This window comes from Convolutriloba macropyga, chromosome 5 (genome assembly GCF_964194025.1).
Source record: "Convolutriloba macropyga chromosome 5, txConMacr16.3, whole genome shotgun sequence".
In the NCBI taxonomy this organism is placed as follows: domain Eukaryota; kingdom Metazoa; phylum Xenacoelomorpha; order Acoela; family Convolutidae; genus Convolutriloba; species Convolutriloba macropyga.
In genome coordinates, this window is record NC_134472.1 from 25,668,495 (window position 1) to 25,812,673 (window position 144,179).

At 35.5% G+C, this 144,179-nt stretch overlaps 5 protein-coding genes and 1 non-coding gene across 10 annotated transcripts; 5 read left to right on the forward strand and 1 right to left on the reverse strand.

Annotated features, from left to right (window-relative positions):
* Nucleotides 1–3,366: 3,366 nt before the first annotated feature.
* Nucleotides 3,367–59,388, forward strand: LOC142339260 (acetyl-CoA carboxylase-like). 4 transcript variants are annotated; one of them, XM_075389144.1, is made up of 14 exons: nt 3,367–4,250; nt 8,166–8,347; nt 11,193–11,219; nt 28,810–28,970; nt 29,371–29,518; nt 29,912–30,125; nt 30,600–30,737; nt 34,732–34,875; nt 35,626–35,849; nt 36,348–41,204; nt 52,071–52,257; nt 52,701–53,040; nt 57,902–58,109; nt 58,382–59,388. In XM_075389144.1, the coding sequence occupies exons 1-14, from the start codon at nt 3,830–3,832 to the stop codon at nt 58,733–58,735; spliced, it is 7,605 nt and encodes a 2,534-aa protein (XP_075245259.1). In that variant the 5' UTR covers nt 3,367–3,829; the 3' UTR covers nt 58,736–59,388. The 4 variants fall into 4 exon arrangements, with proteins under 4 accessions (XP_075245259.1, XP_075245258.1, XP_075245260.1 ...); XM_075389143.1 differs by lacking the exon at nt 11,193–11,219 and adding an exon at nt 11,598–11,645; XM_075389145.1 differs by lacking the exon at nt 11,193–11,219.
* On the forward strand, nt 28,709–28,781 carry Trnat-cgu (transfer RNA threonine (anticodon CGU)). The gene has a single exon. It is a non-coding gene; the product is annotated as a tRNA-Thr (tRNA).
* A 1,411-nt stretch (nt 59,389–60,799) lies between the features above and the next one.
* On the reverse strand, nt 60,800–85,015 carry LOC142339903 (uncharacterized). 2 transcript variants are annotated; one of them, XM_075390259.1, is made up of 6 exons: nt 84,463–85,015; nt 79,183–79,381; nt 78,517–78,783; nt 71,881–72,044; nt 64,381–64,422; nt 60,984–61,029 (listed from the first exon to the last, which is right to left on the reverse strand). In XM_075390259.1, the coding sequence occupies exons 1-5, from the start codon at nt 84,742–84,744 to the stop codon at nt 64,393–64,395; spliced, it is 942 nt and encodes a 313-aa protein (XP_075246374.1). In that variant the 5' UTR covers nt 84,745–85,015; the 3' UTR covers nt 60,984–61,029; nt 64,381–64,392. The 2 variants fall into 2 exon arrangements, with proteins under 2 accessions (XP_075246373.1, XP_075246374.1); XM_075390258.1 differs by lacking the exon at nt 64,381–64,422 and having other exon boundaries at nt 60,800–61,029.
* A 15,898-nt stretch (nt 85,016–100,913) lies between these two features.
* LOC142339904 (E3 ubiquitin-protein ligase FANCL-like) lies at nt 100,914–102,374 on the forward strand. Its single transcript, XM_075390260.1, has one exon. It carries the CDS (start codon nt 101,105–101,107, stop codon nt 102,251–102,253), a length of 1,149 nt encoding a protein of 382 aa, XP_075246375.1. The 5' UTR covers nt 100,914–101,104; the 3' UTR covers nt 102,254–102,374.
* A 365-nt stretch (nt 102,375–102,739) lies between these two features.
* LOC142339262 (phosphatidylinositol-3-phosphatase SAC1-A-like) lies at nt 102,740–111,152 on the forward strand. The gene is made up of 4 exons (XM_075389147.1): nt 102,740–103,275; nt 103,662–104,036; nt 104,306–104,908; nt 110,554–111,152. Exons 1-4 carry the CDS (start codon nt 102,767–102,769, stop codon nt 110,879–110,881), a joined length of 1,815 nt encoding a protein of 604 aa, XP_075245262.1. The 5' UTR covers nt 102,740–102,766; the 3' UTR covers nt 110,882–111,152.
* A 16,822-nt stretch (nt 111,153–127,974) lies between these two features.
* On the forward strand, nt 127,975–129,678 carry LOC142339905 (hydroxymethylglutaryl-CoA lyase, mitochondrial-like). The gene is made up of 3 exons (XM_075390261.1): nt 127,975–128,248; nt 128,622–129,024; nt 129,288–129,678. Exons 1-3 carry the CDS (start codon nt 128,054–128,056, stop codon nt 129,644–129,646), a joined length of 957 nt encoding a protein of 318 aa, XP_075246376.1. The 5' UTR covers nt 127,975–128,053; the 3' UTR covers nt 129,647–129,678.
* The last annotated feature ends 14,501 nt before the right edge of the window (nt 129,679–144,179 follow it).

The window sequence follows — 144,179 nt, forward strand, 5'->3', positions numbered from 1 at the left end:
CTACGCTGGACAGGCTTTTTAATGATACCACTCACAACACTGTACGATGATTATATTTCTGAACAAAAAAACCCATTAGAGTATATACTTCCTCCCCCACTAAAGTGGGTCGGAACAATTATACTGTTTTCATGTGATAAACGTTTTCAATAGTTGTTTTTCTATACTGTTGATAGCCATAGTTATTGACGGCACTAAATCTTTTCAGTTGTATTGAGCTCTGCCTTAAATAGTTCTGCCATTAATTAGCCTTATTAAGCAAGTGTCTGAGGCAAATGATCAGTGGTCTGAAATCTGAGTCCAATTTGATTTCGAGTCGATTCGGAAATTTTCCTGCTATGTCTTTTTACTAATTTGATGCTTTTTTTTATTCATCCTAGTTTGTTTTTCAGTTTTACTTAAATCTTAATGACTATTCAAGCGATTTTAGTTCAAGACTGCTTGTGATAAGGTCAACTTAAAACTACTCCGATCTGGTCGGTGATATGAATATAAACCTCTACATAGTCAACCCTAGGATTCTGAGTCTGCGTATCTGCAAAATGTCTGAATATTATCTGTTTGCCGAGCATCTGGCGGCTAAGTTTTTTAGACGGCTATCTTGTTTGTCTGAACATGACTATTATTGCGTGAAATCTTTATCTGTTCATCAAATGTACTGCATTAATTTCTCATTTTCAGGCGTAAATGACCAATTGCACTTATTGATTGACTTCTTCAAAGTGATGGTTCGGATTCGACCTTGACAAACTGACATTGCTAATTGACCTTCGGTCCAAGAAAGCGCGAAAAACAAATTTGATATCAACAAAAGTTATTGAGTTTTCTAATTATTGAGATAGAGTCTCATGGTTACGAAAATAGAAGCAAGAGGGATATAGTTGAAAAAAAAAACTCTTTCAATTTTAATGTCATTAAAACAAACAGCTACAAACTGAAATCTTTAGCTAGGTTGAGTTATCCGTCCTGGGGAGGCAATTTAGACCCATCGTTATTAAATATATGGCGTGTAACAACAAAAATGGCAAACATAGGCTAAAACAATTATAAAATCTATAAAATTTTGCGAGATGACTGTGTCTGAGACCAAAAAGCATAAACTATATAACAAAAACAGTTAACATATTCAGATACGCCTTTTTCTAACGCTGTGCATTTTCCCTACTATGCTTTCCTTCAATTGGACTTGTCGATAATGTGATAATTCGACAAGGAAAAGTGAACTCAAAAAATATGCAAATATGCTCAAAAATATTAAAAAATGGAAAGGCGTAGTATCAAAACAAAGGAAACATTAATTGAACATAAAACCGTTACGGAAATTAATTTATAACCAACAGGAAATCAGCTTCTGCTTGTTTTTACTGAGACAGTGTCAGAAGTTGAGAGAAATAATATAAAAAAGTGGCAAAGTTCAAATATTAACCGATATTTTCTTAAAACAAACATATTCAAAGTCATAACAGACATTAGATAACACCTGAAAGAAGTGTGTAGGTTCAATTATACCTACTCAGAAATAACTGCGTCTTTGATTGAAGACAATAAGTCACTTGGCTACGAAAAAGATATCAAATGAAAGCAAAATTCAAGAACTAAATAAAAATTTTTTTACGAAAACAATTGGTCAGAGCCATAAATACCATGAGCCTCATTGAGCCTCGTTTTTGTAGATAGTAACTGTCATTAATTGAGCCTCGATTTGAAATTTTTGTAGATAGAACAGGCTTACATAGAGAACATTTACATTGCGGAAATATTTTGAAAAATTGCGACCCATTAAAATCTAAAAAATCTTCTATCATAAGGATCCAAGGCGAGATCAAGATCAGCCCAGATGCAGGTTCATTTATACCTAAGTGCGTAGGTTCATTTATACCTACTAAGAAATAACTGCATCTTTGATTGAAGACAATAAGTCATTTGGCTACGAAAAAGATATCAAATGAAAGCAAAATTGAAGAAGTATATAAAAAATTTTTTTACGAAAACAATTGGTCAGAGCCATAAATACCATGAGCTTAATTCCAAAACCGTGATTTAATCTCATTGAGCTTCGTTTTTGTAGATAGTAACTGTCATTAATTGAGCCTCGATTTGAAATTTTTGTAGATAAAACAGGCTTACATAAAGAACATTTACATTGCGGAAATATTTTGAAAAATTGCGACCCTTTAAAATCTAAAAAATCTTTTATCATAAGGATCCAATGCGAGATCAAGATCAGCCCAGATGCAGATTTTGCTGCGCGTCTAACAAAATACTCATTTGTTCAAATGGTTGCGAAACAGATCAATTTTTCAACAAAATTTTTTAGTTTATCAAAAAATGCATTTTGTATAATTAACAAGTTGAAATTTGCAAAAAACTGGCGAAATTATAAATCCAGAAGACTCTAAAAATCAGTGGGTGTACAGCTAACTTATTTGTTAGCTTGAACAGAATATGGCCGCAGTTTTAAGGTATCTACTTCCAGCAAATTTAAAGCAAGTCGGCTAAAAAAGCAAATTTGGTCCCGAAAAAAGTCGAAAAAAGCCGAAAAAAGTCAAATTTGGTCCCGAAAAAAGTCGAATTTGGTCCCGAAAAAAGTCGAAAAAATTAGGTCAAAAATACCAAAAATGTGAATAAAGACAGTTGAAATACGTCTAATTTTCATAACATTTTAAACCTCGATAACTCCCTATAAAAAGCTAAAATTGAAAAAATCTTTTTAATTCCCTATTCTACGCTGGACAGGCTTTTTAATGATACCACTCACAACACTGTACGATGATTATATTTCTGAACAAAAAAACCCATTAGAGTATATACTTCCTCCCCCACTAAAGTGGGTCGGAACAATTATACTGTTTTCATGTGATAATCGTTTTCAATAGCTGTTTTTCTATACTGTTGATAGCCATAGTTATTGACGGCACTAAATCTTTTCAGTTGTATTGAGCTCTGCCTTAAATAGTTCTGCCATTAATTAGCCTTATTAAGCAAGTGTCTGAGGCAAATGATCAGTGGTCTGAAATCTGAGTCCAATTTGATTTCGAGTCGATTCGGAAATCTTCCTGCTATGTCTTTTTACTAATTTGATGCTTTTTTTATTCATCCTAGTTTGTTTTTCAGTTTTACTTAAATCTTAATGACTATTCAAGCGAGTTTAGTTCAAGACTGCTTGTGATAAGGTCAACTTAAAACGACTCCGATCTGGTCGGTGATATGAATATAAACCTCTACATAATCAACCCTAGGATTCTGAGTCTGCGTATCTGCAAAATGTCTGAATCTTATCTGTTTGCCGAGCATCTGGCGGCTAAATTTTTTAGACGGCTATCTTGTTTGTCTGAACATGACTATTATTGCGTGAAATCTTTATCTGTTCATCAAATGTACTGCATTAATTTCTCATTTTCAGGCGTAAATGACCAATTTCACTTATTGATTGACTTCTTCAAAGTGATGGTTCGGATTCGACCTTGACAAACTGACATTGCTAATTGATCTTCGGTCCCGTACTAAGGATAATCCTTTATGTATTGTATATAAATTATTCAAAGCTGTACTTGAACTTGGAGTTTAGATAAAGCGCATGAGCTGTTTAAATAGCTTTCTAACTTTCAACTTGTACTTTGATTACATAACATCTGTTATAATAACAGAGCTCAGTGAACTTTAACTCTTCTCTTAAGGCTGCTTCATAATCTTGAAGTGATTAGACTTAACTGAACTGTTTAATTATTGACCGCCACGTTTTAAGATACATTATCACAAGGTGCCGTTCCTGTTTGTTTAATGTGCTTTGAATTCGAATCTGACCTTATCATTAATTTGGCCTCCCCTAATGCCATCAAGGTCAAAGAGGAGCTCCAATAGTAAATCGAGTAGCCATAATCGACAAAGTCAATCTGGTAGAAACAGTTCTATCAATCAATCGCCGCCTGTTCAAGAAAACGAATCGACGTCTTTTTGTACTGCTTATACCATAAGCGAGACGTCCACATCTCAAGAAACTGAAAAAAGCGAGTCCTCATCGTTTTATACAGCTTCATCAGACCAATCGCAATCACAGTCGCCGTCTGTCCTGTCTGGGGCGAATTACGAAACGAGCAGTAATAATAGCAAAGAGGTTCAACTTGACTTGTTGGGTAATTGTTTAAATTCATCTTCACAAATGGGTGACAAACTTGAAAATTCTGCGGTCAGATCGTGCCAAAGCTCAAGTTCGGGACCTGTGGAATCGGGACGTGTGCAATTTATGTTAGGTATGTTAGGTTTTAATAGCTAGAGCAAATTTTTGGTATTTGCTTCAAATTATTTTCAATTTCCTTTTTTTTACATTTTATTTTTTAAATCATGTCCGGTAAAGTATTCCAAAAATATTTTTATCTGATTTGTTAGCTTGAAAGTTTTTTGGAAAAGTTTTAGCAACTTTTTTGTTCCTTAAAATGTTCTTTATGCTCTCCAGAGCACACTCATTTTGATTCATTTTCCGGCGCAAAGATTAAATGATCCGATTTCGAAAATATTTTTTTAAGAAAAATTGACTTCGCTGAAAACTCGGCAAATGAGAGGAGCCTCAGAAGGTTGAAAAAAAGATTTACAGCCCTGGCCCTGAATTGTTTGTATCATTCTTGAGAAACCATGTTCGATTTTAAAAAAAAAACAGTGCTTCAAGGACGTCTAAAAATGCAACGTTATCGCAGTGCCCGAAGGGCTCTATCTATTTTTCCCTTTATATCGCAACAAACTAATTAGTAGTGTCGCTTGCGAGAATGCTCTTTTGGCGCAAAAAACTTGACTGTTTGAGGCTCCTAATGACTCTATATTTGTGGCTTTACTACAAAAACTAAAATTGAAATTTGCTGATTTTAGTTGTTTTAACTATATTTAAACAAGAGATAAGAGGATTGCTATCTATATTCTACAATTGATCAAGTTTTTGTTCGATTAAGTGGCTGAACAGGTCTCTTACGTCTTATGTTTTACTTGCCTCTTAAGTATGCGGTTCACTGAAACTCTTTTGAGAAGGCATAAATTTGTTGTGAAGGGAGGTTTATGGTCTTCCATGAGATTGACCCCCTCCCCTCTCAGTCATCCCTCCACTCAGCCCCTGTCCATCGTCCTTTACCTGGCAATTTTAACACCCTCCCTAACGTTTGAACTGTGTCCCCTCCCAGTCACTCCACCGATCTCAGTCACTTCCCCACCACTCTCCGCCTCCTTACGATTTGGATCCTTTCCCCTCGTCCAGCCCCCACCCCAAGACCCGCACTCAATGCAATCTCCCCTAATAGCTCACTCAAGCATACCTAAGCCTACTTGGCTGTTATCGAAGAGAACTGCTTGCGCGACGTTGGCTTATGTTCTAAAATTGGTTTCTATGGCTCTGAGCAATTAATTTCATAAAAAACTTTTTGTGCTTCTTGAATTTTGCGTTCATTTGTTATCTTTTTGCCCAATCTTTAGGCCCAATAACTTATTGTCCCCAGTCAAAGATCCAGTTATTTTTCAGGAGGCATAATTGAACCTTGAAACTTCTTTCAGTTGTTATCTAATGTCTGATATGACTTTGAATATATTTGTTTTAAGAAAATTTTTGTTCAGTTAATTTTTGAACTTTGCCACTATTTTAGCTTATTTCTCTCAATTTCAGGCGCGGTATCCATAAAAACTGGCAGAAACCAGTTTTATGTGGGTTGTAAATTAATATCCGTAACGGTTTTATGTGCAACTAATGGTCTCTTTGTTTTGATACTACGCCTTTTGAATTTTTGAGCATAACTGCTTATTTTATGAGTTCAGCTTGTTTCCTTGTGGTATTATCGCATTATTGACAAGTGCATTTCAAGGAAAGCTTAGTAGGAAAAATGCACAGTGATGGAAAAGCGCGTATCTGCAAATTAAATTGTTTTTCTAATATAGTTTATGCTTTTTGCGCTGAGACAGTTAGCTTGCAAAATTTTACGGATATTTTTTCTTTTTGCCCGTGTTTGTCTTTCTTTTTGTTGAAAGGATAGGTTAACGATAGGCTTCAAATGCTTCCCCAGGACGTATAACTGAACCTAGTTAAAGAATTCAGTTCACAACTGTTTGTTTTAATGACTTTCAAATTGAAAAAAAAAATTTCAACTGTATCATTTTTGCTTCAATTTCCATAACCATGTGAATCAATCCCACTAATTATAAGTCTCAATTAGTTTGGTCTGCTCCAGCTTTTTTATTCGTTTCGCACTTGGTTTTACGTTGTGACTGATTGCTTCGACCATTATTTTCATAAAAATTTCTGAGATTTCTATACTGTTTAATTTCTGGGTTTCTTTTTGTTGTCATGTCTACGTAATCATTTCAGATTAAAGACTCTTTGATGTTAAAATGAAGAGAAATTGACAATATACAGTTCTTGCTGGTAACATCTTATAATTTGATTGCCTTGAACAGTGTGATCTCGTAAGATTGTTTGAAGTGTTGGTTTCTTTATAAATTTGTTGTTATTTTGAGGTGTCGTGACTTAGCCTCATTATTAGCTGGCCGTATTGGCTTCCTGAGGTTTTGCAATTAAAAATTCATTGTTGTTTTTTTAAATCTTTTTGAAGTCTGTTATGACTTCTGAAAACATTCATTTTCAAAAACTTAATTGGGTTTTTGAGCTTCGTTTTTAATTAATTTTTCGGTCAATTTGTAGCTCAGTCTCTGTAAACACAGGTCACAACCCATTTCTAGTGAACTATAATTTAATCTCTTTAATGAATTTAGCTTCAAACAATGGTTTCTTGGCTTTTTTACTGCTCTTACTACGAGATTTCATAAAGTATTGAGGTTTTTTGTATTTGTACATTTTTTAGGATTTTTTCTTTTTAATTGATAACAATAATCGTAGGTCCCATTGGCTTTGAAATTTTGCGCAATTAAACATTGGATAATAACATATCTCAATTGCTTCCTATGGAGATATAATTGAACATTTTAGGGATTTCAGTGAAATTAATTCTTTTCGAAAATAGAAACGTATTTTTGAACTTCGCACCTCTGTGCTCTTTTTGGTCGACCTATTAACCATTTTGCCGCATCGAGGACAGGTTTCATGTTTTTAATGATGTATAGGTTAAAATGTTTGGTTTAGATTTTATTCGATGCGAGTTTGATTTCGTTATGATTTTATTTATGTATAGATGATTATTCTCTTAGAAATCGAGTTTTGGTCGTAAATAATGTTTGTTTTTTGATATTTATTATTCTCCTTTCTAGTAGTCATATTATCAACAACGTTCATGGACCCTCTAGGGTGACATTATTGTATTCCATTGGCTGTTTATGGAACGATATGTACGTTTTTGAAAGTTTTCTATCTCTTCATCATTTGGTAGCCAATTAAGTCAAGAAAGTGGATGAGCGGGGTCGGAACCTTATGTGCGTACGCACATTACCGAGCCTCCTTTTTGGTGTATAGTCGGCAAAGCAAATAAAAGGAGGTATTTCAGATCCATGAATTGTTTTTATTCTAATGATCTGAGAAAAATTTGCAGAATCGCCCATTGTTGAATCGAATTCATCCCTAAAAGTGTAAAGTAACCTCTATTTTGAGCTGAGAAATCTGTGTTCCATTGTATTTATCGAGAGCAATTTTGCTTAATAAACTGCGTATCGAGTCTCTACTGTTTAGGCATTATACTTTATTCCAATTTAAGTCACAACTTTTGTAGTTTTGTTGATTTTTCAAGTTTTCTTGATTTTCCCAAGATAGCTTAAGTTAAAATTTTTATTCTTTCTACACTAAGCAATATGAAAAAAAATCGGAGGCGCCAAAAACTTGAATCATCATTTTCCACTGTTGAACACCAAACATTGCAAAATTTAACAAAAAAAAAGAACAAACCTCGGCTTCAAAAATTTTCAACTGTGAGATAATCCGAATTTATTTTTTGAAAGATAAGCTGTATTCAAATTGATAAAGTCATGTATGATGAGTTCAATGTTTCTACGTTTAATGTATGTACAGTTTGAGAATGGAAACGGTTCAATTATGATGTAAACTGTTATCAGTGATATGACTATTTGAACGAATCCATCAATTATATCGAAAGTATATGTGAGAGTATGCGTCTCCATTTGCCTTAATCGGCACGACTGCAATTTTTGCTGATAATCTAGATGCTAACAAATAGATGAATGTAAAATAGGTGACACTGAGTCAGCTGGAGAGAATGCGGGTTCTGCAACTGAAGACACGCCTCAGCAGCCGCGACAACATGAGCTCCCACTGGCTACCTCATCGGGCATACACGGACCTGTTAAGAGGACCAGCTCAAGTGCTCTGCAAAACAGTCCTCTTAAACACAGCTGGAGCAATCTGTCATCTAAGGTACAAGTCTAATCAAAAATAATAATTTGATAACGGTGTATTAAAAAACAATGTTGATATGAAAAGCATTTATCACATCCAAGGGACACAGAAAAGCTTCAAGAATATTTTAAGCGCCGAGAGAGAGAGAGAGCTTATGTCCAGCGCTAATAGCATGCGGTCTTTTTGTAAAGAGTATTTTTAATAGCCGCCCTCATCTTCTCAGCCGGCTATTATAGCGCTCCTATTTTTTTTTACAATTCAAAGAATTTGAATTGTATTGGGGCGCTGTGTTTTTTTTTTTAAGATGTGTTCACACATTTTTCAATGACTTTGATCTTTCAAAACGGGATAAACAGGTAAAGCCCAGCAGGCATTAAGTTGCATTAGAGGCCCAAAGTGAGCTTCAGTAGCCCTTCAAGTGCTTAGAGTGGTGCAGCTGCTGGAATGACCTTAAATCAAGGTTAAAAGGTCATTTTTAGGTGTTTTTGGGCTCCAAAAAGTTGCAATTTTTCATGTTTTTTTGTAATTTTTTTGATTTTTTTTGTTTTAGTCTTTTGTTGAAGTTTTTGAAAAAGGATGAAGGCTTTTTGTGAGCCAAAATAACTTGTTATGACCATTTAATGAGCTATATGTTTTGGTACTACAAATACAAACATGCAAAATGATAATAACTTTGCATTTTTTTTCAAGTTTTTTGAAAATTTTTGTCATTTTTTGAGTTTTTTCAGCTTTAAGGGCCAAGTAATTTCCTTTGTGGTTTGAGAATAGAGCACTGCATGGTTTCTAGTAATAATGAATTGGTTTTCAACATTTTAATGTCTCGAAATTTGGCATTTTTCATATAAAATTTGCAAGTTTATCAAGGTTTCCTAAAGTTTTTGTTAATTTTTGATATTTGTCCATTTTCAAATGCCAGAAAACCTATTCCACTGTCTGATTAGAAGTTACTGAATGGTTGTTGGCTTCAATAGTTTTGTTATCAACAATTTAGCTTTTCGAATTTTAGAAGTTTTTTGATAAAATTTGCTATTTTTTTCAAGTCAAAAGGTTTGTTTTATATTCAGTTTGTCTTGCTTCAGTACCCAGCTACCTCATCCAGGGTTTGATAATAGGTTATTAGATAGCTGCTAGGGGGCAATTGAATGATTTTCAACATTTTAAGAACGAATTTCTATTTCTTGAAATTTGAAATTTTTTCTAAAAATTATTGCCTATCGATGTTTGAGCCAATGAAATTTTTAATGCTTGGAATTGGGTCAATGGATAGCCTCTAGAGACACAGCAATGGTTCTGAAAATATTAATAGCGCATTTTTCAGTAAAATATTGCAATCGATTTCATTTTTTATATTTTTCGGTCGTTTTTGAGTTAATCGATCTTCAAGGGCCAATGAAATTTTTCAGGTCATGCAGATATAATACTGGACCGAAACATATTTTTGAAACATGTATTTTTTAAGTGATGAAATTTGGACCTATACATATAATACTGGACCTTAAACATATTTTTGAAACATGTATTTTTTAAGTGATGAAATTTTGCCTAAGGGAAAAAAGCTTCAAGAGTTTTAGTAATGAGTATGTTTTTGTTTAGTTTGTTTGATTGTTTTAGTTTCTCAATTTTTTAATATGATTTTTGTTTGTGTTTTGGCTAGCTTTTTTCCAATAGATCTGCTGGTCAGTCAGAGTACTTTTAAGTATTTCATTCAATTCTTTGAATTGTATTTCAGGACTTGTCCTGCTATGTTTTTTTACTTCGTCGAATACAAAAATGTTTCGCTTTACCTCATTTTGCCGCCTTTTCAACATTTTGCGTGAAATTTTTTTGACTTCTCTAGGCTAGTTTCTCTCTTCTCTCATTCTGCTAAAAGTGATTTTGAGCATCAGTTGCTCAGCAAAGCAATTCAAAATGAACAGAGTTAGTACAAAAATGTATGTCAGAAATAGAAACGGGATAAACCCATAAAGCCCAATTTTAGATGCCCGCTATTTGAACGTCGTTCCTATAAGTCTTATTTACCATCTCTAATGCTTATTGTTATTGATGGTAGCCCCTGTAGCCTCTCTCTAAAACAGAAGTATGTTCAACCACGAAATGCCATCAAAATGAATCGGACTTAAAAAAATGTTTTTGTACAAAAATCTTTTTTTTTTCAATATCTTCTGTTATTTCAATCCCAATCATACTTATTGGAATCAACGGCGGCTATTTTCCGGCAATCTGCCGGGTATGTTTAAATTTTGAAATTTAATTTGGAAATGCCAAATTTGGAAATGCCAAAAAAATATAAACCAAGGTTAAATATAAAATTTTTTGCATCTAAATTTTTATGCATCATTACTTGTATGTCAAAAACAAACGGTCAAAATATCCAAGAACATTTACAATTTAACACTTACAATTTAACCAATTCCGAAATGTACTTTTTTCAACACTTACATATCTGTCCGCTGAGTTTTGTAGTTTCTTTGTTGATATTTACGATGAAGTAGTAACAGCTGCCTGACCAAGTGGTCAATTGGTCACTCAAAAGTCAATCATGGTGTATTATTGATAATTTCATCAACAAAATGCAGATTTTTGGGAGCTATAATGTCAATGGAGTAGTCTACGTGGTTTAGTAAGAAAAAAATTAGTTGCATAATTATTATTCATCTTTTTTGTTCTTCCAGACATGTTAAAAGTTTACTTCCACGTGAATTTTTGCTACCGTGATAATGAAAAGAATTGCTTCTCAGTTCGTGCTGTTTGTATAAAGAAAAGGGAAAATAGAACATTAAAGTAGGAGCAAGTTGTACAGGACAAGTTACTATGTGAAATTCTCGCCTTACAGTACATGTGCTTTGACGTGGTATGCGTTTAGCCTCGGATGAACCACAATTCACTTATGGTACGTGGTACGTTTTAATGTCAATCGACTTTCTAAAGTAACTTGACTAGCGTTTTAACATAGACATAGAGACACGCTGTGCTTCAAATTAATAATTTACTCAAAAACTAATCAATTTTACACTCAAATTTGGAAATATATTTTGTTTAACCTTGTTTGTTAGTGTTTTTGCTGTGGTTTTTTTTGGTGAGCTTAAATCGTGTCGAAGTTTTAGTACTTAAAACGTGACATCATTCTTGCTAAACTTGTTTTTTTGTTTTTTTTTTCCACGTCACAATTGAGACACAGTTATCATAAAGTTTGTGGTTTATCTGAGTTATAACTAGCTGGTTTTAATTGTTTTAACTATTTGTGTATGTGTTGTGTTCTTTTCATCAGACTTACCCGTGGACAAGAGCTGCGACTAACTCCTCGATGGATATCACGGTTTGTTTTCAAAATATTTAATCTGTTCAATTCTGATCTTCCGTTGTTTTGTTGGAACTGTTTCCTTTTCCTCTGGTGAAAGATTACCGTTTGTAATAACTATTCCAATTTTTTGACCTTCTATAAACCTTCAATATGTTTTATCGTAAATTGTTCACAGAGAGGGAAGAGGAAAGAGGTCTATTTGAGTCATCTTTTGAACAATCCTTTTGTTGGCGTTATAGGCAACTAAAAATTATGGTGCTGTAGTGTGACCAAGATGAAACTCGTCACAGGTGTTAAATGAATTCACTTGATCTGTATCTTCAAACACTATAATAGCCAATCCTTCTTAATATCCTCAGTTGACTAGTATTTTAAGGTAGTTTGAGAGGTCTTGTATTACATAAATACAAAGGTCGCTTGATGATAATCTATAGATAGTAACATTATGTACCAGACGCTCCAAGTGAAGACCTCCAAATTCTGATGACTTATTGTTACGAAAGACTTGCTTGGTATTAGAGGATATGGAGGTTCCTTAATGTAAGGATTGTTCAATGGATTCTGCATGGGTGTATAATTGTAATAGACAGCTCTTTTAGATATTATTAACCAACACAACTCATCAGCTAGTCTGCACGTTGTGTTAACATATGCATGCGTTCTGTCTTTTCCTTTTTGGTGATATGGGTGGGTTATGTGTGCGGTTTTTGGACTTTTTTCTTTTACGAGATATTTGTTGGTGGATTTATATGCTTACTTCAAATAACTTAACGATTAGGAGCAACCAGGATTTGATTCATTTATCCAAGTTCTGAGCAACGGAACTTTTAATTGTTATACATTTTAAATTTCAACTTGCGTAGTTTGGGTTCAGTGCAAGAAAGCTGAACATAAAACAGCCGAAATAAAAAAAAAATTAAGAGCCCAAAAAAATTTTGATCAATTAATCAATCTGCTCTTAATGAGCTTGCCAATAGTTATCGAATCGTTAGCCACAAGCTAACGAGATTTTTTGGGGCCGAGTTAGAATATTTCTATCTGTATTTCGTTTTCTTATTAGTGGAAGTTCTTATTTCAAGTAAGCCCTCAACATTTTTCAGTTTTTTTTGAAATCCGATTAGCAAAACGGTCCTTCGAGTATACTTGAATCTTTGCCCGTTTCTTTCTAACAAAACCAACAGGTACAAAAGTTAAGAAATTTGTATCTTATCAACTTCGGCAACGTGAGATTTTTGGTGGCTGGGGGTGCAATTAATATGCACCTTTTAAGCTGGGGGCACAAACGGAAATGATCCATTTTTTTGTTATCAGCTGATTGTTTTTATAGCTGCGCAGCTGTAATATGGGCAGAGCTATATTGCGGTGCTCTTGGTTTTTACAATCCAAAGATTTTAAGTTTTATTGGGGCACTATTTTTTACGACACTATTTTTTACGACGAAGAGGAGGATTGAAGAAGTGTCTTTTTTCAAATCAATTCTATTAGAGTGAATTTGAAGCAGCTAATGAAACGCGTGAAAACACGTTTATCGGTTTTACATATGTCACGTTTGACTCCTGCGTTACTCACTGTTTCGACTAAATGGAATTTAAATTTTTTAATCATTGAAGCACGCAATGCAGTGAGTGCGATCAAATCCAAAAGAGCAAAATCAAAAATAACTAAAATTTTTTAACGTAACTGAATTTGCGCGACAAATTTTTACACTTTTTGACACTTAGAAAAATTTTGTCGATTTCTATGTCTTGTTTTTTATCCTCTGTTTCAACCTCAATGTTGGTCAATGGCGGCTTTTTTCCTACAATTTAACGGCTATGTTATTAGTCATGTGGCCTTTTAATGCGATTTTTCGTTTGATCAATTTTGCGTCCGACCCTTGGTATGAAGTCCTCTTAGAGCCTTACTGTTGACTAGTCTCTTAGTATGTGATCCACCAAAGGAAACTTGATTTCATGGTGTGACGGGTAGTTCTTAAGAGCCTTACCCCTCACTTCACCCCCCCTCCTAATCCCCTTCAACCAAGCTAAAAGCCAGCCTCCCTAAGCTGTAGCTGGTGATGAAGCCAACCGCTGGCCAGTCGTTTGAGAGCAATTCGCCCGACGTTAGTCGGTTATGTTTTTGCTGGAATTTCTCTAAATCCGCGTGGGAGAATCTGGTTTCCATTTAAAAGTAACGGTAACAAAATGTATTATATCTTTGAGAGCAAAAAGGTACATGAATCGTTTCCCTGTCCCTTCTCAGACAAGTGTACATATTCAAGCAAATTGAAAACTGAAGTAATAACCCCTGATTTAGTCAAAGCTATAACGCTCTTCATTGTGTTAAATTTTCTTCGGTAAAAAAGCAATGCTAATGTTTTGTGTTTTGTTTTTATTTTCCATATATTTTCTGTAGTTTCCTGCGTTTTTGTTTGAATGTTTTTTAACTGCTCTCAAACGAAGTTTGTAACAATTATATTAGTCCTGTCGGTCTTTTTAATGCGACTTTTCGCTTGACTGATTTATCGTCTGACGCTTTTGACTTTTCGGGATCCTCAAAAACGGGATAAACATGTAGCGCCAAGGGCGAATTAAGTGCTCTTAGGGCCCTTCAGCTCTGTTTCAGCTCAAACTGTTGTGCAGACTTATGCTTATGGTTTGAAGCGCCGTTTTTAGAGGTTGAAGACCCATCCACTGTTGACCCCCCCCCCTTACTATTGCCTCGCCAATCACCCCACGCATTGTTACCTCCCCCCAACCACTGTTGCCCATCCCGCCTCATCAGCCCTCGGCGAACACGCCCCGCATTTCTAGCTACTGACGAACAACCGCTCGCTAAAAACATGCAAATTTATACTATTTTGCACAATTTTTTTCAAGCTTTTTTGAAAATTTTTGCCACATTTTGATTTTTTTAGACCTAGGTGTCGTGGAACCTCCTCTAGGTTTTAATAATAGGTTACTGCATAGTTTCTAGTGGTAATGGAATGGTTTCAACATTTTAGCTTCAGGAATTTTAGCATTTTTTTGACAAAATGTGCAATTTTCAAAGTTTTTGACATTTATTTTTCCTTTAGGGTTTGATCTAGGGTTTGAGATTAGGTTACTGTATACTTTGTAGATGAAATGGAATGTCTTGCAGGATTTTAACATCACGATATTTAGCATTTTTTTAAACAATTTTTCCCGTTTTTTCAACATTTGACATATATGATCAAAGATTTCAATATCACGAATTTAAGCACTTTTTAAAATATTTGCAATTTTTTCTTGTTTTTGAATTATTTTCCGGCAACAGGGGCCCTGGAACATCTTCGACTGTTTGATAATAAGCTGCTGCAAAGTTTCTGGAGTTAATGGAATGTTGAACAATATTTTTTATGACTCCAGTCTCGGTAATTTTTGGATAAAATTTAAAATTTTTTCCGAATTTCGGAAAAATTTTGTTCCAAGTGTATGGATCTTCATGAACCAGTGAAACTATTCAGGCTTAAAATAGGGAGACTGGATAGTCTCTTCAGACAACGAAATGGTTCTTAAGATATTAATATCTTGAATTTTAGCAAGATTTTGTTGAAAATTTGCAATTGTTTAAAAAATTTTTTAATATTTTTTTATCCTTTAATGAGTTTGACGACCATTACTGGCAAACGAAACTCTTTCAAGTCTTGGAGATGGGTTATCTGGTAGAACTTTCAAGACAAAAAATGTATTGAACTTTTTTTTACTGCGAAGTTGAAGACTTATGATTTTAATTTTGCCTTTTTCAGTTTTCTATATGATTTATTTACTAACAAGGCTAAAAACTTGAAGTTGCAGAGTCGAATTCCGTCGTTGAAAATTTTTCGATCTCTCTGGCTCTCTCTGTCGGTTGGGGTTTCTTTCCTTTTCTTTCTCGTTCATGTTTTATCTCTCTCTATCACTCTATCTCTCCGCACTTCAGCTGCTGTTATGTGGCGTAATGTCATCATCTCTGATTCTCATTAACAATGAGTTATAGTAGAAATAGTTTTATCATAAATGATTTAACATGCACTTTTAGGAAATCCTTGTTTATTGCTCTCAAAAGCAATTTTTAGCGTATACATTAATCCTGTTTGTCTCCTATATGCAATTTTCCACTTAGCCGATTTTTCGTCTGTCGCATTTGACTTTCGTCTTCAGAATCGGAATGACGAGGTAGCTTCCAGTTTACATAAAATTCTCTTGAGCCGTTCAGCCCACTATTCTTCAAGTATGCGATTAACAGAAACTGTTTTGGGGACTTATACTTATAGTGTGAAGGGCGGTTCTTAGAAATTGGTATCACACCCACCGCGCCACATCAGTCCCCTCAATCAACTTTTGCACCCCGCTGCGGTGCACCCTTGCTGCGCTCAACTTACGCCCCTTCAATTAATCTAAAGCTAGCCTCACTAAACTGTGACTAGCTACTGACGAAGCCAACTGCTGGCCGGTCGTTAGAGCAATTCGCCCGACGTTAGTCGGTTATGTTATATATTGAGCTCATCTTTTTGCTGGCGATGCCTTCACGTTACGGGCATATGCAAACCGCAACTTATTGATTGCACATCTGTAGAAACTGGTTTTGATAATGTTCTAGAACATTTATGACTAGGATAATTTGTTTATATGGTTGCAAAGCTATAACATAAACAAAGTTATATTAGGGTTCTTTTGATTTCTTGTCAACGAATTTTGTCTTTTATCCATAAGATATGCTACAAGTTTTGGAGTCAAAATTAAGTTAAAATGGATAATTAAGTAACGCCCGGAGTGTATTAAAGGCACGTTTGTGATATTTTTTCGTTTGCCATTTTAAGGGGAAGATTCATTTATATATGCATTTTCATGTTAGTTTAACCTTGTTACCTTATTCTAGTGTTTCAAGGTATTTGACGCCTCATTTTCAAAAATAGCCCATTTTCATTTTTTCTTAATGTCCTTGACTCATTTTTTAGTAAAGGTAACATTTGCTTACGCTTCGTTTGAATGGTTGTTTGGCATGTGGTTATTGTGTTTGTTGGTTGTTACACTACTCTAGAAAAAGTAGTTTTAATGTCCTTTCTGTTTCTGAACTTTTGTTCCTAATGTTGTTAAGTGAAGTCATACGCGCAGTTCTGAACGTCAGTTCCTCACTGAATTCAGTTCCTTCGATTATTCAAGATTTGTCCTGTTGTAATTGTTTCGTCTTCTGACGCTTTTTTTGCAAAGGACCTACCTACCAAAGGAGAACTTTTGTTGATCTTTTCATGCCGCTCCTTTACTGCTTTTTTGTGCGTTAGGTCATTAATTGTCTGTGAGTTCTAAGCTGATTTGTGTGAAATGTTTTTCGATCATTGATGTCTTTCCTCATTTTGTAAATAACTTTTTAAAACACTAATTTAAAAGGCAGCTAGTTTTACTCCGAGACTTTTCAAAGTCAATGAAGTCCTCCTAGCTAATGAAAGCTGCATAAAATAAATTATGGCGACCGAATAAATTAATAATTTAAATTTTTTAAATCATTATTTTGGTTTTTAAAATAGGTTTTAGATGATGGATCTGCAACTCCGGCAATTCAATTCTGTATCTGCTGTTTTCCATTTTACAGTATCTAATTCTATTCTGCAACTACGTCAGCAATTTGCTGAACAACGAATTGGCTTGGTTAAGCACAATGACTGGCAGTTTATTTGATTGAAAGGTTAATCTAAGAAATGATTGCTCTGATATAATTGTTTTCGTTGGCTATGAATTAATTGTTCCGACCCCCACTTTAGTGGGGAGGGATGAACTATATACTCAACTGGGTTTTTTTTTGTTCAGTCAATTTTGGCCGATCGATATATTCATCGTAGAGAATTGTGAGTGGTATCATTAAAAAGCCCATCCAGCTTAAAATAAGGAATTAAAAAGATTTTTTCAATTTTCTTTTTTTTACAGGGAACTATCGAGGTTTAAAGTTTTGTGAACATTCGACTGTTTTTGTTCACATTTTCAGTAATTTTTGCTAAAATTTGGCACAATTTCGCTAATATAATTCAAAATAAGTTAAAATTTTTAACGGCAAATTGTTGTTGCTACCGTTAGAGATAGAAGAGCGTTGCTGAATTGTTTGATTGAATTTTTTTTTGGCTAAAATTTTTGATAATATTTTCAAAATTCAAACTTTTTTCATCAAAATGGCACAAGATATGCTTTTTGTTGGTCCACTTTGTTGAAGTTTGCCAGACCTAGTGACCTAGAAACCTTAACACAGACTCCCTTATCTCAAAAAAAGCGCTAGCTGCACTTAGGCTACGTATGACAGTCTTCTGGAATTAAAACTTTGCTGTTTTTTGCAGATTTAACTCGATAATTATACAAAATGCATCGTTGTTTTTTTAATATTTGAAGAACTCCACTCAACAATTGGTCTAATTCGCAAACACTTAAAACACTTGATCGGGTTGTTGGGCGCGCGACGAAATTACGGAGAGGTTCGATAAGATCAAGGATTCTTAGAATCAGAGACTCTTTGGTTTTTTTTGATGCTGCCTTTTTTCAAAATATTTTGCTTTTGTACTTTTAATGTTAATTACTGACAATATTTTTTATTCACGGCTCCGTTAATGGCAGCTACAATTTACGTAAATTTGAGGCTGAATGTAGATTCAGTTTGTTTTCAGAGAACCAAAGCGTTTTATGGCTATGAGGAATAGTTTTAGTAAAATTTAACTGAATTCTGGTCTTTTGCCTTCAATTGTTATTCTTTTGGCAGTGTTACTTTTAATTTCCTCTGAATGATCTAAATTTCTTCTTCATGAGGTGCAGTTGAGCCTTTTCTATTCATTCGGTTGTTACCTAATGTCTCTTGAAAGTATTTGCTTTAAGGAAATTTCTGTGATTTTTTGAACTCGGCAATTTTTTGTATTATTTTAGTCAACCTTTTGCTTATTCTGAGGAAGTACAGGTCACCCTTTCCTCCTTATAGGATAAAAACTAACTTTGTGGCCGATTGTTTTAACAGAAGGTTTTGTTGCTTTTGGTACTACGAGTTTTCATTCAAAATTTTCTGATTTTTGTGCATAATTGCCCATTTTTGCTGTTGTTTTTGTTTCTTTTGTAAATTGTCACATTATTTAACAATCTAACTAAAAAAATCTATACAACATTTGAAACTGAGCATATTGTCTGTTTTCATAACATATGGTTTGAAGGGCTGCGACACCGTTCTCTAGCCGAAATTGGTAGTTTTTTATTTTTGCCCTTTTTGTTGTTAGTTTTTGTTGTCATATGCCAAATATTGTGTAATTAAAGGTCTCAGTGGCCAACTATAGATAAACAAATGAACTTATTAATTGATATCGGTAGATAGCTTATGGTTATTTTGACTTTCGAAGTAAATTTTTATAAAAAGAGTAATAGTATTCTTCAACTTATCACCTTTTGTTCTGGTTTGCGTTTTTTCTTCGTATTTTACTATATTGTATCATTTTCGTAAATTAGCCTCATTGTTTAGAGCTGTTTTTAATGTTTTGCTGAATCAAACAATAGTTTTTCTGTTGTTTAAACCTTTTAAATGATGTCTTCAGGGCTTAGACAATTTGTTTCAGCAGAATTTTGTGAAGTTTAGTTACTTTTCAGTTTTTGTGGTTCTTTTTGTTGTCATTTTGTGATAGTCGTTTTACAAAAAGACGTTATGTTGATCAAAGGAGATGCAAATGAAGATGTTATTTTCTCGCGGTTGATATCTTATAAATTTAATGGTTTCAAAACTGTGGTTTCGTAAAGTTGTTTGTGAAACTTATTAGTTCAGCTTGTATTTTATAGTCTTACTATTTAGTCTCATTAATAACAGTCGCGATTAGTTTTCCAAGTAGTTGCAAGACAAACTGTCTATTCTTTTAGTCGAAAGCTTTTGTTGGCTATGAATTTTGAAAATATTTGTTTTTAATAAAAAAAGTGATAGATTTTTGAGATATGCCAATTTTATTTCTGTTAAGTTGTAGCTAAGCATCTCTATATACAATTCACATCATTTATCTATTGAAATACAGTGTGCTCTTTATAAAGGTTTAATTTTCCTCAAATGGGCTTTCTTCTTGGAACAACCAGTTTTCATAAAACCAATTTTCGTGATTTTTGTTTATTTGCCCCATTTTTGTAGGTTTTTGATTTCTTTTCACAGTTTCACAATATTGGGCGTCATTTGATTTACAATTGTTGTCACCGGCAAAAATTGCAAACCAAGTTTTTTATTGTTTTTGGTGATCAGCTTAATATTTAATTGATTGGCGGGACATCGTTTTTGAGCATAATTTTTCGTGCAAAATTTTCGTTTTTGCCTGTATTTGTCGTTCTTTTTGTAGTCGTATGACATATCCTGGATGATGAAAGGCCTCACTCGCTCTCTATTGAGGTTTAAGAGACTCTTTCATTGATTTCATTTGATGCATAACGTTTCTGATCAGTTCGAATTTAATTCTTTTTTTGAAAAAAAAAGGCAATGTTTTAATAAACTTTGCCCTTTTTTCTCATTTCTAGTCGACTTGTTGCCAAGTCGCATTGAGGAAAAGTCTCATATTTTGTTCTAAAAAAGTACCGGTTAATCCTCTGAGTATAAATTTTATCTGATGCAATTTTGATTTGGTTATTAGTGGTTTTCAAAAATGGACAAGGAGTTTTGGTAGTAATTAATATTTGTAACTATTTGATTTTCATTGCCGTCTTTTCTGGTAGTCATTTTATTGTAGCCACAGGTCTCATAGGCCTTCTAGAGTAGATTGTTTTATTCTTTTAGTAGTTTGTTGAACGATATGTTGATATGTTAATTTTTTATCTCTTCCTCATTTGGTAAACAATTAAGTGAAAAATGTAGATGAGCGGGGTCGGAACTTAATGTGCGAACGCACATTACCGATCCGCCTTGTTTGTTTTAAGTTCCAAATATTTGTTTTGATATATTTTCGATCAGTCGAATTTTTTACTTCTCTCAGATGTCAATGTTGCTGTTTTTTTAGAGGCATTTCCATTTCACTCTAAATCATCAGCTCTAGTGTGCTGATTTTTTTCATTGGTTTATATTGTGAATATTTTACCAAACACCCCTATCTCAACTTGGAAATTTAAAGTTGACAGCGTCACTGGATTAAAGACTATGCATTAGAAGCTAAAAGTTAAAGCCATGAAAATTGCCCAGTTGTGTATAAAAGAAAATTGTTTTATTGTTTCAAACTTGAGATTCCTATTTATGAATGAACAGACAAATTCGTAAACTTCATGACAAGAATTTTAAAAATTGGATAAGAAAATTAGATGTTCTTGCTAGATTTTTAAAACAGTATCGATAACGTAAATGCCAGAGGCCGTATATACAAAATCTTTCAGCCAATTAAAACGTAACTTAGTTTCAATTTTTGGAGGGTGATGTTAATGAATAGAATACGATTTTTTGCAGGCTAATGGGCAATTGGACTTGAGCTCTAATAGGCATTCAGCTTTCACGCAATGATGGTTCGTTAGTTCACTTGGTAAACTGGGTCATGGTTGATGAAATAATTCGTGCAGATGTTCTCAGAATTGAGCACATTTCTAAAATATGGGCAGATTTTCTCGAACGAGTTTTGTTATGATGAACATGTTTACCGCCTACAAATGATATAACTGAAAAAAAGAGTAATAGTATTCTTCAACTTATCACCTTTTCACCTTTTGTTCTGGTTTGCGTTTTTTCTTCGTATTTTACTATATTGTATCATTTTCGTAAAATAGCCTCATTGTTTAGAGCTATTTTTAATGTTTTGTTGAATCAGACAATAGTTTTTCTGTTGTTTACACGTTTTAAATGATTTCTTCAGGGCTTAGACAATTTGTTTCAGCAGAATTTTGTGAAGTTTAGTTACTTTTCAGTTTTTTTGGTTCTTTTTGTTGTCATTTTGTGATAGTAGTTTTACAAAAAGACGTTATGATGATCAAAGGAGACGCAAATGAAGATGTTATTTTCTCGCGGTTGATATCTTATAAATTTAATGGTTTCAAAACTGTGGTTTCGTAAAGTTGTTTGTGAAACTTAATAGTTCAGCTTGTATTTAATGTTATTTTATAGTCTTACTATTTAGTATCATTAATAACAGTCGCGATAAGTTTTCTTTTAGTCGAAAGCTTTTGTTGGCTATGAATTTTGAAATTATTTGTTTTTAATAAAAAAAAAGTGATAGATTTTTGAGATATGCCAATTTTATTTCTTAAGTTGTAGCTAAGCATCTCTATATACAATTCACATCATTTATCTATTGAAATACAGTGTGCTCTTCATAAAGGTTTAATTTTCCTCAAATGGTCTTTCTTCTTGGAACAACCAGTTTTCATAAAACCAATTTTCGTGATTTTTGTTTATTTGCCACTTTTTTGTAGGTTTTTGTTTTCTTTTCACAGTTTCACAATAATGGGCGTCATTTGATTTACAATTGTTGTCACCTGCAAAAATTGCAAACGAAGATTTTTATTGTTTTTAGTGATCAGCTTAATATTCAATTGATTGGCGGGACATCGTTTTTGCGCATAATTTTTCGTGCAAAATTTTCGTTTTTGCCTGTATTTGTCGTTCTTTTTGTAGTCGTATGACATATCCTGGATGATGAAAGGCCTCAGTCGCTCTCTATTGAGGTTTAAAAGACTCTTTCAATGATTTCATTTGATGCATAATGTTTCTGATCAGTTCGAATTTAATTCTTTTTTGAAAAAAAAGGCAATGTTTCAATAAACTTTGCCCCCTTTTTATCATTTCTGGTCGACTTGCTGCCAAGTCGCATTGAGGAAAAGTCCCATATTTTGTTCTAAAAAAGTACCGGTTAATCCGCTGAGTATAAATTTTATCTGATGCCATTTTGATTTGGTTATTAGTGGTTTTCAAAAATGGACAAGGAGTTTTGGTCGTAATTAATATTTATAACTATTTGATTTTCATTGCCGTCTTTTCTGGTAGTCATTTTATTGTAGCCACAGGTCTCATAGGCCTTCTAGAGTAGATTGTTTTGTTCTTTTAGTAGTTTGTTGAACGATATGTTGATATGTTAATTTTTTATCTCTTCCTCATTTGGTAAACAATTAAGTGAAAAATGTAGATGAGCGGGGTCGGAACTTAATGTGCGAACGCACATTACCGATCCGCCTTGTTTGTTTTAAGTTCCAAATATTTGTTTTGATAAATTTTCGATCAGTCGATTTTTTTTACTTCTCTCAGATGTCAATGTTGCTGTTTTTTAGAGGCATTTCCATTTCACTCTTAATCATCAGCTCTAGTGTGCTGATTTTTTTCATTGGTTTATATTGTGAATATTTTTCTAAACACCCCTATCTCAACTTGGAAATTTAAAGTTGACAGCGTCACTGGATTAAAGACTATGCATTAGAAGCTAAAAGTTAAAGCCATGAAAATTGCCCAGTTGTGTATAAAAGAAAATTGTTTTATTGTTTCAAACTTGAGATTCCTATTTATGAATGAACAGACAAATTCGTAAACTTCATGACAAGAATTTTAAAAATTGGATAAGAAAATAAGATGTTCTTGCTAGATTTTTAAAACAGTAGCGATAATGTAAATGCCAGAGGCCGTATATACAAATTCTCTCAGCCAATTAAAACGTAACTTAGTTTCAATTTTTGGAGGGTGATGTTAATGAATAGAATACGATTTTTTGCAGGCTAATGGTCAATTGGACTTGAGCTCTAATAGGCATTCAGCTTTCACGCAATGATGGTTCGTTAGTTCACTTGGTAAACTGGGTATTGGTTGATGAAGTAATTCGTGCAGATGTTCTCAGAATTGAGCACATTTCTAAAATATGGGCAGATTTTCTCGAACGAGTTTTGTTATGATGAACATGTTTACCGCCTACAAATGATATAACTGAAAAAATACTTAGAAAACGGGACAAAAATAAACTATATTGTCTCCAAGAACACTCTCTAGAGCAAAGATTAACTTTAAATTGTAGTTGCGTTTGTCAGTAGCTGAAAAAAAACGGTTGTTCTCAACCCTTATTATTTGTTTTCCTACAAATTTTGATCATTGGGAGCTTTTTTAACTGAGCTTCCTTAAACTCTACAAACGCAAACTAAAAGTGAAATTTTTATTAACGACTCTCTGTCGTATCGTGTTTTACTGCAAATACTAATACTAACGCAAGCTGTATAATCAAAAAATCGCTTGAAACAACAAAAAATCTTAACTAAATCGGGCAAAAAGTTGTTTAAAATATGTCATAGTAGCAAAATTTTGATTGTGTTTAATTGATATACTCTTCGTGAATGATAATGGTTGGTTTGTGTTTCTTCGAGTTGACTAGTTTGGATTGGGTCAAAAGGCAATCAGGTATATAAGACAAGTAAAATTTCTCTGTAATACCGGATAAAGTTTTCTACATGAAACATATTGGTCGTCCATTGATTGCTGTACCGAGAACGAGTGTTTTTTCGCACGCTTTGTACTTTGGATTCTTAGCTTTCTAAGTGAAATATGTTGGCCGACAAAACTTAATTGAACACAAAAAGGAATTGGGGATGGAAGACACAATAGAACTTCTTTGATGTTATTTTTTTTTAAATTTTACTATCGATTGTTTTTTTTTTGGGGGGGGGGGGGGGGGTCAAACGGTTCCTTTATCCCCATATAGCAATTTTTATCCCCATATATCTGTCAAGCTTTTCATAATTTACTATGTTCCAATGGTCATTCTGCATCAAAATTAGGTTTTGCAATTCCTATATTCATGTTGCTGAAGTTGTTTTTTTGCAATAGCCAACAGAAATGGGCATAAAAGGAAATGCTAAGCCGATATTTAACGTATTTTCGAGAAAATCCAGAACAGAAGTACTAAAACAGCTATTAAAAAGCTTTTGTATTTTTTTTCTAAGAAACCTGTAACTGGAGTGAAGCTTGATTTTTGCGTTGCATTGGATCCGGAAAACATTGATTTGCTGTTTAGAAAATTTGTGTGTTCTCATACTGAAGTGCTTTCAGTCCATGATGAGAAGTATCTATGATTAGTAATTCCTTCGATTCTATATTCCTATAATTTTATTTGTTTAATCAAGTTTGATTGCTCCCCTGTCGTAGGAGATAGTTTGCCGGAGAACTTTGGTGACTTGCATGACGCATGACTTTTGTGTAGACGTGTCTTGAAAGAATGTTCATGATAGATCACTAAATCTGTCGAGGTATTTGCCAAGCATTTCTCATCATCATCTTATATTAATTTTAAATAAATGAATGAAATAGGATGATGGCCTCTAGATTTTATGTCTATTAAGACTCAATTTGTTTGCAGAATATATTGTCTTAATAGTGAGATTTGTATCATTGTACCAACTGGTCACGAACATTTGTAAATTAATAGTGTGTCAGCTAGCGAATGCCATGGTAAGTATCTGCTCCACTCTTTGCATTGAATAAATGACTCCTCTTTAACGCTATTTTTCCTTAATTTCGCGTAAATGAGTACTTACTGTACGATAAAAAAAATTTTAGAGGGCCTGATGGTACCATGTCGGTGCAATCCCCTCCGTTAGTTTAAACCCTACAAGGTATCCTACAAACTAACCTCACTTTTTTATCTATAGCAAAGTACTCGGTACTCGACTGGATAACATCTGTCCATAAAAACTGGGCATCCAATGCTGCTTCAAAATGCTTTCCATCTATAAAAGCCACCCTTCAGCTTCTGGTGGACCCCAAGCACTTAAAGCTAATATTGGGCACCAAAAGCCATGGTGGAAAATAATGGCTAAAAAGTTAAGACTTGAATTTGTTACATTTGAATGTATGATTAATTCATGTTGTGCAAATTTGGTGCAATTTGAAGACGTTCAGTTCAGATGAATATTTTAAATATAGTATTAAACCTTCCTCTACGAAAGTAATTAAATATGGTTTAGGGCCAATAGATTTTTTTTTGTTTTGTTACAAGATGGTACCCATTTTTTATTGAAAATTTTTATTATGAACAGAGCAGATTGTGTCAATGCTGGGACGTAGCTTGAGAGACCGGTCTCATATATCACGGATATATTATTTTTCTCGAAATTTCAGTTCACTGCTCTAAAATTTGAAAACCTGTTGAAAACAAAGGTGTTAGTCGCAAAGTTTTAGTCTTTCAATGGATTACGTGTTAAGGAGTGTATACACACTTTAAAATAATATTTTCTGGTAAATTCTTATGAAATAGGAGCAAAAAATTATCGTTACGTTGCCAATAGTTCATTTTATCAAAAAAAGAATTTATTCGGAAATTTATTTTTCACGAACATGTTTAAAGCGTATGCGGACAACGTAACAGCAAGCAAAATCAGGCTACTTGCTTCAAAATTGGAAATGTCTGTTGGGAGTGGACAACAGTGAGAGCTTGTCACTGTTGTCCGCGCCTGATCACAAACAAGCGTTGTTGACAAATGTGGCAGAAATATCCAACTTTCAGGCAAAGCTGCACTAATTTACTGTCAAATCTGAAGATTTTTGTTGTAAACTTCTGCGGACAATTGTTACTGTAAGCAAAATTAGTTCATATTTCATTCAAAATTGCGGGTATCCATTTGTCCAGGATTCCTTAACATAACATTTGTCCACGATGCCTGTGTATGACCAAGCGCGGACAACAGTAGTGACACGATTCGTCCCTATGTTAGTGACACGATTCGACCGATGTTTCAATGTCTGCATTAAGTAAATTGTGTCTCAAGTAATTACTAAATAAATTCCAGTAGTAAAAGCCTTAGGCTAATTGGAGACATTTATGAAGAAATAAATGCTCAAGATTGCTGACAATGGTTCCGTTATTCGCAAATACAAGTTACGAAAGTCATGCTTATTTCGTCACTGTTGTCAATGGTTGATGTCTTGTTTAAAAAAAAACAGTGACGTAAAGCAAAAAGGTTACAAAAATAAGTGAACATTGCCATTTGTTCGCGAGAGGCTCGGATTGGCCTCAAACGTAAAAATTGGCAACGAGAGGACGCCGGTAAAGCCAATCGGGCGCAGAGCAGAATGCCATAAAATAAGATTTAAAGTCCAATATTTCCCGTGCTCTGATATGGCTGATCTCATTGCTGAGTTTGGGTTTTGAATAGCAAAAGAAATATTGGGCTTTAAATCTTATTTTATGGCATCCTGCTCTGCGCGCGTTGGGCTCTACCGTTGTCCTCCAGCATCTACATATCAACGTTTCAATTTTGTTTCTTCCAAGAGATATAAAATTCTTCAACGATTGCTTTACTTCTAATGAAAAGCAGAACCTGTAAGTGCCTGTTTACTCATGACTTTTGACCGGTGAAATTTATCAATTGCCCCCCCCCGCCAGCCTTATATAGCCAGTATATTTGCACCCCCCAAATATGTTCTTTTTGGTCCTTAGAGATCTTTTATTTTAGTCATAATAAATTGCCGTTACCGATAGACGAATTGATGAATTTGTGTTTCCGGTTGTCAAAAAAATTAGTACCATAGAGCTATTCCTGCAAAAGAAAAGCGAAAAAAAATATTAAAAACCCGATTATTCTTTGTCTGCTTACATTATAAGCAAAGTTTGATTACCGAGTACGTCTTAATTTCAAAACTTGGCTGCACAATTAAATTGTAAATGCCGTTTGTATACAATTGTATATGTTAGTGTATGAAATGAAACCAATATGCTGGTGCTAGGAAAATTGGCCGACAGGGCGTTTAGCCGACAAGGAAAAAATGGGAAATTTAGCCGACAATTTTATCATAATTGGTCATAAAAGTCTCATTGGTCCATAAATCAGTAGTTCGGTTGTGATAGATTCATATCAAGTCCCACGGGCCGCTGAGGCATGGCCATGGGCCGCTGAGGCATGGCCATGGCCCGCGAGGCATGGCCAGATGCGGTTAAATACCTTTGTTACACTAGTTGATAGACCATCGTTACATTAGTTGATGAAAAAACTGCGGTATATTTATCCGCTTACGAAATAGTGTTTTAAATTGACCAATCACAGCTTCACAATAAGTTTTGGATCTTTTCCGCTAGCGCCACCCCCCCCCCCCCCCCCAGTCCTATATGGCCGAAACTTAGGCACCCCCCAAATATTATTGTTTTGCTCCCTTCTGCAAAGGTTACTTATGATCATGATTACGTACCTAGTACAATACATCAACAACCTCATTTGCAACTTTTTTCAGGAAAATCAAAGTAGTAGACCCCTTTACAAAGCACGTAATTCCTAAAAACGCAATGAGTACAAGTTTTTGGTTGATGTTTACATTATACGCACTTCGTTATTATTATGCACGTATTAATTTCGAACCACAGCTGTTAATATTTTCTAAATGCCCACTTACGCGTATTCACATGTAATAATTCAAATGCATACAAAATGTTAAAATATATACAAATGGGGGGTGCCTAACTTACTGGGGGGGCGCTAGCGGAAAAGATCCTAAGTTTTATTGCTCATTTTACTTAAATTGTCGGCTAAATTTCTCATTTTTTGGTTGTCGGCTAAACGCCCTGTCGGCCAATACGGCGGCCGCCCAATATGCTATAGCATGTATAAGTGGGGGGGGGGGGGGGGTGCAAACGGACGTGGGGGAGGGGGGCAATAACAGAAACGAGCCTTCAAATGTAAATTCGAATTTTTTGACCATAACAAAAAAGTTGCATTTAAATAATCACTTAATAAGCATGAATAGGTTATTTTCTTGAGATTGCTCTGATGTTTTCTGCTAAGGTTTGAGTTGGCTCGTAGCCGTCTTTCTGAACTGAAATTCTTTGAAGTGTGCCACTCCGTGGGCCTTTGGTTAATGCATCATCTTTAGTGGGTAATAATCAATAGGTCACAATCACTGCCATGGTAATAAAGGGTGAAAGCTTATCATTGTCATTGAGATTGGCCTATTTGATTCTGTTTTCCTATTTTCCAATCGTCTCTTGCTTTGCTCTAAACGCCCGTTTACTGTCTGCGATGTGGAGTACAACACTGCAGACGCAATTGCTCAGTCAATAACGTTAAATGTGGACCGTACAGCAGCGGACTAGTTGTATTAGTTACAATACTTCACTGTGACTGATACAACTTGTAAGCTTACATGATTATAAATACTCCTGCTTTTGGAGAAGTCATGGCTCTGTAGCATAGTGGTTAATGCGCCTGTCTCGTAAACAGGAGATCGGTGGTTCGAATCCGCCCAGGGCCTAAGTTTTTGTAACCTTTTTAACTTTTAGGATCTGACTGCCGCTACTCCACAGGAATTAGTGTCCAAATTGGGAGGATCAGTTGTGATAGAGAAGATTTTGATAGCCAACAATGGAATTGCAGCAGTCAAATGTATGCGATCTATCAGGAGATGGTCTTACGAGATGTTCAGAAATGAGAGAGCTATCAAGTAATTAGACACTAAAAATAGTCTTTGCTGATTAAAGCTCGACCCGGCCTCCTCGGCACAAAATGGCCCGGATCTTTTCCGCTAGTGCCCGGATCTTATCTATTTTCATCTTATTTTATGAAAATAAATAACCTGTTCAGAACGAGAACGGAGCCAAATACTAATTTTTGGGGGGTACCTGAACTTCGGCTATATAGGACGGGAGATGGGGGGGGGGGGGGGTATCAGAAAAGGGATCTTTTCTGTTTGTGCCCCTCTTAGTGGGTGCGGTCCATATAATTTGCACCACCAGACGCACGTGCAATATATTTTCATAATGATTTACTATGTAATGGCACGTGCTCTGTAACTTGGGGGTGCAAAAGGTATCCAGAAATTCAATTATTATTATTATGTGTAGGTTTGTAGTGATGGCAACTCCAGAGGACTTGGAAGCAAATGCAGAGTACATCAAGTTAGCAGACAACTACATTCTGGTGCCAGGAGGAAGCAATAACAACAACTACGCAAATGTAGAGCTCATCCTTGACATTGCCAGGCGTCAAATGGTAAGCAAGTCACGACATCCAGGTTAATTTTTTCGGTGATATTCAATGTTCTGGCCAATCACCGATATAGCCTTCATAAAAATATAGCTTGCATTATTGTTTGTTAATTGAGGTAATGGATAGGTGCTATATTTCAGCCCACTTATCATGGAGTTTTGATGAGACATCGTTAGAATGTCAAATATCAGTTAATGTTTTGCGATATATAGGCTGTCGATATAAATTATTTGAGAAGTGTTAAGCTGGCTAAATTTTGTTCTAAATGTTTAACCTGTTCACAGTTGTCTCCTTGAGAAATTGTGCGGAATATTCAATTTTCGATTTGCTTCTCTGAATACATGATTTATTGAAATGAAGTACAGGTCGCCTTTTTCGAAAATTATTTTATTTCAGGTGCAAGCGGTTTGGGCCGGATGGGGACATGCCTCCGAGAACCCCAAATTGCCCGAACTTCTCACCCAACATGGAATTGCCTTCCTGGGTCCCAATGCAGGAGCTATGCACGCTCTGGGAGACAAAATTGCGTCATCAATCGTGGCACAAACTGTGGGAGTGCCCACATTGCCCTGGAGTGGAAGTCACATCAAATTGAAGAAGGATATACTGGGTAAGTATCAACTTAAGATTAATTTGAATTAAAATTAATTTCAATTTAGAAACATTAAAGAAAAAATAGCTGGACTGCGTTGTTGCAACGTCCATCATCTGATTTCCTTTTGCTCGACAGGTCCTTGCTTTCATTACAGCAGTGCATCGTAAATGTTACTCTATTTACTCTAATTCCTCTTTTGTTTGGTTTCGACTCTGTTTTTGCCACCTCACAACAGTTTGTAAAAACGGATCAATCCAATATTGTTGAAGTTATCCTTCCAAATGCGGTGTATTAAATTGAAGGCCTCCTAATACCCTGCTCTTGCGATACAGTAAATTAGGAAGAGGCTGTATTGTTATGCCTGCCACAAACATTGAACAAAACAAGTTTTTCCAAATTTGTGTTGGATTGAACCAAAGTCAATGAATGTTCGCAAATTCATAACCTCATCAGATTATAGTCTTTTACTGACATTGAGATCTCGTTTAGACAAAGGGGAGAAGTTGGTGATATCTGACGAGATGATAGACGAAGGAGCTGTACAGACTCCTGAACAGGGACTACAGGCTGCGGAGAGAATTGGATTCCCTGTGATGATCAAGGCATCAGGGGGCGGAGGTGGAAAAGGCAAGATGGCGTAATTTTCCACTTTTCTAATTTGGCTGTCGTCGAAAATCAATGCGTTTCGCGACTGTTAGCATGTGCTGCCTTGAGTGAATGCCTTATCGACTTGAAAAGTTTTTCCGAGAGGATGGGTCATACAGATAACCGTTTTTAGCCGTTTTGTCATCCATTTATATATCTTTAGATTTTTTTGTATGAATATATTTAAATTGAAGCTGTATTAATATGTCACCCGCTGGTCTCAACATTACAGTGGTTTTGAGAGCCTTAACATGCGTTGCAAGTCTAAATTGTGTATGTGGTAACGGCCTTTTATGAAATTAGGCATTGGTTCCGTGAGGTGGTTTTCTTGAATTTTTACAGATAAAAAACTGATTTTGTTGGTCTTTTTGTTCAATTCTGGTCTCAATCGAAGTTTGTAGGAATTATGTTAGTCCTCGGGTCTTTTTTATGCAATTGTTTGCTTGACCAATCTTTCGTCTGACGCTTTTAACTTTTGTCCTCAAAAGGGGGATAAACAGTTAAAGCTCGGAGGCGTTTGGAGTTATTCTCTTAGAGCCCAATTAGTCTTGAGAATGCGCATCACCGAAATTGTCGAGGTCCTCAAAAATGGTATAAACTGGTGAAGAGGGCAATAAAAGGCTGAAAACCTCTCAGAGTTTTACGCCTTACTAGTCTCTAAGTGTGCGATTAACCGGAACTTTTTTCAGGTGAAATGAATTCATGGTGCGAAGCGTGTTAAGAGATGGACGCCCCACTGACCCGTCCACCTTCCTTCACTTGTCGATTTTTATTCCCCCTAGAATAAACTATTGTGTCAAGTGGAATATTTTAGTTTGTGATATTAATATTTCAGTACATGTGTTGAGCCAATTCAATAAAAACGGAATTTAAAATATCGAAACTCAAAAAGGGTCAAAACTAAAAATTTTTACAAGTCGGGACCGAAATTTTGTACACCCCCCCAATTTTTGGAAGGGAAAACTTGATATTTTTTTTTGGCATTTTTTGATATTTTGGCATTTTTTGATATTTTGTCATTAATGTTTAATTTTCTTAGTTGTTTATTTTGTGGTATTTAAAATGTTCATTAAAGGTCAAAAACGGACATTCAAGGCATTTAGAGCTACGTAATAACTATCCGTGCTTATGTCAATAAAAGTAAATATTGCAATAATTTGACATTACTATGTAAACAATGACCTAAATCACTTTCTTGATTAACCACCAATCAGAAACAAGTAGCAATGATGTTAATAATAAATTTTTGATTAATTGCTCTTGAACGTAGTTTATAGCAATTATTGTAAACGTGTGTGTCTTTTTTAATGCAAAATTTTTGCTTGACATTTTTGACTTTTCGAGTGACTTTTACGCCCTTGACTTTTTGCATTTCGCGTGATCTAAAATTCTCTCTCAATCACAATTTCAAGCAGCTGAACTCAATTGGCGGGCGGCAATTTAATACTAAATGAAAAGTGCGCCGAAACTGGTGTCATTTTTTACTTTAAATCTTAATTGTGGTATATGTTAACCTGTAATGTGGTTATTTGAAGCCCACTATAGAACTTCTTAGTCCCATTTAGGCTCCCCCTCCCCCCGACTGAAGCAGGCTGCAATTGATTAGAGCTCCCACTAGTCGTTCAAGAGCAATTTTTCCGACGTTTAGTCGGTTATGTTTATTTACTTTAACCCAATTGTTTGAATAGTGAAACCGAATTGTATTTAGACCCTTAGAATCCGTTACCAAGAGTAGTTGGTTCTCAGATTAGACTAAGATTTGATTCTTTAACAATAGTCTTTTTTGCTAAGCTTGCTATATCTTAAGATCTTGCGATTTTTAATATAGTTGAGCTTGCTTGTTGAGAAGTTAGCAACAATACTAGCTCTTGGCTGAAGCCTTATAAACTTCAGCACGAGATTGAACATAGCTTTTCACCAAGGATTTTCCTAACTTCAATCAACGAAATTAAAGTTACAGTCCTTTAATACTTCCGAGCGACTAATTGTTTCAACAAGATCATTAGACAATAGGATTCACTGAAGAAACAGGCCGGCGTAAAACTCGGGAACCGGGCTGTGATATATCGGTTCCGCTGAGGTTCTTGAGCAGCCGCAACAATGCAAGACTTTGCCCCTTTTTTCATTTTTCTATTGATTTAATTGAAAGATTGCAGTTCTAAAAATTTATCGGAAGTACTAAATGGCAGAAATTTTTTTTTCGCAGAAAGTTGGAGCTAAATTTGCAATAAATGATTCTATGCTTTAGAGTTCTAATCAGTTGATTTTGTCATTTTTGATAACTTTAAATTTTTGCAATGGATTGAGTTTATTATATCAAAAATTTCACCAACGAAACTGTCTGTTGATTTTATTGAAATGTAATCTGAAACCAAATTTTGGTACCTAAAATTTAGAGTTCGCCTTTTTAGCTTCAGTTCATTTTCTAAGATTGTTATCTCCGTGATGCCCTGTTAGTTTGTGCTTTTGAGTTGCTGAGGTAGTTACCACTTGCTGAATTGTCGAAAGTCGTTGTTTTCTGATAACTATTAGCCTGTTCAGCTTTTTTGAGTTAATCAGTTTTAATCATCTTGAATTTTGTGGCCATTTATCAACGGTTTTGGACGAGTTTAATATTTTTAAGTTTTGCTTTTTTAAGATTCGTTTTTTTCTGTGAACTATTAGAGAATAAAATTGCGTCTAAATATTTAGTTCTGTTTGGAATTCTTTCGGCTATCTTGTTTCGTCGTCTGACAGTCATTTTCGATGTACGCTTGTTCACACCAAAATCCTCGAACGAGCGCTTTAGTAGATCTTTGAATGTAGTTGCTTTGCTGCTTTTAAGTCAAGTCAACTATTTGACAGTGAGTTTTGAGTTGAATTGAGTGACAAATTTTTTTAAATCGTCAATGAATTACTTCACTTTTAACACTTTTTATTGATGAATATTGAAGTCAAATAGGGGGATTCTAAAGTCTTTCAAGGTCAAAGCATGACTACTATATAATGAAGTCGTGGTACTACGTGATGGCTTCCAAATTAAAAAGATCAGTTGGAATTTCTTTCTTGAGAAAAGTCTCGCTATCTATATTCCGCAGCAGCAATTCTAAATTCTTAAATTTGATTGATACTGCAGCCCTGTATAATTTGAGAGATGTTATTTGGCTATTTTAATTTTCATGCGTTGTCCAAATTTTGGGGTGCTGAAAATTTTTGGCGAAATTGTTTTGTAAAAGAATGAGTTTCCGCAATTCACTATAAAATGAACTACGAGAATTCCTTTGAGGATTCGAGATTAGTGGTAATTCAGAAACGTGCGGAAAATAGTCAAATATTAAAATTATGGTCAAAAGATGTTTAGTTTAGAAAGAATGTTGATATTTTTTTACCCGTTCAGTATCAATTAAAATTAACATCTGGATGATTCCAAACTTTTTTTCCGCCTGTTTTACCGTTTTCACGCTCAAAGCTTGAAAGAGCTTTAGATACAATTTTTACTAATGTTTTTCAGCTATAATTATTTAAAATTAACTGCTCTCGTTTGTCACACTCTCACTCTTTTCTATGCAATGTAATCTCTGTTTAATGATAACCTCTGTTCCTCAATTTTATGAAATGTTCATAGAAAATATACTCAGGACTGCCGACGCTATTTAAACACCAGTATCAAAGCTTCGCCTATCAATCAAAGTTTTTTTTTGACAAAAAATCCGAAGCAAATGATCGAATAAACAAGGGTCACATAATTTGTCTTTAAATCTATTCGGGCAGTCTCGGTGATATGTATTAGTAGATGTTTGACAGAGGAATTTTTTTAGCCGAAAATGAAGCTCTGTGAATCTAACATTTAAAAGCTGTACTCCTGCGAATGGTGACTCCTTTTTTGTTCGTTTGTTCGTTATTGAACTTAATGTTTTTTAAAGTCAGAAAATCAAGTCGCAGAATTTGGTGACATAGTGTGATCTATTAGGCATAATTGTAACGGTCGATTTTTCAGGTATCCGTAAAGTGGAAGCCCGTGAGGACTTTGTAAACAGGTTCAGAGCAGTCCAGTCGGAGTTTCCCGGATCTCCAGTGTTCATTATGAAGATGGCCACCAACACCAGGCACATTGAAGTCCAGATCATTGCTGACAAACACGGTATTCTATCCCTTTCGGTTCTCAGTTGTGTAATTCAGTTTCATTCTTTATTGAGTTGACTTTTCTGTCAATTACATGCGTCAAAACTGTGTCACACGGTGGCCGCCGTATTGGCCGACAGGGCGTTTAGCCGACAACCAAAAACTGAGAAATTTAGCCGACAATTTAAGTAAAATGAGCAAGTAATTTTATTCTAAAGCTGTGATTGGCCAATTTAAAACACTATTTCATAAGCGGACAAATATACCGGTTTTTTCATCAACTAGTGTAACGAAGGTCTATCCGTGGTCGGACCGTATTTTACCGGATCTGGCCATGCCTCGCGGGCCATTGCCATGCCTCAGCGGCCCGTGGGACTTGATATGAATCTATCACAACCGAACTACTGATTTATGGACCAATTATGTACTTTTATTACCAATTATGATAAAATTGTCGGCTAAATTTCTCATTTTTTCCTTGTCGGCTAAACGCCCTGTCGGCCAATTCTCCTAGCACCGTGTCACACAGGTGTAATTAAGGGAACATTCGGCATGAATGTGATCTGTCCAAATTGCGTCCGCTTTCAAATCTCTCAAAATTGCGCACGCTTTCTGTTGCCAATTTGTAAAAACCAAGTGTACAGTATTGTGACCCGTTGAATGTATTGATGCACTAATGTTTCTGAACTCATAAGTAATCGAAAGAGCTCCTAGAGTCGATAAATGGTTGTCGATAATAATTAATGGTTAATATTGTGCTATTTAACAGGCAATGCGATCTCGCTGTTCAGTCGAGACTGTTCAATCCAGAGGCGACACCAGAAGATCATAGAAGAAGCGCCTGCAGTGGTGGCGGAGCCAGAAGTGTTCATGGAGATGGAAAGAGCGGCTGTGGCTCTGGCCAAGGCAGTGGGGTATGTGAATGCGGGAACTGTGGAGTACCTATACACTAGCGAGGGATTCTACTTCTTGGAGCTCAATCCTAGATTGCAGGTTTGTTTCAAATAGTATTAAGAATAAGTTTTGGTAGTGAATTTGAAATGAAATACTTCTGCCACTGATCTCTTTCGATATGAGCCTGAAACATGAAGTTGCATTGATTGGTTTTAACCACCAGAAATACTGCGTAATTTTACAGGTCAAGAATTCAACTTGTGCCTCGGTCGCCACCTTGTCTTGTTTCATTACAATTTAAGAGATATATCTTATAGCACCTATTGGAACAATTATCTTATTTAGTTCACTAACTTGAGACCATTTAATCCCAAACCTCAGATCTGTTCTGTTCCACCCCCAGCTTTGTGGGCATTGAACTTTCACCACACCCCCGCCACACATGCTGTTTTTTAAATTGTAACTTGCTATATAACGACACACATAATATGTAAGTGGTCAGGTAGGGGACAGAATAGACCCCAACGCTCTTGTCCTTGTCCTGAGGTTCTTTAATTTCGATCAGTTAACTTATAAATTTTCATTTATGCATTCTAGGTCGAACATCCCTGTACAGAAATGGTAGCAGACGTGAACCTACCTGCTCTTCAGTTGCAGGTTGCAATGGGCATTTCATTGCACAGAATAAAAGACATCCGACTGTTGTACAGAGAACACCCGTACAACGACACTCCCATCGATTTCGACAATCCTGTAGTCTACCCTCAACCGAAAGGTCACGTGATAGCCTGTCGAATTACAAGTGAGAACCCCGATGAGGGATTCAAACCCAATTCTGGCTCTCTGAATGAGTTGAGCTTCAAGAGTAGTAAACATGTATGGGGTTATTTCTCAGTGAGCGGCTCTGGAGGTGTGCATCAATTTGCGGATTCGCAATTTGGTCACTGTTTTGCTTATGGTGACACTCGAAATGACGCGATCTCGAACATGGTAATGGCGTTGAAAGAGCTGTCAATTCGGGGTGACTTTAGCACGACTGTCGATTACTTGATAACTCTGCTTCAGACAGACGATTTCATTGAAAATTTGTTTGACACTAGCTGGCTTGACAATAGAATTGCGAATAACGTGACGGCCGCGAAACCAGCTTTAATGCCAGCGTTGGTCGCCACTGCAGTATTAATAGCAGATGATGAAATCATGAATAATCACTCCCATTACCGAAGTTGTCTGGAAAGAGGGCAGGTTTTACCTCCAGCCAATTTGGACGCGTACAAATGCGTCGAGCTGATTCATGACAGTACCAAATACAAAATAGAAGTGACATTACTGAATCCTTCCGAGTACATTTTGCAACTGAACGATTCATCGACAGTGGTGAGGTTTCATCGACTCAACGATGGTGGTCTTCTGCTCTCGTTGGAAGATAACACTAGCTACACTGCTTACATGAAGGAAACTGTAGACTCATACAGACTGCAGTTAAATAACCAGACAATTACTTTTGAGAAAGAAAACGACCCGACCTTGCTTAGAGCACCCTCTGCTGGAAAGTTGGTAGAATTTTTGGTAGAAGAGAATGACAAGATTCAGGTTGGAACTCCCTACGCGACCATTGAAGTTATGAAAATGTTGATGACCTTGACCTGCAATATTGCTGGTAAAATCAGATTTATCAAACGTCCAGGAGCAATTATTGCACCTGGCATGTTGATTGCTGAAATTGAAATGGACAATTCGGGTTCCTTCAATCAGGCTACTGTTTATGATGGCGGATTTGGAATTGCAAATCCGCAACCAAGACACATAACATCTGCAAAGCCAAACGAGGTATACAAACAAACTGTAAGAAGTCTGGAATACATCCTAGATGGTTATTGCATGCCGGAACCAATGTTCACTGACCACTACAGTAAACTGCTAACCAAATTAGTTAAGAGTCTGAGAGATCCTACGTTGCCGCTCCTGGAAATGCAGGATGTATTGAACACAATGTCTGGTCGATTAAATGCCGGTCTTGACATGGCGATAAGACGCGAGTTGCAGAAGTATGCGTCTAATTTAACGGCTGCTGTTTGTCAATTTCCAACAAACAAGATAGTTAATATGATCGATGAGTTCATGGCAACAAGCATCAAGAACAAAGCTGACAGAGATTTGTTCGTTCAGAACACTCAGCCTTTGGTTCAAACTGCTACCAAGTTTCGAGAAGGACTTCGTGGCAACGCAGTGGCAACATTCACAGCATTATTTGTGCGGTACTTATCAGTCGAAGAGAATTTCCAGATTTACCACTTGGAGAAATCTGTCAAGCAGATGCGAGAATCGGATAAGAGCACAGATTTAGTCATGGGATATATCAGAGCGCATGTACAAGTTCAGAGAAGAAATCAAGTCGTGATTGCACTATTTGAAAGCTTTGCCAAGAATTTCCATCATTTGGTCCTCAAACTTAAGCCTGTCTTCACTCGGTTTACGGAGCTGAATCAGCCTGTTAACAACAAGGTTGCTCTGAAAGCTAGAAAAGCTCTGATAAGTTTATATCAACCAAGTTATGATAGCAGAAAGAACACTTTGGAATCGGTATTTCTACGAGTCTTGGACTCAGCGTCTTTCATTGACAAAGTGGCCACTACAGAATTGTACGATTTAATCAACCAAGATATGGCAATTTTCGATGTTCTACCGGAATTCTTCTTTCATCCCAATATTCAAATCGCGTTCTTAGCTTTGGAAGTGTACATCAGACGTTCGTACATTGCTTACGAGGTTCAAAGCATGACTCACGAGACACTGGATGATACGATTCCAATGTCTGTGTTCGAGTTTAGTCTTCCTAAGTTCCATCCTAACCGACATCGCATGTTCAGGAGTCCAAGCATCGTCAACGAGACTTTCTTTCCCGAGTCGGACAGTACTGGTGAGAATAATATCTACGACAGAGTCGGTGTTATGTCCGCTTTCCAGAGTATTGATGTGATGAAGAAGTACGTTTCTCGTGTTATACAAGCATTCCCAGATCGAGACAATGAATTTATGCTGTTCTCATCTGCAGCTCCGCTTTTCCGCGATGTGCAACGTCATACAAAGCCTCGGGAACCAATCCATATCCTGAATTTTATGGTACGCGAGCAAGAGGAGGTTACAGATAACGAACTAAGTCAAATTTTGCACCGAATCTGCTCTGAGAACCTGAAAATGTTTGTTGAGCATAACGTTCGAAGATGCACTTTCATGGTATTCCCAAGAACCCCAAAGAGCATGGACTACCCAGCCAGATTTTTCACATTCAGGTCAAGTAGCATTCTAGAATACGAGAAAGCATTCAATTTGCATAAATGTGGCAGCGATCCTTCTCTCAATGAAGTTACTTTTGGCGAGGATACATTGTATAGGCATCTGGAGCCCGCGATGGCTTTCCAACTTGAGATTCACAGAATGAGGAATTACGACCTGAAGATCCTACCGAGCAACAACCTCAGGCTTCACATTTATTTGGCGTCTGCCAAAAACTCCACTGGAAGCAAAGACTGTCGATTTTTTCTGCGAGCCATTGTGAGACATACGAGCCTGAAAACTTCAGCATCCGCAACTGAGTATCTAAAAAGTGAAGCCGAAAAACTTTTGCTCGAAGCTTTGGATGAGTTGGAATTACACTGCCATAACTCAGACAACCCGAAAACTGACTGCAACCATATCTTCTTCAATTTTGTACCCACTGTGTTGATCGATCCAGCATTCGTAGAGTCTTATGTTCGTGAAATGATTGAAAAATTTGGTCTGCGTTTGTGGCGACGTCGAGTTTTGTGTGCTGAGTTGAAGTTCATGATACGCCCAAACGAGGATACTGAAGCAATTCCTATTCGTGTGACAGTTGATAACGAGTCGGGTTTCGTACTGAAATTGCACACGTACCGAGAACGACTGGATAAGACGACCGGGAACATTGTGTTCCAGTCCTGGGCCAAAAACGATACGGGACCATTGGAGGGAATGTCTATTGGAACCGCGTATCTGACCAAAAACCATTTGCAAGCCAAGAGATTTGCAGCTCAGACGCATGGACCTGGGACAACTTACGTGTATGACTATCCGACAGTCTTGCAACAGATCCTCCTTCAGAGATGGGATGATTACAAGAAACAGCACAAGAACGTGGGAATTCCTAAGACTGTTCTGAAGTGTCAGGAGCTTGTATTGAACTCTGAGAATGAGCTGGTATCTATAAACAGGAATCCAGCTGAAAACACAATTGGAATGGTCGCTTGGAGAATGACTCTTCTAACTCCGGAATGTCCACTGGGCAGAGAAATCATCTTCATTGCCAATGACATCACCTTTCAACTGGGATCGTTTGGAGTAGCCGAGGATAATCTGTTCAAAAAGGCATCAGAGTTGAGTCGAGCTCTTAAAATACCTCGCCTTTACGTCTCCGCTAACAGTGGAGCTAGAATAGGCCTTGCAAATGAAGTGAAAGCCTTATTTAAGATTGCCTGGGAAGATGAAAAGCGGCCTGAGAGAGGATTCAAATATATCTATTTGACGCCTGGTGATTTCAAGAAGATTAGTTCGGACAACTCAATAGCGACGGAATTGATTGAAGACAACGGAGAATCCAGATACAAGATCACAGCTATCATTGGCAAGGATCCAGGCTTAGGTGTCGAGAACTTGCAGGGTAGTGGTCTGATTGCAGGAGAAACATCCCAGGCCTACCAGGATGTTGTGACTTATAGCATCGTTACCTGTAGAGCAATTGGTATCGGCTCTTATCTAGTACGCTTGGGCCAGCGAGTAATTCAGGTTGACAACTCCAATATCATTTTGACAGGATACGCTGCCTTAAATAAACTACTTGGACGTGAAGTATACAGCGATAATAGCCAGCTTGGAGGTACTCAGGTTATGCACTTTAATGGCGTCTCTCATTGCACTGCTGATAATGACCATGAAGCTTTGAAGAAGTTTGTCCTTTGGTTGTCATTTGTGCCAGCCGCAAAAGGTGAGGATCCTCCGATTCTACCAGTCGTAGATCCAATTGACAGGGAAATAGATTTTATGCCTTCAAAACAGCCTTATGATCCCAGACACATGCTTGCTGGAAAATACAACCAGGACGGTTCTTTCTGGACAGGATTCTTTGACGTCGGCAGCTTTGATGAAATTATGGCGCCTTGGGCTCCAACTGTTGTTACGGGAAGGGCACGACTTGGAGGCATGCCAATTGGAGTTATTGCTGTTGAGACTAGAACTGTGGATGTAGAAACACCAGCAGACCCAGCTAATCCAACTTCGGAGGCTAAGATCCAATCGCAAGCTGGCCAAGTGTGGTATCCAGATTCTGCATACAAGACTGCACAAGCTATCAAAGACTTCAACCACGAGGAGCTCCCAATAATGGTGTTTGCCAACTGGCGAGGATTCTCCGGAGGAATGAAAGACATGTTCGATCAGGTAATATTAGTTATGGTAGGACTACTTAGTGGTGTTAGGGAGCATCATTATCCGCTTAAAAGGATCATTGAAAAACGGAAACGTTATTAATGATCTCATGGAGGTCTAGTTTATTTAACCATCCCAATCAACTTTAGTTGAAAATGTTTAATTGCTCTCAAACAAAGTTCTCAAAAATAAAGATGTAAAGCCTGGAGGACATTGTATCTGTGCAGTTATCTTAGAGCTTTAGTAGGCTCTAAATGCAGAAACTACCGAAGCTGTCGAGAAAGAAAAGCTTGATGTGAGATGCAGTTTTGTGACATTTGAACCCCCCCCTCCCTGGACCAATTGGAGACACCATATTCCGCCGCTACACCCCCCCCCCCCCCCCCCCCTCAGTTACCCCTCCAAGCTAGATACTGACAAATCCAACCAATCGCGAGTCGTTTGCGAGCAAGTCTGCCGACATTCGTCGGTTTTGTTCATAAGTTTTGCCATTTACAATTGTTGCTGTGTATGTTATAACAGTTTAACCGAACCGAATTTTTTAATAGCCGCCGTCAGCCTCTCAACGGCATTTACTTAGGCGCTCTCCTTTCTTAAAACTAGTTTTACACTTTGATCATACTTTCCGTTTTACCTAAATCACGGTTTTCACGTTTGACTTGCGACTTAACTCTCTCACTGTTTTAAATAAATGGATTTTAATTTCTTTCACGCATTCAATTACGCAATTACGTCAAAACGGTCGATGTCAAAAAAAAGCAAAATCAAAAGAAACTGGAAAAGCCGAGCAAGTCCGTTCATTAATTCATAATTGTTCCGACCCCACTTGTGGGGAGAGGAACTATATACTCAATGTTGTGTTACCAGTAGACCGATAAAAAGGCTAGTTCTTGTCTCGTGAGAAAGTTTACTATAAAAAAACTCGAATTCAATTTGAGAGCTGTTTTTTTTAGAAATTGTTTCCTATTTATTGTTGTTTGTTTAGTCACTTAGAGACTGGTCATTTTCATATCAAGGTTCCGTTAATGACAAGCCTCATTTACATTCAAATGATACACAATGAACAAAAAATTCGTGTTCAAGGCATTGCTCATGTTTTTTATGTCTTCGACTCAGAGTTTTCAAATTTTTTAATGAAATTTTGATTTCCTTTTGAGATTTTACTGAATTTTGGGAGTCTTATTGCAGTAGGCAGTTTTATCTGCTAACTATTGGTTTTATGACTTCGATAACACGAGTTTTCGTATTTTCAAAAAAAATGGATTCTTTTTGATTTTGTTTTCTTGAAATCTTATCTCATTATCTTCGTATTGGCATTTTCCATCGGCGTAAAAAAGACGTCCCATGGATCATGGATAAAATTTTCAAAAAACAGATTATGGTTTAAATGGCTTCGACACTCTTCTCAAATTTCTGAAACATCCATGTCTTCCCATCGAATCTTAAGGTAGTGTATTTTTTACTTCCGCTAAAAGCTCTTGAATTTAATGGCTGTTAAGACTTAAAAAATAATTTAGAAGTATTTTTCGGACATTAACCATCTTAACTTTATTTTCGTGAACTGTAAGTCAGTCTCAGTAATGACAGGACCTCCATCTTTTTTACTGCAACTAAAATGATTCTGGCTGATTGTTTCATCTTCTAACTATTGGTTTTATCAGTTCGATACCACGAGTTTTCATAATTTTTTTTTAATTTGGATATTTTTTTTTGTAATTTTGGTTCCTTTTGAAATTTTATCACATTATCCGAATAGTGATCGTTCCCATTGGCTTATTGAAAACGTCCAATAGATCCTAGGTAAAGTTCTCAGAGAAAAACTGATGGTTTAAATGCCTTCGACACTTCTCGCACTTTTGTTCCGAATTTTTGGTTTTTGCGTGTTTTTGTTGTTGTTCATAATCATAAGACTTATTGTGATGCTCGTTTGATGACGTATGATTGACAAACATCCTTGCCTTCTCATTGAGGCCTAACTTAGCGTATTTTTTGCGTTGAAAGCTATTCAATATATTATTGTTTATATAACGGGTTTTCTCAAAGATTTCTTGGTTTATTATATTTGTTCATGCATGTTGAATTTGATATTGTTAAAAATAGAAGAACCCCACTACTGCTAAAAATTTTGATGACATTAGAGAAAATTTCACCAAAAATTCTTTCATTGGCTTCGATACTTTTCTCGCTCATTTTTTTTTTGAATGTTCTTCTGTCTTTGCCTTTTTTAATTCTTCGTGTAGTCGTACAATGCTGACTGGTCTCATAGGCTTCTAATTGAGGATTTAATGAATGATGTTGCTCAATGCTCTCAGTTCATAGTGAATAGTATTTAATTTTACGGTATTGTTTTCTCAAAGATTTTTTATGTTTTCAGTTTTTGCTCAATTTGTCAGTTTGTATTTTATTCTCATCATTGAGAGGTTCCATACAATTTCTGGTGATTCAAAAACTTTTTCTATTGATGTCATGTCGTAACTCATGTTTTGTTTGTCGGACAATTTTTGGTTTCATAAATTTTTGTGAATAATCAATATTAGTGTTTCTTTTTCTCTTCTTTTAGCACATTCACTGAAAAACTTTTGTTTTTGCTTTTTTGGTATTTGTTTTTTTCGCAGTCTTTCTATTGGCAGATCTTGTGAGCGATGTAATGAGGCATGGTATTATGCAATTCAATTAGTAGTTCAGTTTTGTAACAATTTTTTAAAACATCCATTTTTAATTATCTCACCATTAGGTTGACAATTAAGTCAAAAATGCTCGGAACATCATGTGCGAACGCACATTAACGAGCATCCTTGTTCATCAGGTTATCAAAATCCATTAGAGCGATTGCTAGCTGAAATTAGTATAAAGCTTAATAATTTCCTGTTTAGAAGTTAATTTAAGTGTAGTTTGAAAATATAACTGAAACTGCACACCGAGTTAGAACACTTTTTGGAAGTCTCAGTAATGACAGGACCTCCATCTTTTTTACTGCAACTAAAATGATTCTGGCTGATTGTTTTATCTTCTAACTATTGGTTTTATAACTTCGATACCACGAGTTTTCATAATTTTTTTTTGGATTTTTTTTTGTAATTTTGGTTCCTTTTGAAATTTTATCACATTATCCGAATAGTGATCGTTCCCATTGGCTTATTGAAAACGTCCAATAGATCCTAGGTAAAGTTCTCAGAGAAAAGCTGATGGTTTAAATGCCTTCGAAACTTCTCGCACTTTTGTTCCGAATTTTTGGTTTTTGCTTTCTTTTGTTGTTGTTCATAATCATAAGACTTATTGTGATGCTGGTTTGATGACGTATGATTGACAAACATCCTTGCCTTCTCATTGAGGCATAACTTAGCGTATTTTTTTGCGTTGAAAGCTATTCAATTTAACGCTGTTTATATAACGGGTTTTCTCAAAGATTTCTTGGTTTTATTATATTTGTTCATACATGTTGAATTTGATATTGTTAAAAATAGTAGAATTCACTGCTGCTAAAAATTTTGATGACATTAAAAAAAAATTTTCCAAAATTCTTTTATTGGCTTCGATACTTTTCTCGCTCAATTTTTTTGAATGTTCTGTCTTTGCCTTTTTTAGTTCTTCGTGTAGTCGTACAATGCTGACTGGTCTCATAGGCTTCTAATTGAGGATTTAATTAATGATGTTGCTCAATGCTCTCAGTTCATAGTGAATAGTATTAAATTTTACGGTATTGTTTTCTCGAAGGTTTTTTATTTTTTCCGTTTTTGCTCTTTTTGTCAGTTTGTAATTCATTCTCATCATTGAGAGGTTCCATCCAATTTCTGGCAATTCAAAAACTTTTTCTATTGATGTCATGTCGTAACTCATGTTTTGTTTGTCGGACAATTTTTGGTTTCATAAATTTTTGTGAATAATCAATATTAGTGTTTCTTTTTCTCTTCTTTTAGCACATTCACTGAAAAACTTTTGTTTTTGCTTTTTTGGTATTTGTTTTTTTTTCAATTAGTAATGCAATTCAATTAGTAGTTGAGTTTTGTAACAATTTTTTAAAATTCAATCATCCATTTTTAATTATTTCATCATTAGGTTGACAATGAAGACAAAAATGCAGATGAGCTCGGGTCGGAACATCATGTGCGAACGCACATTAACGAGCATCCTTGTTCATTAGGTTATCAAAATCCATTAGAGCGATTGCTAGCTGAAATTAGTATAAAGCTTAATAATTTCCTGTTTAGAAGTTAAATTAAGTGTAGTTTGAAAATATAACTGAAACTGCACATCGAGTTAGAACACTTTTGGAACTTGGGAAAATATTCTGTCAATTTCTTTTATTTTTTTGTCTGTTTCAATCCCGATGTGCGTCAACGGCGAGTATTTTCCGACGATTTGCCGGCTGGCTATATTTAATATTTTGCGTTCTGTATTTCTTGTTTGGTGTGATCTAAATTACTCTCATGCCTTTTTGTAGCTGCAAAGCTGTAAGCTGAGCGTAGCTATATTGCGGTGCTCTTGGTTTTTTTTTGTTTCGTCGTCTGACGCTCTTTTTTCTTTTTACATTTGTTCACACAGCAAAGCTGAAAAAGTCAAATTTTCTGAATGACTTCTTCCTCTCGCTAACGGCATTTGCGCGCGTGACGTCATTTCTCACTCACTTTAGCGAAAGTTTTTAGGTTATTTGCGTGATTAGATTTTGATCATACGTTACTTACCTCACTCAATAAAATGACTTTTGCACTTTAAAACTTAAGTTTAATTTGAATTTGTTTAAGGTCGAAGGAACTCCTATGTGCAGTAAAGGTCCCTAATAAGAGGCTTCTGTGGAATGATTTTTAACAAACTTTATTAATTTATCGCTGAATGTTTTTTAGCCTAGTTTTTTGAGCGGCGTAGATTTTTTTTCAATTTAGATCTGTATCTGTTTCTATCTCTATTATATGGCACGCAGGTCTTTTCTTTCGCAGCTATTCCGGCAATCTGCCGGCTATGTTTGAATTTTGTGCGATTCGAAATACTCTCATTCGCAATTTAGCAACTTAGCTTGATTGGCGGCAGCTGTTTGTTATTTCAATAAAGGTCAAATGAATCGCTATAACTGTTATTGCCCTTGTCCGATATTAGTTGGTTTTATTGAACATTTTAAAATTTTTTCTGTTTAATTATCATTATCGTGCATTAAATGAATTATTGAATTAGCAAAAGGGTGTTACTACGATGCCAACATCAACCATTTGTTTTTTGTCTTCATTTCATTCTCAATTTTGCTAAAGCCAATGACAGTTTTAATTTCGTCAGTTCAGCCACTCACTGTTGATAAACAGACTGCAAGAAGCTTTGTTATTTCGATTGTCTCTCAAGTCAAACTTTACAGTATTTGATAATTTTTGCTTTTAACAGGACGTTAAATGCTGAAAATTTGGCTGTTGAACTTCATTTTTAGTACAAACATAGTTTTGCTAGCTTCATCTTGAAAATTTTAAGCAAACTCTAAAAATGAAAGTCAACGTGAAACAGTTGAGACAATTTTTCACTTGTCGCTGCCTATTTGAAGACCTGAGATTTTATTTCGATGTTGCAGCATTACTGTATACCGAGAGTTGCTTTCGTATACTTCGTGTCCTAAGTATTCTGATTTCTGCTAACTTGTAGCTGGAAGTCAAGTAGTTTAGTTACCTGGTAATCTATCGATTGGGTGAGCAGCTTTTCTGCATAAGCATTTCTGTTCGAAACTAGGAATTGAACTAGACTGCAGAAGTGAGCGTGTTTTTTAACTCGAAATGTTGAGAAACGAGTAAAAGTAAAGAAATTAGCATAGCAAAAAATTCCTGATTACCGATTAATCGCAGAACCCAAAAACCAGCAGAACTGCCTTTGTGGCTGATTTGATTACTAAGGGAGATGTTAATATTGAAACAAAGCGCGCTGCAAAAGTGATCAAACTAGGCGCACTAGGTACAAACTAAAATATTCTACGACAAAGTAACTATTAGCACATGACTTCAGAAAAGAAATGGAATTTCAAAGAGGCTTTTAAAAATATATGTTAACTTTTCACATCAAGTTTTAAACACATTCAACGAAACAATTATCAATTATACAACATCTTTAATACCTGTTTTGAGGCGAACTGACAAAAATGTTAATGATTTGACGAATAACTAAAAAAAATGCAAACATTTCCAAGAAAAAATGAAAATAGTGAGAACTGTTAGCTATATACAAGCAAAATGAAACACAAAATAATATACATGAAACGAATAATATACATTATCAATAATTAAAACAACCTTTGTCTAAGTAATTGCAGAACATCGTTGTTAAATCTCAAGATTGTAAAAACAAGTGCTTAGTGCACCACCAGTTTTTTTTCGTTGATGGCCAATTAATTTTGCTTCTGGACCCAGCTATGTCTAAAACGCACCGCTGTTCTTAAGGTTCGGTAAATTCATTATTTTTGTGATATTTCTAATTTTGCTATAGAGAAGATTTGTGAAATGCCTAAAAAGTTAATCAAATTGACTAAAAGTGGTCAAACTCAAATTTCTCCCGAACGTTGTTATTTGTGTTTGAGTTTTAGACCGTGACATAGTTAGAATTAAAGCTAAATCATTGTTCTCAGATACCAACTAAAAAGATTGAGCTGACTGCCGCCAATCTTTTACCGCAGTTTTTTGATGTGTCTGGTTAATTGCTCTCGAACGAAGTTTGAAGCAGTTATTGAAACCGTTCGTCTTTTTTGCAACATTTTCGCTTGAGCGTTTTGTTCTAGAACAATTTCTTGATTTACCATTTGCTCTTATGTAGAAATGAGGTCTGTTGCTAGAACAAAACCGATTGTAAGATAATATCGAGGTACCCTAATAGCCGAGTGGTTAATGCTTGCGTTTCTTACTCCTGAGGTCGCGAGTTCAAACCCCATAGACTATTATCTAGGCTAATACCCCTCTGAATAAAATTGCCCTGCCTTTCGGTCGAGAGCAATTTGACTTTAGTTTACTAGCCACAGATAGGGTTAGAAAACCTAGTTATGGCTGTCCGATAAGTGGAGCTAGCATAAAGTTCTTAAATTTTTGTTCAAGAATTGAGGGAACAACTATTTTTAATTTTCTTCTTAACTGCTTAAGTATTTTGAGAAATAAGTGTAGTGTCTACTAAATTTACCGCCATAGTTTTCCAATTTTGCCAGATTTTTTTCAATTTTGTTCCGTGTTTTTTCTCATCTTATCTTTTTTGCATGTGTATTTATTTTTCTACTAATAAAAGCTGAAAAATCCGAGCTGCTAGAAACCTTTTTGATATTAACCGGAGAATTTGTAATTAGAAAGAACAAGTGGAAAAATTGTTGCTGATTTTTTCTCTCCCTCAGTAACATCAGTGGTCAATTTTTCTCGAACGAAGTTTTAAGCAATTATTTTTGTCGTGCGTGTCTTTGTGCAGTTTTCACTTGAACATTGTTGACTTTTCTCTTGAGGTTCTTGACTTCATGTGTTTTGCTTGATCTATTTTGTGTTTCAAAACTGAATCAAATGAAATGCGATGTTCTGGAACAATTTTCTTTCACAGATCATTATCTAGTACTGTTTCAGTTTGCTTTCTAGTCCAAAGCGCATTCTGAAAAACTATCGTTTCGTGATACGTCTTTCCTCAAAAATGTAGTGGAAGTTGAAAAGTATCTGTGTAACCGACAACATGAACTAAGCAAAATCTCGTTTGCTGATAGGATTTCATCAGAGGCATTTCTATCCTTCCGCTCTGTTTTTCTCGCTGTTTTGAATAAATTCGCGCCAATGATCGAGTTATATGAAAATTGTTCCAAAACTCCCAAATAGATAACTAATCGTTAAGAAAATTTACAAATTTTTGAGAGAAATCGCATCAAAAATGAAAACCAATGGCAAGTTGTAAAGCTTTCTTTTCGTACGCAGTAAACTAGAGAAAGAAATTAAATTATCCAAGAATGATTTTATATCACCAAGTTCAAAAATTGCATTGGGGACTCAAGACAAACATTTGATTTATTTAACGAATTGAAAGGCAAAAATACCAAATCAGACCTTGCTCCAAAACTATCTTCATGTGAAAAAAAGTGCGATAATCTTTCGGTTCATGATGTTGCGGAAAATTTCAATGACTACTTTGGGAATATTGGTATAGAGGTTAAAATTGGCCTGCCTGATATCTCTAAGTTTTCCGTCGGTTGATCAATCAATGTACTGCTCTGATGTAACAATACCTGAAGTAATGAGTATTATTATGGGTTTAGCAAATAAATTTACGTCGGAGGACCATGAAATTAGCAATGTTCTGGTAAAAGCGTCCATGCCTGCAATTGTGCCTTTTTTGACTCTCTTGATTAATAAGTCTTTTCTGAAGGTGTGTTTCCTCATGTACTGGCAAAAGCGAAATTTTTTTCCTCTTCACAAAATCAGTCAAAATTAGTTGAAAATAACTACAGGCCAATATCTCTTTTGATGGTTTGGAGCAAGGTCTATGAACGCGCTATATTTAATCGACTTAACAGCGACTTTGAGAAGTTGAACTTAATTTATTCTAAACAGTTTGGTTTTAGGGCAAAGCACAGTACTGCGGACGTTTTAGTCTCCCTAATTGAATAATGAATGGCTTCTGGTACTAAAAATGTTGACAGTTTCTTTAATTTGAGAGAAGCGTTTGATACGATTGATCGTAAGATTTTGTTCGCTAAGTTAGATAATTATGGCGTCCGCGGAATTGTGCTTGATTGGTTTAAATCGTATTTAAACTTGCGTATGCAAAGAGTGGAAATAATGGGCGTTTCATCAAACTGGATACAAGTAAAAATGGCGTTCCACAAGGTTCTGTTTTAGGCCCGCTTTTATTCTTGATTTATATTAATGATCCTCCTCTAGTGTGTAAGTCAATTGATGTCTTTTTGATTGCGGATGATACCAACTTGACCGCTTTAAGTTGTCATAGTAATGCTATCCAGTCAGATTTAACCAATGTTTGTGATTGGTTATGTAACAATAAGCTTGCATTGAACGTTGATAAAAACGTTCAAGTTTCTATAAACGCAAGTGCTTCTAGTAGGAGAAGCAGCTTCTTCGAAAACTCTTGCATTGATCTGTGTTCTTCTTGTAATTATTTGTGTGTTTTCGTTGATATTAAATTGTCTTTTAGCAATCATATTGAATATGTTGTGAGACGACTCGGAGCACAATGTGGGATAGTTTCTAAATTACGGCATTTCGTGCCACAAAAACAACTCAAAATACTATATAAGTAACGTGCAACCAATCTTGTAATATGGTGTTCTTGTATACGGGTGTTGTAGCTACTCGAGTCTTAAAGCTATCTACATTTTTCAAAAGAAATTTTTGAAGCTCATTTCCGTAAACGAAGCAGCTCATCTCAAGACATCTTTTTCCGAAACTGCTTGCTAACTGTTTTTGATCTACATATGTTTGAGCGGCTTAAGTTTGTGCTGTTCTCGGTCAATAACATTCAATCCGAATGATTTCTAAATAATCTTTTCACTTTTCAAAAGACAGTGAGAATAACAAAACAATCTCACATGTCTCCTCTTAACACTCTGAAATGCATAATAAAATTCTCGAAGCTTTCCATTGCCTTTCGTGCCTGCATTTTGTACAACTATCTTAAAAAAGAAGATGTTGTTACCGCTTATTTGGTCAAGTTTTCTAAAACTTAATTGAAGTTTTTTTGAACAGTTCAAAAAAAGTTATTCACTCAATTATCACGAAATAGTCACACTTATATATGAAAAATAGGAATTATCTCAATAATGCTGCTGAATAATGCTTCCATGGATGCTAACAGACACCCTTTTGGGGTTGTCTTTCATGTGTCAACATATGAGCCTCTCAAACCCCGTAGTTTTCTAGATGTCGACGATTTTTTAGTTTTCTGAAAAGGGCTTGGACCTAGAAAAAAATCTTTCTCTTGATGTTTTGGAATTTTTGTCCTGAGTCCAACCTTTGCGGTGATAATGTGACAAAATTTGACAAATATCAAAATTTGTGATAATTCCATAAATTTAACAATTAAAAAAACTTTCTTCCTCTGATTTTTAATACCACCGGGCAGGCTGTAAAGCAGACCAATGCGTCTCGTTGCCTCTCCCCTTCGAGTCTTCTTATTAACTAAAATCCTGATTTAATTTGCATATATTACTTTATATTTTTTTTGTTATTGGTAACTGGAAGAACTAAATTCTTCTTCTATATTGTTGTTTCAAGCAACTGAACTACTAGTAGTCGTGGATGGGATAGTAGGTGATAACTCGACTGCGTGAATGTAGTTTCTGTAAAGTCGGTGAAAAGTTACAAATTAGATTGTGTGGAATCAAAGCAAAAACCAATTGAAACAATTAAGAGGGGCAGTTTAAAATTCTTTGATAATATAAAGGAGTGAAGCTCCCCCTGACATTTGTCTTCAAAGTGAGTTGAAAATTTTGCTTTCTATCAAACTTTAAAGCAAACTTTTCTGAGTTTATCTACTCAGTTAAACTAATTCGGCACTTTTTCGTTCAATTAACCAATAACTGGAAAATTCCGATTGGTGCAATGAAAAGAACTTTTTACACTTACTATATTTATGTTCTGTTAATTATCATAAAATTTGGCGTCGAGCAGCAGTACATCGATTGAGGGATTAATGGAGCTAAAATTTCGAAACAATAATTTGAAAGGTTTTCAGCTCATTTGCATGGGGATACAAATTTTAGGGGAACGTGACTTCTTTATTTTGTCAATTGGATCTTTGAGTAACCCTCTTAAGTATTTTAACTGGTGTTTGCCTAATTTGCACAAAATACACGTTGAAATTTTGCCTAATGTCTACCAAAATTTCTTTAGCCTAATCGAGCTTCGCCTCATAGCGTGCCAAATCAAGCTTTATTTGATTCAGGTTCTGAAGTTTGGCTCGTACATTGTGGATGAATTGAGACAGTGTACACAGCCTGTGTTGATCTACATCCCACCTTACGCTGAGTTGAGAGGGGGTGCCTGGGTGGTGATTGATCCTTTCATCAACTACCAGGTGATGGAAATGTATGCTGACACCAACAGTCGAGGCGGCGTCCTTGAACCCGAAGGTATGCTGCTGATGCAGTGCATTGATTAGATACAAGTGATGTCCGAATAATTTCTAAAGAGCTTTTTAGTCTAACGAAGCCCAACATTTTTTTAAGATTTCATGCTAAGCCTCAAAGTCTTACATCTTGAGGGGTTGTTGCAAAAGCGATCTTAGACTAGTATTACCTCTAAATAGTTGAAATCTCTGCCTCAGGGCGCAACTTTTTCTTTCCTGTAATTTTTCAATGCTAAATTTATAATACCGTAGAAAATCAAAAATGATTATCTAATTTGGATTTAAAACAGCATTTGGAAATATTCTCTTTTACATCAGCAAATTGAATTAGTGTATCGTGGGAACTCTTGGCTAAGTTGTCCTTTTGGATCAATGTTGGAACTTTGTGTTCAAAATCATGCTCAATTAATTGCATTGGATTGCGTGTAAGAAGCATTTGTGTTGCAGGTACAGTTGAGATTAAATTCAAGCTAAAAGAGATCAAACAGACAATGCGACGTCTAGACGACACTTACAGAAAACTACAGGACCAATTGGGAAACCCGGACTTGACTCCAGAACAGAAAGCGGACATTGAGAGCAAAATCAAAAGGCGAGAAGAGGTCTTAGGATCTGTGTATCATTCCATTGCGGTGCACTTTGCCGACTTGCATGACACGCCTACGAGGATGATGAAAAAAGATGTCATCAATGATATTGTCGACTGGAAGACTTCTAGAAAGTTCTTCTACTGGAGGTTCAAGCGACTCTCCCTTAAAAATGTGTTCTACAGGCGTATTGTGCACAGGTAAAAACGAGGATTTGTTATTTCTTTGTTTGACTAGTTATTAACTGATAAATGAGTTTGTCTTTTTTTAAAGATCATTGAAGTAAGTTGTAAGTCCAGATGACTTGTTTATTCATTCAGCCATAGCTTCGATGTTCAATTTCGTCACTGTGTGACTCAAGTCGGTGCCATGCAAAAAATTATTGAATGTATGATAGCTGTCGTTTTTCGTGAATTTATATTTAGTCGCATCAATTCATATAAGATTGTTGGATTTCAATCATAAGAAATAATAAACGCTTTCGTGTTCACAACAAATATCAGAATGATGTCATGCCTATCTTAATTGCTAATCATCTGAAATATTGGTTGCTTTAGGATCTGAATATTTTAATTGCTCTCGAACGAAGTTGTCTTTTTTGCAAAATTTTTGAAGGACCGTTTTTGCGCTTTTGTTCTAGAACATTCTTCGACTTCTCGAGTGACTTTTTCACGCTTGAAATTCTTCATTTTTAAGTGATCGAAGTTGCTCTTACTCTGAACTAAAGTTTGCTGCTAATAAAAAACCGATTGAACGAAAGAGAATCAAAGCAATTGCCGTTTCGAACCCTTATGGGTACCATGCCACCTATAAATTAAATTGCCAGCTCGTTCCAGAACAATTCGTCTGATGTTAATCGGTTTATGCTTAGCTCTTGATGACAAAGTTGTGACCCAATTCAGTGGTTTTATTAGTTTGCCCATGTTTTCTAATTTTTATCTTGCTGTGTTTTGTACCTTTCATTGCGCTATACTATAACTGAGAAGAATTTGAAAAAATAGAGTTAGATCACCTGTCTAGCCATTAATTCAGTTCATCGTGCCGTAGTTTTCAAATTGGTTTAATTAGTAACCCATCTATGTTACTGAATAGAATTATTGGGTTTTCTGTCTTTGTACTGTCATGGCTCTCGGTTGATAGATGTGTATGATCTGAAGGAGTGTAGTTTCGAGACCCGTTCCATTTATTGAATTTCACATTTTTTTGTCTTATGTGTTTCCATTAACCGTTAGCTGAGAATCTGTCAGCTGAGGGTAGCTATATTGCGTTGTTCCTTTTAAATCGAACAAGTTTTGATTGTAGTAGTGCTTCTTTGTAAGATGCGTTCACACAATATTTTTCCATGACTTTGATGTTTTAGGCACTTAGCTGGCTGTAGCAGTCTTTCAGGTGCTTAGTGTGCTAATATCGCTCGATAATCTCAAATTCAAGGTGAAAAGGTCATTGTTTGAGCCCCAAAATGCGCATTTTTAAACGTTTTTCGCCGTTTTTTAGTGTTTTGTTGAATAGGTCTTGAATTAACGTTGGTTACAGCTCAGAAATATCTTGTACAAGCAGTAATTTTTTGAGGTCCTTTTTCGAGTCTGTTTTTTCCATGTACATGTTTTAGTAACGCAAAAAAGTTGTAAGGAACTTTGTATTTTTTGCATGTTTTTTGATAATTTTGTAAGGTTTTGAATTTTTTACCGTTAGGTTCCAATAAAGCTTTAACCCACGCATCATTTAATGGATCAAATTTAACAGTAAAATTTTGTTCGATAATTTGTGCAAACTCTTAAGTAATCTCAGCTATTTGTTTTTCTCTCACTTACCCAACGTACTTGCGGCTTGTCTGAAAATTAATTTTTTGTAAATATGGCGGAACAGAATTGATCATGAAGACATAAGTATGAGGAATTTATTCAGATTTTCAATAATTTCTGTAATTTTAAACTTTTGCTGATTTTGTCATTTTATTTTCTGGGTTTAAGTCGTCAATAAACCATTCTTTCAGTTTGATGCTGCATGCATGTTTTGAATTAACTATTACTGTTTTGAGTACAAGGATACCACGTAACTCTCGCTAGTCTTCGGTATTTTTTTTGCTAGTTTCTACTTTCAAAATATTACTAGCCACCGTCAGGTTTTCAACAGCTATTATTTAGGAGCTCTCCCTTTTTAAAATTCGCTTTACCTTTTGATCAAGTTTTTGTTTTATCTAAGTCAACAATTTTGCGTTCGACTCCTAACCTACCTCACCTGGTGATTCTGAACTAAATGAATTTTATATTCTTTAAGGCATTAAATTACACAATTATGTGAACATGGTCAAGGTCAAAAGAGCAAAATCAAAGGAAAGGGCATAATTTTGGGTCATAAAGACATATGGTTTAATGACTTAGTGCATTAGGTTACCAAGGTTCATTAGAGCTATTGCCAGCTGGCTGTCGTATTAAGCTGAATATCGTTCCGCCTAGCTAGAAGCTGACTTATGTATAATTATAGAATATAACACACTGCACACCAAATTAGAAAAGTTTTGAAACAAATTCCGTCTTTTTTCGTGTTCTGTTTTAATCAGTACGTACGTCAACCGGGGAACATCGGCTACTTTCGGGCAATTTGCAGGCATGTTCTCTTTGCCTGTCTCTGCTTGGCTTTCATATAACAAGCAAGTTGTTTTTTCATGCCAATTTCCTGTTCTTGCTCATACATTTATGATTGAACTTTTGTATTCAACACTTGATCCCGAAAATATGTATAATTTAAATGTTATGTCCAGTTGTCTCTCAATTTTTCAAACTCTCTGTTTGTTTAGCTCGTATTGCACAATTGATCTGCTGGTCAGGTCATGGGTTATTCACTTTTTCAGTCATCTTTTGATTGTATTTCAGGACGTGTCCTGCTGTGTTTTTTGTTTCGTGGTCTGGCGCTCTTTTTTTGTTTTCATTTTTTTCCACATAGCAAAGCTTAAGGTCAACTTTTTGGAATGACTTCTTACTCTCACTGACATCTGCGCGCGTGATGCAATTTGTCACTCTGCTGCATCCGCTTTTTGCGTGGTTAAATTTTGATCTTACGTGGCTTCCGTCACTAAACAAACTGACATCTGCGTTTATGTTAATGTTGAATTATTTGAAGATCAAACAAACTCACATGTTTACTAAAAGTCACTGCAAAAGGATTCTGGGGATTAAGTTAGGATAAGCTATATTAATTTGTCGCCATAAGTTTTCCTACTTTAATATTCTTTTCGTCCTACTGACGTTGCACAGAATTTATGCGTTTTCACTCGAATTTGTGGCTGTTTTTGTTCTAGAAAAAGTTGCCGGAAATCATGACATGTTTCGATTGCATGTGAGCAAACCTCGTCTTATTCTGATTTTATTTCGTTTGAGTAGTCAGTCAGTATATGTATTTCCCTACATCGATTCGTTTCCGGAAGTCTTTGATGACACTCACTAATTTACATTCAATAGAGGTCACAAGGTCAGTAATATTCGAGGTGAACATGCCAGGTTGAGAAGGTTTTGACTCATTTTAGCTTAATTTTTCCGACCCAACTCCGCAAACATCCTAAAGAAAATGGGCACTATAATTCTAGACACTATATCTCTTATTCTTAATAGCCGCGAAGCGATAGCGGTTATTATAGGGGACATCGCGTTTTTCTGCAATTCAAATAATTTGAATTGTATTGGGGCGCTGTCTTGTTTTAAGATCTGTTCACACATTTTCATGATTTTAGGAGTCAAATTGGAGTAGTGATTTTGGTCACGCCGAAACAGGAAATGGAGCGAAAAAGCGAGTAGTTTTGCAGCGTAAAATTTTTTCGCTCTAATTTTAGAATAGAGTCAGAAAACGGTTGTTTGAACAAAAATTCGCTTTCTCGCAGGTGGTTTTTTTGTTCACATATGACAGTTTCACTATTTTTTACTGTTTTTTTCGTTTTTTTGAATCGAATTTTTTTCTAAATGGTTTTCCCAATCTATTCATAGTTCAATCTAGGTCTAGTTTTTTTGTGTTTGAACCACATTTTTCTTTCTCGCTAGTAGTTTTTTGCACACATGCGGCAGTTTGATTTTGTTTTTTTTGGATCTTTTCCGTTTGTGCCCCCCCAGTACGTTATGCTCCCCCCAGTTACAGAGCACGTGTCATTACACAGTAAATCATTATGTAAAAATATTGCACGTGCATCGGGGGGTTGCAAATAATATTCACCCACTAAGCTGGGGGGGCACAAACGGAAAAGATCCTTTTTTTCAATTTTTTTATCTGATTTTTTAGAAATGGTTTTCCCAGTTCACTCATAGTCCATTCTAGGTTTAATTGTTTGTTCAGTCAATGAAAATTCTTTGAATTGTACGCCAGGACTTGTCCTGCTATGTTTTTTTAATTCGTCGTCTGCATCGATGATTCTTACGACCTGACTTGTTGGAATTGACTTTTAATTTCAGTGATTTCTACTGCTTTGCAGTTAAAGTTTGTGTGCGTGACGCATTTGTTATGCTTTTAGCTCAAATGCGTGACTAAAAAAATGACTTCTGAACTCATTTAATGAACTTTAAATTTTCTGAACATTTACTAGTTAGATAAATAGTGTGCATCTAAGTAGTGCCAAACTTATATGCCCTAATTCCTGAGTATTAGTCATGTTTTTGATTTCGAATTTCAATCAGTTTTGAAAAGCTCTTTTAGGGTTTTTTTCCTTATAGACCGTATGTGTCATAAAGTTGACAGTCTGATTCTAACCCAAAAAATCCAGTGGTCTATTAAAGGACTGGTGGTCTATCTTATTTCTTTAGTTGCTTCAATTCATGGAAGGCCACAAGCGTCTACCGTGACTCTTTTCCGGCAATCTTGCGGCTATGTTCTATCTGTCTATTTTGTGGGCATTAGGATCCACAGTTTTATTTGTATGAGGCTTCGAGTCCTTTACGGTATTCTACCGATTAATTTTTTTGTGTTTCTGATGAATAAATGTTTCCTCTAAGCACAATAGAAAACTCGATGAATAATCTGCAAAAATATTGAAATCAATGATATTTCTCTTAAAGTGTTGATTGTTTGTTTTTGATGAAGGCCCATCTCTCGCAAACAGTTTGGATCGATGATGCAACGCTGGTTCCTGGAGGCAAAGGGAGCCCTCAACATCTCAAGTTGGACCAATGATGAAGAAGTGGCCAAGTGGTTGCAGGAAGAGATCGAACAGGAGGCCAACACGGGCACCTGTCAGATATCAAGAAACCTTCAGGATATCCGACACCACAGCATTGTTCACAAAGTCAAGGTACCTAACCCATTCAATCCTTCTCAGCAAATTTCGGGTCTTTTGTTTCGGTAAGTTTATAGAGAATTGGTTAAAGCAAGAGGCGGAGGCTTATTTTCCGGTAAAAGCAGTCCACCGTTATTTAAATTCAATGGAACTAAATCTTAGTGTTCGGTACTATTATTAGAGTTCTACCCGTTCAGAATTTCATTGCCGCCACAAAACTTTCAAAAAGCCACATGTTTGAAATCTTGGCAGTGCTTTTGACTGATGTTTCTATTTTAATGATATAGGAAATCCTTGAAGTTGAGCAGCCCAAACCTCAAAACTCGTGCACTTTTGACCTTTTGCCAGCTGAGCTCTCAGACGCTTCTGGTGCAGTGACAGCCAGTGCGCCAATCGATATCAAACGTATCTCTGTCCGACGCAACAGTGGTTCTGGACAATTAAGCATCCCGAGTCCAGGAGCTAATTTGATCTCTCCAGAAGTCTGTAATGGCAAATTCTACGATCTGGTGGAGGATGCTGTTGGCCAATTGTTGGAGTTTCTGCCACCTAATCGCAGAGCCAGATTTCAGGGTCCAGTAGCGTCCAAATCTCTGGACGAGGTCGAAGAGGAAGTAGCCGAAACTAATACCGCAGTATGATAAAGTAACTTACAACAAAACTGATCAAGACTTGAACAAAACATCTATATAGCAACTTGAAATCAATTTATCTCCAGCTAAGATTTTCAAACTTATAGAAGCCGAATAAATTTATTGTTTTAATTTAAACACGTTGGTGAATGAAATTTTGGCTCTGTTGGGTAATCTTGATCTTGGTATTGTGAAAGATCAAAGCGTGTGTTTGCAGTTTTTACTCATCCCTTAGTTGAATGATATGATACTGAATGCATAAAATTAACTCGAAGTTAATTTATTTCTTAGTTCTCCAATCAAGCCATTCTAATTTGCAATAATCCGAATCTTTTTTGACTGAGATGAAAACTGGTGGAGTTTGGAGTGGATTACGAGCTATTCTGTTCACAAATTAACTTAATTGATTTGACTTCGGATTTGTATATTAATGTAATGTATTTCCATGATTTTGTAACTTTCGCAACTATAAGTAGCTTTGAAAGCTGACGTGGTCGAAATTGTGTATCAAGACGATTATCAGTGCATTACTCAATGAAGCAGGTATTCTTATTTCAAATCAATTTGATAGTACTCCTAATTGTACATGGTTGTCCTCTAATAATTATGTAAAGTTGAAATTTGATATTACAAAGCATTTATAATTTAACTTTTCCTCTTTGCTTTATGAAAAACAAGTTTAGGAGCTTAATAGCCTGACGCCATATAGCCGCTCGTGTTTTATTACGATATAAAAGAGTTATGATAATCTACTACTTTTTACTACTCAAAAATTACAATTGTTAATTTTTACGAAACAGGGTGACAAAAAATTTTATTTAAAAGAAAACATTTTAGGAGTAACGTTGCTTTGTTCATGCCGCTTTCCTGTGTGGGAAAGTACGTATTCAATAACTAATTAATATCAGAGAAGTTTGCAACAATTATTTTTAGTCAGGTTGATCATTTTAAGGGAATTTTTTATACGGTAACAATCATTACTCATTTAAAACTGTTGAAGAAAGTAAAGTAGGATTTGAAATTTGTGATTTCTCTGACGCTTAAAGCATTTCTCGATGCTTAAAGCAACAGCAGTTAACTTAAATATGTCAGTTATAACGTTAGCGGAAAGAAAGAAATGATCAATCTGTGCCGTGGTTTCCCCCTTCGCAGTGGCTGAAGTTGAGAGATAATCAAACCCTTATATTTGGGCGAAACATAGTTGGTTTCTTTCGCATTTGGGAGAGAAAAATGATTCCCCTCCATTTGAGCGAATAATTTTCGGCATAAATGTTGAACATGTCCGCGGGTCGATATAAATTGCGCAATTAATTGTACTGCGCAAGCGGTTGCAATTCAACAACGGATTTTGTCATTTCTGAGTATTACAACCCTTGCTAGTTCAAATGACGCTCCAGATGTTTTGAGACAATGCTGTCAAAATTACTATCAGATTATTGATGCCATTTCACTGAATTGTTGAACTGAACGGTTTTTTAAAGGATTTTTCTCAAGCTGGAGTAAGTGTCGTGGGTCTCAAAATCAAAGCATGTTGCTGTTGTTCTCGCTACAATTCAATTTACAAAAGTACAGTTTCATGAATTCTCAAAAATATGAAAGCTTTTTCAAGAAATGCTGACAACCCGTTAAATAGAAGAAAAGCAATTGTAACAAATTGGTAAACTATGATTCTCAAGAATCCCTTCTTTTTGTTTTTCTCCGATGAGCTAATAGTATGAATTTCGAGCGAAGGGATAAAAATTGTCGGCAATTTTTTCCATGACAATGAGTGGGTGGACGATTTTGAAACAACGATTCCGAAAACAGACATTTTTTTGGGGATGTTTAAGAGGAAAATGTTAAAAATCTAGAAAAAATATAAGATAAGAATGGAAACACACGATCGAGTCAAGTACCAATAAGTAAATTAGTTATGTGCAAGTACAAATTACACAGCTTTGTTACATCACAATTTTAGATAATCTTAAAATAATCTAAAAATAAGCTTCAAATCTTTGTACTCGTGAAAGTTCAAATACTAGCTATTGATTAGGTAAGCCCGGTTATTAAAATTTTATAAAAAATTTTCCGGCGTTTGAGCATCGCATGCATTACTATCTTCATCTTCTTCAAATGATTTCGTTCTGTGTGATCGGCTGTCAATATGTGTAGATTTGGCTGAGTTGCTCCAGCATTCAGCAGTTATGTTCTTAATAGAATACAACAGGTATGTATGGAAATAATGTATCAGGTGCTCCGGGGGGTAAATCAGTCATCTTCGGATAAGTCTCTCCGCACCCTCCGTACGATTCTACCCTGGAGAACTAAACAACAACAATAATCGCAAAAGTAACCGTCACTCCACTTCTGCTGCTCTCAATGGTTAAAACATTAGGTTGAAAAATGTAGGTGTAATGACCAAAGCGACAAAGTATTCAAAGTTGGGGCAGAATTAGAAGTGAACATTTTGATTTAACTGAAAATGTATGGGAAATAATTTTTCTAATTAATTTTTTTTCAATTGAGGAGGAAACATGTAAACCTAAATGTAAGACCGTTATAGGCCAAGTATTTACGTTCACAAAAAAATTCACAATCATTTACTAACTTTATATTATAACAAAAATAATTGAGACTGTTCGCTTCGCTTCCATATATGAAAGGAAGTCTTAAATGCTCCTCATTGCCTATAAAAGGATACTTTTTCATTTTGGTTGTTTAAGAACTCAATTAAATAACTCTTGAGATTCTGTTTACAGTTCAAACTTAACCCCAGAGGGCATGCTGATTCATTTCCTTAATGCACTTAAAAATCAGATATATGTTACCCACATTTGTTCCTCTTGTTCTCAGAAATTTGAGCCGTTCTGTTCTTAGGTTCTGCTCAAAATTTATCTGGTGTGAAAAATTCCTAAAACTTCCTTCTGCAACTTCATTAGGCTAACTTTTACTATGAACCATTACAACCCCGTTAATTTTTCAATTTCTGCGCTGTTGCAGCTAAATTTTGTCCATTTTTTGGTTTCAATAATCAGTAGAAACACAACTGAAAAAAATGCGTTAGTACGATTGAAATGAAAACAAATTTTCTAACCTCCACGGGTATGTAGATCCTTACCAGCGACAGTAAACGAATAATAGTGGCCCTTTTGATTCACACTGAAATTAAGTGAGCCTCGAGACTAAAACTAGAATAAGTTTGCAGAACAAGATAGAACCAGCTAGAAGCAGCTTTTGAGCCTTTAAAGACAATCCGTTGTTTCTCCACACAATTGCTGTACAAAAATCTAGTTGTTTCTTCCGTTAGTTTTCTTTCTGACGATGATATTTTTTATGTTGAATCGTCGACTTCAACTGACATGAAGAATGTACACAAACAACCTTGCTTATTTTTTGTTCTAAGAGTTAACTTAAATGGAACAATAGCGCCCAAAAACTGTGGCGTGAGGAATATCTTGAATAACAAGGAGGCTATGATGGAATTCGGTACCAAAATCAACGCATTAAATCAATTTATCAGGAAAAAAATACAAGACTGATATAGTTGATATTAAAAAAAATTGAAATTTTCTCTGAAACTGGCTCTTGGCTTGTCATCACGTTGCCAATAGTCTACTTTTGTTTGATTGAAATAAAGCGCTGGGTTTCTTGCAGACTTAACAAATGGGGAACGGAAGCTCTATTTAAAAAAGCAATTCTGTTGAGGTACTCTAGCAAATGAAAGATTGAATTCTTGCAGCTGTTAAAATTGGCAACTTTTTTTGCCCAAATTGGAAACTTTTTTTGAGAAACATCTTAAATAACAGGGAGGCTATGATAGAATTCGGCACCAAAATTAACCCAATGAGTTCAATTTATCAGGAAAAAATTACAAGACTGATATAGTTGATATTTAAAAATTTGATATTTTCTCTGAAACTGGCTCTTGACTTGTCATCACGTTGCCAATAGTCTACTTTTGTTTGATTGAAATAAATCGCTGGGTTTCTTGTAGACTTAACAAATAGGGAACAGAAGCTCTTTTTTTAAAAGCAATTCTGTTAAGGTACTCTAGCAAATGAAAGATTGATTTCTTGCAGATGTTAAAATTGGTAACTTTTTTGTGCCCCATAACTGCATTTGCATGATGAAGAATTTTGATCGAGTTAGCCTGAATAGAATAGCTAAAAATGAGATGTAGTTGAACCAATGGCATAGTGGAGAGCCCAATACTCACTCTCTCGCTATTGTTCGACTTTCGATGCCTTTCTTAAGAAGCTTGAACAAAAAAAATTCTCAACAATTGTTATATGTGTCCCTCGCCCAAAGCGCGAAAGTGGCATATAAATAGTCTGAAGACGTAGATGTAATGAGTTCAATAAAAGACTTTTTATAAATAAAGACAGAATTCGAAGCGCAATTTCCAACTTTAATTTAAAAATGGTGATAGATATAAATTGTTTTGTCCTGTGATAATTATTTATGATTTTTGTAAATTTTGCAATTGTACTGGAAAAACTCTGTCATGAAAAAAAGAAGCTATGAAGACGAATAGATCTAACTTCTTAACTAATACATTTGAAAGATGCAAATTTTTCAATAGACAAGTTTTACTGCTGCTGTGTTAACTTGATTCCTGTTTACCAAATTTTTTGTGGTATTGTATCTTGGCCAACAGATGCTTCGGGCTCATGTTGACATAAACAACAGTTGTATTGTAACAAAATATCATTGAATTGTCCGAGTCAAACAAAAATCAAGTTTTCTCTGAAGAAAGAGCCAGAAGAAGCTACCCATAAATTGTGAAATTATAGGTGAGGTAATGTCAGTTCGTAAAACTGGTCACTCGGATTTCCAATTAATTGCAATGTAAAATCATTTAATTATGAGCCGGTACTAGAAAAAATATCATGAGCTATCTATGGGCAAGAACAACAAATTAGATCTAATTGCAAATATACTGCAGACACAAATTATTAGCTCGTTTTCGATATTTTGAGGGCTGAGTTCACTAATACGCCCCGCAAAAATTCTAAAAAGTACCATGCTAAAAAATAAATGATGGAGTTCCAAAAATTTTTCAAAGTTAGATAAAACAAAAAAAAACGAAAAAGAGGAAACTTTTCTGTGTCAATAAAGGGGTTGCAAATGATAAATGGGATTTGTCGACCAGATAGCTGACATCATAACATTTGTTTCAAAACACTTGATATCAGAACACTTAGTTTTAGCGGTAATTTAGCGGTAATTTAGCACAACAAACGAGGAGCGCTTTGTCACCAGGACTGAAGTTTTAATAATCTCTTAATAAATTGAAGCTGCATTGTGTTACAAATTCTCTGGGTCACTAATCACATGTTTTGAAAAAATTGTTCGGTTGAGTGTGGTGTCAGTTCTAATTCTGAATTTTAGTTAGTTAAGTCGTAGTTGCGATGGAATAATATACTGTTAACATTTTCAATATAATGCTTCAAGCCGACAAAAAAAGTGTTAAAATGTAAAAAAGTTGGATGTTGGATGACTTGTTACCAAGAACGGAACAATTGAACAATTCGGCAAGTATCTCATTAATTTGTTGAATTATTTATTTGTATCTTTGATGCTGTTTGAGTTTTCTCCATCTATGAATTTAAAACATATTTACTGCGGTTCGAGTCAGAGTCAGTGAACCTGTTACATCAGGAATGTCTGGTAACCTTGGTTTTTCATCAGCTCCAACATGACAGTATCCTATCCTTCTGAAATACAAATAAATTTGTTCGCAAATTCATTTCGAATCACTACTCAGCCTTCATCTGTCTCCAGAAGTTTTGATTTTTTGTCTCCGAGTTGGTTTGGTGATGAGGTTTAAATTAAGTTTTTTACGAAGTGAATAATAGAAATTGTCGAAAAAGTGTTTGGCTGTTATTGAATTCGTTCTTTTCAAAAGATTCCTATTTTTCTGTGAAAAGAACTAAAGCAAAATATGGTAGTCGGAGAATGAAGTAGTTGAGTTTTGAAGCCTATTCATCTTTATAATCTGACGAAATGTAAGTTAGAGCTAAAGATACCTAAAGTTTCTGTGACAATTCTGAAAAATTCTGCTTTGAAAAGTTGACTTCCCAAATTGATAAGAAGTGTTTTCTTTGCTAAGGCACTAGCTTTAACAACTTAGTTCTTTGATATGCATCTTTTAGTTCTCACGTTATAATTTTTACGGTAGTAGTTTCCAATTTCTTGCATCAGAATTTTCCAATTTTTTATACATGAGTCGTTACAAACGTTTCAGGTGATATGCTAGGACCTACTGCTGCTACTGCTTCCATCTAGGCCAGGAAAGAGGTAAATTTTAGCGTAACTTTTGATAATACAAAAGTGTTAAGCCCAGCTTCCAAGCCTTCATCCCAAGCTGAGATTTATAATTTCATTAGTTGTTCTACTCGGGATATGCTAAGGGAAAGATTTGCGACTACGTTTCTCTCAGTTGTGGTGAAGTTGAAAATGGTAACTGCAGAATTTAGAATGTTTTAATTGTCTGTAAAGACCAGGAGCCGTTAATTTGAGGTTGGTTTGATGAAAAAAGACACATTTTATTGTTTCAATCTCAGATACGCTGTTGAGATCCTTGTTCATGCTCCTTGTTCTTCGAGTGCTGCAAGTAGCTCTGAAAGTCGGCTGGTAGTTAATGATCTCAATTTTTTGATAGTTTGATTGATATTCTAAGAAGTTTTCGAATTAAGACCAAGAAAGTTGTATTTAATCCTATTTGGTAGAAAAATGAAGCTGCGACAAAAACGGCTATCTCTGTTTTGATCAAAATTGTTAAAATGAGTGTTCTGAACAAAACGATGTGGTTTCTGATTTCCAAGAGGCGTCCAAGAACATTTATAGTCATTTAATTTTCTTCTTTGGCGATTTATTTCAATTAAAAATTCAATTCCATTGCTCCAATTTTTTGAAATATTTTGAGCAACAATTGATTAAAATTGACCGATCACATTTTATCGTTTGTTTGATGCACGTTGTTTGGGTGACCATTTCTCGTGCAACCGAATGACTGGCTTCTGTAAAACTTAATTTTTTCCTGAAGACGGATTTTTTAAGTAAACAATTGGATCAAGAGGGAAAGCAGGTTGTCCCAAATGTTAGTAGTATATTTTTGTTCATTTTCCTCATATCTGGCACACTAGAAAACCTAATGCGTTTTGGTATTCTCTTCAATTGCTGTTGGCCTAAGTTTTGTTTTTGCTTCAGTATCATCTGTACTTTCTAAGGTGAAATAACGAAAGCGAACTGGGAGTGTAATTAAAAAGCAGAGAAGAAATGGACAAATGTTTTCTTCAGTTTGAATCACTTTTAGGTAGATGCCACTTCGCTTTTACAAAAGATTATTTTCTTCTTTTTGCGTAGTTTGGAATTATCTTGAAAATGATGCAATTGGTTGCATGTTAGTGAAGGCTCTCAGTCTGTCTCGTCAACCTAACGCTTTTTCTGTTGTTCGGTACTGAGTTGTGCTAGAGTTCTGCTGATTGTCTCTCTTGGTTGAAGTTTTTTTCTAACAAACGACTTGAGGCTCTTAGTAAAAACAATATTCAGCTAATCCGCACATCTTTTTATTTCAGTGGTGAGATAACCTGTGCCTCTGTCTGATATGCTCAATTGAATATTGAAAAATATGCATGGCTTACGGGTCGTCTTGATTTCTTGTAGAGACCTTTTTGCTCTCGTCATTCCTTTACTGGCCAATGTTTCTTCGGAAAGATTTGTCCGTACTTTTTTCGAACTGGTCTTGTTAAAAATCCCTATCTAGTGGTTGGTCCTTTTATGTTTTTTTTTGGAAAAAAAGTTTTTATCATAGCATCGAGTGCTACCGAATTATCCCTTCTGTTGTCTCAGTTGTCGGGAGATTGATAACGCTTAAGTTACTGAATTTTTTTCAATTGTTGTGAAGCATCTTACTTGCTTTTGAAATTCTTTGGTTCATGTTGCAAAAACTAGTAGGTTTAGGATCAGTCTGCTGCCATTCTGGGCTCTAATACCACTGAGCAATTACCTTGTTACCTAAAACATCTTCAAAAGTCGTCGTCTTATTTGGTTTTGCTACAAGTTTGGCTTGGAGTTGAACATGAGGTCAAATCCAACACCTGGACTGATCACAACTGGAATTGTAGTTCTCACGTCGGTTGCCCTTTCCTAAGATAACTTGCAGAGTTCAGTTTGTTGGCTGCTTCTTTTGCTGTCTAAAACTTTTTGAGGCTGATTTTTGACACTATGTCTTTGCTTTACAGAGTACATGATATGGTTGTTCGTAACGCCTGTATCAGTTTTCTCCACTGTAGGTACCATTATCGTTGTTGGTACCGTTTGTGTTGTTGTTGTTGCTGTTGACGTTAGTGTTGTTGTTGATGCCGCTTCTGTTCTGCTGTTGTGGTTGCGTTTAATTTTTTGCATGGGCTGTTCTGAATTTGCTATTATCGTTTTATCAAGTATTGATGCGGATGCAGTTGGTTCTACTGCTGTCTATTTTTTTCTCGAAGAAGAACTCTTGTTTTGTTTTATTGGTTAAAACAGTTTATGTTCAAAACTTTTGCCTTGTGGTTAAAACCCACCCTTGAATGGTTTTAGATTGGAAATTTGAAAAATGTTTTGTGGTTCTTATACTTGTGATTTTGGTGTTTTTTCTAGTTTTCAAAAACAAAATGGGATTATTTGCAGTTTTTTACTGTTAATTGTATGTCGTAAACATTTACAATCGTTTTTGACCTTTTTAAAAAAGTAGTTTTGCGCTTGTATGCTTACAGCTGTCTTTGATAAACTGATGTTGTCTGTGCGTTTGTTAGATCCGATGGAAAACAGCTTTTATTGAATCAATTGTTGATTGAATTCACAGTTTACATTTCATTTAGTAATGACGCAGGTTTGAAATGAATTTCCGGCTTTTTTGAGAATCACACAGTTGCGTTTATCAACTGAATCTTCTTTTTCATTATGACAGTCTTATGGTGTCTTTTGGACGATGACAACCCTTTTGTTGTCCGTCGACTTTTCTAAAATTTGCGGAGAAACGCTGTCTAATCATGACGAGTGATGGGCTGCAAAAGTTTCTAGAGACTGTGGCAAAATATTGTGTGTTGGTTAACTGTAAAATTGTTTGAATCCTCATCTCAACTCATTGTCTCGAAATCAATCAAAAAGATCGCTTTTTGTTTATTGAAGAGATTTTACTTCGTTAAAGTTTTTCATTATGAGTGATTCTGCATTACTTTTATTGTCATTGCTAAGGTCAGGTGATGTATAATCCTCTATACTTTTTGACGTTACCACACTTACCGGGTCGAGGTTTTTGGGTAAATTTTCGTGAGAAGTGCCATGAATACGGTGAATTTTTGTAAGAAATGCGGTGATTGCGGTGACAATAAATATTTCACCGCATTTTTTACAAAAATTCACCGGATCGACATTAGCGGCAAATTAATGTAAGAAATGCAGTGAAAGCGGCGAATGCGGTGAAAAAAGTAATTCGCCGCATTTCACCGCTTTTCTTACAAAAAATCACTGCGAAATTCACCGCATTTCCTATAAAAATTCGCCGCATTTCTTTCCAACGTTTACTCAATCTAATTTTTGTTCACAAGAATTATCGAAGCTAGCTGGAACTGACAGTTGGCGCAGTGGAAAAACCAGTTGAAGACAACCAGGAGGTAAGAGGTGCAAACCTGCGTGGGGACGATTCTTTTTTGTAAGAATACTGAGAACGCGATGAAAATAAATAATTCACCGCGATTTACCGCATTCACCGCAAAAAGATGTAAGAAATACGCGGTGAAAATTATTTTTATTCACCGCATTTCTTACAAAAATTCACCGCCAAAACTCGACCTGGGTCCCATTATGTTTGTCCCAGAAATTACAGCCGCAATAACTAGGTACACGTTATATGACCACTAATTTGGGAGGCTATAACTAGACCAATAACGGTATCAATTTTCTCAAATTAAAAATAATAAATGTTCTCAATAAATTCTTCTTTACCGCTAACAGTTAACTTTGGCGCAACCAATGAAAAGATTTTTGGTGGAACTTAACTAAGACTTGTAATTTTGAATTTTGGTCAATATTGAACCCCTTTACGAAACCATTTGGGTCTTTTTTTGATACGTCTAGGTTGTTTATCCGGTATGTTCACTGAGACTTTAAAAAGTTTCTGCTTTTTATGAGTGCTGTTTTATATAGGCTCTTTAAAATTTTTAGAATTTTTCAATTGAAATGATGCGTTTTCCTTAACATGGCTTGCTTGCTCTGACGCTTTTTTGATATTTCTTCTGTCTAAAAATTCAGGCACTTGATTGTTACTCTAAGATGAGTTTCTTATTTTATTTATTTAGGGCGTGTGTCTGCTGCGGTTTTGAGTGCTTTGGAGTGCTTTTAAGTGATAACTTTTCTCTGCATGTGTGTCAACCTGGTATGACAGAGGCTGCTGTTATCTAATAATTTTTTTCCGGAGCTTCAACAGTATTGTTTTCGAGGCGTTAGTTTTGTTTGATCTACGCGAACTCGTTGTTCAATCAACTGACGTTGGGAAAATGCTGCGCTTTCATTTGATGTCAACGTTTACCCAGATTCCTTACCCAAAAGCTTATCCAATAATGCTTTTGGTTCAAATAGTGTCGTACCCAAGGTGCAGAACTTCAAATTGCTCTTTCTGATATTTTCGTCATTGAAATTCGATTCTGGATTCCGCTCAACCTTATGTGTTCTGAGTTACTGGATCAACTTTTTGTGTTGGCTGGTTGAGCTGCCAATGTTCACGCTAGTTGTTGTTTTAGGCTCTCTGCATGTATTGTTTCTTCTGACAATGTTGAGCAGTTTGTTTTATGTAGTGCTTGCTTATTATATGATGACTTTGCAGTTTTCAATAATTTGGTTAAGTTTTTCATTAGTTGTATTACTAAGAGAGAGAATTTGTAATGTTGCGTGCAATGGCATTTAGCGTCAATTGATGTTGGTAAAGTCTGCCCTTTAGACATTTATTGTCTGCTTATTATTTTTACTCCAAATCGTTTCCACTTTGGTTGTAAGAAAGTAGTTTTTTTTCTCGTCAGCCTATATTGTAACATTAAAAAAATTGTTGAAAGAAAACTCCGTTGTTATACTGCTGATGGAAAAAAAACTACTGCCCCAACCGTTCAACCCAGGGAAACAGGAGACGCCTTGGGCGACCGGAGAGATACAATCGGAGAACAAAAGACATCATTCAATCCGAAGGGTGTATGGCTTGGCTGGAGTTTGGTGAAATTTTGACTTGTATCAAACGAATGCAATTCGGTTCTGTGCTCGAGACTCTGGTTGAACAAAATGAGATGTTCAAATGGATTTTGCAGGTTCTAAAGTAAAAAGCCGCCCAGACCTGTAACAGAAATCATGCAACAAATCATCAAACGTCTTGCAACATTAGGGTAGATCAGTGTGATTCTTAAGCACGAGACAGATGAAATTAATGTACAGCAAATGACTTTTACGAAAGCTGCTTTATGGACCATTAAGTGGACAATGTCCGCAAAAGCCAATTGTAATAATCATCGCGTTTGGGGGAAACCATTTTTCAAGATGGAAAAGAGTGACGTGAAAATAGACAACTTTTATCTTATAAAAAGCTTACATTTTGAAACTAGTGTTCGCGGATAAAAGTCACCATTCCACGATTCTGAGCTTGTAATTAACCTAATCAGAGCAGATTTTGCTTTGACCACACGACTGATGCCTACTAATGAAGATTTAAAGGTGTGGGCTGAAGTAAACTTGGCTTACTCAATATGACTAACTGACTCTGGCAAACACTGAAGATAAACTTCAATTAATACGACAAGATATTTGAATGTTTTCGAAGTCCATGGTGTACACATGGAAGTGAATGTAATATAAGACTAATACAAGCATTCTCTATATAATAGAGGACAGAGTCTTCTCATTCTCTGATTGGCGGAGATTTGACTGAAAAGATTACTATCTTCTGCTCTACTGTTCGTTAAGGGCTTAGGGTGTGCAAAAAATGTGTTTTTTTTAAATCACTTTTAGGTGAATAAAGCAATAGTAGAGCAAAAAAAAAGGTAATAGAAATGAAAGGACTTTTAAGCACCAGATCCATTTTCAATATCAGCTCCGAAAACCTAACTGACTGCGATCACAAAAATTGGACAGTTATAAATTAAGATTTGGAGCAAAATTTGGAGAGCAAAATCGAAATCGAAACCAAATACATGAGTTCGTAATTAAGACACAGGCGGACTTTCCAACAGCAATATTACGGGCTCCACGGGCATAGGAACAGATTAACCACTGAAAGAAAATCATGCGAATGCTGACAGGAGAAAACGTCTACCATGATAAGAAGAACTCGCTATACAGAAACGGGACTCATCAATATAGATTGAAGCAATTTGAAAATTTCATTTTTGATGCAGGTCTATACTATTGGGCTACAGGCCGTTGCTACAAATTAAATAATGTGTTGAAAAAATCCCATGCATTATGCATTTTCATGTCGGCGCTGTTTTTTATTACAATTCAAAGAATTTGAATTGTATTGGGGCGCTGTCTTTTTTTTAAGATCTGTTCACACATTTTCATGATTTTTGAAGTCAAATTGGAGTAGTGATTTTGGTCACGCCGAAACAGGAAATGGAGCGAAAAAGCGAGTGGTTTTGCGGCGTGAATTTTTTTCGCTCTAATTTTAAAATACATTGAGAAAACGGTGTTTGAACAAAAATTCGGTTTCTCGCTAGTGTTTTTTTTTGTTCACATGCGGCAATTTCACTCTGATTTTTACTGGATTTTTGATTTTTCGGATCGGATTTTTTTCTAAATGGTTTTCCCAATCCATTCAAAGCTATTCCAGGCCTAGTTTTTTGTTTGAATTAAATTTTCATTTCTTGCTGGTGGTTTTTTTGTTCACATGCGGCATTTTGACATTGATTTTCTGCTTTTTTTTTCTTATTTTTTTTTCAATTTTTTTAAAAAATGTTTTTCTCAATTCACCCATAGTCCATTCTAGGTTTAGTTTTTCTGTTAAGTCAATGAAAATTCTTTGAATTGTACGTCAGGACTTGTCCTGCTATGTTTTTTATTTTTGTACTTTTGATGGATATTGATTCGAACTGATCAAAAAAAGTATTAAAAGTAATATTAAGAAGTAATACAAAAAAGTAATATTATTTTACCTGTGATGTGAGCGTAATGAGGTCAGGGGGACTGGTACCTCCCCAGCCAGTTGCTTCAAAGAACATCCCAGCTGGGAAATGGAACCTTGTTTTTGCGAGGTCAATCTCGTGGTTGCCATATGGTGTCTGAAGGCCTGACTTACAGTCTCCACCGTGTCCCAGATCTACAATTGCAGTATTTAAACATACACATGTTGAGGTGCTCATTAATGATAACTCTAAAAGCTGAAATCTGATCACGGTTGATTTTTTCTGGGTCAGTGTTCCTAAAGGCGAGCAAAGTATCAAAAACGAGCTGCAAGTGAGCAAAGCTTGCAAAAACGAGCCAGATTCTCAATGTGGCTAATTTTTTCTGGATAGGTCTGACCATTGAAAGTGTTTTCTTTGCTGCCTGTGAGACTATAAGACTAAAACTGTCGTCTTATTTCAAACCCATAAATTTGAAAAACTCAAATGAACTAAATCCGATAATTAACCCAGCTTCCAAGCTACGGGCGAGCTGAAAAAACAAACTGGATAGAAATATTGATTGATCTTAAACCTGATCATAGGTAAATGACATCTGGATAGCCTAAACACCAACTACAACCACAAATGAACATAATTGCGCTATAATTTCCAATGGTCATATGTCCTTCCAAGTAGAAACCGACTGGACCTAATGCCAAGTGCTGGGCAAGTATTATTAAAAATCACATTTTATTACTGATTCACTTTTCACTTTTGGCAGTCTCAATCTAAGTCTTGGCCAAATCTTTAAAAAGGATCTAAAAAATGATTACGTGCGTTCTTTATGATCCAGAAACGTTCAAACTAGAACGTTCAAATTATGATCCAGAAAAGAACAGAAAAAGAAACGATGGAACTCATTTCGCCCCAGGTTTGAATTGTTCAGTTCAATTTGTGGGGGAGGTACTAAATGCCATGCAGAACTTTTTGTTCAATAAATATTTGCCTATCCATACACTTCGGAAAAATTTGATTTGCAGGGGTAACCTCTCAGGCTTAAAATATTTCAAGAAGAATAAGCATATCTTGTGATATAAAAGTTAGTCCCGAGGGTAATGTGCACGAGTAATGTGCACGAGTAATGTGCACGAGGCCCGACAACTTAGAACGGAGGGCAATTAAATAAAGCAGACACCTAAACAACATCCATAGCGGTAAAATATTTAACAGTGCTTACGTGTTTTCCACGGACCTTCCTATGACTTAAGGAACACTAATCCACTATGTTGCCTCAAGGTTTTGGTGCCTGAATATTTTTACAATTAATTCTCTTATTGCTTACTAATTTTTTTATTGCATTAATGCTGTTTTCTGTTTTTCAGAAGAATTTTTAAAAAATTTTGTGGTTAGATCGGAACTTGAGTTGTATCAGGTAACTATTGACAATTATTTGAATATTTTATCACAAAAAAATCCTATGATCTAATCAAAAAGAAAATTCAAACTCAAGTAATAGACAAAAAATTTATCAAATGATTTGTGATGATTTGTGATGCGTCAGATATCAACCAATTCTCAAAATAGTTGATCATTTCCCACATATGAAGAAAAATACCACTAACAGGTCAATAATTGTTTCGCTCAGCTTCACTCAAATAAAACTCACAGAAAGATTTTGGCAATTACCGTTTATCACCTCAATTGTGTGAAATAGCAATGTTTCATTGAGCAATTGTGCAACTTGAAAAGTTGTTTTAAAGTAAGTGCCAATTTTAGAGATTGGTAGAGATTATATTTTCGGTATTTTGTATGAAACATTTTCAGCTGACTACAAGCTGACAAGCTCATTTATAAGCCGATCTAAAACTGATATTACCCAGTAATATGAAGTTGGAGCTATATCAAGAAAACTTAGATTTGATTTCGCATAACGAAAACAACAAAATATGTACAAAAAGGCAATATATTTGGATTTGTTCCGGGAAATTGGGTTTTTTGCCAATATCTTAAAAAAATGTATCAATATTTGTTATGAAAACTTAGCTTTACAAGATCTTGATAATCCATTCCATGTTTTGTCAAGTAAAACAACGTCTTTCATGTCGTAGCAAAAAAATTGTGTTCCTTTTCAGTTTGTATATTTACCTTGGATGTTGATCATCCAAATCTATATTTTTTAAAACTGTCGCTCTGAGCACTGTTCTACACTCTGCGGTTGCGCTAGCATGGGCAAAGAGCTCATAGCCCGAAAACTTAGATTTTGGTGCGCAATGAAATAAGACTAGAAACCCAGACAACTTTGCGTTGAAAACAAAATACCAATGTTTACATGTTTTTCACATGCCTTCATAATGAAAACTAAGCCACTAGATTTTAGCGCCTGGCACTTTTTTACCTTTGATTCTCTAATTAACATTTTGAAACTTTTTCATTGCATTACTCTGTTTTCTATTTTTGTAAAAATACCGTTTCCGTTTTAGTGTTTAGATCTGAACTTGATTTATATCAGGTAACTATATACAATTATTTTAAAATTTTGTCACAAATGCAGAAAATTTTTGTTCTAATAAAAAAATCAAAACTCCAGCTTTAGAGAACAAACTTATTGAAGATTTTTTATGCTTTTGTCAGATATCAACCACTTTTCAAAGTATTTGATCATTTCCCTTATATTGCTCAATTTCTGCGTTACGTCTTAAAACTTTATTATTGACAATTAGACAGTTTTTGCGTTAGTTTAAATTACTTCTATTCGACAATAAGATCTTTACTTATTTCTAGTGCAGTTTTCCAGAATTTTATGATAAGAAATAGTTTTTCACAAATATTTAAATGAAAAAATTGCATTCCAATTGTTCCAGTATGATACAATAGCCGTGGAAGTAATTTGAAAAACGGAAGAAAGTTGTTGGACATTGAGGTTTAAATATCCAAAAGTTTTCAATTTTTGCTTAGTCCTTTTTTTGTTAAGACGCTCACTTTATTCTCTTGATTCACCAGTCTTATTGTGCTAAGAGAGTGTGTTATTGACAAACATTTTCAAGGGTTAAATGTTAGGTCTCGAGATCACTAGAAAATTAAAGCTGTAAGAATTTTTGTGGGAAACTACATAAAATTGAATAATATCGATTGAATTTTACCTTAGAGTTTTTATCTAACCTATTTACATGTGGCATGAAACCAAAAGATGCCGAGGAGAAAGAAAATCATCACTATAAGGCCAAAAAACCGTTGCACCGCTTTGCTTTGGGTCCATTAAGATACTGGTTAAATATGAATGACAACTGATTGCAGTTTGTTAATCGCAAATCAGAGTTGTCAGGAATTTGATAAACAAACTTCATGGGAAAAATTGAAAGGGTTCAAGATAACACAAAATTTAGTACAGGCAAAAACTAAAAATTTGCACGAAAAATTATGCACGAAAACGATGTCCCCCCAATCAATTAAATATTAAGCAGATCACTAAAAACGATAAAAATCTTTGCTTGCATTTTTTGAAGGAAACAGAATTGTCAGTCAAATGACGCCCATTTTTGTGATACTGTGAAAAGAGAAAAAAACCTACAAAAAAGGGGCAAAAATTCAAAAATCACGAAAATTGGTTTTATGAAAACTGGTTGTTTCAAGAAGAAAAACCATTTGAGGAAAAAAACGTTCTGAAAAGCAAATTGTATTTTAATAGATAAATGATGTGATTTGTATATAGAGATGCTTAGCTACAATTTAACAGAACTAAAATTGGCAGATCTCAAACATCCATCTTTATTTTTTATTAAAAACAAATAGTTTCAAAAATCATAGCCATTAAAATCTTTCGACTAAAATAGTAGACAGTTTGTCTTGCAACTACTAGGAAAAATAATTGCGATTGTTATTGATGAGACTAAATCATAAGACCATAAAAAAAATTAGATACAAGCTGAATTAATAATTTTCACAAACAACTTTACGAAAACTCAGGTTTGAAGCCATTAAATATATAAGATATTAACCGCGAGAACATAACATCTTCATTTACGTCTTTTTTGACCATCATAACCTCTTTCTGTAAAACAACTATCACAAAATTAAAACAAAAAGAACCGTAAAAACTGAAAAGTATCTAAACTTCACAAAATTCTTCTGAAACAAATTGACTAAGCCCTAAGGACATCATTTAAAATGTTTAAACAACAGAAAAAGTATTGTTTGATTCAACGAAACATTAAAGGGAACTTTAGAAATGAGGCTAATTTACGAAACGGATACAACATTGTATCATACGAAAAAAAGCAAAACAGAACAAAAAGGGATAAGTTGAAGAATAATAATACTCTTTTTTAAAGAAATTCAATTCGAAAGTCAAAACAACCATTAACTGTTTCAGATATCAGTTATTAAGTTCGTTTGTTTATCTATAGTGGGCCACTGAGACTTTTACTTACACAATATTTGGCATATGACAACAAAAGTTAACAACAAATAAAGGGCAAAAACAAAAAACTCTACCAACTTCTGCAAGAGAACGGTGTCGCAGCCCTTCAAAACATATGTTATGAAAACAAAAAACTTATTCGATTTCAAATGTTGTAAAGTTTTTTTTCAGTTAGACTGTTAACTAATGTTAAAATTTACAAAAAAAACAAAGACAACAGCAAAAATGAGACATTATGCACAAAAATCAGAAAAATTTTGTATGAAGACTCATAGTACCAAAAGCAAGAAAACCTTCTGTTTAAAAAATTGACCACAAAATTAAACTGTATTCTACACGGAGCAAAGTTTGACCTGTACTTACTGAGAGTAAGCAAAAAGTTGACTAAAATAATACAAAAAATTGACAAGTTCATAAAATCACTGACATTTTCTTAAAACAAATACATTCAATAACATAAGAGACATAAGGTAACGACCAAATGACTAGAAAAGATTCATTTACACCTCTTGAGAAACATATTCAGATCTTTGAGTGGTTAAAGTTAAAAATCAGACTGCCAAAAAATAACAATTGAAGGCAAAAGACAAGAATTCAGTTAAATTTTACTAGAACTCTTCCTCAAAGCCATAAAAACCCTTTGGTTCTCTGAAAACAAACTGTTTGTACATTCGCCCTCAAATTTACGTAAATTGGAGCTGTCATTAAGGGAGCCGTGAAAAAAAATTGTCAGTAATTAACATTAAAAAAAAACAAAAGCAAAAAATTTTGAAAAAAGGCAGCATCGAAATAAAAACCAAAACGTCTCTGATTCTAAGAATGATCCATGATATTGTCAAACCTCTCCCTGATTTTTTCGTGCGTTCAGCAAACCGACTGTTTTCCATCTGTTTGCGAATTAGACCAAATTTTGCGTGGAATTCTTCAAATACTAAAAAAAAGAACGATGCATTCTGTATTATTATCGACTTAATTCTGTAAAAAAACGGCTAGTTTTTAATTCCAGAAGACTTTCATACGGCGCCTAATTGCAAATAGCGCTCTTTTTGAGATTAGGGAGTCTGTTTTAAGTTTTCCAGGTCACTCAGTCTGGCAAACTTTAACAAAGTGGACCAAAAAAGCATTTTTTGCGCCATTTTTGAGGAAAAAGTTGAATTTTGAAAGTTTTATCAAAATTTTTAGACAACAAAACTTCAATCAAACATTTCAGCAACGCTCTTCTATCTCTTACGGTAACAACAACACTCTGCTGTTAAAAGTTTTAACCTATTTTGAACTATATTAGCGAAATTGTGCCAAATTTTAGCAAAAATTACTGAAAATGGCAACAAAATCAGTCGAATGTTCACTAAATTTTCAACCTCGATAACTCCCTGTAAAAAACGAAAATCGAAAAAATCTTTTTTTTATTCCGTATTCTACGCTGGACGGGCTTTTCATTGATACCACTCACAATTCTCTACAATGAATATATTGATCGGCCAATACTGACTGAACAAAAAAAACCCAGTTGAGTATATAGTTCCTCCTCCCCACTAAAGTGGGAGTCGGAACAAAAAAACAAACTGAGTTAATAAAATTTCGGAAGAAACCGTGTATGGCATTACTTGTGTGCATGTTTTCAACAAGGAATTGTAAGACTTGGGGAGCTGTTTTAGAGAGATTACTAGAGATTATGATTTTGGTATATTTGTATGAAACATTCTAAGCTGACCATAAGCTGACAAACTGACGTATAAGCTATACTGAAAATCTTTCTACACAGTTAAACGAAACTTGAGCTACTGCGATATGATTCTCTATCTTCCCGCTGTGAGAAAAAAGGGGCACATTAAGAAAGGGAGCAGTAATTATAATAATTCGATGCAGCCTAATCGCAGGGGCAGAATTAGGCAACGATTCCTTTTGTTACATCAGCGGCTTGTTTCCAACGGTTTATTTTAATTATTATCCCCACATTTCAGACTGTTCATTCCGTCGGCAGCATTGCACTTGTTGTTGAGTGTGGCCACATTTTTACGTCAAAAACTTTCATGTTAAGATTAGTCAATCTGAAGTTTTGGTTAGGTGAGAGCTGATCCAAAATTACACGAACAGCTTCCTGATGCCTTACGGATCGTGGCCTGATAGCCAGCTCTCAACTATCACGCCACGATCCGTAACATTTTAGTGTAGTTGATATTTTTTCAATATACAGATCTTTTTTTTCCAGAAGTGAACTATAGGACTTTCTACGCTCTATACCGTATATCATCATACGTTATACCAACAAAGCATGCTTTCATGGACGTTAGATCCCCACTTTTCTGAAAAGGTAGTGTCTGATTGAACAAGACCAGACACACAATCGTTGTGAACGAGTTGTGCCCTTGTGAAGTGTCTGCCCGCAGTGCCTCCAACTGTTCCTACCCATATACCGCCACCGTAATAAGAATGGGAAACCAAGTCCACGTAAGTCAACGGGGGGTCTGTATCCATGACGCAGTAAGCAGGAACGTGGGTTCCTCTCACTTTGATATGAAAATATCCAGATTCAACTAGAAAAAGTATGTATCATAGACAACATATAGACAATGAACAACAACTGCGTAGATGAATATGTTCAAAACAATGGATACAAAACACTCGGATGTCCGGATCCCCCCAGCTTAGTAGCCATGTGACCCCATACCCCCAGAGCACGTTCTTTTTTTGTAGAGTAACGTGCTATATAACATCACATAATTTATCCTTATTGATAAACTTATAGCATCTTATTGAGAACCTTATCAGCAGAAGCGAGATAACGGAAAAAAATTAAAAACAACACTTGATGCATATGATAATAACGCCTATTTGGTGAGGTCTTCAACGAAGATATTTCCAGTATAGTCAATAATAACTTAATTTCTAGTTTCAATTCTAGACCTCGGCAATCAAGACCAAAGTATACTCACGGGAATTCGGATCCGGGTGATTACTCTTGATGTCGTTGCACGTGACAGTGCCCCCTGCCATTTGGTAGTTAAGCCAGTACCACTTCTTCCGGGAGGTCTCTGGCTCGTAAGGATTGGAAGCGCAGTTAAGGGACTCTGCGGCTTCCTTTGTGTACCCAATTTCCCCAACAGAGAAGAGGGAACATGCTTTTGACAAATCCTGTAAAGCAGTATAGCCTGGCTGATGATCTCGACTTCTATTTCTCGCATATATATTCCAGCTGGAATGTATGCGAGACGAATAGAAGTCGAGGTTCTCTGCCAGTCCTCAGCTATCACATTTGACATGCTAACAATAAAAGGCTGGATCATATAGTGTATAAGAGTGTAATTAAAGTGTGGTTAAAGTGGAAATCTATAGTGTCCACCCTTCCACTTTTATCCGCAAGTTTCAACGGTGGAAAATGACGGTTGAATTGGAGTGGAATAAGCATGAAATAAACGTGGACTTAAATTAGTCTCACTGAGTATTTAACGGTAGAATACTGGGTCCCTTCGTATCTCCAAAATTTAGCAAAGGAAAAGGCTTTCAGCGCAGTTACGCTTTTTTCCTTTATAAATTTCAGCAAAATGCTCGAACTGTTTTTGTTGTCAATTTGCAAGATCCACGTCTACAGACAAAGCTTTGCGTCCCCTTTCCCCGGCATATTACTGCACCTCTTATCAGGCTTTACAAGCTCATAATGAGTGATCTAACAATTTGTGCACATTTTATGATACGATTTTTATAATTGTTTTGTTCACATATGATAATGAAGGCAAAATTTTTTTTTATTAAGACTCAGAAAGAGTTTCCCGGAAACTATTCTTTCAATCACTTTTTTGAGTCCATAAAACATAAGAAAAGGTTTCGTGCGTTTTAAAGACAATCCAGGATGCGAAATTGCTACTTTTTGTTATAAACAATGGATGCGGATTCATTCCAGATCAACACTTTTTGCCGACGATGTTTTTCTCCCAAAGGGTAGTGGTTCTTTTTAGATGATCCTATGTTCTTTAAACAACAAATCTGTTTCATTTCAAGAGAAATGATGTCTGCAAAAATGATTCTCTTCAAAAAGTCATTGGTTTTTCTAGCAATAGCCAATGTTCACTAATGTATTAATTGAAGAAAATATCCAAATAAATGAAAGAACTCATCTAGTCAAAACAAAATATTTGCAAACGAAGCAAAGAAACAAGTCACTCATAAATAGATTAAGACGCTTATATAATGTTTTAACTAAAATGGATGAAAAAATTATTCAAAAATTACGTTCATTTAGTGCACAGGATTTAGCAAACTTTTTACATTGTTTTAGAGACTCGTTTATTATAGATAACAGATTTTTTGTTAACCTTTTTTGGTAAGGAATAAAGCGAGCTGCATTTTTTTTTGTAAAATTGGCATTCTTATTAAACATTTTCTTAGGGGTTTCTAAGTTTGATTGGAAAGTGGTAATACCAGGGTAAAATATGATTTTAGAGGGTTTGAATTAACAAATAAGTAGACTTTGAGAAGAATTAAAAGGCATCACTTGACAGGTCTAGCGACCTTTTGATGTCCTTTCGGGTTATGTTTTGTTGTTTGTAAATTTATAAATGCAAGCAATGGAATAAACTCGAGAACTAATTTATTATTATTATTATGCATGGAAATTTTTAAATATTCTTTTACTGCTCAAACTTTTTTTTAGAAAAGTTTAGGTCTATTGACTGAAAGACGATCGCAAACAGGGCACATAACTCAAGAAAAAGTTATGTCAAACAGTTTTCATTAGTAACTGTAGAACATAAGCTTGCCTGATTCAAAAATGTAACATTTATCAGGAGATGTTTACCTATTTTTGCTATTGTACTTTTTGGCACGTGTATAATCAATTCCATACACGTTTTTTTCTCAGGTTTTCTCTCTTGCTTTCACCGATGAAAACACTTGCCGATTTTTGGACAATTTTTGCCATTTTGATTTGAGACCCCGATAGCCATTTAGTGCTTTGATTAGAACATTTTCAAAAATTTCAGCACTTGGATTTGAAAATATGAAACACTTTATATTGTGTCCTTCGCATACTGACATAGAAATTCTCAAAGCATTGCGCAATGTCATTGATAAATAGATTGCCCATGCAATCGACAAACAATATCCAAGCCCCTTTTAAAAGCAATTTTCACATCACATTATTTTTGGGGTATTTCCCATTATAGCCCCCACCCATGAATTTATAGCCCCCACTATGGTATAATTACAAGGATTGGGGGAAGGGGGTATGGTTTATCTGACAGCTAAGCTGAAGGCGCTATAATGGGAAAGACCTCATTTTTGTTCCAAGTTTAATTAAATATTGGTTGTTTCCTTTTTTGATGTATATATATATATATATATATATTATATATATGTATATATATATATATATATATATATATATAATTATATATATATATATATATATATATATGTATATTTATATGTATATATATATATATGTTTATATATATATATATATATATATATATATGTACATATATATTATATATATATATATTTATATATATATATATATATATATATATATATATGATTATATTATTGTATATGATTAAAATGTAGGTAACATTTTCATTCATTTTAATATATATTTAAGCATATACTATTCTCTCTGTGTTAAACCATTGCGATTGCTCACTACAGTAAACATTTTTTCCTTTTAATGCTACAATAAGATCAGTAAGACCATTTAAGCTGCACGACTTCTCAATTTATTTAAATGCGTTTTCAGTGTCGTTTATATAGCGATAACATGTTGTCAATGTTGCACCTAAACCAGACATTTTCAGTAAGCACCGTGCACATTCGCCATCGCTACATTTTTTTCGACCTCTATGGTGCTTTATTAAGGATTTAGTCAAATTTTTTCAAATTTAGTTGCTAAGAGATGCTATAAATCAATAGATTTTGTGGTATGGCAAAAATTATTTACAAAATAACTCAACCTGAAAAGATGTAATTCCGCTCAATTCTCAATTTGAACAATATTTTTCCTGAAGGGTAGGGATAAAATCTTGCATCTATGTGTTTTTCAGCTTGCAGTTTTTTTCATTTTTTATCAATTTTTTTCAGAAAAAATCTATAAAAGCCAAAAATTGGTGTCTTATTTTTCCAAATGGCTTCGTTGATTAACACAATACACAACCTGATTCTTTTTTAAAAAAAGAAGCTTCTCTACTCTAGTCTTCTAGGTTGCTTCCTGGACAAAAGTTTTTCGTGTCTTAATTTTTCGTTTTGAGTGGAAGTTAATATAGCAAAATTATACTTCTCATATTTGTTCCTTGAGAATGAGTTGCTCAGGTCGTGATAGTTTTTTCTCGTCAATCTTACTGTTTCAAAGCAATTGTACTAGGTAAAAGGTTAATAACTTTCTTTCTTGCCTAGTAGATGCTAAAAAAGTTTGTGTCACTTGAAAACATTTATTTCAGTTGAAAGATAAATTGCCCGAGAGCCCTTGATTTTGCCATTTTTTAGTGGCAATTCCGAGATTCTGCTTTAGTTGTGGTTGTCTATATTGCTAATTAACCGAAAACAAAAAAAACAGTAAGTTGAGTATTTTGCATCTGATTTTAAAAACTTCACTTTTCATAAAATGAATAAAATTTCAAAATACAGGTCATAATAGCCTTTATCTGATAGCTTTGATCAGTTAAATTTTTTAGTTAAATCTGTACACATAACTTCAACTCAGTGCTCAACATTCTGAAAGTTTGAAAAAATGAAGTTTTTTTTTCATTTAAATTTTAAGTTCAAGTATTCTGTTAACAGAATAATTGAAATTGAAATAGTAAAGAAAACAAAAATCCAAATAAAAGAACTGTTTTTAAAGTCCTTTTCCTTGCTCATTGCTGTGCTCAATTATCAGTACTCCTAGAAATTTCGTTAAGAAAATGTGCTTTTATTTCAAGGTATAAAAATATATTTTAGCTGAATTTTCTGTGCTTCAGCGCTTGTTCAATTGAAATTAGACAGTTAAAATACTTGTAACACTTAGTAGTCAACTTGCTATCTCATATTTTTTAATACAACCTTTATTTTGTACCAAAAAAATCTTTGTTTATCTTTCTGTAATAATGCGAAAGGAGTGAAACAAAGTGTTCTAAAGTTGCTTCTGTTGAAAAGGGAGTCTGAATTCTAACAAACATGAAATAACGAATCAAAACGAAATAAAACTGTGAAATAATAAATAAACAGTGTTAAGTGATCAAATTCACAAGAACACTGGCTTTTTTCAGAAAAGCTCAATTCTCTTTTCAGCAAAACTTTTTAGTGCCCGTAAAAGGTCAGTAAGAATCAGCATTGAGACTATTTGTTACTCATCTTGTGAAAATGCGGAAAAGCGGGTTGTATAGCCCTAACATTTGGAGCAACTCCAGGTAAGTACGTATTTATTAACTCTTTAATGAGATTGGGAAGAAATTATTAACTCCAGTTTCAGCCCGCAGTTTAATTGAAATTTGAAGAGTTCAGTTCACTTCTCAATGATCTTTAAATGCCGTCTTAAGGACTAACTGAAGTTACTATTTCGCTAATTGTTATGTTTTTGGATTTCAGTAATAAAGTCCTTAGTTTTGTTTTTTTTTTACTATTATGAGCTGGTACTTTACAAATTAAAATTGCAGTGAAATGACTGAGGTGTGAAAACGTTTTATTCACCCCTCAGCCATTTCACCCCTATTTTAGTCTCTAGTGATGACCCATTAGAATTGATTCAGACTCAATTTTAGGAATATTAAAATAGGGGCGAAGCAATGTAGGGGATAAATTATTGTGTCGTTAAATAACATAGGGGTTAAAAAATCGGGGTTGTATTATAGGTGGTTAAATTAATAGATGTGAAAAAACATGACACTTTCAGATGGGAACTGATTTGGGATCTGAAACAGCTTTGATAGCTTTTGTGGTTAATTTATACATGTATCTTGTAACTCAACAAACAAATGATAAAACCTTCTTTTATAGCAACTCTAACCAACATCTTCTTTAGCTCTTTAGCTCATATCTTGCTCAATTTCATCATATCACTTCAGTTTGTTAATAAAGTTTGTTAAAGCTCATTTTAGCATATTTTTTACATCAGTTCCAAAATTTTTTTTGTTTAGGGTTTAGATATCCATTGCAGAAATAAAGTACCACTATAGACTCACATGCAGTTCAGTATAGACTGACAACACGAGTGCATGATTAAACTAATGAAGGTGAGGTAGACTTACGCAGTAGCTAAATGCTATACAGGTGTTGGTGGAAATGCAGACTCCAAAACAAGAGTCCACTGTTATGCTCGAGTATTGGGCTATGGGTTCCCCGTAAGGTTTCAAACATGGACACTCCTGTCTGAATAAAGAGGCATTGTACACCTGTTGCTGCTCACTTTTCCCAACCAAAAAGAATAGTACTATCAAGAGTGAAATGGAATTATAAGTAGTACCCCGAAAAGTAGGCATTTGATGAAAACTTGACGCGTTATTTCTCCGTCTTTTGTAAAAATGGGACATCACTATCCGGGTAATTTTATCAACTAAACTCTATAAATGAATTCAGATAAAAATGAAGCGAAAGAAAAGCCTATAAAACTCTCTTGAAACTTTGATCGCTAGATCAAAATACGCTCTCATGGCATATAATTGTCAAAAGAAAAAGATTGCGAGTTATGATTATACAGATGTTGAATTATTTTTCAACGAAACGAAAGTGTTTGTAAACGATTTGTAAAAATAAGAGCATATATCATTGGTTACGCTGACGCCTTTACACCGTGTAATTTGAAATCTTGACTAGCATAATCAGTTGAGATGGAAGTTTAACTTTAAATATTTTTGTGGCAAGAGTTAAACCGGAAATCATTAATTTTGTAGCAATAGTTCCTCTGACATCACAATGCACGTTCAAAAAAAAATGTTTTCATTAAATTTTTTGACTCAGAGCAAATAAGACGATTGGCCACACCTCGGCATAAATTATTGAACCAAAATGTGACATTTAAAAATTGTAAGTTTCTCTTACTCAACTGTAATATCAGGAAATAATTTATGATTATTACTATTATTCAATTAGAACCTGCTTCGAGAAATGTTTAGTTGAAAAATAGACATTAAGCAAACTTAAGGCATAAGCAAGTTTCGACATGGTCAAAGGACTTATTCTGCTCAAATTTTCAGTCACAGGGTAAAAAACATACAATAAAATCGATATGCGTCAAGAGCTAAATTACTAGCGAATTAATATGCAGATTACAAATAAGAAATCTTATAACTGATCATTTAATTCGTTTTCATTCGTTTTCAGCTCAAAAACAATTAAATTTTTCTGCTTTCAATTAAATGAACAATTGTTTTTTGTGTCACAAATCTGCGTTTTGATTATCATGTCAAAAGAAAGGGGGTCTACTATCAGATTTACAAGATAAGCAAAAAATTGAGCCTAAAGTATTTCAAACTCAAAAAATTGAGAACGCATTCTGCGTCCAGGTCTTTACAAAACCAATTCGAGTTTTGTCTCAACACAAATCTCGACCACCAAATTAAATGTTGCTTGCTTATATATAGGCCACGGTGAACCTATTAATTACAATAAAAATGAATTGAAAAAAAACTTTAAATTTTTTTCAACTATAATTTAGTGTAATGATTACTTTTGGAAGCAATGACTTACATCATGTGCATGAAGAGAAAAAAATTAGCAAAAAATGAATTCAAATTTATTATATAGTTGATAATAATCCATTTAAATTGTTTTTCATATTGATGCTTCTCACTTTTTCCAAGAGAAATATCCTTTTGAATATGTATTCCAAGGTAAAATTTTCTGCAAAACTTAAGAAGAACCAATTTGTATACAAACTTAAAGTATCGTAAACACCATATGCTGTCAATTGTAACGGATAATTGATGTTAAATGATCCAGTGGCTAGTCAAATTTTCCCAAAAAATAGCCCTAGCTGTACAACGAGTAAGCGCAAGAGTCTAACTTTGTTTGAAGCAATTTTCAATTATGTTTAGTGTTGCAGTTTTGAGAAAAAAACAGGAACCAGTAAAATTGCTAAGAATGTACTGAACCCCCGTGGAAATTTTAATAGCCGTTTTACACAATAAAAATATACATGAAAGTGAAATTTCCAGAACTTATGCAACAAAATTGCTATTTCGGCTCGAGGACCAAAAGATATTATTGATTTTTTCTCTAATCATCGGGGAAAATCAAATCAAAAGAACAAACAAAGAGAAAAAAAAGTAAATCAGTAACTTAATGAAAGTATGATGAAGATATCTGATACTTATTTCCACTTTTAGCAGCTATAAAATTACTGGATAAAAGTGAAGATACTTTATTTTTGATAAGGATGAAGAGGATTAAAAAATTTGATATCCATAGTTTTTATGTATCCTCCAGTTCTCCTTAACCTTGAATTCGTATTGATTGTTTGATATGTTCGGACCCACCTTAGTGGGCGAGGAACAATATACTCACTCGTTATTAGTTTGTTTTGGCTGATCGATTTCTTCACCGTAAAATGTTGAGAGTGACGTCATTGGAAAACTCATAGAATATATAGTAGTTTTTTGAATATTTGTTATTTTTCCACGGACTTATCCAGGTTGCAAGATTTGTGAACATTTGAGTGATTAATTTTATTGTCTTTGTTCATTTTTCCGTAGTTTTGATCAAATTTGCAAACAATTTGTTAAAACTATTATGTTAATACAATTGTTAACGTGGAGGAGTGTACATTCAATTTTTTTGCAAACATTTCAAATAAATTTTACAAATCTTTATTAACTCATTGATATTTGGATCAATTACATGTTTTTAGTTGACGAACAGCAGTTGCCTAATAAGTTTTGCTCTTGTTGAAATATGTGGATTATTCATAATTTATTCGCCTCTGTCTTTATATATATATATATATATATATATATATATATATACATATATATATATATATATATATATATATATATATATATATATATATATATATATATATATATATATATATATAATTCTTTTAGGATAATTTAACATCATACCGAAACATTTCAAATTGAGGCTCCATTTCTGATAGATTCCACTTGCCCTCAAACGAGGTCAAATGAAAATGGAACAATACTTCAGTCAAAACTTATGTTTCTCATGTCTTGAACACTATGTTTGCGTAAAAGTGTGTGCAATTTTTTGTGTGTTTGTATTTGCTGCTATTTTGTAGTCCAATGACTTAGTTGCAATATAAAAAATCTCCCATTGGCTTCTTGAGGTCTTCAAAACAGTCAGTTTAGCTTTTTCGAGCTGAAAATATATCTCTGCTATGGCTTCTCCGAAAATAGATCTGAAAGAAAACAATGGATTCATCCTATCATATTATGGTCAACTGTTAGCTTGGTCTAGCAAAGAAATATCGCATTCTATTTCTGTCTGAAAAAAACCTTCTAGTTTGCATCCTTTTTCTAGTTTTCATTGCGGATTTATAATTAAACTAATGGTTTTGCAATGAAAATATGATTTTGCAAGAAAATACTGGACATTTGCCCATTTTGGAGGTTATTTTCTGTTTTGTCACGTTTTCACATTAATGACAGGTGAAATATGATATCAGTGGCAATGAATGAGGGCTAAACTGCACATCTGTAATATTTTTAGTGAACAACTTATTGTTTTAAGGGCATCAACAAAACTCTTGCCAAAATTTAAAAGGTTTTTCAACTTATGAAAGTATTTTTCAATTTTTTTGTAGTCTAATGACCCATACGGGATAATGAAAATTTGCAATTGTTTCTTAAGGAGGTATCAAAAAACTATTTATCCATTTCAGCTGATAAGTAATAGTTTTCATGGCCTTGACTTTAATTGTTATCAAAAGTTTGAACGTTTTTGTCTTCGCACTTTTGGTTTTTTGCGTACTTGTTGCCTAGATTCAATAAAAAAAATTGCATCTCGCTTCTGATGAAGTACAGGATAATCGGTTTGTTTTAATTTTTATCTGATGCTGATTAAGCTTTGCTATTAAGAATTTTGAAAATTAACATTCAGAATTGCTCAGTTTGCAAAACATTGTGAGATCAGTCCTGATCAACAACCCAAAGACCTGAACTAGCTAATGATCTGAGCGTCACCATTTTTCCAGCAATATCGAATTTTGTCAGTCAACAAAAGATGTGAATTCAACTGCTCAAAATTTGATAATATTCTTAAATCATCTTTCGAATATTTGTTTCTCCAAACACCAGAGTTGCATAAATGATGACAACAAAAAAGCAAGTTCAATGATTTTTGATGTAACACATCCTTAGAATGCATACAACATAGAAGATTTTTACCAGGATTAGTGAGAGACAAAGTTTGAGAAAATGCACAAAACTAGTTGGTAACTAAGTCATTAAAAGTAATATCCAAAAATTGAAGCCAATCAATTGAAAACCAACAATGAAAGAACAATAGGAAATGTAATATTTTAGACTTAGTTGTACGACCAAATGGAAAGTAACAAAAATCAAGAACTCAAAAATGCATTTTTTTTTGAAAAAGTCATAGAAAACACTGGTATAGATTGATGCGTCGATGCAATTAGATTCCTCAAGAGCACCTGATTAGATGTATCATTATCCGAATATAAGACAGCAACTGTTAATAAGAAAACAAAAGAATATACAAGCAAAACTGAAAAATTCCCAATTAAAACCTTTTTTAGAACAAAAAGCATCAAAGTTAAGAAAGCTAGTAGCTAAAAACCTCAAGCAAAAAATAGATTTATGAAACAATTATCTATTAACTGAAAATACTAATTTGATTCTCTTAAGCTTTATATTTTAAACAATTGAGCCTGCTAAAAATGATACTGTGATGAGAGAACCGAGGTAATAAACAAAATGGGCAAAGTTGAAAAAATCTCTAACATTTCATGGCAACAAATGGTTTCAAAGTCATAAAAAGCTGCCGGTTCATGGATTCAAGCAATCAAAAATAACTGCAGTCAGAGGGCATGTGTAATATTTTAAAAGAATTTAGAGGAAAAACTCTAAAGTTTTTTACTCCAGCATCACTGGAATCAACACCCTAGTTTGACTTCTCAGTAACATTAAAAACTTTCAAAAAATTTGAGCAGATCTTGATAAAAGACAGCATACCAATACAGTCCAAATATATGAATAGTAAAAAACGAAATTATTAAAAAAAAACATATTTAATGACTGTTTAATGGCTGCCAGTGTCAAGTTGTTTGCGGTAGAGACGATAGTTTTTAAGAACCAGAGACAATGTCAGCTTCAACCGGAACGTCTGTGTTTTTCTATACTGGGTATTTGAACTCAGTGTAAAATATACTGAGCCCTTATTTCACAATATAAAACATAATGCAACCAGTTGTATGGAAATAATCCGAGTTTAGATAATAGAGTCTTTGGTCACTGAGGACGACATTAACATTTTTGCCGAGCTTAGCGCACTTGCACGTGGCTGATAACCTGAAAATTCATCGATCTGATAGTGGCAATCAGTTTTTGAATTATATTCAAAAACACTTACTTATTCTTTTTTTGCATCGGATTCAGCTGCCTTGCTCATTTCTAATTTCGTCTGAACAATATCATTCAAATGAAAGGGATCAGACATGATTCTTAATGATGAGATTGATATTATTTAATTGTGATGGCCACTTAAATTAGAAATTCGTCCCACATGCCCACCTGAATCTGTGTATAAGGAACCAATGGAAAACCACACACAGGCAACCGAACGCGATAGAAAGATTCGCTATCCAAAACTAAAGATGACGTGGCAAAAAAGATGTAAACTGATTGACGAAATTGGCATTCTGTGTAGTGACAAACTTTGGGACATCTGCAATCAAAAAGCTACTTCAATTCTATATCGCTGCATCGGAACAGAAGGCCGTCGGATCATCAAAAGCAAACACCTGAATATCCTTATTGAAAAGCTTTGTCTTTTTCTCATCGAAACAGCAAAAAGAACACTCTGTTGAGAGTTTCTATGGGAGACTCGAAGAAAAAGCGGAAAAATGCAGCCTCGTGGACAAGAAAACAACGCTAATACGTGATGCATTCATTTTGAATCTGTTGGAATTCGAAACAAAAAAGAACTACTTATTAGAACGGTGTCCAAAGCGCTAGACTTTAGCAGCCAAAGCGCTAGAAATAGCTATCCACATTGAGAAGGGTGCCCAGAAACAACAAAATATTAATCAAAATCTCAACACAAGTGCTCAACCTGTGAATATATTTTACAATTTTCCAAACCGCAATTGCACCACAAACTACCAACAACAACGACAAGGGTACAATTGCAACACAACACAACAATTGCTCTAAATTATCAATACACCAGCATTTGTGCAAACTGTGGTCAACGCTGGACCTATAAACTCCGTCAAAAATGTCTTGCAAAAGGAAAGAAATGTAGTTAATTATCTACGTCTTGTGATTAACAAGACGGAAAATGTCAACCGCGGCTACACTTTTAAAGCTGTTTCATTATCTCTCCAACAAGAGTTTTATCGCCATAATGACATAAAAGTTTCCAATGCTTATCAAAATTTAAAAAGTAACTGCAGAAAACGAATAAAGATGAAAGCAATTTTCAACTGAAAGCCAATTGTATTGACGGGCTTCACATGTCAGGTGATTTTTTGCGTTTAGGCGGTCAAACAGGAGTCCCACATATTTTTAAAAAACTTATTTTAATTTTTCCACGTTTCAGATTTTTGGAGTTGGCGCATGACAGACCTCGGCATACACTTGGTTGATTTATATCTTTAGAAATCTTTCTGCTAAAGCCGCTGAAAGTACACCATGCAGGTTCAAAGATGAGCATCTCAAAACGATAATCTTAAAAAGTAAACTCCTCTACCTAAATACTAAGTATCTATCAATGGAACTCAGCTAGACTTTGCAGGTCCGATACGTAATTTTCAAAAAAGAAAAATACCTATTGGTGGCGATCTAATCATTTAGTTAGTTCACAATAGCAGAATTAGCTATGGCACAATTTAAAGATTATGTAATAAAGATAATGTAATACATTTTCTCGAAGACTATGTAACTTGCCACGGACCACCACAAAACTGAAGAGTAGACCCACCAAATACCATAATCAATAACCAGGATAAAAACTTTTATAGGAGCCATAACGTTAATTTAAACAAAGAACCGGTAAATGATTCTCGCGCAGCAGGTTTTGTAAAACGAATGATAGAGACTATCAATTGAAATTGTGGGAAAATGTTTTTTGGATGTAAAGACAGATAAAGGTGAACAACTTTCACCAGACGGACACTGGAACATTGTGGGAAGAGATCACTGGATGCAGGAGATGAAGTCAAAGAAGGCCGAACTGGTCAAGGAGATGACTATCAGATATAAAAGCGAGTCAGACTTGCAAAGCCGTTATTTGTATCTAAATGATAAAATCCAGAGGAGTCTGCTAGGAATGTCGAAACTTGTCGAAAATTGTTCAGTTTACTTTTTTTAAATCGGTTGTCCACTAACCTAAAAATTTAGGATTCCACTCTAACGAGATAATTTTGCCGTTTTTATTGTACCTTCAATGAATGTCAACCCTCCCATGCACGAAAATAGATGTGAATTGAAAATATTTGCTGTGAATCTATCTGTTGTAGTCAAACATGTCAAATTCTTCAGAACAGCAAAAATTTCAGAACAGCAAAAATTTGACTTACTGGTAAGTGAGCATATTGCTGAGTACTAAAGGTTATTAAAAAGCTACGAATAGAGCGCTGTTGTGAAAAGAAAACTTACAATGATGGTTGAGATTCTCTCTATCAGAAATTTCAACAAGTGCCACATGTAGAAAAGCCGGAAGTTTACAGCATAAAATATTCTATAAATAAACATTTCTATTGTTTTAAAAACACTATCTTGAAGATATAAGCAATATGAAACAGATTTAATTGCTCTCGAGCGAAGTTTAAAGCATTTTTTGGCAACGCTTTGTTCATTTTTTTGCAAAAAGTTTGGCATATTTTATTTTTTGAGTGGCTTTTGCGCCCTTGAATTTTTCATTTTGCGTGATATAAATAAAAAAATCAGCGGCACTAAAAAGCAAATGAAAAGTGAGTCAAAATTGGTGTCATATTTTTAATTTAAATTTCAAGTGAAGATATAGTAAACTCTAATACGGTCATTAGAATCTCACTTAATGGTTTAAGTTACCTACCCACGATTGAAGCAGGCTACTATAGAAGAGCTCCCATTAGATGTTTGAGAGCAATTCTTCTTACCTTAGTTGGTTACGTTTGAAATTAAAATTAGAGTCTTATGAGGTATGAGCACTTTTTACTACATTTTAGTAATGCATTATTTCTTTTCAAATATTTTACTGAAAGATAGCGGAGTGTGACCAACATCCACCCCATGTCACAGTAGGGGGGTTCTAACTAACGTGTTGTATACGTGCACATATTTAACGGCATTGCGCGTCAAATATGATTTAATTGAAAAAATCATGGATTCACCTAATTATATTAAATGAAATATTTTAATTAAAAAGCGAAGGTTAATTATTGCTTAACAATTGCGATGATCAATGTGAAAACGTTTCTTTTTTCAATTTTACGCGATGCACGATGGGTGCATTCAATCTTCATCTCATTTGTAGATTTATTTCACTACCTGATTATTTTATGTGATTTCACAGTCTGTAAGACCTCTTTGAGGCTTATTAATATACTCAGAATCAACACGGCATTATGTTCTGCGTTTTTCCGGAAAAACTGTTCCTTCTGAATTTTTTTTTCAAAAACAGCTCAAGAAAATAGATGACTTCTAGTTATGAAGCAACATCGAACCAGTTGACGTTCTATAATTGTTCCACAAACATGAATAAGATTGGTTTTTGAATCTTTTTGGCAGAAGTTTTAAAATTTTTTTATCCAAAGTTATCAGCTATGATGAGCTTAGCGCTCTGTTTGTGTATTCAAATATTTAGTTCAAATGAATTGATTTCTATTGTTTTGAGCTAACCTTTTAATTAAAATTGAAAATACTTCAAAGTAAAAATAAGTTCCAGAAAATTGCAAAGTGAACAAACTATTCAACTAAAAATAAGTCAAGCAACCTACATCCAATTGAATTTTTAAACGAATGATGACCATTTGTGAACGATTTTGTTCATCTTTGATATCCTACGTCCGCCCTCTAATAAATAAATTTTAGTGAAACTGGTTCTGATCTTTGATATTCCTTATTGTGAGTATTAGAGTCTTGAGTTTTTGATTTCGAATTTTAATTTTGAAAAAGCTCTATTTGGGTTTTTCGTTATATAGCGTATTTGTCTCATAAGAAATAGAGTCCGAATCTAACCCAAAAAGTCTAGTGGTCTATTAAGGGACTGCTGGTTAATCTGTCTATCTTATTTCTCCATTTCTTTCAATTCCATGGAAGACCACAAGCGTCTATCGCGGCTATCTTTCGGCAATCCGCCAGCTGTGTTTGATGAAATTTCTGCAATTTCTCGGTTTACAGAAAGATTTTTATAATAGGCTTCTAATTTTGAACAAGTGGTCCTCAATGAAAATCATTTGAACTGATTTAAATAGATCTAAATGAAAAAGTTTGTCGATTAAACATAGATGACTGCGCAAAATTTTAATCAAAGTGTATAACTTCAGCATTATTAAAACAATGGTTTTACTTTTTATTACAGAAAAAAATGTTGTCTGGAGAAACTTTCTAGCGCTTAGCGTCTCAAAATTGTAATTTCACGTGCTAAATTTGCCTCTCATCGCTCGTCGCTAGTACCAGGAGTCTATTGAAATAGCGAAAAACGATCGACGCTTGAGTGACGTAGAGCATAGCACATTCCATCTGCCTGGATTTTCCAGCAAGGGCAGAGCAAAATGTGCTGGAACAAAACCTCTCAAACGCCATCGTCAAAGTCAGCGGAAACGCACTCGACGTCATTTTCGACATTCGGACAATGATAAGTTTAGCAAAATCTCGACTTTTCTGTTATGCTTCAGAGGGAGTTAATTGCTGAGGAATAACGAATTAACCAAAAATTTATACTCTTTTCAGCCTTTTTTCAGCAGGAAGAATTGAACGTTTTCTAACGTTTTTTTAAAATCTCAAGCTCGTATTTGGGTTACGATCCCGAAGGACTTTTTCTTACTGGTTATGTGCCATTATACGCATTGTTGATAACGATAAAAAAAACTTTTTTTCACATTAGTCATTTACACTCAGCTTTGAATATGTTTTTTTGTTGCCCATGTTATGCAAATAGCAGATTTATTCATTCTCTAATTCACTCATTGAAGGTGTCATATGTATGCAGATAATGTTAGTTTTTTCATCGTGTTTTTGTTTCTGCTAAAATAATGATGTAGACTGCCTAAACAAAAAACCGATTTAATGAAATGTCCAAAAAATACCCCAATTAAATTACAGTTGAGAGGTTCTCGTGTTATGCAAATAGCGGATTCATTCATTCTTTAATTAAAGTTTGATATTCTTTACCACCCATTTAACGTTTGGTATATGTACGCATAAAATGTAAGATTTTTGCTCGTTTTTTGTCTATGCCAAACTAATGACCTAGACTGCCTTAAAAAAACTGATGCACAAGGAAAAAAACCAAAAATCTCAATTGAGGCAATAAAGGGGTCCCTAATAAATAGCAAAACTAGCGAGTTATCATCGTCCCAAAACGTGAACGAAACATTGTCCAAATACATAGATGGCATTAAAACTGTTTTCACATCATACCCCAAACAGAATGTCTCTGCTCCTCGTTACGTCCTTTTGAAAAAGTACAATTTGACTGTTTCCCTTATTTTTGCTTCGTATAATTTGTGCACAATATAGATTTCTGTGCACAAGATGCGACTGAGTTAGGTTGAGATAGAAAGTGACAATATAGGCTTAGGTCTAATTGTTATGAGTCTTGTACAATATAAATGAGCAAAATGATTGAGAACCAATTAAGATTTTCTTAAATGTACCAGAAAATTTTAAAAAAATTCAGTGACATTGCTTCTAAAACGAAGTTTCGCCCGAATTGATAGAAGAGCGCTACGTACCTTAGAGAAAAGGTGGCTTGCTCAAAGAACTGCCTAAAAACAAACTTGGAATTTCTTTACAGAACTGCATTCGTAGTTGAAAATATTTTAAGAGAAGTTTTAAAACGAATGAATGAAATGTCAAAAAAGCTCACTTTTCTGTAGGGAAAATTGTTGAGACACACGGCATAGGCAGTCCATGAACCTGGATAACAAACTGCCGCTGAAGCTCACGCAGACCAAGTTTAAAATTAAAAAATTTAAACTCAATTTCTTTGACTAATTTCTTTGTTGCAAACCAATAGACATGTTTGCCTGTGCACCTACTATTACAGCAACATGGTATTGTACAACAAATCTTATGAAAGTGTGGTCATTAAAAAAGTGGGGACACAATGATGCGCGAGGAAGACTTTCCAAAAACCTAATGTTTTGCTTCCTTCTTAAAAAAAATCTGCCCAAAACGCAACGTCTTCAATTTAATTGAACGATCACGCTGCATATCTTAATCAGTAGCTGGTCCAAAATGATTGCCAAATAAGATAAGCTAGTAAAATTAATGAGGTTTGAGATACCTGATTGAACTCCAAAAACGATGACTGATCAATTAGAAGAATAAAACAAAAACATTGCAGCTGGTTTTTTCAAATTTTTCAACCTCTCTTTTAGAGAAGCTATGACATCAGGTCTGCCTCAAACTCAATGGCTCAATGCTTGGAAAGTCTGCTATGAAGACGCATGGAAGCAATGGCCCTTCCGGTTACTGACATTCTTTAAGTTGTCTTCAACTCATCTATGCAAAACGATTGCTAAAATAGCAATACGCATAGCTACGATTTATCTCATTGACTTTTTTTCTTCCCTATAATTCATGTTAATTGTTGATAAAGACGGAAATTAAAATCGCAATTCATTCATTAAGAGCTGCTTTCAAAAACATAGATGCTTAGGCGATGTTGCTTATTGACGGAAAAACGTTTTCAATGGTCTCCACCGTAATTTTGTCTTACGGAACATTGAGAAATCGTGCCCTACCCTGTAGCATTCACTATGTATTTCATGTTGTGAACCATCAAATATGTTTCTTAACAAACAAAAAAAATTCTCACAGTGAGGTACAACCAAAAGCAACCTCCTTGCAGTATCGAGGTATAGAATTGCCACTATGCACTTAATTGATTTTCCGGACATTTTTTTAAGAGTTCAAAAGCTATACACCGACGATGGCAAAGCTGTCGGTCCTCTTGATAACCTGAAAAGACTTTTATGACTTACTGAAAAAACACGGTCCTGCTTTCGGTTACCACTTTGCCAAATAACATCATTAGCAAAAAGCATCTTTTGAAAAAACCCAGCAGACTCTTCTTCACGACAAAATGAAAACAGTTGACAGGTGTAGAGTAATTGGTAGTGTAATAAATTCTGATAATAAAGAAAAAAGTTTGTCGAAAGATCTCTACAACCGCAGAAATTGTTGTTAAAAAAACTGGCCGTTAATGCTAATACTTCTCTTCAAATAGTTTATAAATCGTTCACATTATTGATTCAGAACAAATTGACCTTCTTAGTTTGTACACCACCTAATGTTGAAGACCTGATGAATGTGACAAATCAATCAACGATGTTTTATTACCAATTCTTTTAAAGTATCCCGCCTATAATGCAAAATAACGGAATATCCTTTCGCTGCCGATGAGGTAGGGTGGCCTGAACATCCTTAGAACTCGGAGCGTTTTACGAATTATGAACGATTAGTTAGGCTGTCAAGTCCACCATAAATATCTCCGCACGAAGCCCAACTAAAGCAACAGCAAATCATACATCAAATAAAAAAAGGATAAAGAGCTTGGTATCCAATTAAAACAGACAAAAATTAAGAACGATATGAACAAGGACAAAATTCGCTCACTTGACTTAGCTAGTGAAACGTGAGCACTATTGAAATTGCAACGATATCACTTTGACCTAAGGTAAAGCGAGTTTCGTGATGAGATTATTTTTGCTATGGCTGGGACCCTTTGAAAATGCCATCACTATGCGCATGTACTGAAATTTTCAACAGTGGCACATGCCCTCCACTGTCCAAAAGAAGGATACAACCACATGAGACAAATTGAAATTTGCGATTCCTTTGCGAACTTGCTAAGTGATGTCTTTCATGACGTCGAGATCGAAACTAATTTTCAACCGTTGCAGGGGGAAGCTTTTGCTCTTAAAACAATGACATCTGATGATGATTCAAGTTAGATATCAAAGCCAACAAACTCTGTTAATCGAGGTTCAACCAAACCCGTTTTGGATGTGAAAATTTTAAAACCGCGAACGGAGTATGAACCCTCAAATAACAACAACATTACAGGACGGTAAGATCAATGGGTGATGTGGCACATATACTCCATGTTTTTTTAATCAAAAGCTATCCAGGAACATATGAGCAGAACTAAAGCAAAATGAACTACTGATGAATACAAAGAATTTGATAGATGCATGTCAACAGGAAAATTTTCTAGTGCCATTCAAAGTCTTTCAAAAGAAGCGAAAGTTTCCTTGATATCTTACGCGAGTGGAACCACGCAAAGCAAATTTGAATTATCTATTATACAATAAACATCCAAAAAGTTTACCATGCACTCAATCTTTATTCGAAAAACTCAATGCCTCAATGGTTAGAAAGTCTGACATGAAGACGCATGGAAGCAATGGCCCTTCCGGTTACTGACATTCTTTAAGTTGTCTTCAACTCATCTATACAAAACGATTGCTAAAATAGCAATACGCATAGCTACGATTTATCTCATTGACTTTTTTTTCTTCCGTATAATTCATGTTAGTTGTTGATAAAGACGGAAATTGAAATTGCAATTCATTCATTAAGAGCTGCTTTCAAAAACATAGATGCTTAGGCGATGTTGCTTATTGACGGAAAAACGTTTTCAATGGTCTCACCGTAATTTTATCTTACGGAACATTGAGAAATCGTGCCCTACCCTGTAGCATTCACTATGTATTTCATGTTGTGAACCATCAAATATGTTTCTTAACAAACAAAAAAAATTCTCACAGTGAGGTACAACCAAAAGCAACCTCCTTGCAGTATCGAGGTATAGAATTGCCACTGTGCACTTAATTGATTTTTCGGACATTTTAAAGAGTTCAAAAAGGGTATACCGACGATGGCAAAGCTGTCGGTCCTCTTGATAACCTGAAAAGACTCGAGTGGAACCACGCAAAGCAAATTTGAATTATCTTTTTTACAATAAACATCCAAAAAGTTTACCATGCACTCAATCATTATTCGAAAAACTCAATGCCTCAATGGTTAGAAAGTCTGCCATGAAGACGCATGGAAGCCATGGCACTTCCGGTTTCTGACATTTTTTAAGTTATCTTCAACTCATCTATGCAAAACTATTGCTAAAATAGCAATACGCATAGCTACGACTTAATAGCATTACTCATCTTCTATGCAAAACGATTGCTAAAAATAGCGATACACATGCCCTCCACTGTCCGAAAGGAGGATATAACTACATGGGACAAATTGAACTTTGCAATTCCTTTGCGAACTTGCTAAGTGATGTCTGTCATGACTTCGAGATCGAACCTTATCTTCTACCGTTGCAGGAGGGAAGCTTTTGCTCTTAAATCAATGACATCTGATGATGATGCAAGTTAGATGTCAATGCCAACAAACTCTGTTAATCGAGGTTCAACAAAACAGATATTAATGTGAAAATTTTAAAACTGCTGTCAAAATGTTGCCCCGAATGCCGTGGGTGAAGCCTACAATTACCATGAATCCATTTAAAAGAACAAATATCAACGAAGATTAACTGAGGTTGAGAAAGCAACGTTTTGTCCGGTTTTATTTGGATGTACTGGTAAAGCTGGCCCATCAGCTTAAAAAGCGCTGATACAACTTTCATAATGCTCTGCGCGAAAAGAGGACAGCTACGCTGATATCATATATCTAAGAACAAAAATCAGCTTTGCTCGCCTAAGGAGTTCCATCCTCAGCATTCATTGGCCAAGGACGCTTAGGCGGCGCGAAATTGTTAATGCTTCAATGGGAGCGGTGTTGAAGAAGGGAGGCTGTTAGTTTGACTCATCTACTTTCGTCATTAGTTGTTTGTTTTCTAATGCTGTCTGTCTTTTGTTTAAGTTTCTCAGCTGATGTTTGTATATATTTTCATTTTATTGATAGATTTAAACAATACGAAATATTCTATGAAGACGTAGTGCTGGGAGGGGCCCTGGAGCCAATTTTCACCCAGTGTTGGGTAGGGGCATTTTTTATTTATCTTTCTCTTCCAATGATGAAAACAGGTAGTTTTCCTTTTGATTCAGATTTGCTAGTGCTTCAAAATACTAGTCAAAGGGGTTTATGAAGATTTCTGTACGATGAAGAAGAGCAGAAAAAGTCAGTAATTCTGAGAAAAAACAATTGTTTAAAATTGAAAGTTATCTGAATTTGGGACAAATGAATTGAAATGAACTCTAAACAGACTTCTTTTTAACCAAGACAAAACATAATCAGCAACTCAAATTTTTGGTGGCATCTTGCTATTCTGCATTATTTCAGTGAACAAACATTGCAACTTGATTCTGGCAACAGGATTTCATCAGTTGGGCATAATTTTAAAAAAGATTTATCAGTTATCTGTACAAACCGCCTACAGTTAAAACAGAACAAACGGACAAAACAGCTGATAATAAGTACGCAAAAGTATAATAAGCAGAGTAAAAGATCTTTGATTTTGAAGAGCATACAAAAATGGAATAAGTTACCCTCTAACGTAAGAGGTGCCCTCAAGCCTCGTGTTCTCAGTGAGACTTCGATTAGCGCCGTCGTGGAGGAGGGAAGGCTGCACTGAGTGTTTGGCTGCTTATCTTTATTCCTTTGCTTATTCCTTGATGTTCCATTTTTATTTTAATCTTTCCATTCCAGTTCCCTATGTGTGCTATATATATAGGTGCTTTCCTCTCCACTTGTTAGTTATTTTTGTGACTGGGCCGTCTTTACACTGTCTGGAGGGGAACAGCTTGGAGTGCAGCATCCGGCTACTAAGTGCTACTCATCATGCCCTATTTTTCGACCTACATCCGTCGATGCCGGATGGTGTACACGGCCCTTTATTGTTGTTGTTTTTTGTTTTTTCTAACGTAAGAGCGACGGAGAACAAAATTCTTTTCAAAAGAAATTTAACAGAGTTTTTGCAACGTCAGCATGAAAATTTTCCAATATATAGACAGTTAGGATCATTCGTGTCTTATTTTTTTATATAGTAGAACGAACAGCTTAATGGGTAACATCAATTAATAACCAGAAGTTTGATGTATAATTTTGATTATTTCAATAAATATTCGTGATTATTCGGAAGGCATGTAAACTTTAACCTTTCGGTTATATTATTAATTTACTTGTTTGGAAAAGAAAGTTGGTCATATTTTCATTGAGAAATATTGAGGTGTGAAAAAATGGTTCGCTACCGTTATCTGTAAAAAAATATATCAAAATGAGCGTTGTTATATTTCTTCGTTTGCATATTAAGGAAAGTTTTAACAATTTTGCTCCAAAAATTGCTGGATTTGACTTTTGCAAAACATAGAAAAGAAAGAATGTTGACGCACTTCAGATACATGGAACATTCTGTGCTACGCTCTGTTTGGCACGAGCCGTCATGTTCTTGATTACTACATGTCGAAGCAATTGGAGAATCGGAAGTCGGGATATGACATAATGTGTATTGCATTTCTTTGGTCACGATGGCTGAGCAGCCCATTTTGCGATATTGAGATAGTTTCCTGCAATCTCTCGACTATGATGCTTCATGTTGTTTTCAGATGAGGTTTCATATTCAATATTTTCAATAAGTTCTCAATATTGGAAGACAGCTCTGTTCTGCCCCGTGAAAATGAGAGCCGATATTCGCTCTGGTGTTTTAAAACTGCTGGAATCTGAATCATTTAATTTGGACGGCGAAAATGCATCTGAAATCTGCAATGTGGATATACTGACATCTGATGTATTCGAAGAATTTGACCAATTAGGCTGGCAGAAAGTTTTCCTAGTAAGCGAGGATCTCTCGAAAGTAGAATTGTCTTTTTGTATGAAGGATATCATGAACCTGAATTCTTGCTCGTCTGGGAACCAGTTTGATAGCACCGATGAGATCAACCTCTCACTTACGGCTACCCCTTCGGGATACCATGCCGTTTGTCTTGATCTTCCAATGACCTTTAACAGTATTACTGATAAAAGTTTAAATCAGGTTCTGGAAAGTCTAGCTTCTTTTGTGCTGCCATTTGCCCCTATTTGGAAACTCTTAGAAGACATTGATAGCAGTTTTATTGTTTTGGAACCACAAAATACGCAATTAAAGCATCTCTATCGAAAGATCGCGATGAAATACTCAATTGTTGTCACTTTGGCATTCGACCCTGCTGAGCCTCAAAGTAGTCCAATAATATCACTTAATGGACCTCGTGATAAGACAGCTTCTTTGAAGGAAGCTCTAAATCGTAACTGGGGTTCGTGGAGTTTTGACTTGAACGTACTAACAAACTTATGTAGTATGCTTGAGGTTAGTGAACATATGTTTTCTAGAAGTGAGGCTATTCTGGAAAGGAGCTTTGAGCAATCAGGTTTTGAGTTATTTGATGATATTGACAATGAGGAAAACGATAACAGCAATGACGATGCATCATGCCTCATCGAACCTTGCAAAATATGCTTATCAGTGAAAGTGGCCTGTTCCGGTAATTTAGAGGAAGTTCGATATACTACTGGTTATTTTAATATGTCAATCGACTCCCTCAGCCCAAGCGTGTTTTGTTCTCTGCAAACGTGTTCAGGGCGGTTTCACGTGTCCTGTTTAAAAGAATGGTTCCGTTCTCGTTCAGACGTCAGACCAGTATTTGGTAGTATATGTGGTCCTTGTCCTACTTGCAAAGCTGCAACGATAAACGTTGAATCGTAATTATTGTCCATTTTTCATATAAAAGTGCCTGATATCATTTGCCTACCGAGAATATTGACTGTCTGAAGACTGCGTGACAAGTTTGTAGTTTGAAATCCAAAAAAATTTTATTTTTACAAAGTTTTTTTGTAGACCTGACTTTGGAAATGTTGCATAATAGAGTTTTTGAAACATTTTGGGGGAACTTTGGGAACCTGTAATTTTAAACAATCACGTAATAAAGATTATTTTTTGAGAATAAAAATTTCAGGATTCACACTTCTTTGATTTTTTAAATCCATCAAATTTTTTAAATCCGTATCTGCATATTCGTGACCAGTAATATTTCGTTCTGTTGTTGCCTCTTTAGGTGTGTTTTATTGGTGACATTCGCTTTGTGGCGGTATTGAATAAAGGCAAGATTTTGAAAAATACTTAAATTCTTTGCTGTTGCCTACTGTTTGTAGACATATGATATGCTTCATTCTGCTGCTTCGAGCTCTGATTTCACCCAGGCAAATTGTTTCAGGTAAAATGAGTGAACTGCCGCAATTTGCATATGCTGGACTTCAGCTGTACTCAACGCAAAATGAATTCTACTTTGTTGCAGAAACAGCAGACTCTGCCTTGAAAATAGACAAAGAAAGTGTGTCTTTTGAAGTAATATCAGCTAAAAATGTTCCCTATACTTCTGTCGAGAAAGAACCAACAGGTGTTGTTGCGTTTCTGGGAATTGTGGACTTAGTTGCATGTCCGTATCTGGCAGTAGCCGTTGAATCGGAACTTGTGGGCTACGTTGATGGAGACAAACCAATCCACAGAGTTGTGAAAACAGATTTGATTCCATTTTCAAAGAGTCTGTCTCACTTAACCCCAATTCAAGTTGCAGACAATACTAAGTTTATAGAGATGGTCAGATCTATGATATCGATACCAGAATTATATTATTCGGCCAGTTATGACATAACGCATACAATGCAGAGACTGCAAGGGACCGGACCACAGTTCCTTAACGCCCCTCTTGTTAACAGGGCTGATTTAAGGTACATTTGTTCAAACTATTTTTCATACTTTTCTGGAGAACGGAGAATATAAATATCCATACGACCATTGAACGTTCTAGTGAGTTCAAGATACCTTGTTTCTGCCAATGTGTGAAAGGTTTTCAAAAGATATCAGCTTTTGTAATGAATTTATACAACGTCAGTTGGTTATTCTTATTTCTCTACAGGCAAAAATTTCGATGTCAGGAATCATTGTCATCAAATTATTTGGCTGAATATGATGATGAGGTTTTTAGTAATTTTCCGTTTTGGATGACATTTAAAATGTAATTTTACCAGCTTCTTAGTTGTTTCGATTCATAACTTTTTGTAATTTACTTGATTGTGGTGTCAACCATGTGTGAAATAAAGTGTCCTGTGTTAAGGTTTGTGTGGAACCATAACTTGGTGAAATCTTTCGAATCAGCCAACTCAGAAGTACTGAAGTTTGTGATGCCTATAATGTGTGGGTTCGTGTTCATATCGCAGTGCACTGTTAACGGAACCAGCTTCAAGTACTCAATCATCTCCAGACGAAGTAACAAGCGAACAGGTGCTAGGTTGTATGCGCGAGGAGGAGACACTTCGGGTAACGTGGCAAACTATGTAGAGACTGAACAGATTGTAGAGACGCCATCGCACTTGTGTTCGTACGTCATCACCCGTGGATCCATTCCGTTGTTGTGGAATCAGTTGCCTGATTTGGCGATGAAACCAAAAGCTACTTTGTCCACTGATGACAACGGAGCACACATGGTGACGTAAGTTGATTCAGACAGCTTTGAAAGATGAGATTTAATCAATATTTAATTCTTATTTTCCCGTGTTTCTTCATTTACTATTTAAAAATACAGTTTAGGGGATTTTAGCATAATCGGGTTGGTCCCGTAACTATATATCGTAGTTTTCGTTTTTTGGATCATTGAAGGCTCGCATATAAACTGCATACCACGTCATGAGCGCAATAAGTTTTTTAGACAGCGCTAAAGCATCTTTTCATCATTCAGAATTGCCATCGGGGGATATTTAGGTTATCATCCCACTTGACAGATGAGCTGGAACACTACAACAGACGAGTAACCATAGTGAACCTCATCAATAGAACCGGTTCAGAGGGAGCATTGGAGAAGAACTTCAACCGGTACCTTCAAGCCAATGAAGCTCTTCTTAAGAAGCATGGTGAAGTCTTCTACGAGTTCTTTGACTTCCACCACGAGTGCAAAAACATGCAATGGCAACACTTATCCAAACTCATCGCCAGGCTGGACCAGGAGCGACAATCATGCGGATACTTCCAGTCAACTCGAGGAGGGCGATACGATGGAGTGCTCGAACAACGTGGGGTATTTCGAGTGAATTGCATTGATTGTCTTGATCGAACTAATGTTGTGAAATCTTTGCTTTGTCGAGAAACCCTACAAGATCAACTCCGAGCTCTACGGATTCTGGGAGCTAGTGAAAAAATTGTTGACAACCAGGATTTTATGGAAATTTTCAAGGATTGTTGGATAGGGAATGCTGACAGTATTTCAATTCAGTACGCAGGTACAGGTGCGCTCAAAACTGACTTCACTAGAACAGGAAGGAGATCAAGAAGGGGAGCTTTCAATGACTTTTTGAATTCCTCTAGAAGGTAGTGTTACTTCCCAATCGTTGGCATGCGATGTTTTTAATTGCTCTCGAATGAAGTTTGAAGCAATTATTGTAAACTGGTTGATCTTTTTTCATGCAAAATTTTTGCTTGACCAATTGCGCTCTTGTTTCTAGTGATCTAAAGCTGCTCTCGTTCTGAAATAAAGTATGTTAAATGGATTGCGAGCGAAATAAATTCAAAGCATTAGACGCTGAGTGGTTAAGATGTCAGGCCGCCAACCTGCAGATCCGGATGGGGAATTGTTTGCACCCAAAAGATCATTCTAGGCTACACCTCTTCTAAATAAAATTGCCCCCGTCTATCGTTCGAGAGCAATTCATCCGACGTTAGTTGGTTTATGTTTGTCTTTCGGAATGTTTAGCTTGAGGTCTTTCAGAATTTTTTCCAAAGAAGTTTACGGCACTAAATCTCTGTGGTATGTGTAATAAGTCACTTGCGCTCAGAATAGAGGATCATAATGATAAATTAAATACTATACCACCCCTTGTAAATTCAATACGTAATCAAAATTCCCTGACAACGGTTCAAAATGGCAATTAATGCTTCTCAATCGCTTGATGAGTCATTAGAAATATTTTCTGAGATTTTTGGTTGTAGAGCAGGCAGTTGCTAATCGGAGCTAATTTTAGCAACTTTTAATTGGGGGCATGTTCATGCATGCCGGTCTTTTTTTATTAGTCAAAATCGGAATTAAATGAACGCGTCCTAGAAAAATTATTAGTACATATAAGAGCTCTTGTAATGTAGATTCTAACGACAAAAATCTTGTTTTTGAGGCAATTTCGTTGCTTAATTTGCTGAAGTGATTATTGTTTTCAACGGTTCTTTAGACCTAGTTTCTGGCGGTCGATTTTACTGGGAGCTTTTAATTTTTCAAGTGCAATCTTGTGCTCAAACTGATCGTAAGAGTGTTGTAAATTTGGTGTTCTAGATGCAAAAGGCGCCATGCAATTTTTTTTGTGGAATGCAGTTTTCAAGCTATATTCACTTCGCCTCAAGACACGAAGTCACAGACCAAAATAGTGCCTCAATCTTGAATTCAAGTCTATGTTTCAAATGGTTTTCAGCAAAGTTAGAATGAGATTTTTGGAAAAGCGGTCAGCCTCTCGAAGGCTATTATGTAGGCACTCTCCTTTTTTTACTGGATTGTATTTGGGTGCTGCCTTTTTCTCACTTCGTGAAGTGAGAAAGTACCCTTTGCACGAATTTTCATTTTTATGGGCATTGTTGCGCGCGTGGAAATAAGGCGTCGGTTTTTGTAGGAAATGTGAGTTGCGCACTATTGAAATGCCAAACATGTTTTCAGCTTGTGTCTAGTTGCAATGGCCTGTCCTGCGATGGGCAGCTAATGCTTTTTACGACATCGACAAAATTTGATGTCAAAATATCAATGGATTTGTAAGGTTTAAAGACGTGTTTTAATGTATTATGTTCCTCAGAGTATGCTGCTAACTTTATTTGCATTTTCTATTTTCCTCCTTTTAGAGGCTGAATTCATCATATTTATTTAGTCTAATAAAACTGATACCCTAAGACAACTTGACACTCGGCAAAAATTAGGCTGTCGTCACTTCTTGTTTTTCCAATGTTTCAGTTTTTAATTGCTCTTGAACGTAGTTCATAGCAATTATTGTAAACGTGTGTGTCTTTTTTTATGCAAAATTTTTGCTTGACAATTTTGACTTTTCGAGTGACTTTTACGCCCTTGACTTTCTGTATTTCGCGTGATCTAAAATTCTCTCTCAATCGCAATTTCAAGCAGCTGAACTCAATTGGCGGTAATTTAATACTAAAAGTCAAATGAAAAGTGCGCCGAAACTGGTGTCATTTTTTACTTTAAATCTTAATAGTGGTATATGTTAACCTCTAATGTGGTTATTTGAAGCCCACTATAGAACTTCTTAGTCCCGTTTAGGCTCCCCCTCCCCCCCCCCCCCCCGACTGAAGCAGGCTGCAATTGATTAGAGCTCCCACTAGTCGTTCAAGAGCAATCTTCCGACGTTTAGTCGGTTATGTTCTTGTTTTGTTGCTTAATCTTTTAATGACAAATCTCATTGGTGGTTTATGGGGCATAATTAAATCGAATTAATCATTATAGTTCAAATTTAGCGGTTTCTATATCGTGTGTTTATCAAGTTAATGATATAGAGACTATTAGTCTTCAAAAAAATAATTGAGAGTTTGAGTTTTCCCTATATTTCTTTTCTACTTTGCTGTATTATTATTTAGTCGCATTGATCACACTTCTTATCAATTGCTAGTAATGCCTACGTCAATTGGATTATTCGCTTCAGTTGAAAAATGAAGATTTCTTTGACGTTGACACATATTGTTTTTGAATATAATATCGATTTCTAAAGTATCTCAAATTTTTTGTTCATTGTTTTGGCACATTAATAGGAGATCTGAACGGTTTTGCAATTATGCATAAGTGAACGCGATCAATGTTTTCAGTTGATACCAGTGGTTTCCATTACTTCTACTTTTATTTTTTTAAGTGTACATATAAGTATGCGTGTGAATTTTATCCGTTTTGGTTGCATTTCTTGTTGTCTTCTTTTCGATGAAAGCAATTTTTATTGACCTTTTATTGCAGCGTATTTTATTTCAATCTTGCGGTTGATTTTTTGCCAACGTTTTTATTGACTTGGATACTATTTGTTCTGTAAATATTACCTTTTTCGTTCTTTCCGAGCTCACCTGAATTTGAATTAATAAAAATTGATTTACAAGTTCTAAAGTTCCAATGTGTGCTTTTACTATGTAGCTTTTACTAAGTATCTTTTTTTAATAGGTAGCTTTTTATGATTGTACTTTTAGGTCACTAATTTTCAAAAGGTTTCTGATATTTCCAATTTTCTCATTTTTAGCACGTTTTAACTGTCATTGATTTACGAATGGTTGAGCATTGGCTTTATTAATTGCTCTTGAACGCAGTTCATAGCAATTATTGTAAACGTGTGTTTCTTTTTTTATGCAAATTTTTCGCTTGACAGTTTTGCGCTTTTCTTATAGAACATTCTTTGACCTCTCAAGTGACTTTTTCACGCTTTCGTTCTTCATTTTTGGGTGATCTCTATTGCTCTGAAGTAAAGCTAATATAAATTCGGTTGCAGAATAAGTGAGGTATGTGATCTGTAGCGCAGTGGTTTGTAGTTGTGGCTGTGGATCGGGAGGGCAGTGGTTCGAAACCCGGCGGGGAAAATTTTTTGCACCCATAATTTGATCTAGGCTGCAGCCCCTGAATTAAATTGCCTCGCCTGTCGTTCAAGAGCAATTCTTCCGACATTTGTCGGTTTATGTTTAAATAATTCACCACTTCCACATTTGACTTCTGACTTACTTCACTCGCTCTTTCAACTGAATTTAGTTGAGAAGTCATTCAGTCAATGTATGCAAATACAGTCAAGGTCGAAAAGTGAAACAAAAGGAAACACGATGAACTAATAAAGCGCTTCATTAGGACTTAATCTTTAAAGACTTCGTGAATTGTGTCATAAGTTCCCTAGAGTAAACGGCTTATCGGTTTTTGTATTATGCGTTTTGCCCTCCAATTTAAGCTGAATGCACGCCTTTTTAGATTCTAACCAAACTCGACAAAATTGAAAAAAATTTCTGACGCCTGGTAATTTTATTTGACTCTGCAGGTCATATTTGTAATGTGAAATGAAAAATACTAAAATTTTTGATTGTTCTATCAAAATTTTTGCTTTCGTATTTGTTTTACCAAATTGTAAACGATTTCCTTACCCTGTCTACTTTACTAGAAAAACTGTTGTGCTCACTGCATGGAATTTTAATTCCAAAAAGGATCACTGTTTCTGATCCAAAATTTTTCAGTAAAAATTTATTTTGTCTTTTTGAGACGAAATATCAACAATTCGTTATAGTTCGTGTCAAAGATAGCTTTGCATTTATGACAAAATTTTATTTTCAAATGATCTTTGCAATTAAAATTTTTTTACATAACTAGATTATACTGCGAATACAGTGCAAAAGAAAAATGCGAAATAATGATTTAAAGCTTTGCGAAAATCTTTTCTTAGTTCTGCTGCATTTTCGACAAACCAGGTGAGCATTTTTTTATCATGTTTACCTGCTTACAATTTTTGATGTGATTCTGTTTTTTTTTTACTTTTTTCATCAGATCTGTTACTTCATGCATCTATTGCGCGACAGTGATGCCGATTGTTTGACAGTTATCAGAATTTTTTGTTTCCAGGGTTTTTTTAGGGCTGAGATGTCTCAAAATTTTTTTTAAAAATCAGGGACTCGTTCCTGGTCTTTTGAGCTTTTTTTGCTGAAACTTTTATTAGAAACTAGTAGTCTTCTGGATTATCACTATAAAAGAACTGGTTCCCGTCAGTGAGGTCTTTGAACAACAATAGATATTTTGACTCTGGTGGAGCTCTTATTAGGATGTTGATATTCAAGATCTATTTTTAGCCGAGTTTATATCCAATCTCAAGCCAATATACGGTTTTATAGTGTTGATGGGTGTTGTTAATTGCTCTCAATCGAAGTGTTTAGCAATTGTAATAGTCATCTAGTCTTTTATATGCGATTTTCCGCTTGAACGATTTTTCGTTAGATCCTTTTAACTTTTCGTCCTCAAAAACGCGATAAACAGGTAAAGCCCGGAGGGCATTAAGTAGCTGAACAGATCTGTCATCAACATTGATGCCCAGTGGATTATTTGCCATATGTGCACTATTTACCATCTGTGCCCGATACTGGTTCGACATGGTTAAGAAAAGTCATGCAAGTTTTTCAGCCATAACGTCAGAAATCATGAAGAACAGTCAATTTAACAAAAACTCGAAACTGAAAACTGATTAATTTATACTAAACCATTGTAATCCTTTAATAATTCAATAATCAAATCAATCTCACAAAGTTCCTAAGGCGGCCAATGTAACAAGATCTCTTAGAGCATTAAGTCTCTATGTATGCAATTCACCAAAACTGTTTTGAGGCGACAATTTCATGTGAAGGGAGGTTCTTAATCTTAAAACTTTGACCACCTCAGTCACCCCAACCCCCTCATTCCCCTCTTTCACCCCGTCCACCCTACTGCAACTGGCGATTTGGACCCACCTCTCGCCCTGCCCTCCCAACCCTACCCATCCCCATCGATTGACTCCCTCTCACCCCCATATGCTACCACCCTCAGCCCCCTTCTGCTAACTAGTTACTACCTAAGCCAACCGTTCAGTTCACTGGTCGTTTGAGAGCAATTCGCCTGGCTTTAGTGGATTTTTTTCTATTTTGTTTTTTTCTAAAACTGACCCCGCATAATCTTTTTTCCTTGCTAAACGTTTGCTGCCTACATTTGATTCAGCAACGTTTGTTGAAATCAAAGGGGTTTCTCAAGTTATGATGCGATTAAGTATGGTTCAGTTTGTTTTAGTAGAATTCTTTCTTTATTTATATATTTTGAGCTTTGCTGCAACAAGAGTTTTTGGCCGAGCAAATCAAGTTCTGTATTGAATCTTAGCATTCTGGAAAATTTCAAGCTATCTTTGAAAAAGTTTTCAATTTCTTTGACTTTAGGAAGTGCAATAAAGGAGTGACTGAAATTGTCACTAAATATTGATACGCATGAGCTTTTAAAATCTATTTAGATGGTTCCGGAACAACTTTCTCGATGGCTTCAGACAAGACGCCCACTACCTATTTCATGGAATCTACGCGCCGCAGAATTATAAAATTACCCCCTACGTCTCACCGTTCGAAACTAACAAACCTGGTCTCAGAACAATAGTACCTCCAGTGTTCGCTATCATTGGATTCGCAATGACTGTTGTGTCTTCGCTAATGCCAAGCGATGATTTCCCAGTTGTCTACGTGCTGTTTTGGACCGTATTTACAATCGCCAATTTGGCATACATTTTCAACAATGGATCAGATTTTGTTGACAAACCTAAACTGTCCAAACCTAAGATGGAATGACTATTAAATGAAGTTAAAGTTTTATGAATGCGTATAATTTTTAAAGTTGGCTGTCATTAAATCCATAACTCTTCTTATCGATGCTCTAAATTCTAATGTCAATTGTACTTTATATTGTAATATGTCTGCCTGATTTAATTTAGCGCATTATTGCAATGAGGTAATCAATGAAGGTCTAAGTTGTCCGTTTTCGGGGTATTCTCATCGTATTTTAGTTCGGGTAATTTTGAATGGCAATTTAGATGTCAATTAATATATTATCTTCCCTCTATTCTCTTGTTTCCGTTTAGCAGCAAGGTAATTATTGTTTTATTCTGAACGTGAAGACAATGGCCTCATCTTCTCAGTCGGCTATTATTGCTGTCCTGTTTTTTTTACAATTCAAAAAATTCAAATTGTTTTAAGGCGGTGTCTTTTAATTGCTCTTGAACGAATTTCATAGCAATTATTGTAAACGTGTTGGTCTTTTCTTATGCAAATTTTTCGCTTGACTATTTTGCGCTTTTCTTCTAGAACATTCTTTGGCGTTGCAAGTGACTTTTTCACGCTTTCGTTCTTCATTTTTGAGTGATCTCTTGCTCTCACTCCGAAGTAAAGCTTGTTGCTAATATAAAGTCGGTTGCGGCATAGCAGCAACGAAGGCACGATAGCCGAGTGGTCAGTGGCTCGGATCCCGGCGGGATCAAATGTTTTTCTACCCGCCTATCGTCCGAGAGCAATTCTTCCGACTTAAGTCGGTTTATGTTTACGACTCGGAGTTATTGTAATCTATTTTTACGATTCGAAGAGGAGTGTGAAGTCTTATTTAAATCATTTTTATTGGAGTGAATTTTAAGCAGGAAATGAAAGGCGTGAAAAAAACGTGGAGTGGCTTGAGTTTTGAATAAACTTGAGGGTGGTTGTGTATTAAGCGAAAACTTAGACGAAGTCAGTTTTCGATTATGCAACGCCAATTTTTGTAGCCATTAGGCGAAAATTTTCAACCAACTATGTGCAAAGTAGGCGAAAACCAATTAAAACACTTAATTATGGTACTTCGCTTGACGCTACAAAGTTCTCAAGTGTCCCCAACAATTGAACATAAAAATAAATTATAAAAACACTGAAAGTGTTTATCATTGCAATTTTGCAGCATTTAGATCTTACAGTTATGCAAACATTTTTCTCGAAGTTACCTGTGTTACAAAGCTTTAAGCAATTAAAAATTAAGCATTTAAAAAAAATAACTTTACTCTTTCCGCAGTAACTTTTTAAAGTGTTCGGATATTAACGAGGGGTCTAAAAAGGCTGAGAAATGAAAGTTTGTATGAATTTTATGAATTCATTTTTGTTACGACAATTGATAGGGATTTTTTAATACCCTATAGCCACTATTGGTTTTTGCCTAATTTCCACAAGTTAATTCAAGAGTTGCGCCGAATGACTACGAAAATTGGCTTCGCCTAATTGAGCTTTCGCCTGACTCCCTGCTCGCCAAAGTTGGAGAGTGGAGCGAACAGAGTGATTTTTGTCCGTGCCGCTCCTTTCTGGAGAGCGAGACATGGGTGTGTGAAGAATTTTCTGTAAACGAGCAAAATTTTTCGTTCACATGCTGCTTTTTCAAGCAGTTCGTTTCGGTTTTGTTTAGTTCTTAAGTTAATAGGTTTAAATATGCTAGGTTATTGATTCAAAAGGTTGTATTGATAGGGTTTTCAAGTTTTTTCTGAATTATTAATTAGACTTTTATGCTCATTTCAAGGTTTTGTGGGTTTTTAGGCCACCTTTTTTTCCATTGTTTTGTTTCTTTTCTTCGATGATTGAATATACGACTATTGCTTGATTGAAGTTTTGGCTGTAAATTTATTTCTGTAGTCCATAAATTTGTTGGGAGATTGGCAAAAGTATTTTTGTTGGGAAATTGGCAAAAGAAAAATGAGAACTTTGGAACATCAATTTCCGGCATGTTTTCTTTTTGAAAAATAGATAAGCGTTTGAGCCTATAATGGCTCTCTTGTTGTTACTTGGGTTTTTTTTCTTATTTTTTCTCGAACGATGTTTGAAGCCGTTGTAGTGAACGTGTGTCTGTTTCATATAACATGGCCGTTTTCTTCGAAAATATTCTATAGATTTCACTTCTTGAGCGGCATTTTCACGCCTGATTTTTAAAGGATTTGAATTGCGCGTATTCAGAAATTATTTTTCCTGATAAATTAAAACCGCTTTTGAGCGATGAACGTACATAGCCCATGTACCGTAGAAGTTAATGTCCCCCGAGTCTCATGAGGCCGCGTTGCCAGTTGTTTGAGATTGATTCGTCCGAAGTTATTTATTTTCTCCAGTTGATTGAAAAACTGTTTTTGGTTTTATGTGAACTTATTTTCTATGAGAAAAAAATAGTTTTCTTTTTTCGTTTGGTTGACGCTAATTATTTTATCCGACTTGAGTTTATCTGACTCTTATTTTAAGTGACTTGAATTTCCTTCGTTTTATTTTTTTCCTTAGTGGTTTGAGTATGTAGGAGTGTTCTGAACGGCTTGTTTTTGGGAGAGACGACTTCTCGAGTCGTTTCTGGAATTCTTATGGCTGTTTCTTTTAATCTGCTGAACAAAAATCAAAATCAGGGATCTTGGAAAAATGCGTGAAAAAATTTCGCTCTCAGCAAGCGATTTTTTGATCATATTCCACTTTTCAAAGCAGTCATTTAACTTCAGCAAACTTTTTAGCCAAAGATGTTTGTAGCAATTGTCTAAGCAAGTAATTTTACGATTGGAATTTTTTCAATATTTGAAGCTAATTTTAGAGATTTAGATGTAATCTTGAGTTATATTGCCCTTTAGTTAAATTTGACGCTTTTTTAGCAGTTTTTGTAATTTCGTTCATATTTTTATAGCAATTGTTGAGTGTTTTGGTTGAACTTGTTTTTTAGTGGCTTTGATCGTCTGGATTTGATTGATATTATTTATGATTTATTTTTGTTATAGAAAATGGCTGGCTTTTTAAAAGGGTTGTGACACATTTTCATCTTTGGTGCCTATAAAATGTTTTGCCTCTACCTTTTCATTTTAAGCTTTTCAATAGTTTTCCTGTTCAATAATTGAGTAACAGCGATTTTGTCAGGTAATACTGCCACTTGAAGGTTTTTCCGGGCAGTTTTCACTAGAATAAATGACATCTCTAGTTTTTCAGGTTTTGTTGGATTTTGTAAAGGTAAAGTTTTTCAGGTGGGACACTAATCGAGAAGACTTTTAAGTTTTTCTTAGAACAATTGTGGTAAGTTAACGCATTAACATTTTGTATTGATTTTGAGAATTTTTTATCTTCCTTTTCCTTTTTGCTTTGCCTTTCATCCGTTTTCTGTATGTACAGTTTCTGTTGTTTTTCTATGAGTTGGTAGTCGATTATTGGATGAGAACTTTTTTTACACGTTCTTTTCCCAATTGTTTTTTCGGAGTTGCAACTTGTGAAGACAGTTTCGTAAATATTTTTATCATTTTTAAGATTTGGGTTCTTTCGTGTTAATTTTACTGTTTGTCTGCAAATGCTTAGTTTTATAAAATAAGAGGTTAATTTTGTTGTGAGCCGTTGGCTCGGGCCTCAGTTAATACCTACTTCGGGTCGGCTCCGGAGTCTTCGGGCTTTGTTTTCTTCAAGCTGCTTTGTCTTCTTTTTAGCTTGTTGCGGTCTTCGTTTTTTATTAAGAAATTCTTCTCTTTGGTTTAGGTTAGTTTTTTAGTGTTTGTGTTGATCTATTCATTTGGTTGATATTGATTTTAAGTTGTTTTTGTTGTTATTACTGTTATTACTTTCATGTTAATTTTACTGTTTGTTTCCAAATGATTAATTTTATAAAGTAGGAGGTTAATTTTGTTTAGTGAGCCGTTGGCTCGGGCGTCAGTTAATGCCTATTTCGGGTCAGCTCCGGAGTCTTTGTCTTCTTTTTAGCTTTTTGCGGTCTTCGTTTAGTGATTCTTCTCTTTGAGGTTAGTTTTTTTAGTGTTTGTGTTGATCTATTCATTTGTTTGATATTGATTTTGAGTTGTTTTTGTTGAAGAGATTGCTGCAACGTTGGTAAAATGCTGTCTTTTTTGTCTGTTTTGTTAATAGCCGTCGTCAGCCTCTCAACAGCTATTATTTAGGTTCTCTCTCTTTTAATTTGCTTTACCTTTTGATCACGTTTTTCGTTTTTATAAGTCACGATTTTTACGTTTGACTTCTGACTTGCTTCACCAACTGTTTCAACTGATTGAATTTTAATTTTTTTACGAATTCAATTATGCAATGTGGTGAATACTGTCAAAGTCAAAAGATCACAATCAAAAGGGACAGGATAAACCGATAAAGCCCGGTCATTAAGTCATTGAGAATTAAGTTATCAAAGTTCATTAGTGTTTGGTGGCTGGCAGTGGTATTAAGCTTATTAGTTTTCAGTTCAGAAGCTGAATTAAGTATAGTTTTAGAATCCATCTGAAACTGCACGCAAAACTAAAAACACTTTTTGACACTGAGAAAAAACTCAATGTATATTTTTTTCTTTTTCAGTTTCAATCCTGATTTGCATATCAAGCCGCTTTTCCGGCAATCTGCAGGCGTTGTTAATATTTTTTGCTTTTTTCTGAGGCTGAGCTTTATACAATTGTTTTACTTAGTTTACTAGTTAACTGTAAGCTGTTTAGGAGTTCAGATTATACAGTGCAGTTTACATATGATAAATTGTAGAGTTTTTTTCTAAGTTGATGAGTTTTTTGCTTTTTCAATTGTTGGTTAAGATGTCTATGACAGGTATTCGGCGGTTCACTAGTGACTTGAAAAATACAAGGTTGTCTCCGAATAATTGTCGGGAAGTTGCGTTTTGTAAGAATTCTTTTTCGCTTCTCGGTTTTTTTGTCTACCATGCTGTAGTGTTCTTTGAAATTGTAGTTGTATATTGATTGAGATCTGTTTTTTGTTGCGTGTTTTGTTGCCATTAATGTTTTTTGGGTACCAATATTTTATAACCTGTGACAATAAGATCTTTTATATTTTTAACAGTTTGGTTTTTGTTAATTTTCATCTGTCGTAGTTTCACTATAATAAGCATAACTTATTAGAGACCTATTTATTTAGTGGTTAGTTGTTTGGGGCCTAAGTGAGTGCCTTTTTGAGGTTGGTTCCTTCGTCTTGTGGCTCTTTTTGTTTAGAGATTTGTTCACACATTTTCAGAATATTTGAAGTAAAATTGAAGTGATTGTTGTGGTCACTTTGAGACAGGAAGTGGTGCTAAAAAGTAAAATTTTAAAGGATATAAACAAATCGATTAAAGGATATAAACAAACCTATCACAACCAACTACTTTTGAGTTATGATCGTAATAAGAGAAGGTATGGTGTTAGGAGCAAACGAAAAAGATCCAAAAGTTGTTTCGCTGTACTTAGTTCAGACTGTTCAACATTTTGCGTCAAATCCTTTTGACTTCTCTAGGCTAGTTTTCCTCTTCTTTTTTATGCTCAAAGCGTTTTAAATAGCATTTGTTCAGCAAAGCAGCCTAAAATGAAGATTCTGTATGAAAAAAAAAATCGAAATTAGAAATGGCATATAAACCTAAAGCCCAATTTTAGATGCCCGCATCTTGAACTTTGTTATTTGTCTATGTTACCATCTCTAATGTTTATTCGTATTGAATCTAGCCCCTGTATCCCCTCATGAGAAAACATGAGTGTGTTCAATTCGGATGTGACATCGAAATAATGTGCACTTTAGGAATGTTTTTGTACAAAATCACTTCTTCCATTTAATTGCTCTCAAACAAAGTTTGTAGCAATTGTTTTAGTGTTGTTGTTCTTATGCCATTTTTTGCTTGGTTGATTTTTTGTCTGACCCATTTAATTTTTCGTCCTCAAAAACCGGATAAACTAGTGGCGCCAAGCTGACATTAAGTTCTCCTAGAGCATTTCGGCCCTATGCAGCCGAAGACGTCCCTCCAACCGTCCCCCCCCCCCACTGTTGCCCCCAGCTAGAGCTAGCCTCACTATACCGTGGCTAGCTACCGACGAAGCCAACCGGTCGTTTGAGAGCAATTTGCCCGACGTTGGTCGGTTATGTTTTTCTGTTCTTTCATTCCCACTCTGGGCTATGTTAATCAATAGCGGGTATCTTCTGGTAATTTGCCGGGCACGTTTTCTTTTTGACAATTTCAAGTTTTCGAGAATTTCAAGGTAATAATTAGTGGGTCATGGTACTAGACTATTTAAAAGCACAGAATTGGCATTTTCAAATTCAGCCCGAAATGATTAGTTTATAGTTTAATCTAGTTTATTGAAAAGGGGTGACTGCCAATCTAAGTAAACTAATTCGTTATTTTGAAGTTTTTCCACAAAATATTCCAATGTTATTAGACTTCTTAAGGCAGTATTTATATTTTTCTCGAGACAAACTAGTGGAATAGAAGAGAAATAGCGTTAGTAAAGGTCGCCCAGCTTTACCGCATCTTTGCATTTTCCAGCACTGGCGTTTATTGGTCAATTATGTCAAATTCAGCGGGAGGGGATCAAATTGTCGCCCTGTTCAAAGGTGTTTTAAGGATACAGTGTGAGAACTGAAAAACTGCGGTCACCGTACTAGCATAGATGAGTGCAAGTTTCAAATATTGAAATTGTGTTTTCTAGTGGTTGCTAGAGAAATTGCTAGTGGATTCGAGATCAAATAACGGGTATAACTTTTTTTGTTAATCTAGCTGTCGCACAGAGTTGCTATTCGCAGGTAATTTTGGCGGGATACAGGCAATTATTGTCGATTTTAACTGGTACCCTAGTTGCATTTGTATCATAATAATAGATATATTACTGGTAGTGTGGGACTGCCTGTCCACAACTTGCTTTTGGTGCGGAAACCTTTCTGCATCTACGCCATGGTAAATGACATTCGGTCCCCGGGTTAGGGGGACCAGGAGGGCCATCGTAAACATCAGGGGAATTTTTCTGTGCAGTGTGGTCGTGTAGGACTGATGGTATTAAGTCCGGCCATCTCTATTGGTCTTTCCCACAGGTCAATCAATCACTTTCAGGTCCGTGGTGTTCCTACTGCAGTTGAAAATGTGGTTTACCTCATGTGGTGCTACATCAGATTTGGGAGAGCGGGTATCAACAGTGACACAGATCGTACTCAAGTAAGAGTTTAGCAGGGGAGAGTATCCATTTCTCAGTTGTGCTTATAGGATACGTGCATTTCCTGGCAGCGTTTGATCTTGTTCTGCTATCTTTGGCGGAGGTGCACCTAGTTGCTTGCTGTCTATGTTCAACTGAGTATGAACTGTGTGTCGGTGGATACTTTTAAGGGCATTTTTAGATTCTTTCCGATTTAATTGCTCTGTATTGTTCGTGTTTTGTTTCACGCGGTGCCTAAAAGTATCATTTAGTGTCGGTCTCATGGGACGAAAACTGGTTGAATAGGTTTTTATGATCAGCACGATGGCTCTGAGAACTGCCGGCGAGAATTTTTGCTGCTAATATTTTGTGTGAGCTTTAACAGGCAGCATTTCACCCTCATTGTGTGAGTCATTGATATGAGATATTTTTACACAGCCAGTAATTGTGCCTAGAGTAATGTTTTGTTGCTTTTGCAGGTGGTTCAGTTTGTATTGCTGATTGTGGAAGCCCAAATGTGAGCACCGTAGTTCTGGACACTCCTACCGATAGCTTTTTAAGTCTGAGAGTGTATGTTTTGTGCAGCCCCAGTCGCTACTTGCAATCTTTTATTGCCTTTTTGTAATTTCTTTTTGGTGCTTCTTCAACACATTCTTCAAAATTGTGCATACTATCGAAGGTAACACCCAGTACTTTGACTTTGGACTTTACTGGAATTGTTGATAGTGAGGTGTGGGTCAAACTTGGGCTCCTTGCTCCAGGATGTCAACACAGTTGCACTTGACTTTTCAGCTGATACCTCAAGTTTTCTTGATTCTAGCCAGTCGTTTAAAGTATTTGGGTACGGAGTTTTGTCACGTAATTTTTCGAACTTTTCTCCAATTTGGTTTTTCTTGTTATATTCTACGTAAGAAAACCTGCCCTGTAAGGATGGAGCGAGCCATCTTTTATTTGCAGGATTTCGTTTAAGGTCTTTTTTGTATGTTGTTGGTGACGATATTGAGAGCTGTTGGTGTGGAGTGCCAAGGTCTAAAGCCATTCTGATCTTCTCTTAGTGGATATTCTTTAATTTATCTTGATAAGACTTTTTTTGTTATTTTTGCAATGGTGGAGAGGAGTGCAATTGTTCTGAAGGTTTTAGGTATCCGTTTATGGGTTTTCCGGGCTTGTGTAGGAATATAACCTGGCCAACTTTCTAGATGTTCGGTATGTTCACAGGAAGGTTTATGGTGTCAGAGAGATATCTCAGTGCTATGCGGCCTAGATGGTGTAAGTGGATTGGCGCTATTTTATATGGGCGGGGTGCCTTACTTTTTGTGTCATATTGCACTTAAACATTCTGCCCTCTATTTCCAGTTTTCTTTTGTTCTGAAGAGTATTTTTCTGTTTTTGATTTTTCTTGGGGTGTGGAGGGTAATGTTGGTTAAACTTGTTGGCGCATTTCTTTGGACCATGGTAGGAGGTAGTTTTCTAAGCGTCAAAGTATATGGCCCTGTTTGCAGGTGGTTTAGCGTTACTTGGCAATTGTCCTTTTAAGCCTAATTTGTACACCGTGCGCCAGTCGAGGTTAATTGCTATGCTTGAGCTGGCGAGACTGGTGTCCGGATAGTTTTTACAAGAATTTTTTGCACTTGTCCTGGCTTTTTCGTTGAGTACTACATAATTAGAGAGGTTTATTTCACTTGCAATATTGTTTCCTTTTGTTTCCTCCGGTAGTTTTGAATGCCATAGAGGTCAATAAGCATTGAAATCACCGACTATTGCAGTCATCTAACTCAAGTAGTTTACTGATTGATTTCTTGGTTGATATATCCTGCGTCACAACTAGACGAAGGTGGTATGTATGTGTTCAATAGATTGATGTTATTACCACCAGTGGTGAGGTCTATGGCTTGGACTCCTAGGTGTTTGTCAGAAGTCTTATGTTTAAGTTCTTGAAACAGAATTGTGTTCTTAATTATAAAAGTTACCCCTCCTCCTTTGCCTCTTCTTGGGGCCTTTTTCGGATAATGCAGTAGCCAAGCGGGTTTTTGAGAGTGGATTACTCATTGAGGTTGGTCTCCTCGATTGCAGCTATTTGTATGCTTTTTTAATGCATCCAGTCTAATTTTTATCTAACTTTTGTTTTGAGACCATTACAATTCAGTTGAAGAATGTTGTCTTGTCGTTAGTGGGGAAACTTTGCCTTGTATTTGCTTCTATTATCTTTCACCAAGAGCATTTCTAACAGTCGAACTTGTTGTTTCATTGCTCTATGGACTGTAAGTTGGTGCAATTCATGTGCACCCATCTTCCGCAGCCGCACCAGACGCCGTTTTGATTCCAGTTCCTACTGTGACAAATAGCACAATGCATTGAGCCGGGGTTTGTTACAATGCCGCCAAGGATGAGAAAAAGCAGGGTAAATGTGTTTTGCAGGCAAATGCATACTAGGGACAAGAGAGACTGGGCTTGCTGATCCGGCCGCAAAAAGCCGCTTCTTGCTGTCTGTGTACTGTTTTTTTTTTGGTTCTCGAAGCGGTTGCCCGCTCTGGTTCTCCCGCGTAGAGGCGTCCTTACTTGAGAACTCGGGTATAATATTTCTTTTTATTTTCCTGCCGGGAATCACATGCCTTTCATTTTCACGCCTTTTTTCCACTTTCAATAAATCGAATGACAGTTTTTCCTAATTGGGAAGATACTTTTTGATTTGGGACATTTCTATACGATTAATGACAAAGTCAACGTGCTTGTAAAAACTTTGAATTTGTGCAAGTTTGAACCATATAAGTAAGTACCATCATTTTGTTGTGTACAGAAGGAGCCATCTGTTGGAAATAACAGCCTTCCATATCAATTGTTGAATTTCAAACTTAAAAATAATGGTGACGTTGGTAGTTCAAATCCAAAAAATTAAAAGTTTTTCTGGCTATCGAAAATGTCTTGTGTGCAATTTAAATAGTTGTACAAGATTTCAAATTTTTTTCTCAGTTTGTGAATTGTTTTGCCCGCTGTTCAAAAGTTTGGACAAATTTTTTCCAGAAATTGCTTGCAATAATTTTGAGCGAGTTCTGTGGAAAAACTATTTTCTGTTTGTGAAAATCATTCTCTACCTTCATGGACGCATATTTTCAAATTGGCTTTCTCATTTTACACTTCTGAAAAAGCGCTGAATTCCCAAATTCTGTTTTTCAAATCAAAGCGTACAATGTTTTGAATTTTTTGAAGTTTCGAATTATCAACCTTATTGACATATTTTTTGGGAGCCAGTTCGTGATGTTTTTAGCTCTTTTTGCTTGAGGATGTGAACACAGTTGCACTTGATTTTTCAGCTGATAACTTAACTTTTCTTGATTCTAGCCAGTTGTTTAAAGTATTTGGGTACGGAGTTATGTCACGTAATTTTTCAACCTGTAGGTGAGATTTATTCGAGGCAGCTTGCTCATGTAGATGTTGAAGAGCATTGGCGATAATACAGCACCCTGGGGGACACCCTTTTTTGACTTTTTTCCATTTTGGTTTTGTTATATCTACGTAAAAAAAACCTGCCCTGTAAGGATGGAACGAGCCATCTTTTAGTGCTAATCGGTAGTGGTGCCTAGAGTTTGTTTCTTAGTAGTAGGTTGTGATCAACCTTGTCGAAAGCAGTTGTGATTTCCAAGGGCACGTAGAGTACGGTTGCAGGATTTCGTTTGATTAAGGCCTTTTTGTATATTGTTGGTGACAATATTGAGAGCTGTTGGTGTGGAGTGCTAAGGTCTAAAGGCATTCTGATCTTCTCTTAGTGGATATTCTTTAATTTCACTTAATAAGACTTTCTGTTATTTTTGCCATGGGGGAGAGGAGTGCAATTGTTCTGGAGGTTTTAGGTATCCGTTTATGGGTTTTCCCGGCTTGTGTAGGGATATAACCCGGCCAACTTTCTAGATGTTCAGGATTTTTGCACTGTTCACAGAAAGGTTTATGGTTTCAGTGAGATATCTCAGTGCTATGAGGCCTAGATGGTGTAAGTGGATTGGCGCTATTTTATATGGGCGGAGCGCCTTACTTTTTGTGTCATAGCCTCTTTCACTGTGTTGCACTCTTAAACATTCTGCCCTCTCTTTGCAGTTTTGTTTTGTTCTTAAGAGTATTTTTCTTTTTTGATTTTTCTAGGGGTGTGGAGTGTATTGTTGGTTAAACTTGTTGGCGCATTTCTTTGGACCCTGGTAGGAGGTAGTTTTCTAAGCATCAAATTATATGGCCTTGTTTGCAGGTGGTTTAGCGGTACTTGGCAATTTTCTTTTTAAGCCTAATTTGTACACCGGGCGCCAGTCGAGGTTCATTGCTATGCTTGAGCTGGCGAGACTGATGTCCGGATAGTTTTTACAAGAATTTTTTGCTTTTGTCCTGGCTGTTTCGTTGAGTACTGCATGATTAGAGATGTGTATTTCACTTGCAATATTGTTTCCTTTTGTTTCCCCCGGTAGTTTTGAATGCCATAGAGGGCTATAGGCATTGAAATCACCGAGTATTGCAGTCATCTAACTCAAGTAGTTTACTGATTGATGTCTTGGTTGATGTCATGCGTCACAACTAGACGAAGGTGGTATGTATGTGTTCAATAGATTGATGTTATTACCACCAGTGGTGAGTTCTATGGCTTGGACTTCTAGGTGTTTGTCAGAAGTCTTATGTTTAAGTTCTTGAAACAGAATTGTGTTCTTAATGATGAAAGTTACCCCTCCTCCTTTGCCTCTTTTTGGGCCCTTTTTTGGATTAAGAAGTTGCCAAGCGGGTTTTTGAGGGTGGATTATTCATTGAGGTTGGTCTCCTGGATTGCAGCTATTTGGATGCTATTTTTCTGCATCCAGTCTATGATTTTTATCTAGTTTTTGTTTGAGACCTTCACAATTTAGTTGAAGACTGTTGTGTTGTCGTGAGTGGGGAAACCTTGCCTTGTATTTGCTCCTATTATCTTTCTCCAAGTGCTGCGCTTACAGTCGAACTTGTTGTTCATTGCTCTATGGATTGTAAGTTGGTGCAATTCAGGTGTACCCATCTTCCGCAGCTGCACCAGACGCCGTTTTGATTCCAGTTGCTACTGTGACAAATAGCACAATGCATTGAGCCGGGGTTTGTTACAATGCCGCCAAGGATGAGAAAAATCAGGGTAAATGTGTTTTGCAGGCAAATGCATACTAGGGACCAGAGAGACTGGGCTTGCTGATCCGCAAAAAGCCGCTTCTTGCTGTCTGTGTACTGTTTTTTTGGTTCTCGAAGCGGTTGCCCGCTGTTTCTCCCGCGTAGAGGTGTCCATACTTGAGAACTCGGTTATAACATTTCTTTTTATTTTCCTGCGGGAATAACATGCCTTTCATTTTCCCGCCTTTTTCCCCTCTTTCAATAAATCCAATGACAGTTTTTCCTAATTGGCAAGATACTTTATTTGGAACATTTCTATACGGTTAATGACAAAGTCAACGTACTTGTAAAAACTTTGAATTTGTGCAAGTTTGAACCATATAAGTAAGTACCATCATTTTGATGTGTACAGAAGGAGCCATCTGTTGGAAATAACAGCCTTCCATATCAATTGTTGAATTTCAAACTTAAAAAAATTGTGACGTTGGTTGTTCAAATCCAAAAAATTAAAAGTTTTCCTGGCTATCGAAAATGTCTTGTGTGCAATTTAAATAGTTGTACAAGATTTCAATTTTTCTCATCTCTTGTGTGCAATTTAAATAGTTGTACAAGATTTCAATTTTTCTCATTTTGTGAATTGTTTTGCCCGCTCTTCAAAAGTTTGGGCACTTTTTTTCCAGAAATCGCTTGCAATAATTTTGAGCAAGTTCTGTGGAAAAACTTTTTTCTGTTTGTGAAAATCATTCTCTACCTAGATGGACGCAGATTTTCAAATTGGCTTTCTCATTTTACACTTCTGAAAAAGCGCTGAATTCCCAAGTTTTGTTTTTCAAATCAAAGCGTACAATGTTTTGATTTTTTTGAAGTTTCTAGTTATCAACCCTTGTGACATATTTCTTGGGAGCCAGTTCGTGATGTTTTTAGCTCTTTTTGATCTATTTGTTGTATTTATTTGCTTAAATGTTCGATAAATAAATTGACCAACAATCATAATTCTTAAAATCGATCATATTGAATTGACCGAGCATATAACTCCTCATTTCGTAGTTGAGTTTGAAATAAAGTAGCCCAGAAATGTACGATAAAATAACTCAAACCGTTTTTCCCCAAAACTGTATATTCAAATGATCCGAAAATGATCAAATAGCTCTGGACATCAAAATAGCCCGATTGTGGGTCAGGTGATTGTGGGTCAGGTTTTACGAATGTTATTTTTTAGCGTAAACTAACTGGGTTTTCAATTAAAAACGTTTCAGTGTGTCCTTTAGCATAAAACAATAGTTTTTTAATTACCATAATTTGAATTTTTCTCAATCCATCGGAATTTCGCGTTAGTCGGTTTGTTTTTGACGGCAAACAAAAATTATTTCTCGAATTAGCGTGAAGCCTTTGACTTCTGGCTAGTTTCTGAAACAGCAGTTGCTTAGCAAAGCATTCTAAATCAAATTGTGTTATTATCGGAAGTCGAAATTAAACTTAAAACAGATCAAGACCAGTTTTAGATGCTCGTTACTTGAACTTTATTCTTATAAAGTCTCAGTAACCATGTCGAATACTTTTTGACATGCATACTTGTCTTCACATTAATAAGCAAGAGCATTTATCTCCTCGGCTTTAAGTTCTTATGCATTTCAATGTTCAAGTTTTCATCCTAGCTTTATGCTTTCTGATGATTGTCAGCAAAAAGTTAAGACTGCTGAAGTTAGGTTAATGCGCAACGTCAATTTTTCTCCTCGTTTCTAATTTTTCTATCCCTTTCAATGTCCTAGAAAAAAGAGTAATTTGCCCTAAATCGACAATTTATATGAGTAAATCAAATTCCTTAGGTCATTGAGAAACGAAATAAAACGTTTTTGGAAATTTTCAGAAAATTGAAAAATCTTGGTTAAAAGTTATATTGTGTTATTTTCCTCGATAATGGACCTTTCAAGCCAGAGGACACAATTTGATGCCTCTGAGTCACAAACCCCTTTTTGTTCCGACCCCTCTTGAGGGGGGGGAATTATATTAAAACTTTGCCGTTTTTCGCTAACTTTACTCGTTGGTTATCAAAAGCTGACCTTATGTTTTTGATTTTTTAACTAATAGATATCTATATAACATTCGAAAAATTAAGTGTTCTTAATGAGCGAACAGCATTAGTTGAGCTAGTTTTGGACCAATCTTGGACTGTTACAATCCAAAAATAATTCGGATTGTAATCAATCGGTCTTTTTCATTAAAAAATTGATCTTTTTTTACATTAAATAAATAACAGAACATTTCAAATCAAAGCTCACTAGTGATAGGTCCAATTCGCTTCCTAATTAGCTCCAAATTATGGTTTTTATTTTATTACTTGAAAGCTTTTGGTCGTTTTGACTTTTAAAAACTTACTCAAATTCAATCTTTATTGCGGATTTACGCCTTTAGTTATGGTTTTCTGGCTTTGATACTACAAGATTTTACATTTTTTTAGTTTCAGGTATTTGCTCATTTTTCACGTTTTCTAGTATTTTCACATTATCGCGTTATTTACAGTTCATATCACATTTTTGGCGTTCAAGATGAGGCACAATCGATAATATTAAAATCCTTAAGGATATAGACTCTGGTTTTAACGGCTTCGACAATACTTTCTCGAAGAATTTAATTAACTTTTTTAATTTTGTCTAGCTGTCGTTTTTACTTTGTCTTTTTAGTCGTATGAAATTTCCTGTACAATGACCTGGTTCCGTTGGCTTTTCATGGAAAAATAGATGGGTCGATATTCTGATATTAGTAGATAGCTGATGGTTTTCATGACTTAGAAAACAATTGTTTTCCAAAATAAATTAAAAGCACTTTTTAACATCGCAATTTTGTTCCTTTTTTTGTCTGTTTGTTACCTACTCTCGTAAATTAAATGCCAAATATGTTAATATTATTGTCAAGGGAAGGTGTCAAAGTGATTAGTGTCGCAAAATCTAATGTTTTTAAAGAATTCGTTATGACTTTACTGGCTTCGACAAGGGTTTTACACAAAAAAGTAATTTTTTTGTCATACTTTACGTTCTTTTTTAGACGTAAAATATATTCTGGATAATTGCAGGTCTCAAGGTCTCCCTTTGGAAGAGTAAACGAACCTTTTGGCTTTTTCTTTTTTGTCTACTTGTTACCTGGTTTCATTAATGAGAGATCACATAATACCTTATCGGTTTTCGAAGAAGGTGCAATCGAACACATTTTGAGGGCCAAATATGGCTTTACGGCTTCGAAAGCGTTTTCTGGCAAATTTTAACTTGTTTTGTTTGTTGTCTATTTGTTTTTCTTTTTGTAACCGCATGAAAATTGAATACCGACAGTTCTTAATGCCCATCTTTAGAAACACTGGTAATCATAAATCTATAGAATTTTTTAGTTGATTTCTAATGATTTTCGTTACTTGAAATTAATTGTTTTTTAAAAATATGCGCATTTGTCAAATTTACTCATTTTGTTTTTTATTGTCTAATTGTTACAAAGCCTTATCATGGACTGGTCCCATATCTTTTCTAGTGAATTACAAGTTATTTTGTTTTGTGTCAGTTTTATCTGTAGCTATTTTGACTTTTTTATTAAGTTCTGTTTTAAAACGGACGTAAATTTTTTGATGTAATTAATGTTTGTTGTTGTTTGATTTTGCTGTTCGTCTTGACTCGCTTTCTTTATATTGGCATATCTCATGAATCTAATGCATCATTTTTTACTTCACTGGGTTATTTGCTTTGCAGGCTATCTTTTCGTTCATACGCCATTTTGAAAAATACTTGAATTTTTGGGGTTTTCTATCTGTTCATTTGGTAGACACTAATGCCAAAATTGTGGACGAGCGGGGTCGGAACCTCATGTGCAATCGCACATTACCCAGCCTCCTTGTTGACTATTTGGAACCCAACTAGTGGAAACCATATTTTGTCTAAAATGGATAAACTATGTTAAGTTTTTGCTAGTGGTGATCCTGTTATAGAAAAAAATATGCGATAGAAATTCAGCAGCTCAGAAATCTTCAAAAATAAGAATTGCAATTTTTTCTATCATTTCAATTTTTGGAATTATCTACAAAACCAACTACCTCTTGCCAGCTGCTAACAAACCTGTAGGCCAACAGAAACGGTGCTTGAGAGATAACAGGAGAAACATTGACAAAGCTATGGAAAAAACCTGCAAAAATTTATGGAAAAGTACACAAATTTCGCAAAAAAATTCGTGGTGTCTCTAAAACCTCCTATTGTGTTGCTAAAATGTACCTCAGAACTAATATGCCAGCTTTAAAGCAGAAACCAGTTTGTCGAAAACAAATTAAAAGCAAAAAGTTGGTGGCGGGGGGGTCTTTTTTAGTTTCTCTTTTTTGCATTTAAATTTAAAGTTTAGGAGCTTTCAATTGATGCCACTATATAATGCTTCTAGAATGCGTGGGGAAAGTTTTCGGTTGTGGCTAGAGAAAAAATGTCAGCCTGTAATAGTTCTCATTACAAGTAATGTTGGATCCATAAATTATCTTTTTAAAAACATCGGTTACGTTATCAAACGGAGAAGTTGAGCTGTGGCAACGTCATGTAAATCCTTGATTTGGCAGTTTAGGCCCCCGTTCTACAGTTGTGTGGCTTATATTATATCCTCGGGTAATTTACCTAAACGGTGTGCAGGTAAGTAATTTGAGAACTATTGTAAGATAATTTTTGTTCTTAACACTGTGCAGGAAAATTGACCTATTATTTAAGAGTGGAGTGCGAATTTTGAGGGACACTTGGATTCTTTTTGCGGCTGTGTCACAAACAGTGAAAATTGCACACTACAGCCTTTGTAAAAGTATGAAGCTAGGCTAGTTTTTTTGTGATAAGTTGAGCTTGAATCTATAAGTTGAGCTTGAATGAAGAGAAGCGTCATATTTATTTCTCCTAATTGCTCTTTCAGAATAAAATGTCGAAATGTCATGTTGTATGAACGTGATAATCAAACAAAAAACTGAAAAATGAGGTTGCGACCATTAAATTTTGGTGCTAGGAGATGTATGTCATGGGTGAATAGCAACAACAATAACATCAGAATAGTGGAAGTTGGTCCCAGAGATGGTCTACAGAACGAGAGAGCGACTATTGAAAGTAACGATAAGATAGAATTTATCCAAAGATTGGCCAATGCTGGGTTGACCACTATCGAAGTCACCAGGGAATTTATAAGAATTTCGCTTTTCAACTGTTTCCTTTCGCAGCTAAACCAAAATTCTATGCTGTTTTTTGACTTCATTCATTTTACGGAGTTAATGAAAGTGTGTTGTTTAGGACCTCAATTTTACATCAAGATGATTTTTTTCTGATACAGTCAAAAAAAATTATCATTTTCAAAATGTGCAATTCAGTGTGTTAGTTTTTGTTTTAATATGGCATTTAGACATTTTGATTTTTTAAAATTCAATATGTGTATAAGATAATTCAAATCTATACCATTAGACTTTAAGCCTTTGAATTTTTGCTTAAATATTTTAAGAATCTGCAACTTTTCACGCGGAGAAACAGAAGGAAACAATTGATTCCTCGCGTAGTTTCGTATCCCCGAAGTGGGTGCCGCAAATGGGTGACTCAATCAAAGTTGCGTCAACAATACAGAGAAAGGATGACGTCACATATTGCGCAATAGTCCCTAACGCCAAAGGCCTTCAAATGGCATCAGAAGCAAACATTGATGCTTTCTGTGTGGGCACTGCGGCCAGTGAAACATTTTGCAAAAAGAATTGGAATTGTTCAATTGGAGATTCATTGAAAACATCAGAATCGTTAGTTAAAGAAATGCGGAAAATACACCCAGATGCGTATATCAGAGGATATCTGTCTAATGTGATGGGGTGCCCCTACGAAGGAGATGTGAAGTCATTCATAGTGTTGCATTTGGCGGAAAAATTGTTGGAAATGGGAGTCACTGAAATATCACTTGGGGATACAATAGGTGGGAAAGTTTTTCGTTACCCCCTCAGTGCCGGTTGTGACGCATGATGACAAATCGTGTTATATAGCGGGTTACTGTATCGAACTAGCTCGAGTGCATAAGCATCAGTTAGCCACTAACACGAGATAGTAAATTTTATTATTTTAATGATAGTTTTGATCTCAATGAATCAATACCGTGACATTAATTGCGTTTCTATGTATAGCAATGTGTGAGCCGGAATACATTTTGAATCTTTTCAGTACTTTTGCTGGTTTTTTCAGGCGTTGGAACACCTGTGAAGTTTTCTAATCTGATACGAGAACTAGTAAGCATAGTGCCTGCGGACAAATTGGCTGTACATTGCCATGATACATATGCACAAGCATTACCCAACATACTATTATCTCTGGAGCAGGGTATCCGGACGTTTGATTCCTCAGCAGGTGGTCTTGGAGGATGTCCGTACGCTCCTGGCGCTGCAGGCAACGTTGCAACTGAAGATTTGCTCTACATGCTACATGGAATGGGATTGTCGACTGGTGTTAATATTGATCAAGTCGTAGATGCAGCTAAGTTTATCTGTGGAAAAATGGGCAGGACTGTTGAGAGTAAAGTTGGGAAAGCGTGGAAAAGTAGCTAATGTGTTAATTTAAACAATATTTATTCTTTTTACACCAGCTATTTAGTGATTTTTCAGTTATTCTGTTTATCTAATCTTATTCGGAAATGATTGAGAAATGATAATGGCTTAAGTTTTTGTGTTGGATTGTGAGACTTCTCTAGAATATTTATCATTGAAACAATACTTATTTCAGATTGTTTTGTTTGATCATGTTGATATTGTGAACATCCGCTCTTTCAAGAGCTGCTTCTCACGTAAGCTTTTTCGACCCATTGGTGCCAAGAATCGTGTGACTGCGTCATGCCTGCCAGACCTGGAATCTTATCACCTGCCAAACATCTCTTCCAACCATCTGTGGTATCATGTCTCTTGGTTCTGAGCTCTCTGGTGATGTTGGTGCTAATAAAAGTTGCTGATAGCAAGGAGTGGACGGATGAGGAGTTGAGACAGTTAGAGAAACAGTGGGCAGAACAGGACGGGGAGGAGGTGAAAATTTTATCGCCCTTTAGATGGTCATTAAAATTTTTAGATCTGCTACGTTAACAGGATTGGATCTTCAATCGTTTTGAATTAAGTCATTTTGTCATTTGTCAAATAATTTATATGTCGAATAAGTCTTGTGTCATGTGTTTTCTTTATAGCCATCAGATCTCAGGGTTTCATGATTTCTTCCGGAAGAATCTCGTTTGGATGTCAGTGTTGTTAACTAGACGATTGATGAGATAAAAAACAATATTGATAAGGTGAAGTAATGAGTGACTTGATTTTAGCTAGTGCGTACCAAAGGAGTACTTATTATTGCCGTTCTGTCAAAATAATTTTCTGTGTTTGTGGCCACTGTTGAAGTTGTGTATGGCTACCCTAGTGATCGCCGAATTGAAAAACTTGCAAGCAACTTGGAAGCAATCTTGCAAGTGAATGCATACGGGTACCAAGTTGCTTGCAAGATTCTTGCAAGTTTTTCGATTCACTTGCAAGAATCTTGCAAGCTTATCGATTCACTTGCAAGATTCTTGCAAGCTTTTCGATTCATCTTGCAAGATTACTTGCAAGATGAATCGAAAAGCTTGCAAGATGAATCGAAAAGCTTGCAAGAATCTTGCAAGCTTTTCGATTCAAATGCTGAGAAAGGGGGCAAACACAGAAAGGGTGAAGATTTTGCAGCAGTAAAATTGTCTTAGCTTTAGCGTGAGCCTTTTTAGCTTTTTTGAGGTCTAGAGCCGGTGCATTACTGTGCTCCATAAGGAGCGCACCTGGTTTCTAGCCATCAAAGAAAAAAAAGACCCGAAAGAGCTAAGACTAATGCGCGAAGGGGTCACAAACAAGGGCGGGGGGTTATTGCGCTGCGCGATGGGGTCACAAACAAGGGCGGGGGGTTATCGCGCTGAAGAAAGAAACAGGCAAACATATAAATGAACATCTAAATGAACAACAAAGGGGGCACAGAGAAGGCGGGGGGTTATTGTGTGCTGCGCGAAGGGGTCACAAACAAGGGCGGGGGGTTATCGCGCTGCGCGAAGGGGTCACAAACAAGGGTGGGGGGTTATCGCGCTGAAGAAAGAAACATAAACATATAAATGAACATCTAAATGCACAAGAAAGGGGGCACAGGCAAGAGGTGGGGGTTCGCGCGAAATGCGAGAGAAACGACGAAAAACGAGCGAGCACCCGAAAAGCGAGCGAGCGCAAAACGGGCGAGACAAAAACGAACGAGCGAAAAGCGAGCGAGCGCAAAACGAGCGAAACAAAAACGAACGAGCGAAAAGCGAGCGAGCGCAAAACGGGCGAGACAAAAACGAACGAGCGAAAAGCGAGCGAGCGCAAAACGAGCGAACCAAAAACGAACGAGCGAGCAAGCGAAAAGCGAGCGAAACAAACGAACGAGCGTGAAAGCGAACGAACGAAAAGCGAGCGAGCGGAAAACGAGCGTGAAAGCGAACAAACGGAAAACGAGCGAGCGCAAAACGAGCAAAACAAAAGCGAACGAGCGTGAAAGCGAACAAACGGAAAACAAGCGAGAGCAAAACAAAAACGAACGACCGTGAAAGCGAGCGAACGACCGAATTTGGCCAGAAGGCAATCCTAAAAAGCACAAAAACACTTTGCCATAAGCAAAGAAAACTGGAGAGAGCGAGAAAAGCGAAGAAATAAATGCCCAAAAGGCAACAAGAAGAGAGAGAGAGAGAGCGAGAGCAAGATTTCTGAAAAAAATCAGCTAAAGAACAAGAGAAGCGCTCATTTTTAATCAAAAATTTTAATCACAGCGCTTCTTACAAAATAAAAAACCAAAAAGAAGACAAGAAAACGCCCATTGATACAATTACAACTTGGTTATTTTAATCAAACCGCTTCAAATCAACAAATCTAAGGACCAAAACCAAAAAAAGTAAAAACGAGTAGATAACGTCATCAACAAGAGCAACAGCAGAACAAAACAAGAGGCCAAAACTTGAAAATGTTGCAAATCAGTGTTCAATCATTCTTTTTTTGAAAAAGATTGAGAAAACTATAACTGTCAGCGCTCAGGAAATTGAATGTTTATCACATAACATCAATGCATCATTCCAAAAAATATCAGGAGGAAAAAATAGAGGTAACAGAAGGTGCAATACAGAAAAACCAGAGCGACAGAACAAGAGAAGCGCTCATTTGTATTTAGAAATTTCAATCATAGCGCTTCTTACAAGAAACTTTAAAAAAAACAGAAGGCAAGGAGGCGTTCATTGATACCTATTACTATTTGGTTACCCTAATCAAAACACTTCAAATCAACAAATCTAAAGACCAAAACCAAGAAAAAGTAAAAACGAGAAGATAAAGTCATCAACACGAGCGACAGCAAAACAAAACAGGAGGCCAAAACTTGAAAATGTCGCAAATCAGTGTTCCATCACTCTTTTTTGGAAAGGATTAAGAAAACTATAACTGTCAGCGCTCAGGAAATTAAATGTTTATCACATAACATCAATGTATCATCCCAAAAAATATCGAGAGGAAAAATTTAAAGAGAGACCAAAGTTACAATAAAGAAAAACCAGAGCAACAGAACAAGAGAAGCGCTCATTTGTATTCAGAAATTTCAATCACAGCGCTTCTTACAAAAAAAACAAAAGACAAGGAAGCGCTCATTGATACCAATTACCATATGGTTATTCTAATCAAACCGCTTCACATCAACAAATCTAAAGACCAAAACTAAGAAAAAAGACAAGCACCTACCAAAAAAGAAAATGCGCAATCAAAGCGCTCCCAGACAAACAAAAACAGCAATAAAAGGAAAAAACGAGTAGAGATAATCATCAACAAGAGCAACAGAAAAACAAAACAAGAGGTCAAAACTTGAAATGTTGCAACTCGTGTTTCATCACTTGCTTTTGAAAAAAATTAGGAAAACTATAATTGTCAGCGCTCAGGAAATTGAATTTTTATCACATAATATTAATGTATCATCTTAAAAAACATCAAGAGGAAAAACTTTAGAGTGACCAGGTGAAAAGAAGAAAAACCAGAGCGAAAGAACAAGAGAAGCGCTCATTTGTATTCAGAAATTTCAATCACAGCGCTTCTTACAAAATAAAAAAAACAAAAGGAAAACAAGAAAGCGCACATTGATACAATTACTACTTGGTTATTCTTATCAAACCGCTTCAAATCAATAAATCTAATGACCAAAACCAAAAAAAAGTAAAAACGAGTAGATAAAGTCGTCAAAAAGAGCACCAGCAAAACGAAACAAGAAGCCAAAACTTGAAATTGTTGCAAATCAGTGTTCCATCACTCTTTTTTGAAAAAGATTAAGAAAACTATAACTGTCAGCGCTCAGGAAAATGAATGTTTATTACACAACATCAATGTATCATCCCAAAAAATATCAAGAGGAAAAAATTTAGAGAGACCAGAAGGTGCAATAAAGAAAAACCAGAGCAACAGAACAAGAGAAGCGCTCAGTTGTATTCAGAAATTTCAATCACAGCGCTTCTTACAAAATGAAAAAAACAAAAGGAAGACAAGAAATTGCACATTGATACAATTACTACCTGGTTATTCTAATCAAACCGCTTCAAATCAACAAATCTAACGACCAAAACTAAGAGAAAAGACAAGCACCTACCAAAATAGAAATTGCGCAATCCCAGACAAACAAATACAGCAATAAAAGGAAAAAACGAGTAGAGAAAATCATCAACAAGAGCAACAGAAAAATAAAACAAGAGGCCAAAACTTGAAATCTTGCAACTCAGTGTTTCATCACTCGCTTTTGAAAAAGATTGAGGAAACCATGACTGTCAGCGCTCAGGAAATTGAATGTTTATCACATAACATCATTGTATTTTATCTTAAAAAATATCAAGAGGAAAAAGTTTAGAGAGACCAGAAGTTGCAAAAAAGAAAAACCAGGGCGAAAGAACAAGAGAAGCGCTCAATTTTAATCAGAAATTTTAATCACAGCGCTTCTTACAAAATAAAAAACCAAAAAGAAGACAAGAAAACGCTCATTGATACAATTACTACTTTGTTATTCTAATCATACCGCTTCAAATCAACAAATCTAGGGACCAAAACCAAAAAAGAAGAGTAAAAACGAGCAGATAAAGTCATCAACAAGAGCAACAGCAAAAAAAAACAAGAGGCCAAAACTTGAAAATGTTGCAATTCAGTGTTCCAGTGTTCCATCACTCTTTTTTGAAAAAGATTAAGAAAACTATAACTGTCAGCGCTCAGGAAATTGAATGTTTATCACATAACATCAATGTATCATCCAAAAAAATATCGCCAGGAAAAAATTTAGAGAGACAAGAAGGTGCAATAAAGAAAAACCAAAGCAGCAGAACAAGAGAAGCGCTCATTTGTATTCAGAAATTTCAATCACAGCGCTTCTTACAAAATGAAAAAAACAGAAGGAAGACAAGAAAGCGCCCATTGATACAATTACTACTTGGTTATTCTAATCAAACCGCTTCAAATCAACAAATCTAAAGACCAAAACCAATAAAAGAGACAAGCCAGAATCAATAACCAAATTTTTCAATCACAGCAATTCCAAATAAACCAGAAAAACAACAGAAAAAAAACGAGCAGAGAAAATCAACAAGAGCAACGGAAAAGAAACCAAGAAGCAATAGCAACAAAATGCAATTCAGCGTTTTATTACTAGTTTTTTAAAACTAATGAAAACTTCATAACTGTCAGCACATAGGAAATTGATTGTTACCATCACAGCGCATCCATGTAACATCGTAAAATATAACAAGAGCAAAAAATTTGAAAACAGCACTTCCAGTTAAACACGTGCAGCACGAAAAAGAAAAAACGAGTAGAGAAAATCAAGAGCAGCAAACGAAAACAAGAAGCAAAGACAAGAAAAAATCTAACAATTCAGTGCTAAGTCACTCGCGTTCAATAAGATCAACAATTATAAAATTCAGCAATCAAGAAATTGATTGTTTCCATCACAGCGCATCCATGGATCATTTTAAAATATATCAAGAGCAGAAAATTAAGAGAGGCCAAAAGGTACAAAACAGAAACATCAGAGTGAAAAAACAAAAGAAGAGCCTATTTGTAGTCAGTGGATTTTATCACAGCGCTCCATGAAAGAAAGCTTCAAAAGCGTAAAAAAGGCAAAGAAGCACTCATTGATGCCAATTATAAATTGTTTACTCTAGTTGAATCAACTCAAATCAACAAATCCAAAAACTAAAACCAAATAAGTCCCTTTCAATAATCGAATTGTGCTATCACAGCACTTCCGGGAAAACAAGAACAGCGACAAAAACAGAAAAAACGAGGATGAACAATCATCACTTATAACAGAAAACGAAAAAGCAAAAATAATCAACAAACAAAAACAAGAAGCTAGCAAAGACACTTAATACTCAAATCAAACCAACTCATATTATGAAGTGACTATGGTACACTACGACTCATAATTTCTCATGATCACATTCACAGCGACTATCTTTGAAGAAAACGAGGAAAGATGAGAACTCAATGATATTCATTTTTCTCTAATAACAGAGCTTCCCCGCATAACGCAAACATTAAAAACAACATTTAAAAAACTAGAGCAACAAAGATGTACTCAATCACAAATTTCAAAGAAGGAATCATTAACATAAAACATTCAAATCATAGCGGATTACTGTTCAAAGCAGATATCGGACACAAAAAAAGGAAGAGGCACGCATGTTTCAAGCTGTTCCAAACACAGCTCTTACAAACAACTGGTAGCAAAATTCAAAAATTGAGCAAAATTGAATTAGCAAGCATCAAACTCAACAAGAATTTAGTCATTCAATGTATTATAAATCATTATCAATCTATGATCCTAATTAAATATTACAATCAGCGTTGAGAAAGCTAAATTTATCCATCACGGCGCAATATGAAAACAAAAAGTCACGTCCAAAGCAAGGGACAAGAGTGGGTGGAATACGCAAGCAACTTAGAGGAGAGAAATAAACAGTCGCTCATATGCATTCACTAAATTTAGACAGTGTTTAGCAACAAAAGAAAAACAAGACAAAAATCTGATGTCACAAAAGAAGCCGAGAGTTTTCGTAATTTTTTTTTAAAAAAAGTTAATAATCACTGTCAGAGCACAGACAACTAACTGCTTTAACACAGCGACTCCAAAGAGAATCGGAAAAAAACGAATAGCTAATACCTATCAGCTCAACCACTGTAAAGAGCTGTTCTAAAGAAAAGAAAGCCTCTATCGCCCTACCACTGTAAGGGCTACTCAACTAAATTGTTACATAAGGGACATTTGACATTTTCTAACTTAGAAGACTTTGACCTAGGATAGAGCAGAAAACTGAATTCATCAACAAAAGATTTTGACAAAGGTTGGCTGAGACAATGATGATTAAAAATCAATCAGTAAAGCATCAAAGAAACAGTATTTACAACAGATAGAGAAATATCCATCAATCAAATGACTGAAGACAGGCGATCAAAACATAACAGAACACAAATTATTAAGACAACGAAAAGCACGAACAATAGCTTAGGTTCACATTTAGCAAATTTCAATGTCTTAAGTTTTCAGAGTCTTAAAATTTTCTCACTCGAAAGCCGAAAGTTTCACACGCTTTCACTAGGAAACGTAATATGTCAAGTTTTCCGCCGTATACAGGGTGAAATCCTCCTCTGTTATCAAATTGCTTCATGTACATTTGGGTAGCTTTGAATAGATTTTTACCTAAATGCCGTTGCAGTACTTGATTTGCCGCTACTATCAAATGCGGCTCAACGTCTTTTCTTGGCAGCAGTTTAATAACGCGAACTCTTGTACCTCTTTCACTCAACACTTCTTGAAACGCAATTATTTTGCAGGCAACTAAGGTTGGATCTTCGGCCTCTCTGTGCTTGAATTTTCCTAGGTCATTATTTCCCACCATAATTATTACGTATCTATACTGACATGCAATCTCCACGTCATTAACATTTAGGTCCATTGCCCTTCGTCCGCTTACACCATCGACAACTACTGGCAACTGTTTAAGGAAACGATCACACAATATTTCATTTCTGAGATGCTTTATGTTGGAGTCACCCATGATCAGGATTGCATCCTTCTTCGGAGTCATTCTCTAAACAACAGATCAACTGAGAACATGTCACTTTGCCAGACCTAGCGCCCTAGATTCCCAGATCCAGACTCGACTCGACCAATCCAGACTCGACCAAAACCACACAAAAATCGACCAGTATTGAAAGACCACGCCGAAAACTAGACTCAAAACACTTATTCTTGGCTTAAAATCAAACTGAACCACTGTAAGCAGTTTTTCTCATCCTATATTGAGAGTTTCATTCATTTTAGAAGTATATTAAAAGAGTGAAAAGTTGGTCAGGACACCTAATTAGTTATGCTCAAAGCCTTCTCTCATCACGCTCGCGATAAAAGTACCCTCACTTAGTTCATACAGAACACACTTCCAAGTTAAATCCTCAGCCCTAATCATTTCTAACTCACCCGGTTTTCCAATTTTGTATAGAAACAATACTGATTCAGTCTCATGTTTACTATCTACAAGTTTTTTGCTTTTCATGCATCTGACAACTGCATATTCCAGTTCCGAATTCCTCAATTTGGCAAAAAATTCTATTTTAACAAACTTATTACCAGTAGTTAGGGCAACACTGTTCGAAGTATTTTTTTAGTGTAAGTAAAAGAGCTTGATGTGTAAACTAATCCACCACAAGTCAAACGACTTTTTATTTGAACTAAATTATTTTCCAAAGCGTATTCTTGATTTTCTACAGAAAGCCGCACATACAAACTACAGTTGATCTCTTTCGCTTCCTGAGAATCATTTTTCCTGTGTAAAAATTTTTCAACAATTTTGTTAGGATTTTTGACAGAACCCTTGACTGTCCTTATGAGTAGGTGGTTTGCGGACTCAAATGAGAAGGCAGAAACAAGCCATAGCGGTCCAATTTGTCTGCATTGGTGAGCTAAATGTCGCAAGGTGTGCATATTGAAAGACTGTGAGTCTACTCCAAAAGCTTTTAAGAAATTGTCAAAAAAAAATTTTAGATGATTTTCAGCATCCGTTAAAATAGCTTCGCTCAATTTTTGTTCACTTAGGAGGCGAATTGCTTTTGAAAGTCTCAAGAATAACTCAACCAATAATTGATCAACTGAAAAACTTTTAAACATAATCAAAGGACCTAAATGAAAAAAGAAAAGCCGGAAATCAGCAGCTTTCCACAGATTAAGCTCCGAAACATTTTTTGGTTTGTGTAAACTTTCATAGGGTACCATGCAATCAATCAGACATTTATTGAACTCTTCCTTGGAATTTTTTGGAACCTTGGAAATCAGAGCCTGAGTCAAAATTTTGGCAGAACCTAAAAAAATTTGATGCATGGGGTCAATAGGGACATTCCATGGAATGCCAAAAAATTTGCTGAGCGGTGATACTCCCTTTACCCCGAATTTTCCTGACATTGCGTTTTTTAGATACTCTTGATTTTGCCTAAGAAAAAGTTTTTCTTGAACCGGATAGAGCATTCGCCTGTTCTGATAAACACCACCACTGTAGCAATAAGGACATCCGTAGTACCCGTTAAATTGTTGCACCATACATACAGAAGCCATAGCTGGCATATCACAAATAAGATATAGAAAATTTGCGGAACATTCACCCAGTCCTTCTATTACTAATTTGTCGCTCAAAAACAAATCAATTTCAAAGCTAATTTTTTTTAAAAGGAAACTCCAATTTGGCTTTCCTTTTCCTTGCCAGAGGCCTAGCAGGAGGTGGTTTGAAAACTCTGACCGCAATTTTGGAGGCAAATTAAAAATTTGGACCCAAACAGGCCAAACCGAAATAAAACGGGATTTAAATAAAGCCACACCGTCAATATTGATGTTTAGTAAAACTTCTTTTTTCTTGATCTTAATTGTTCCAGCTGTCCAGCTACAAGACTCAGACCACGATTGTTTTATATAACTAATATTTTTACCCAAGATTGTTTTTAGCTGTTGGCGAAGATTGACTGCTACAAATTGTGATGCATTGTGTTAAAAAATAGTGCAAGAAGGCAAGCTTAGCAACGTTGATGGGGCCGAAATATTATTAGAAGGCGGTAAAACTTTCCCGAAAAGTCTCAAAATATCACGTCTGCACGCAGCAGAAAGAGTGTGTCGGTTTGCAATTGAGTCAAAAGCATTATTAAAATCTGTTGTAGAGAACTCTGAGCCATCATAGAGTTCTAATTCGGGATTCCAATTCTCACAATCTAAAAACGTCTCCGACTCCAAATTCTCTTTTCTTTCCTCATCATCAAATAAATAAAGGTTCAAGGGTTCCGAACGTAGTGGAGTCGAACAGACGGGACCAACTGGCTGAAACTTATTGAGGAAAGGTGAAGGCAACATGACGGAGCTAACTTCATCATCTAGCTGCGGAACTGTTGTGTTAAGGCTAGAATGCCTGGACGTTTCTAAAGAACCATAAATTTCACTATATGACAAAACAGAAAAACTTTCTTCTTCAGCAAGCAATTCAGCAGCACTATTATCTGCTGTCATTGCTAAAATTACTTTTTTCGAGTATCTGTACATTAGATCAACCGCTTCACCTTTTCTATTCAAAATATCCGTTTTGGTTGACAGGACTTTTTTCAACTTATTACTATGATTCTCTTCATCACCACTAAATAATTTCCTTTTACGTGACTGCAAACGATCTTCTAAAGGGTCTCCGTGCTCGGAGGTAAACTTACACAAACAAAACTTATTGAAATCTCCGAAGAAGTTAACGTCATACTTTACCGTAATTTCATCACCATTATTAATATCTTTAATTGCTACAGAGCGAACTAAATTCCCATGTATTTCGTATCTCGAATTAGGTTTACAACACGAATTTACAAAGGATACCGGCCCTAACATTAGAAAAGTTTGCGCTATTTTTCTCGTTGTTGTAATGAGTGAAAAGTCATTTACATCGATTACATGATCTTCATCTGGTAACTCACTAAGGAAACCTGCTAAGCCAGAAATGCAACTTTTTTTATCAATTTTATTTTTTGCAAACACTCCTACTTGGGAAAAAATTGTCGATGGAATATAACTAACAGCTTGGAACGATACAACCTTTAGGACTTCGACGTACTGGTTCTCCAGAAACATTCTGACGGTCTCGGCGTCATCTTCCAACTCCAGGTTTTCAGGTTGAAAAATTTTGTGTGCCCTTACGTCTCCACTGTCAATATATTTGCTTGTTAGAGCGGAATCAATTGCAGCCAATGACTGCCAACGGATATTAACATTTTTGAGAGTTTTTTCATCCATCACTGAAACTAAATTGAAGCGTTAGTTTTTTCTGTATTGACGGAGATTATGCTTTCTGATATCGAAAGAGTAGCTCTATATTTCCTTACAAAGGTACTTGTCTCCAAACTTAAAGGTTCAAATGCAGCTATTTTAAAGAGATCCTGGGGTTCTTAATTACATTCCCAACCACTGTAAAGGGAACACTCACAGGGTATATGACTAACGTTATTTCAATTCTAGCAAAAGTAAGAAACATCGCTTCTATTATTATATCATCTGTTTGGTAGCAGAACAACTAATAACAGTAAATCAGTTCGAAACAACTGCGACCAGAACTAAACAAAAGAAATCAATCTTAGGATTAGTTTGTTGTCCCTCATTGACCAGCAGAAGCGCCGGATTTGATGATCTCGAGCCTTTTCTCAAATTGCTCCTTAACACCAACTTGATTGTCTCCTAATTTCGCCCGATGATAAGCATAGACAGAAGTTCCACAGAACAGTTTTACCGCACCTGCAATAAAAAAAAGCTCTTACATTTTTTTTAGATTCACTGAGTTCACGGTTAAAATATTAATCACCTTTAAAAGCTTTTTCAGCATTCCTTGGTGCGCGCAACCGAGTCGTCTTAAACTTTCGGCGGGGTGAGAAGCAGTACAAAGCCCTTTCATCTTCGTTGAAGATTTTTCTTACAACACTGCTACCAAATCCGCGGTAGTCATCCTCTTTTCCGTCAAAGTCCAACAGGTTTTGTCCATTATATAACAAGACCCCTTTTTTCTGGAGTTTAAAGACTCGGCATTTTTTGTTGTTCTAAACAACTCAGAAGCGTTAAAAACATTCAGGGTCATCATCAATTGTTGCCAAAAAATTAAAAGAAACCCCAAAAACGATAATGAAAAAGTTAACCTGAGATTTTAATTCAGCTGAGGACACTACAAGCAGATTATAAAGATCAAGCTCTAAAGCGCAAGATTCTTCTAGTCGCCTTTCAATCTCCAAAAACTTTTCTGTCAAGACTTCCAGATTTTGGCTGGAGATCAGAAGTCCGCCATTTATCTCTTTGATTTCATCGAGGCTAACAGCTTGATCCATTTTGACCTGAAGTGATACTTAACAAATTCAGGATCGCCCACAGACTTAGAAAAAACAACTCATTGTAAATGTTCGCCCGCTAGCCAAGGGTAAAAAATGTTTTGAAATCACAACTTACTTTTGTTTTAAGTTAAATTAAAATGATAAGCAACATGGAAGCAACAAAACAGAAAACAATCACTCTAGAATCCTCAGCTTCAACACCATTATTAAAAGAAGCAACGATAGAAAGATAATCAGCAAAAAGAATAAAAGTATCAAAACAAATTTAACGGAGCAACAAATGAGATATTATCTGATTATTATTGGAAGTCATATTTTTGCTAATATCAATCCCAACCACTGTAATGGGATATCTCAATAATCCGATTCATTTTCCTTATATCCTTTGTTCTTATAAGCATTGCCCATAACATTTACCAATCTAACAACACGCTTGTACACTTTCTTCGAAAACTGTTCTCCTAACACAGCTTTGAGAGCATTTCTGAAAACAGCTTCACGCTCAAGGTCAATTCGGGTTCTACCCGAGTTTTCTGGCCGCAACTTTTTCTGGGGATCAACGACGTGGTTTGCTAATTCCTCCTTCGACCACAGCTTGCGCGCAATTCTTTTTCCCTTCTCTTCTGGCGTATCTCCACCCAAGTTTGTCAAGCAAAGCCCTTGATAATAAACATGCTCGCCTACCTCTTCATTTGTACCGTCTTCTCGTTCAATAACGGCTTCCTTAGCATCAGTAACCTCTTTCATTACCTTACGAGCCAACAACAAATTATCCTTCTGAATTTGATTGGATTTATCGAGCCGTTGCTCTAACCTCGAAGCTATATGAAGGAGCTTTTCATACGCCAGTTGTTTAAGTGCGCTCTTCTCACCAGAAACTTGTCCACAGGCGGCACACTTAGAGCCTTTTTCAACTGGAACCTCTCTACTTTTCTCAATTTTTCTACGCTTACAAGGAGCTGGTTGGCTATGACTTCGAGCTTGTTCTTCGTCCTCCGAAAACAAATCAGAATCATCAGAATCACTTTGAGATTCGCGTTCATTGCTCGTCTTACTGCACCCAACACTTCTTTGATAACAGCTGAAACGTCTAAACGTGCAACATCGCAAGTCGTGTCACCCAAATTACTGTTCATATACTCGCCTACGTGAACCATCAGGTCTAGAGGGCCGTAAGTCATAAATAGACCTTTTCCAATTTTAGGAAAGATTACATGGTCCAATTTTTTGAGACTGATTTTCTCCGCGTTGAGAAAATGGACGGGCCAATTTTCATCGTTCGCAGGGAAAAGCATATAAGTATTATCGACTGGGAAATAGAAAATAAATGTTTGGCTCGAATCAAGTTCAATATCGTTCTTGAGTCTTGCCTTCTCGATTGCGCGAGTCGATGTTCGGGCTGGGTTCGCCATCATTCTCCTTCAAAAAAGGGTTAAATATGACTAAATCAATGACTATGTTAAAAAACAATTTAATTGACACACTATTAAAGAACTAAATTAATATTAAAAGTGTCAATTCATTTGAAACACTATAGCGAGTTTTTGAGCGCCAAATTTGACAACATATAGAGTACTTTTTTCGTATAGCACCTAGGTCAAAAATTCTTTCCCCTGAGACTGTAACCGGACAGTTACACTCCTCCTTAGACACTCAATTCATTTGAATAAGTCCTTGACTAGGGTAAAACCCAATTTATGTTGAAACACTATATAGCGAATTTTTGAGCGCAAAATTTGACCACGTATAGAGTACTTTTTTCGTATAGCACCTAGGTCAAAAATTCCTTCACCCTCAGACTGCACTCGGACAGTGAATCTTCTCCTTAGACCCTCAATTCATTTGAATAAGTCCTTGACTAGGTTGAAAAGCAATTTATGTTGAAACACTATATAGCGAGTTTTTGAGCGCGAAATTTGACAACGTATAGAGTACTTTTTTCGTATAGCACGTAGGTCAAAAACTCTTTCCCCCTTAGACTGTACCCGGACAGTGACACTCCTCCTTAGACCCTCAATTCATTTGAATAAGTCCTTGACTAGGCTGAAAACCAATTTATGTTGAAACACTATGCAATTTATGTTGAAACACTATGTAGCGAGTTTTTGAGCGCAAAATTTGACAACGTGTGGAGTACTTTTTTATTATAGCACCTAGGTCAAAAATTCTTTCCCGCTCAGACTGTACTCGGACAGTGACACTCCTCCTTAGACCCTCAATTCATTTGAATAAGTCCTTGACTAGGTTGAAAAGCAATTTATGTTGAAACACTATATAGCGAGTTTTTGAGCGCGAAATTTGACAACGTATAGAGTACTTTTTTCGTATAGCATCTAGGTCAAAAATTCTTTCCCCCTCAGACTGTACTCGGACAGTGACACTCCTCCTTAGACCCTCAATTCATTTGAATAAGTCCTTGACTAGGTTGAAAAGCAATTTATGTTGAAACACTATATAGCGAGTTTTTGAGCGCGAAATTTGACAACGTATAGAGTACTTTTTTTCGTATAGCACCTAGGTCAAAAATTGTTTCCCCCTTAGACTGTACCAGGACAGTGAAACTCCTCCTTAGACCCTCAATTCATTTGAATAAGTCCTTGACTAGGCTGAAAACCAATCTATGTTGAAACACTATATAGCGAGTTTTTGAGCGCGAAATTTG

What these genes read in the sequence shown, in the direction of transcription:
- LOC142339260 (XM_075389143.1), top strand. Translation starts at nt 3,830, where the DNA reads ATGCCATCAAGGTCAAAGAGGAGCTCCAATAGTAAATCGAGTAGCCAT. An exon ending in GGAGCAATCTGTCATCTAAG is followed by an intron (nt 8,348 to 11,597) that starts GTACAAGTCTAA and finishes TCTTTTCATCAG; the next exon opens with ACTTACCCGTGGACAAGAGC. An exon ending in ACATTGCCAGGCGTCAAATG is followed by an intron (nt 29,519 to 29,911) that starts GTAAGCAAGTCA and finishes ATTTTATTTCAG; the next exon opens with GTGCAAGCGGTTTGGGCCGG.
- LOC142339905 (XM_075390261.1), top strand. Translation starts at nt 128,054, where the DNA reads ATGAGGTTGCGACCATTAAATTTTGGTGCTAGGAGATGTATGTCATGG. An exon ending in TGACCACTATCGAAGTCACC is followed by an intron (nt 128,249 to 128,621) that starts AGGGAATTTATA and finishes GATTCCTCGCGT; the next exon opens with AGTTTCGTATCCCCGAAGTG. An exon ending in ATCACTTGGGGATACAATAG is followed by an intron (nt 129,025 to 129,287) that starts GTGGGAAAGTTT and finishes TGGTTTTTTCAG; the next exon opens with GCGTTGGAACACCTGTGAAG.
- LOC142339903 (XM_075390258.1), bottom strand. Translation starts at nt 84,744, where the DNA reads ATGTCCCATTTTTACAAAAGACGGAGAAATAACGCGTCAAGTTTTCAT. An exon ending in TCACCCGGATCCGAATTCCC is followed by an intron (nt 78,784 to 79,182) that starts GTGAGTATACTT and finishes TACTTTTTCTAG; the next exon opens with TTGAATCTGGATATTTTCAT. An exon ending in TCATTACGCTCACATCACAG is followed by an intron (nt 61,030 to 71,880) that starts GTAAAATAATAT and finishes GTTGTTGTTTAG; the next exon opens with TTCTCCAGGGTAGAATCGTA.
- LOC142339904 (XM_075390260.1), top strand. Translation starts at nt 101,105, where the DNA reads ATGTTGTTTTCAGATGAGGTTTCATATTCAATATTTTCAATAAGTTCT.
- LOC142339262 (XM_075389147.1), top strand. Translation starts at nt 102,767, where the DNA reads ATGAGTGAACTGCCGCAATTTGCATATGCTGGACTTCAGCTGTACTCA. An exon ending in GTTAACAGGGCTGATTTAAG is followed by an intron (nt 103,276 to 103,661) that starts GTACATTTGTTC and finishes TCCTGTGTTAAG; the next exon opens with GTTTGTGTGGAACCATAACT. An exon ending in AACGGAGCACACATGGTGAC is followed by an intron (nt 104,037 to 104,305) that starts GTAAGTTGATTC and finishes GGGGATATTTAG; the next exon opens with GTTATCATCCCACTTGACAG.